Raw genomic sequence first — 144,179 nt, 5'->3', positions numbered from 1 at the left:
ATGCTATGTTTCTTTGGGATTAGTGTTACAAAGGCATGAGCTTTGTTCAGAGTAAGCATCCAAACCTTTACTTGTGATGTTAATTTCATCAGCCTTAAAGGTGTATTTTCTTGAGTACACTCACGAAAATGCCAAAAAATAAGCCCAAGTCAGATAGTTGTTATTAATTAACTTAATAAATCAGTACAGCACTTAGTAAATGCATCTTTAAATGTCAATTATTACACAGCTACTTATCTACACTTTAAAGATATAAAAGACTTTTTTTCTAAAAGTAGTTTTTTATTATATTTTTATTATCTTTACTATCCTTTTATTAAAACACCATTCATAAGAGATTTTCATGTGTGCTTTTCCCGTGTTTTTCTTTTGGGATCAGTAGTGCCCTTTGGGTTACCATGCTCAATTTGTCTTTCTTGCTCGAGGTTACCACAGGTCCTAGAGACCATCCCTCTGAAGTTGGAACAAAGGCAATACTTGAGCCTATCCCCACTAGTTGAAGTGAAACAGTGGGAAATAAAATTCCAGACTCTGGGACTGGGGTGAGAGGTTGGAGTGTAGGAAGAGTGTAAGCTTCTCTTTATACTTTCTGATACACAGAACAGAGATAAACAAAGAGCAGTTATTGTCCAACCGATGTACTCCAAGCTAAGCCTTTATCAGTCTAATCACTATGGCATAAATGAAATGGGATAAAATGTTTGCCCTGCAAAAAATGACATAAGTCCTACCCTTTTTCCAACTCCTTAATAATTTCCTTCCTTGATTTTCTTTTACTGCACTCTCCCTATTATCAGATGCCAAAAGTTCAGAGGATTTGGCAGACTGCTGCTATCATGTGGCAACCCCCTTTGGTGCACAGGGATATGTTGTGGGTTTACATTGTGTACCTCCTTTCCACATGCTTGAATCAGAGCAGTCTTTTTATCCTGTACAATGCTGAAACGTTGCCACAAAACTGCAGCTGGAGCTGTAAAGAACACTATAGGCTCGAGGGCCAGGCCTGAGAGCTACTTTATTGGACAACAAGGCAAAAAGAAAAGAGGAAAATAAAAATGACAAGCACAGCAGGATTTTTCTTCCATTCAGCAGAAGTGGAGTTTCCAAGCAGGGCTACAGATTTTGGCCCATAGTAGTTTGTAATAGTCTGCCAACTGCAAGCACCTTGAATACCAGCAACCAAACTGTTACAAATTTTATTCAGAATACTTCAGATTCCATTTTTGTAAGAGAGGATCAAATCTGCTGTTCTAGAGGGAAGATGGTTTAATATACAACTAAGTGCCAAATCACATCTCTTAACTAAACCTTCCATGAGTGATCTTTCATCTTTCACTTTACCTATTTAGAAACATAAAAATAAAGCAAAGCATTGGAAATAGAGTAAAAACAATTCTTACAATTGTTACAATTCTGGTTCTGAACTTACGCCTGCAATGCGCTGGTAGCCTTCCACTCTCTTTGGAGTTGAGGGACCACTTACTTTTGAGGACTGGAGTCAGAACAGCTGGACTAAGCTTGTATGGGCAGTCTAAGATGATGGGGCAGACTTAAACCTCTATTAAACAAGTATTGTCCTTTGCAATGTCATGCCTGAGATCAGAATCTGTTCTGCAGACTAAGGAAAACATTGTCTCTTACGTTGGGACTTGATAGTACAGAATGAAATTGTTCACATGGGCAATAAAACAGAAGAAGACGAGAGAAATCATAGCTACTGAGATTGAAAAGATTGAAGAACAAGCTGGAAAAATTTGTGGGGTAGAAACAAAGCCAAAATGTGCCCCAGTGCCCCTCCTGTAAATGAGGTGACAGTGGATGGTGTTCTAGTTTGACTGAAGATGCACATAAAGAATCATAGAACCACAGAATGTCTGAATTGGGAGGGACCTTTATAAGCTATCTAGTCCAATTCCCCTTCAAAGAGCAGAGACATCAGGTTGCTTAGAGCCTGATTCAGCCTGACTGTGCATGTCTACAGGGACAGGAAAGCTGGACCTGAAAAAAAACTATTTTCCCAATATAAGATCCTACTTAAGAAAGAAAACTCCACAGACCTTACTTCATTCTCAGAGGATGCTGTGACGGTTCTCCTCACACCTAGCTTTGCCTTGTTTTGTGGATGAAATATAATTACGGAATTGGATTTTTTCCTCTCTCTCTCCCTAAAGAGGTCTGGAGGCTTGCTCTGTATCCAAGTTGATTAAAGAAGTATGCAGATTGCTACTTGCAAAAGAGCTTAAGAACATCAGGGTGCCACCTGCAGAATACAGAACCAGCAGCATGCCTTAGTAAAACGCTGAAGGAGATGTGGAGGCATTTTCCAAAGGGAATAGGCCATCTTTTTTATTTTTCTCCTGCTTTATGATAAATAGGAGCCTAAACTCCCAGGCTTCTGCATTCTCTCCCTTTGAGTCACTCCCAGTCTCATGGCTGTCCTATGCACTACCTAAGGAGGACTGTGCTGGTCAGATAGCAAATAGACTTAGTTAGAACGTATCAGAGTCTTAAGAGACCAGTAAGAACTGTGAGTGCATGACCCAAATACCTCCTTACTTTGACATGAGGTATCAGCAGAATGGCACAATTTATATTCTCAGCTGCTGACAGTGGCCATTTGTGATATTCTGCCTACTACGCTGAGGAAAACAGCCTACCACATAAATCTGCTGACATTACAGCAAAGTGAAGTTCTCTGTCCTGGAATGTTAGTGGAATAAATTGAACCTTTGCATATATGAAATAGTTGCAGAATCAGATCTTGTACTGTTGCCTGAAGATGGCACTAAACAGTGGAATAAGATATTTTTTAAATACTGAATTTCAGAATGATCACTTCAGAACAACAAAGAACAATGATAAAAAGATGTAGCTAGCACCCTTGATGCAGTAGGCATTACAAAGGCTAATGAGCTCATGTGAGGAAGTTACTAAGTTCTGAGAGAAAGTGACAAGAGTTTGACAGCATGTTGTATAAGACGGATCTGAGAACAGATTCTTGGATGTTGAATCTACAAAACAAAATCCACAAAGAAGCAGCTGTCCTCAGAGCAGTGGTGCCTGCCTGTTGTACGGGTGGAAGGCAGCTGAAGGGTCTCAGTATCACAGGTGCAGAGGCAGTTTCAATTTAGTTTGAGCTCAATTGATTGCATCTTCAGAAGAAGGTTGGAGGTCCACTAAAACAGAAGGATATCGGTGCGTGAGTAGATGTGATCACATATTGCTTTCCCTACGCTATATAAGTACATTATATTTTCCAAGATACAAACCAGAACTTTTTGAAATAGAAATGAAACCAATGATACTCCAAATTAATTAAATGAAAGTTGAAAGTCTTTAGCTTTCAAGAGCAAAAGAAAAAGAGCTATATGAAGAATAAAGAAAGTTTAAAATGCTAAGCTCAGACTTCTTTTTAAATCAGCCAAACCTAAATATTGCGCCTTGAGAGTCTGGTTTCTTTGAAGATCAGAAGTTACTTCTGGAGCATGTTTAGCAATGCAGCGTGTTTGTATACACACCCTTGTCTTTAGAAAAGAAGCAGAGGAGATATTTTACTGCACTAGCTACATGAAATGTAGTGCTTTGTGAGAAAAATAGCTACGTTTTTGTACTGTTGGCTTTATAATAACTGTTACTAAATATAACACAGCACACTGTAGATTGACTAGTCAAAAATTAGTGCAGTGACTTTTGGACATTCACTGTCACATTTCTTTGCTATTTCAATTAACTGGCAAAATGAAGCATCATGAAGGCACACTTAGTTTTCAGAAATGTTACGCTGTTGATGCATAGCAATAAAAAGATCCACAAACTGAAGATTTTCAGACATCAAAGAAAATTTATTGCGTTCAATAAAGGAATTAAATTGCTGGAAGTGTCACACAAAAATCCTGTTGTAAAAGTTTGCAAAACATGTTAAGAATTTCTCTTAGAAAAAATAAAGCCTGATGTATATACTCATATTAAGACTTGTACATATAGAAATGTGCTATAAACATCAGGTAAAAGGCAACATAATAGTATAATGGATTGCTTCATGAAATGTGCTGTAACATAAATAGGTGAAGTACGATGCCTACCTAAGTGTTTATCAAAGCCCTTCGAAGAACTTGGAGTGAGAGAAAACCCAAACAATTTCTGGAAATTGAAATTCCCTTGTATAAATGCCTGGTTTCCCATCAGCCTCTAAAGAAGCTCTGCCAGAAAAAAAGTGGAATCTTGTGTTTAAATTTCTTGGTATCTCTTTGACTTCGCTATGAATTTGTTCTCATTTTTTGCTTCCAGAGCAAGTCAGCTATGACCAGAGAGCAATATGAACCATACAGAGGGCAAAACCCACATGAATTTAACAAGCACTGGAGTTATCTAGGCAACTTGAAGCCCTGAATTAAAACTATGCTCAATACATCATCCCACATTTCCCTGAATAATTTGATTGTTATTTTTAACAGTGCTCCTTTGAAAAGTTAACTTCTTGCTTGCTAATGCAGAAAGTGTAAATTGAATGTTAGTGAGAGATGTGACATTAATAACATAGATCTTAATTATTTCCCTACATGATGTTGTTACAGTATTTGAATTATTTGCTATATCTTTGTCTTTGAAAATGCTTTAACAAAAGCTACAGGTATTCAACTAACTTATTTTGCTGAGAGTCACTGCTAGAAGCACCTGTGGATGCTCACTGGTAGTTGCAACATTGCTTTTTCTGCCATCCAGTTCATCAAGCTACTGTTTCTAAAATATTATCTGCTGAATTACAGCAGTGTAGAGGCAAAAGCTCCAGCAGTTACCCACATATGGAAAAATTAAGAGAGAATTGATTGGAAGCAGGGATTTTCTGCACTTGGATTGCAGAAGAAAGTGTCTATAGCGTTGTGTGCTGGAGTAGGGGAGTTTGGGAACATCCGCCAGGAGACAAGAAACAGCAGCTGAAGATAAAATGAAGGAGCTGGAGGAGAGAAAGGACTGGAGAAGAAATTTCTCAGAACAATGTGAGCGGGAAGATGCTGAGCTTCAGGATAGTGAGAAATGACTGGCAGACTAGATTTTATTCCTCAGTCAATCCCTCTTCAGCACCATGGTCCCCCTCTCCAAGAAGGAGGCCCAGGAGACTGCCAGTCAAACCAAGTCTCCCTCACACTTTCTAACTGGAAGGCTTCCTGTAGGTCACACTCGTGTTCCACAGCATTGTTCTGGATATGGGCCATTCTGTTTCACTTTCTGTTAAAGTCTAGTTTGTTCCCTTCAAAATCACTGGGACACATCTGTCTTTGGGTTTGGAAGACGCACAGCGAGAACAGTGAACATTTGAGGCTTTTTCCTGTTTTCAGGCACTTTCAAAGCATTCCAGGAGTGGATGTTTTCGTTTTGTGATGTTGTCAGAGCTGCTTCCTCAGCTCTGTCTCACCCTTCCCCACAGAATTAACCCTGGTCACTCTGCCAAGATGGAGGACTCAGGGGGTTTGGTGTCAAAACGCAGATAGAACTCAACATATGCAAAGATATACAACTCCTTATTTTAGCCTCACTGACAAAATAAAATCTTCTGTGTAGCAACAGACATTTTAGGTCAAATCCCATTGAAATGTCAAAATCCCCAGTTAATTCATGGAGCTAGAATTTTTCATCTTTTTTTGTTCTTTTACAGAAGCATTATATAAGGAAAGTTAACTTAAGCCACAGGTCTCAACATGATACAAGTTAAAATTAATAAGTCAAAAGAATAGGAAATCATTTCTTAATAATAAATGGAGTAATTTACCATCAGAAGATACCAGAAATACACTGCAAGCACTGTCAAAGAGAATGACCTAAAATTCCAGAGGCCTGGAAACAGTTGTTAGCATATAAAGAAAGCATTTTTTTTTTATACTTGCCTGGAGTAGTATTATATATAATATTCATTCACTGAACAACAAAGAATGTAATTATCAACTTTTGTTAAATTGAAACAACATGCATATAAAAAAATTCTCATGCAAAGAATTACAAATATCCACTTCCAGAAGCAGACATTTGAGTCACACCTGGACTTTGAAGTTTGGAAACTTTTGCAAGCATCTTATCTGCACTGCTATTCTATGCCAGAAGTTATCATGTAGTTTACTTTGGTGATATGCTCAGGATGAAGAACTAATTCCCAGTTACTGAAGTCAGCTACCATATACACGTAACAACGGGGTGCTGAATATGAACATCGGTAAAGTCCAAACAGGATTTGAAAATAGACTGTGGTGAAAGGGGTGGTAACTTTAATTACTGCATTCAGCATATTTTTGCATTTCCTTGCAGGCAGCTGTGTAGCTTTTTTTACTTTTCTTTGAAAATTTGGTAAAAATAACAATAAAAAAAAAATGGAAAAATCCTTTCTCATCTACTTCCCATTAAAAAAAACAGTCCTTGAGAAGGAATAATTGAAAGAAACTTTAAAGAGTAAAAAGATAAAAAGGGAAATTTTGTCAGGGCAATTCAAACAATGTTGCATCTTACTTCATGTAAAAGATCAGTAGTCTCTTCAATGAGAGATGTTATCTTTAAAGTTGCAGCCCTCCATTATGCTATCTCTCACACAAACTCTTACAGTGCAATTTGGAAAATAATTGATACTCTCTGATTGGTCACTGATATTCACATGGATTCTAGCCCATTGTGATACTTGTGTATATTTCTTATTAAGTGTTATTTAAAAGAATGCTAAAGCACTGAAAAGAGTGAATATCTCATGAGGAGATAGGTGTACTTCCATCTTACAGCATAAACCCACTCCCAAAAGATCATTTCTTCCACAAAAATGAAATGATAGCATTAACAATCGACAACAAGAAACAGAAATTCCAATGAAATTCCCTCATCTCACCTATTCTGTGTGAAGTTAACGTTAGCAGAACAGAAACAGTAGTCAAGAGAGTGCACGCATTTCTTGAAAATGCAAAGATCTGTGAGACCTGGGAAAAAGTAAAACAGTTTCTTGGAAATCATAAGTATATAGAGAGCTAGAGCCAAGGGTGAGTAGATTTTTTAACCTGTCAGGAATGGGAGTCTGCTCCACTCTCTGATTTTCCTTGCAAGCTGCACTGTAGTGCATTAGATCAGGGTCTGTGTCACAGTGTATCTCCACTCACCCACAAATGTGAGGGTCACTTCTATGCTGGTACAAGCCCAGCTACTGCAGAGCCAAGAGCTGCCCTCTTCCAAAAAGCTTTACAGTAACAAGGGTAGCTGCAGCAAAACTTGCCTCCTCCTCTGTCAACAGCATGGGTCTGGCTGTGTGATTCAGCTCCGTTTGGAGTTCAGAAACCTAAATATATTTTGGAAAAGGCATCCATTTTTTCTGAATGTCTAGACTGTCCAGAAAGATGTGACTTACACTAAACATTACATCAATGAATGCATGATTCCAGGGGGAAAAGGAAGGAAACGATGCTGACTTCTGCACATGCTTCTGCACATGTGCTTCAAAAACAAAATCCATTTTTGTTAATTTCTGCAGAACTTCGTTTTCTGTACTTTTTTTTTTTTTTTCACTATGCTTTCAAACACTTAGTACCTTTTATGGGTTTCCAGCTGAAGAGTTAAAAAATGGTTTTCACTCTTCTGCTGCAACTTTAATTCCTGTATAGATACTGCCTGGACAACCTGAGGAATGAAGTCAAGTCTACTCATCCCCAGAACATGTACAACACAGTCAGAAATACTGCATTTATTTCCACTCTGCCCTCCCAATACACCTCGGCTACTGCTCAAAGAGGGCACTTCTAGGAGTGAAATGACAGTTTAATCTCCACGTCCATTCAATTTCTGCCCTCTGCAAAAAGACTGCCAAAAAAGTTGCCAATTAGTGCTAATTGTAGAGGAGGTTTTTGTGATGTGCCCCCTTATCCGCTGAAAATTGGATTGCTACCATCAAACTCATTTCCTATGCTGCTGATATGCTTTATTCAGGTCACCAGCACTTCACCAGTCTGTCTTTCTTAAAGTGTTGCCTGGTCATACACTAAGAAAACAGAGGTTGAAGACTCATCATTATCTTTCACTCTCTTTTTTCTCAACGTGTTGGATTTATCTGGGGAGTTGCATTAGTTGAATTTTCTCAACCACGATATACAAAAATAAAATCAGACTTCAAGAGCCTTTTGGTTCTCATGTGGTTATGTAATAATACATTAATATAAAGGATTTCCATTTTTAGACATCAAACCCCTGGCAGATGTTTTTGGATCTAGTTGCATTTAGCTAGTCTTCGTTATTATGGCACACTTTGATCTGGAGCATTCCTTGTCTGTGATCAAATGCAAAATGAATTCAGATTCATTCTCTTTCATCTCATGTGAGCAAGACGTGTGAACCATTTACTTAGCTCTGCGACTCTGTATGATGAGTATTGTCTTTTTCACTGGTTCCTGGTGGGATTTTTTCTCTTTTTGGTGGATGAACCAGCTCTTTTGTATGATCTTACAAAAGACACTGGCAGAATGTCACTTTGCATTTGTCAAGAACAAGCCCCACAATCTCTTTAACAAGTGATGTTTTACAATGTCTTGCAGGAGATTTTTTGCAGACTGATGCTAATTAGCCCAGAAGGAAAAAAAAAAAAAAAAAGCAATTAAGGCATCAAAACTATCTTCAGATAATCTTAAAGGTGTTACCCAACCTGAGAGGTAGACAATACGAGAGCTAACTACAAAAGACTCTTTTACTCATCTTACAGCAAAGTATTGTAGTAATCAAACAGAATAGATTACCCCTCTTTAGTAGTCTTTGCTGCCACTATTGAGGCTCAACAAAGTGTTTTGAAAAAAGTTTTCAGTAATATTAGTTTCTTTATTTTATTGAGTTTACACTATGTCATTATCATAGCTGCATGCATTTCCTACACCTCTGTATTATACAAGGAATTAGGAGAAGAGAAGCAAGTAAAACAAAATTATTTTTCCCTTCACACTTTTATCATCATTAGCTTAATGTTTTAATATAGGTACTGGGTAACTTTTATCAACCATTTGAATTCTGATCTCTCAGTTTGTCCTTAACACCTTCTTTAATCTATGAGAACAACTGAGTACTGTTCATACAAGTTTTGAAGAACAGGTTCCTAATACGTATTTTATACATATTGTTTTTACATATGTATTTGTAAATTATAACAGACTCTTAGGCCTTATATATTTGAAAGTGAGATACTGTCATGGATTACAATCCAACAAGTACAGTGTTCATGTTTAAATAGTCCATTTCAAACATAAGAGATGCCTGTTCAGTACTGACAGCAGATACATGTTTAGACAGACTGGGATAGCTATGGACCTAGATACTACTAGCTGTTCAGTGGAAATGTACTTCAATAAACTGAGCTCTGCAACACTTCTGTCATTGCATGCTAGAAATGAAATAGGGCGAATTTCAGTATCAAAATGTATTCTATTTTGACTTTAAGATAGATGTGGACCTGTTGGAGCGCATCCAGAGAAGGACCACAAAAAATGATCCAAGGGATGGAACACCTCTCCTACAAGAACAGGCTGAGAGAGCTGGGGCTGTTCAGCACGGAGAAGAGAAGGCTGCGAGGTGACATGAGAGCAGCCTTTCAGCATCTAAAGGGGAGCTATAGGAAAAAAGGGGACAGACTCTTTAGCAGGGTCTGTGGTGACAGAATAAAGGGAAATGGTTTCAAGCTCAAAAATGGTAGATTTAGGTTGGATATAAGGAAAAACTATTTTACAGTGAGGGTGGTTAGGCTCTGGAACATGATGACCAGTGATGTGGTTGATGTCCTGTCCCTGCAGACTTTCAAGGAGAGGCTGCATAGCCCCTGGGCTACCTGATTTAGCTGTGTACTTGTTCATTGCAGGAGAGTTGGATTAGATGGCCTTCAGAGGTCCCTTCCAACTCTAAAGATTCTATGAATTTATGATATATTTTGTGTCCAAATAATTAACCAATAACATGGAAGAATCTAATAAAAAATGTTGATCTTCTTGCCACTTACAGTTGTTATTTACTTGATCATCTGTGTGGTGTTTCAGTTTTAACTTCCAAGCCACATTCCAAGCCATATCATCAGTACCCAAAGCCTGTGTAAGGCCAACTTCATATTTTCAGCCTTGCTGCTGAAAGGGCAAAGAATTGTCTGCTAAATTTTCTGGAGTGAAAAGAACAGAAAAGCAGCCATAGCAGCTGGCTTGATGCAAGAAGCCCTGTGGAGCTGTGCTGAGGGCCTTCAGCAGAAAAGGTTTCTGTATGAGGTTATTTAATAGCAAGGGGTAAGTTTGGTTTTATGAGCAGAAACATAAAACTATCATATGCTATTGATTGTTGTCCCCTAGAACAGCACTGAAGCAGATGGATGCTTGGAAAGCATGAATGAAATATATTTCCACTGCAGATGAGAAGGCACAAAAAATACAGAGAATTAAGTAAATTCACTGGTTTTCACTGATGAAAAGTATAATGTAAATCAGCTGATAATATCATTTTGCCTATCTGCCATGGTCCAAGAATAGACACACAATGCTTTATTGTAGTTCAGATGACTTGAAAATTTCTCAAGCCATGGTGGAAGGGTCCCTTGCAAATGTATTGGCATTCTAGCGTGTTTCCAAGGCAAGTCTGTATTTTCACTTTCTTCCAACTTTGTAAAACTTTCTCCTGTTTTGGCAGAAATTCAACTCTGTGGAATTTCCCCCACTGTGCTAAGATTTTGGAGAGGACACTGAACATACATTATGTTTCGGGGTAGTGTGCAGATAATATTAATGAATAATGCAGATATTATTTCACCTAAAGATAGAGACATAAAATGATCCGTATGGTGTGACCAGAAGCTCTTATTGGCATTTGTTTCAAATATATGTTGTAATACTTCAATTATGTGGACTGGAATAAATCCAGATTTGAACTCGTAAAGTCTTAAAATCACACAACCTTAAATCTTATTTCAGAATGTATTGTTGCCATTCTAGTTATTTATGGTTGGAATCAAAGTTCAATTCATGCAATATCTTTCCTCTTTTTTTTCTTGGCCTTGCTGACAGATGAAAGTCCATTTCTGGACTTTACTCTTCATTTTTTTCTGTTTCTCGTGTGCTGATTACAGGTAGCTATTGTTAATATTGGTTCTGTATTGCCTCTGGATGGCAGTAAAGAGACTGAGCTAGTGGAATTTTTTACACAGGGTATTTGTTTGCCACACTGTGTTGTGCACTGTCACGCATTTTGAATTCCCAGATGTTATAGTCCTTGGATGGCAGAAAGGCAGTAAATATTAGACTCAAACTGAGGCATTCCAGTATTCAAGGAACAGTTGTGATCTTCATTTTAATAAATCCCACCATTTCTGGCTTGTGTACAATTCTGCATATTATGGCCAAATAATTTAATGCTTTTTGACATCATTTCAATGTCATGCACACTTTCTGCAGCAGTACACTCACAGAATGAACTGAAACAATTGGAAAATTACTTTCAAAAGGTGTCATCTCCTGTTCCATCTGATGTCTTAGGTAGCTGGTGGAGTATCTCACTAGTCAAATAAATCATCCAAAAGACGCAATTATTTGAATTAAAAATGAATTTTGCATTTTGAACAGCATGACATCCTGGGGAGATGAATACACAAAAGCTACTTTTGCAGCTGTGGAAAAGATTGCAAATAGTTTAGTTCTGCCAACAACCGCCAGCCAGAAGAGGCACGCAGCATTACAGTTTGCTGTTCTGTGCAGCCACAGTTATGTTTTCTGCATGTAACAGTAAGGCGTTATGTGCTTGTAGACAAACTTCATTCAAAATAGCAGGGCTCACAGAGGGCCCATAGTTTCATCACATGAAGAGCGATAAAAAGAGCTGTGAGTCAGGCAGACAAGGGGCTTTTTGGTGCTCATAAGCATATCGGAAATAGATTGCTATTTTCTTTCAGCTGCGGGATGTTAGGTTTTCCTCTTCCTCATGTTCAGAGGGAGTTCAGTGGCTATTAGATGCTACCATATAAAATACAACCAAAGAAAACCCAGAGAATGGTAAGGCTGTCCTATGGAGCCTGCAAGCAGATGTGTGCAGCTTCCTTGGAGATGCCCTCAGAGGCAGAGATAGATGCCCTCCCACTGGCCTCTCAGGCATCCCCTGTGTGTCTGAAGGGCTGCTGCAGCAGGCAGGCATTTTGCATTGCTGTGTTACAGTTAGCAGCAAACATCATCCTAAGCAGGTGATGTGCCAGGTAACGTCAGTGAGACTTACCTGATGGCATCAGCCATCCTCACTTCTGTATGATGTGACGACCCCAAAGGCAGCTCGAGTTCTTGCTCAGGTTCAGTGCTGAAGTTATTTTTACCCAGGACTGCTTTCAACCTGTCTGGAGAGCTTGAATTCAACTGAGGAGCACACCTAAGAGAAATTTCACACTCAATGTGAATGCAGTCAGAACTAGATCTGTCTTCTAGTAACTAGGATTACTGCTAGACTAAGCTTTTTCAGGATCTTGTTAAGAAAGTCTTGCAGCTACAAAACATTGTCCCTGTCTTCTTTAGATCTGAACTCCTTTGACCCCAAACATTTTCCTCTGTGAAATGTGCCATGTCCACCAACAAATTTGTTGTTCTTAATTTTGAGTCACGGTGGAATTAAAGTAGTAAGTTTTGGCTCTCATACATAAAACTTTTCCCACTCACAATGTTTTTGATGCAATATAGCAAGCAGTTCTACATAGTCACCTCTGAAAATTTGCTAACTAGTTATCCATGTCAGTAGGTAGGAAAAACTGGGGAAATATTTTTGTCCATTTGAAGATGTGCAAATCTGTCAATTGCTGTATCAGACAGTGGCTCAACTCCTTGAATTTCTTTCCTGCTGCTGATTCCTGTTGCAAACTTAAGCAGGACAAGAAGCCTTTCAAGAACTGATGGAACGGGATCATTAATTCACATGAGGATAGTAGGTTAATAGGATATTAGGAAAATGTTCTTCACCAGAGGGTGGCCAGGCACTGGAACAGGCTCCTCATGGCAGTGGGCACAGCCCCAAGCTGCCAGAGTAGTTCAAGGAGTGTCTGAACAATGCTCTCAGACATAGGATGTGAGTTTTGGGTGATCCTGTGTGGAGCCAGGAACTGGATACCAGGACCTTGTGAGTTCCTTTCAACTCAGGATATTCTATGCTTCTGTGATTCTATGATGCATTCAATATAACATACTTCCATTATTTCATTTTATTTTTTTTCTTTTGCCACAGTGTGGGCATCAAGATGTCTTTTGTGCTGATGGATGGTTCACTCTAGGAAGAGGAAAAGCAAGCATATAACAGTATCTTCTTGTCAATCATTAAAAATAATGGCGCAGGAAGGATGTGACAAGAAATCTTAAGTTCATATTTACCAATTATGACAATTAGTCTAACCTTGGGTATTTTTCAGCTGTCATGAAAACACTGTAGGATTAAAAGAGCTGTCTTGCTATAGTTTTTATTCTGTAGATTTGGACGGTAAGGGGAGGACATAACTAACATTGCCCTGTCATAAGGAAGCACAGAATCGCTGTCCCTGAAATCAGTGTTTGGGATATCAGTGAAACACATTGCTCCTGACAGTGCATGTCTCACATAACCTTGAGTGCATCCAAAAGGGAGCATGAAAGTTGTTTCTATCAGGTTGGAAGTACAAACTAATGCAGCATCTAAAGAATGTAAAGCCACATGCTTAACTCTCTCTTCACTTTAACACCATTTCTGAGATCTTTGTCTACAAGTGACATAATAACAAGGTGTCAGTGATTTATTTAAAGACATTTGTGGGAAAGTTAGGTTCATCTTATGGTCAGGCTAAATTTCCAGCTATGCTAACATAGTTTTGTTGTGGGTCACTGTACACAAATGGTAAGACTTCAAACTGGGAGTTAAATTAATTTTAAAGTTCTAGACAAAGATCAAATACAAAAGCACATTGCATTTAAAGTGTAAGACTTTAGACTGAGAGTTTAAAATGTGAGGTCCTCATATCTGGACATATTTCATGGCTCTGCTGCAGATCTCTTGAGTGAAGCTAGCAAGTCATTAAAATCATGTTGTATTGCAGTGTTCTGGTCTCTGAAATGAGGACAATGACAACTGTTTATCAGGAAGGTCATGATGATAAATATTCCATTGAAGCATTTTGAAAGCTCTAGATGGAAGTCCCTATACAAATGTACCCGATGATTAATCACTGCTGTAACCAGGTAATTTACTCTAAAAGGATGCCTCTGTTACAGTACAGATATCACTTTATGTCTCAAGTCTTCATTCGCAGTGCCTTTTCTTGATTATCTTAGGCTGCAAACTCAGATATCTGCCTTACACCAGAATTCTGAAGGAAATCCATTCAGCTATTAACAGAATATAAGAAATTATTTCTTCAGCTGTTAAAGAAATTGAGCAAGAGTAGTTGGCTCTTGGCTTCTAATACGCTTTTGTGGCACTGGCCAGAATGAACTGCTGCTTTGTTAAAAACAGTTTGCAATTCAAATTCAGTTATCTGCTTCCTAAAGAAGAAGCGTATTCTCTCTAACTAAGGGGATGGAAAATATAATGCACACATGTATTTGAATAACTAAAAATACATTGGCAACTCCTATGGGAATATATGAAAATGTTAAGAGCTGTTGAAATACATTATGCACAAATAAGACAAGCTACATCTTCTATATAGTGGATTCTGAAGAACAGCTGTTGTGAGAGCCAGCAGTCCTAAATCTTCATCCCCTGCCTGCTTTGCACTGCCTCTCCATAGAGTGCACTTCCCTCAGGAATTTCTTTATGGAGTGAGTATGTGTCTCAGCATAACAGTAACTGTGCTCCAGCTTTCTGGAAAGGAAGAGGCTAGAGCAGGGCTATGCATCCTTGAATGATTATTTTTGCAGGCCCTGACAATTTACCTAATGCACAAGAATTCTGAGTCTGGCACTGATTTCAGCAGGGCCCAAGCTTTCCTCCAGTCAGCCCTGAGTTGGGCAGCTTGGAGAGGAGCACATCATCATACTGTCCCTTGGATCTTTGCCTCTCCTCCTGGGCAGCTTAGCTGCATCACAGCCTTGTTTCCATAAAAGAGATGTTTAGAAATGTAGTGAGGATAATACTCTCTGTGAATGCAGTCAATTACACTGCGGAGAATTATATTTCTGCGCCATCTCACCTATAGTTTTTCTCCACAGAAATCTAGAATATGTCTATTTATCCAGCTGAACCTGAACAAACATGTTGAAAAATGTTCTCCATTCTTGCTCCTGATCATATTTAATTTCTTTTCTTTTTTTCTTTTTTTTTTATAATCAAAGACATTTAGACTAACTTTAGTGCAAGTGAGATCAGAATGAGACGCAAAAGGACCCAATTTCTGTTTTGCTACAGAGTAATGTATTGTGCTTACTGTCCAGATATTGCTGAATGTGGCTGCTCCAAGCCCAATGAGATTTACATACTGACAGGTGGGATCTGGGCCACAAATGCTAAAACCAAATTTGGGCAGAAGCCTAACTCCTAGTTGTAGAGACAAGGATAGGTATGCACCCTTAGCCTCTTTGTTTTAAGGTCTGCATGTTTTCAACTAAGGCTATTTTTAGTATGAATAACTCTATTTATATACACACCATATATGCAGTTTTTGTTTGCTTATATTCAGAAATCAGCATAATTTCCTGTTCATGCATCCCACCTCTGCTCTCCTGCCTTGGCAGATTACCTTGAGGAATCTCGTACTCAGCAGATGAAAATCAGTCAGCAGTCAGACTGAGTGCTGACACTGATGTAACACAGCTTTCCAGTGTCTTGTTCTTGACAGATTGCATCAGTCTCTTGCTCATAAAAAAGAGGCAAATCTTACTTTTGTGGCCTCTTGTACAGGGGAAAGAACCAGCTAACACATATTCAACAAAACCATGATGAGAACTATGTCATTTTTTTTCATATAGTACTCATTACTATAAAAGTTCAAATTATGAAATGCTTACTTTCTTGCTTTCTACCAATGTAAGTAGTCATGGTAGGTAGGTGTTTTATGATTGCCTGAAATTAAGATTATAGAAGGCAAACTTTACTGGATCCTATTTTCACTGTTCACAACTTTACTAAACATCGGGCTGATTATATTTGGTGGGAAAAAAAAATCAGGAAAGTTATTGTAGCCATCTCCTATAATTAGATACATGAAAAGTAAGCAGTGTTATACTTGCTGAAAAATGTCATTTATATAAAAAAGGTTTCTTGCTGCAGTCATGGTATATATGATTGTGTATTGGCCTTTACAATTTCACAGGTTTTGGTAAAATATAAACTGTGCTGATCAGATTGCATATAGACTATCCTTGATTTCCTAAACAAGCTGAAGAACATGGCACACTTGGTTTGTTACAGTGCAAAGTAATAAACTCCTTTTCAACTAGACAACTTTTTAATCAGAAAAAAAAAACAAAAAAAAACAAAAAACCAACAGATCTTCTGGGAGTCATAAGTATGAGCCAAAATGTCTTTGAGGAATTCAACAAGGCCTGGACAGACTGTGGAGTTGGGAAAGGTGGAACTTAATGAAGTTTAACAAAAGCAAGTGCAGTCTTGCACCCAGGGAGGAGTAACCACATGCATCAGTATAGATTAGGGAATGACCTGCTGGAATGAAGATCTGTGAAGGACCTGGGTGTCCTACTGGACAACAGGTTGGCCACGAGCCAGCAGTGGCCAAGAATGTTGCATCAAAAAGAGCACTGCCAGCGGATCGATGGAGGTGATCTTCCCTCTACTCTGCCATGGTGAGGCCATATCTGGGGTACTGTGTCCAGTCCTCAGTTCAACAAAGACAGAGACTTCCTAGAAGGAGTCCAGCAGAGGAACATAAAGATGATAAAGGGCCTGGAGCATCTCCCTTATGAGGAAAGGCTGAATAACCTGGGTCTGTTCAGCCTAGGGAAAAGAAGACTCGGGGGATCTGATTAATGTTTGTAAACATCTAAAGGGAGGTGGGAGGCAAAAGGATAACAGCAGGCTCATCTCAGTGGTGTGTAGTGATAGGACAAGGAGCAATGGCCTAAAACTTGAACATAGGATGTTCCATACAAACATGCAAAAGAACTTCTTTATGATGATGAAGCACAGAAACAGGCTATCCAGAGATGTTGTGGAGTCTCCTTCTATAGAGATATTCAAGATCTGTCTAAACATCTACCTTTGTGACCTATTGTAGAGAACCTGCTTAAGCAGGATGTGGGACTTGATGATCTCTTGAGGTTCCTTCCAGTCCCTGCAGTTCTATAATTCTGTAATTCTGCTCCCACAGTGTGGATGCTTCCCTGGTCCTGCTCCTCTTCTCATGGTATAGTGAAAGCAGTCCCCTCATGGCAGTGTGATTCCCTGTCCCCCACCTGCAGCACCTGACACAGCAATTCTAGCTCCCTGCAGCTCTTTCTCTGACTCTCCAGTGGAATTCCTTCTTCCCCCTTTTCTCTCTTCCCTTTTCCTGAGACACAAATGAACTTTCTCCTGGCTTCAGTTTTCACAGAGCAAAATTCAATTCTGTGTCCCATGCTGAGAAGCTTTGAGCTGGCTTTGACTTTGCTGCAGGAGAATCAGGAAAATAAAGCAAGCAGGAAGATCAGAATAAAGCACATTCTACTCACTAAATACTTAGTAACACTTAAAAAAGCAGGATATCTTCAATGAATTTCGTTGTACATTTAACTTATGGTATTTTAACACATCTTCATGAAAAGTATCATATTTAGCGTCTGTAAGTAAACAAGAAAATAGGTTGTGTAATTTCATATTTCCTGAAGTGCTGCAAGCAATGCTGTGTATTAGATAACATTTACTGTCAGTCACAACGACTACAAATAGCTCTTCCTAAAGAAAAGATGTTCTTTAATAATCAGCTACACAGTGCATGTCCTTGAAGCAGCTTTGGAAGCACATTTTAAGCAAGCGTAAAGTCATATTCTGGCATTTCTTCGGTACACTTTATTTCTTCCTGACAATGTTTTATTTTACAGAAGTGTAAAAGAAGTGACAGGTTATTGTGTATGTAATCATGGTTAATTTTTAACTTCAAAAACTACTCTGTGATCTTAAAAGCTTTTAATTTGTTCATAGGCAGGTTTGTACAAGCCCTTTGCAACATCTGTGTGCCGTTCTAACAATTAGGTATAGTGGTAACTTGCTCTCAGTCCAAAATAGTTTAATTAGATTTGACGAGTGGGTTAAGCTCTTACATGACTTTGACCCATATGAATGCCATCACAGATGTTTACGTGTTGAACCTGGTACTGAAAAGTACAATGGCTTTAATGGAAAAATGCTGCATCATCAAATCCTTCCACAACTGGTGGGCTTCACGGTGTTCTGCTGAAGGCACAGGCAGTGCTTGGTTGGACTGCACTCAGGTGGAATAAGTATCTGGGAATCCTGAAGCCTGTGGCAAATCTCATCTCCACTGGGGAACCTGGGGGTTTTCAGTGACCATGCTCAAATACGTAGCTGCTCCATCAGAAATATCAGGGACCAACAAAATAGAAAACAACTATTTATATCTTGGTTCCAAATTCAAATTCTCCGTAATAATAATAATTGCATGCATCAGTACAGGTTAGGGGATGACCTGTAGGAGAGGAACTCTGTGGAGAAGGACCTGGGTGTTCTGGTGGACAACAGTTTGGCTATGAGCCAGCAGTGTGCCCTGCTGGCCAAGAAGAAGCAGTGGCCTCATAAACCTTATCCGTGAGCAGCTGGATCTGGCCCACTATCCAAAACCCAAAGCAAGCAGTGAGGTTTACAGTAACACCTATTTATAGTTCCTGCCTGCCCCAGGAAGCATGAACAGGGGGTGAAATGGGACACGTCTGCCTGGTTAGGTGACCTGGAAGGAGGAGACAAGTGAGCGCTGTGGGGACACAGAGACGGGCCAAGAGAAGATTTGAACTGCAGGTCAGATTTTGAAACAGCCAAAGCTAGAGCAATCAAGGTAATTTCCCTTCACTCACTAAAAAAAAAAAAAGGCTAGATAAAAGCAAGAAGCTTTTCAATGTCAACATTCAGAAATATTGAGTTGTTTTCTCTCTGTCTCTATTTTATATGATATACCTTTCTTTAGGAATTAATGGTTTTAAAATTAAATACAAAACAAAAACAACAACAACAAAAAACCAGCACAGCAATGGAGAAGGAAAATCATAGAATCATAGAATCACAGAATGGCTTGGGTTGGAAAGGACCTCAAAGCCCACCCAGTTCCAATCTCCTGTTGTGGGCATGGTTGCCACCTGCTAGATCAGGCTGCCCAGGGCCCCATAATACATTTATTCCTATCATATAAAGATCATGCAGTCAATATTTCTACTAGAGAATGCTGTGAGTAGCCTGTTGTCATTGCCGGATGTGTTCCATGGAGTCTGAGGAAAACACAAGGCATTCCTGAACGACACTGTGAGCCAAGTCCTTATGTACCACCTACAACAGGAGCCACTGAACAGCAGAGCCTTTCTGGTTGGGTCCCAAAGCTGCTGATCTCTCCCACGCTGTTTAGCTGACCCTACAGTTTCACAACTTTGATGCCCTTCTGTGAGGATTGTGCTGCACAGCACTGGCTCTGGTAGCAGCCTCTTAGTTTCCCAGCACAGGGGATTGTCCTCTGTTCCTGGGCCCACAGCAGAACATGTGAGAACAGAGCATGCTTGGGTCTGGTGTGACTGCCTGGCATTGAATCAGCTCTGTTCACAGTGAGCTTTCCAAATGCCAGGGGGAGATTTTTACTGCAGAAATATTTGTGTGTATTCACTTACATGAGGGCTGTAGTTCCTTGACTGCACAAATGTTGTCATCACCAGAAGCTTACCTTCCTGAACATTTGCCAGCAGCAAACCAAACTGGCTCTGAATAACAAGAAAGCACAGATATCTCTCAGTTGCCTGCAAGTTTGGAGGGAAATGCTTGAAGCACTTTGCCTGTTTCACTTCCCAGCAAAGGCAAAGCAGGTATCCTATGGCTGTGCTTGGACTCCCACCCTCCTGCCCACAACATGAATGGCTGGTGGCTCTGTACCTCTTGTCACCTCCCCCAGATGTCAATCCACCCGACTCAGCTTTCTGCCAGGTCACTGGGGCAAATGCTGCGAGAGGTGATCCTCCCTCTCATCTCCTGCCAGGCACCTTCCCTGACCAGGACCCCAGCTGGGTATGTGACATTTACTCCATTCTTAATTTCAACACTTCTCATAAGAGGATGCTATTTCTAATCCTCTAACTTTGAGATTTTTCCTTTACATTTGAAGCTTTCTGCAAGCTGTCTCCATTTTTATACATCCATCCAAATGACAACTGTATAAACTAAAGTCCATGGAGTATTTAGCACATTAATACTACCTAGCAGATATTGTTTGGAAAAAAAAAAAATCTAAAAACATTTAGTTTCTTTTTCATAAAGGTTTTGAGTTTTAGCTTACATTTTGGTGCACTGCAGAAATACAAAAACCTTAGAATATAAAAAATGGATATATTGCATGTGGTGAACTTGCATCGAAAGGAGACTCCATAAAGGAACATGGAAAACTAGGGGGAGCAGAGCTGAATACTATATTGATACAACTGTCTTCTGTGGGTTAATTGCTAGACATAAGAGGCCTACCTAATGTATTCAGACTTAGTATGTCAAGCAAGGGATCTGTTTCTCTGTAGGCTTTTATCTGTGGTTATGGAGATCAAGTTCTGGATATTTTACTTCTTATTTCAAAGGACCAAACTGAGCCAGGAAGATTTTCTGGATCTCCAACTGTCTGCCACGTTTGGCTGTTGCATTTTCACCTGTAAGAAAGTCTCAGGTGATTATGTTTAAGTGTCTCTCTGCAAGGTATTATGTCTGCCTCTAAATTACAATGAACAAATATCAGACAAATCTGTCTGAATTCAGTAGTCACATGCAGTGCAATGCACGGAACAGTCTGGCGTTGGGTATTCTCTACAGTCAGAAGCAGATGATTACTTTCCAACAAGGCATAAGATAGAGTAATAATAGTAGTATTGTGTAAGCAACACAAGTTAGTTCTACTTCCAGATACATAACGTGCTTGCCATGTTTCTGAGTAAGTCTCTTTCTGTGCTGCAGTATTATATAATGCATTACTGCAGGCACACAAGAGCATATTGTTGGGACATTCACTCATGCAAGCAGTATGTGTCACAGCCTGCTGCTGAAACCCATACAAGTTTCCATCTACTGTCATAAGTCATCCTTTAGCCAATAGAGTATGTGATTCTCCCACCATACTTGAGGTAATTGGGTGTAAAATGTTTCAGAACTGAAAGGACTGTGTTTAATGGCCAAAAGTAATGAGTGTAAAGAAATATTTATCACTTAACATAGTGTATGGACTCGAGCCAGCTGTGAGAACGACGTGTGTATAAGTGTGTATCTTTATTTTTAAAAAAGTACATTAGCAGCAAAGTTGTCTAGAAACAGAAATTTAAGGGAACTTCATTACTGAAAACAAAGCTGCATTTCTTAGAAAATGAAGTATGCGTGCATGTATCTGTTGCACTTCCAAAACCTGTGAGAATATGTACTGAATGCGATCCTGGTAAATGAAGTACAAGGCAGTTTGGAGAAAAAAATGCTGCACTCTATAAATGAAAATATTGTTTAGAAAAGGGGTGTAACATGCCACATGACATTACTTCATCAAAGAAATATGATTGCATATTTTACAGTAACATTTTCTCAGTGATGGTCTGGAGTGTAATACATGTAGGAAGAGAATAGCCATGGCAGTCACTGGTGGCCACTGGAGAGCAAAGAAGTTTGCAGGCACCAGCTCCTATCCAGGGAGCAAAAGAGACAGAAGGATCACAGGGTAACAGAGACTTCACAGTACCTTTACATTCATTTTCAAGAGGAAAGTATAGACTGAGTATTAAAAACAAACCCCTAAGCAAACAAAAATTCTTAAATATATTGTGATTTTATTAAGACAGTTTCCACATCTCTTACATGCTTTTGAGTTACCATAACTGGTTAAAGTACTTGTGAAATGAATCACTAAAATACATATTAAGGAGAAATGGTGTTTTTCTCTATTAGTTGTTAATCTTCCTGATGAGGCTGATTTGCTTTTCATTAGAAGCCTGAGTGATGCCACCACCTGCTGACTTGGGATCACTGTTTCAGATAAGGCACTATTTCCTTCTACCACCTGCTCTACCGAATAGAGCTGGAATTCAGCTGATGTTTTTAAATACCAGTGTCAAGACTGTAGCTGTTTCTGTGACTTGTATTTTAAGCTCAGGATTTCCCCAGGAGTGTTCTGTTAATTTTAGCTAGTTCAAAATGCAGCAATGAGTAAAAAAAAAAAAAAAAATCAGAACCTGACAGGTCAAGTTTTAAGATTGATGCTTTCCTATCTCTTAATTTACTTTGTTTCCCTAAGAAATCCAAGTATTGAATTCAGTTTACATTTTTGACTGTTCTTTAACTCCCTTGGTACTTGTTCCGCAGTGGGTTAATTGGCTACAAGATGCCAATACACAGAAGAGAATACAGTATCTATAAGAATAAAATCTCATTTTGTATAAATTAGGATATAGATTGTCCATGTATTCTGGAAACAGAAGTAGGGGAGCCATTCTGAAATCACCACAGCTATTCTTTTTGCCTGAATAGTTTCAAGAGAATGCATGCATGAAATGACTGTGTGCAGTTCCTCCACGTGAGCACTGATTTGACATGGCCAGACTTAATGAGTGGCTGATCTCCAGGTAACTCACTATTGAAACAGATGTAATTTTTTGTTCAGGAGGAAGTTTGAATTTCAGCAAAGCAATTTCCTCTTTAAATGGGCTGCGTGCTATTAGGTAATTCTGTGAGTCAAAGTATTATACAACGCAGAGATCTGTACGCCAGCATATCTCTATAGCCACTTTTAAGAAAACTTTAATAATATTTGAAGTTAGCATGAACTAGAAGTGGGAAATGTGCAGTTTTACTACAAAATGCAAAACACATTTTACAAGCACATAAATGGCACACAACATGTATTTTGAGAGGATGAGGTAGCACTAAAGATCCTTACTGATCTCTCTAGGCTAAGATGAGTTTTCAAGGCTAACTAGCTTTGACCACAGTTTCAAAAGCATCTAACAGATTTCATGAATTTTCAAGATTAGGCAATACTGTTCTTTGGCAAAAGCACAGTGTAACAGTTTTGTTTCCGTAGGCAGTCAGATCCATTAAAAGGAATGGTCTCATACTTTTATTATCTATTGAATAAAACTGCTCATTATTGTCTGAAAGTGTAATGAAAGAGCTTATCGTTATGCATGTGTGGGAGATTAATGTTAAAATCACAGTGAAACTACTTAGGGTTTCTCATTCTTTAGTAACAAATGACTTATTGAGTACAGAAGTTTAATGTATCTTTGGTTTTTGAAATGAAAAAGTTTAAAAGAAGAGGGAATAGGTCTTAGGAGGGAAAAAAAGAGGGAATGAGTGTCTGATTGCTTGACTGCTCAAAATCAAAGTCTTAGGACTGTATGCAAATTATTTGGATTTTACAAGTTTGTAAAATTAAAGTTTGTGTGCTACTTATAGATAGCACAAACTCTCCATGAACAATGTTTTTAATAAAATATCTTGGATTTGTACATCTTGTTTTCTGGAAGTGACTTTATACATCTTACATCAAGTTGAAAAGTGGCGTCACAGTTTTTGAAGCACTGAGTGAAGTATCCTTGTACTTCTACACAAAATCTCACAATTTATACATTTTGTACCCTTTGTGACCTATCCATTTTTCAGTCATCTTTAAATCTATTCACAAATGTAACATTAAAGGGAAATATTTCAGGTCCAGCATGGCACTATACAAAGTTATTAACTTTTTGTTCAGGGTCTGAACCAAGCTTTTGTTTCAATTTCTTTGTTGAGCCCTAATCTTATTATTCTTTTTCCTGACATGCTTGACCAGAGAATGTAAAAGAAAAAACTGGAAAAGCTTTTACTTTGATGCCATTTCTTTCAAGCTGCCAAAGTAAAGCAAGCCGCTTCAGCTGTAAGGAAAAATTCTACCCTGTAATCCCAGGCCTAGAGACCTCAACAAGAATGATTCAGGATCCTGGAGTTTGATTTCTGTTGCTGCCATAATGAGTTATGAAACCATGCAACAGAAAGCTGATCTAACTGCTATACTGTAACAGATTTTCCGCTAGGGAAATGGAATGTGGAAAATATATAGTGGAACATCATCAAGAAAATGAGTTACAAGCATGCCCAGCTTTACTGCACAGCTAAAGGAAACTCAAGATCAAATCTCGTTTGGAAGAAATAGGACTAAACCTGTGTTTCCCTTGGATTAATTTTGTAACTCATGGCTGAGATCAGAAAGGTCTCTTCCTGTATTAGTTTTATAAATCTAAAACAAAATTCAGTCAAAATCATTTAGTGAATTTGAGTTTGCTTATCAAAACAAAAAAATGTCACCGTATTTCCCTTGAAGATTTAATCATTTAGTCCAGGCAGGGCATCACTGAGTGATGTACAGAGAGAGATTGTGTACAGTCTGGGAACTGGGGGATAATCCTTTAGGTTTAACCAAGGACAGAAGTACTGCATTGCTGAATCTTACAGAATAACGAATTCCAAAATGAGATGAAATTATAACTGTAAATATTTTTTGGTAAATTACTTAGAAGTATACATGCTGAAGTAAAAAAAAGAAAAAAAAAGAATTACTATTGTCATATGATTTTTCTATCAAAGAAAAATACAATTTACAAAAGGAGTTCAGGTTTCCTCCACCTGTAAATCAGCTCTGAGTGCTGAGTACAGGCCTCGTACAATAACTGTAGTTCCTCACATTCAGTTGCTTGTTGCTTTGCCACTGGAGCACACATCATTTTTTGTCCTGGTAGTCATTTGGTACTTTTCTTGTGAATCTCCAAGTAGGAAAAGCAGTGCATGAGGAAAGGTTAAAAAATCATGTATCTGAACGAACAGCCACACTAGCATAGCAAATCCAGTTCTGATGTGTCTAGATCCTTCTCTGTGAGTTCGTCCATATGGACATCTACTTCAATACAAACTTCTGGCTTTGTGGAGTCTAGCTCCTCTAAAGCTAACATTTCTAAGATGTAGAGGATAAGATGGGCTAAATACAGGTTTAAGTCGGTGTGATTGGGAACTATTTAGCATGCTATTAGCAATTTGATGCTCACATTTTATGACAGGTTTTTGTGTCTTGCAGTATTAACTTTATATTCTCTTCTGGAGTAGTTTTAGGGTATTGCCCCGAATAGGTCTCTGGAAAAAGGCTGGATAGCTACAAGAGTGCTATGTGAGACAAATCATCCCCAGCATAACTAACAGTGTTGATACGAGAGATGAATTGGGCCCTATGTCTCCTTACTGTAGGAATACTTTCTCTTGAGCCAAAGTAACAGCTGCAGTGTTCTTGTGACTTGGAAAAAAAAAAAAGCAGCTTGCTTGCATTGTTGGCAGAAAGAGTACACATGCCTTTATCTTCAGAGGACAGTGATTCTTCTTTTTCTGAATGATTTGTGAGGGGTCACTTGTGAATCTCAGGTTAGAGGGTTTTTTCTTATGCGCTCCATGAGTATGCAGTAACCTACACTTGTCTGCTCTGGGAAGCTGAAATTTCTCCCCTGATAAAACAGGTGCACTGTGCTGACAGAGCTCCATGGCGGGGTGAAGTGCAGAGCAGGATTCCTGCCCCTGGGTTAGCACAGAGCAGCCTGTCAGCTCTTGCCTGGGACACTGAGACCCAGAACTTCCATGGCAGTTGTACCGCACTGGGAGCAATTCCTTGTAGCTGGCACATGCTTCTTCATTTTCCCTTCCAGCAGGTGTGTAAAGACATCAAAGTGCTTATATTCACCTGTGATACAGAGAAATTATTTGAATCAACTTTAAGTTTCTTTAATTAGTAGCTATGACTGTCTGGCATACATTTAATTGTTTACAATGAATACATTTTGCTAGTAGTTAGATTTCCATCGTATCCAATTGCTGTAAAGGCAATACTGCAAAATTTTGCCAGTCACAAATAATGCAGGATACAATAAAAACTATGGGAAGCAATTTCCAGTAATGTGGCACGGTATGCCATATCTGTCAGTCTCTATGTAAGCTGGTATTTCACAGATGAAACTTGGCAAAAGACTTCATATTAAGTAACGTAAGAGTTATGAACTTCCAGTTGCATTTGATTTGAGAAAAAGTGCAGACATTAACCTTAGAGTAAGTCACCAGTTTTACAAAACTATTATAGCTTGATATAAACAGTTTAATATAAACATATACATACTGTAGGAACAACCCTCTCATCTTTTTATGAAGAGCATTTGCACCAACCTAAGAATGAAAAAGGTTGTTACTTCAGACTGTGGAAACTATTTAGAACACTGTTCTAAACCACTACAGATTTATAGTGGATCCTATAGGCTTTCATTGATTTCACTTCCTTCAAATTCTGTGCTTTCACAGACTCGTCTGCAGGGTCACTGTGAACAGCTCCCTGTTCCCTAGTGTCCTCAGCAAATGCACTGTGCACACAGCAATGCTCTCCTAGGCTGCCCAGGCAGTGGCTAGGCTGGTGGAAGGGACAGTCCCTCCAGCAAGGGAGAATAGGACACAGCCAAGGTTTCTTCCAGCTCACCTCAGATGATCTCCGGCAGTATCCCTGCTGCCCTCACACCTTCATCCATCTTTATGCACTTCTCTACAGCTCACAGAACTTGGCATCTTGTTCCCAAGACTGGAGAAGACCTGCTGTTAGGATCCTGAGGCTGTTTAGCCTCTATTCGACTTATGCTGGGGATGATATTTCACTGTGACCTCTATGTTGTCATAGGGTACCACAGTCAGATGTCTTTGCACACCCTTGGAGCTGCAGGGTGGTCATCCCTCTGGAAAGGAAGTTGAGGGCCAGGCACGATGCCATGGGGTGTACCCAAGGAGGAGGAAAAAAAGGTGGAGGACAGGCTGAGCAGCACTGGAATAACGTGGGCTTCATGGTATGCATCCAATCACAGTGTAAATGTAACATCTCAGGATAAACATTAGTCAAGGTGATGCACAGGAAGTGACTGAGCAGGTCTGTACAACTGGTTTCATCTCCTGACAAGAAGTAAATAGAGAACCTGAGGGATCGATTTAAATTGTACTCCACAAGAAAAAATGCTAAGATACAACAATGAGGGTGTAAAATATATACTTCATATACTGTCCACATAAAATTTTTTAATCAATCTTATTTTTGATAGCAACTTCTCTGACTTAAATGTGGCCTGTGCCTTGCTAAAGGCTTTTACACTGCTATCTTCTTCCACTTTGTGACTTCCAGTCAAACAAAAGACCAATCTAATAAAATGGAGGCAAGGACGAGGGCAATGATTTAATAGCTATTCATCATAAATTAATAGTAGAATGTATTGGAGCTAAAGAATAAATTCATTAACTACAAAATGTGCGTTTTTACACATCCCACACTTTTGTCTGGTAAGCCTTATCTACTGCAGTGTGCTAAGTGTGCATTACAAATATTTGACTAATCATGACATAATTGCAGTTCAGTTTGCCCGTGCAGTCCCACTGCAGCCCTGAGGAAAGCGAGGGGTCTCAACGAGCACAAAATACCCTTGTATTTCATTCATTTGCAAAGTAATTGGCACAACACACTTCATTCCAAACATAGCGGCTGAAAGAGATAAGTGAAAAGAATCAACAGTGTAAATAGATGGATTTATGTCACTAATGTAGGAGGCATTTTAAAGGCAACTGTTCAACAGCAAGCTTTAATGTCAGCACAGATTTAATTAAGTCAGACCACACTGCATTTCTGAGGACTGTATTTGCAGATGTAAACCAGCACAGTCCCACAGCCTTAGCTGGAGCTTCACCCATCTACAACTTCAAGCCTTGATAGAACTTGTCAAATATTTCAGTTGATTATTCTTCCTTCCTCTTCAATTTCCTTCCTTTGTAGCTTTTCTCCTGATTTTTTTCTCCCTATATCTGTGTTCTTTTAGTAGGTCTAATGATACTGATTTTCCTCTCCATTTGGTCTCTAAAGCTTTCTCCAGGATCCTTTCTAACTTGTTTAAGAGAACCACAGAATAATCTGGCCAGGGAACGTGCCTCTGAAGGTCACCTAGCCCAAGCTTCTCCTCAAAGCTAATTTCCAAGCCAGCCTTGCTGCCATGCTCCAATCCATCAGTTCTTTCTCTTTTGTGAACAGCAGATCCAATGGAGCTATCACCAATTATTCTAAAACCAATGCTACTTTTTCATCTTGCTCTTTAATTATATATTTTTGCAGTTGTTCCTTAAAAAAGCTTCCATAATTCTCCAGCTTTATTTCATCCTCATGCCTGTCTCCACCATTATACCTCCTAGTGTCATAGTAAACATACTATTTCTATGCATTCTGGATTTTCTGATGGAATTATGTTTTTTCTTAATAAAAATATGCCCCTTCCTTTGATATACAGGGCTATATTTACTCATCACAAGACTCAAACCGATTCCATATGGACAGAGGTCAGGTTGAATGACCGCAGCTTATGGCCCAAAGCCATGCAGGTAACGTGAATACTATACAAGTGGCTAAAAAAACACTATTTTTCTCCTTTTCTTTGGGCAGCTAATCTGCATTGCAACTGCAAATCAAGCCTTTGCGTAATATCTATAGAGCTTTCTCTATTTGTTAAATATAGTGTTCAGTGGTTTCTGAAGGGGTTTATACAGAAGGAGTTTAGATTTGAATGCCAGACATGGTCTAAATCATTGGGCATTAGCAAAATGTGACGGCAGAATCTGGCCACTGTTCAAAAATTACCTTTGGGATCGGAAAGGGGTGATCCTTCTGGTTTTCCTGGAACCCAGACAAACCATCAACTCTGCAGTGTATCAACTCTATAACCATCAACTCTGAGCACTGTAAAAACCTGAAGACTTTTGGTAATGCAATCGGAAAACTTTCTGGAGTTTGTACGATCAAATCTACTTTAAGAAGGGCAACTGCTAATAAATCTTTAATTAAACTGCTCAACATAACACACCAAATGCTTTAGTTATTTAGCTGTTAATAAATAACACCATTATATACACAGTATATAACAGAGTATCATGAGTATAATTAGCACAGATGGGCTGCACTGGTCTGAAGGGCTTTGAAGGGGTTTGGCAGACACTGGTCTGTGCTCGCTCTGTATGAGGAGGGCACGGGGCACCATGGGTGATGCATTCTGAGTAGCCCTTCACAGTAGATTTCTAGCAGTTCTGAAGTGGGGTGTGACACTGCTCCGCCCCCGGAGCTTCTGGGGCTATCACAAATGGCAGTCGTGGGTGTCAGGCCCTGCTTAGTGTGGAGGTCGCCTTTTCCAGGGTTCCGCCTGCGGACCTCACGGTACAGCTGAGCTGAGATCAGCAGGGTGCCTGTGGGCAGAGCGGAAGGTGAAGGGACAGTCGCTGGCTTTACGGAGCCCTTCTTGGGGTGAATTTGGGACAGCCGGGCTTCACGGCTCTCCTTAAAAACCAGCGCTTGTCTCAGGATTCCGTTTCTCTCCCGCTAACGACACCGTTCTCGGGCTCTCAGCCGCTTCCACCAGGGGACGCGGAGTGCCAGGCGGCCACCGGCTCGGAGCCCCCCCCAGCCGCGGGGCGCCGGGCGCGGGCGGGCGCTGCGGGCGGAGGAGGCGCCGCGCTCCGCCATTGGGCAGCGCCTGCCCCGGAGGCGGGCCGGGCCCGGGGCCCGCTTTGAAGTGCGGGTCCAGGGATGGTCACCGCCTGAAGGCGGCTTGGCATCCTCCGCGTCTCCCCGCCGGCGGCTGCGGCAGGGGCGAGAGAGGCGGAGGAAGGGGGGGAAGGAGGGAGGGCCGCCCTCGCCCACCTCGGCGGCGGAGCGGAGCTGGGAGTGGATGCGAGGGGCCGGGAGGAGAAGGGCTGCGGGCGCGGGGCGGCTTCCCGCCTCGTGAGGGGAGCGCGGCGGCGGCGAGGGGGGACGCGGGCGGCATGGGGGAGCCGAGCGGCGCGGGGGCGGCCCAGGCGGTTCGCGGCCGCTGAGGCGGCGGCCCGGGGGCGCTGCGGGCGCGGAGCGAGCCATGCGGGGGGCGAAGTGGCTGGCGGCTGTGCTGTGCCCCCTCGCGCTGCTCGTCGCCAGGTCGTGGGCGCTCCGCCTCCACCCGGGACAAGGTAAGCGAGCGGCAACAAAGGCGGCGGGTGGCCCGTGCGGCTGCGGAGGGGTCGGCGGGGGAAGGGGGGGGAACCGGGCGGGGCGGCGGCGGCGAGGGGCTTTTCTGCGGAGAAAGCGGTGCGGCTCCGCGTGGGGAGTGCCGCCCCAGCGCCTCTGCGCTGCCCAGCGAGGCTGAGTCCCGCGCTCTCCGTTGCAGAGACCTTAGTGAAGCAGCTGTCCTCCTATGAAATAGTCACACCTGTCCGGGTGAATGAGTTCGGAGAAGCTTTTCCTCACACGCGTCACTTCAGCAGGAGGAAAAGGAGCTCGGAGCCCGCCGCTCTCCGCACGCACTACCGGCTCAGCGCGTACGGGCAGCTTTTCCAGCTCAACCTGAGCGCCGACGCGGGTTTCATCGCCGCGCAGTTCGCTGCGGTGCACGTCGGAGCCCCGCGGCAGCCGCCCTCCCCCGACCTGCGGCACTGCTTCTACCGCGGGCACGTCAACGCGCAGCAGGCGCACGTGGCCGTCCTCAGCGTCTGCGGCGGCCTGGTAAGTGCGTGCGCTCCCCGGCCCCATTCATCTCCTTCCTGAAAGGCACGCAGTGGGATGCGGGGCTTGGAAGCTCTCGGGCGGCGTTCCAAGCGGTCGGTCATGCAGTGTGTTGGCACTGTTGGCTTGCAATCGTGACGGGATATACAGACGCTGCTTTCAAAGAGTCTTTTGCTGGCCGGTGGTGGCATTGCTCGGTGTAACGCCCCGAGTTTGAAGAGCTGCATCAACCAGTAGTTACAAGGGAGAAAACAAACCATGCCTCAGGCTCAGGGAGCTGTTTGGTAAAATGATGCCGCCAGTTAGCATCAGACAGGTGTTTGCAGCTAGATGGCTCTTATTTATGTATAAGTTTAGAATAATGGTCCTTGGGATAATGAGAGAAGACTGAGTGTCGATATTTTCCTGTGCTTTCAGCTGTTCTGTAGAGGTGTCACATTCTTGGTGGTGCACAGCAGCACTCCCCAGTCATCTTTCTGTTGAAGTGAATGGGAAGTTTCCTATGGCTTATCTGAGAGTGTGACTATAAGATGCTTCTTCACACAATTGAATTGAATGAAGAAATCAGAACAGCGTGAAATAGATTCTGTACCTCTACTTTGATAGCATTTATGTCTTTCCAGGGGTATGATGAAGAAATGATACCTCACCACTGTATGTCAGAGCAGTTGTACTGTGTTGCTGCATTTCGTAGTTCCTTGTCTAGAAACAAGATGAGATATCTTGCACTTTGCTGTATCACTACTTATGAAATACTTAAGAGCTCCGGGCAGCCTGGTCTAGTGGCTGGCAACTCTGCACATAGCAGGGGGATTGAAACTAAATGATCACTGTGGTTCTTTTCAACCCAGGCTGTTCTCGGATTCTATGAAAGCTGCAGTTACTGCCGTACCAGTCATTGAAATTTCAGTGCTTTAAAATAGCTACACACATCAATACGGGATGCTTCTTATTGCCGCAGTATAGACATGCAGGACTTCTGAGAGCTGAAACAAGCCAGTGACAGTGTTTTCTTATCTCTTTATATAGAATATTGAATGGAATTGGGTGGCAGGATGTTGAAGGGTGTGGTGTGTGTTGAAAGAAGGCTATGCATGTGATGGAAAAGAGTCAGAAAGAAGCGATACTTCAGAGGGACGCTTGTATTGTCTAGTGCTTACTTTTGGATTTGTGGTTATATGCCACCTTGTCTTTGGGTTCAGGCCTTTGGACTTGAGCAGGTCTGTGAAAATTGCTGAAGAAAACATTCCAAAACCTTAATTCTGTATGCATCACAGCTTTGGCTGTTTTGCTTTACCAAGAGATTTCATTGGTCCTGGTCTGCTTTACACAAAACCCAATTTGAATCTATACTGAAGCCCTCAATTTGTTGCATACCTGGGGCACAGAAAGAGTTGATAAGAGGAGGAGTTGCAAGTAATTACAAATGTTTTTCATGTATAAGATCATTCATATAGCATGGCACTGAGAATGGTGCTGTAGTCTACACAAGATAAATACAAGAAGCTTTATATTATTTTCTTTTAGCTACTTATTGCCTGTTTTAATTATCTTCTTGCAAATAGTCAATTTTCATTACTTGAAGGGGCCATACAGTGAAAATGACTTACCTGAAAAATGCATACCTACTGTACTTCGAAGCTGTCCCAACAACCTATTATTTGGCAGTTCTCAAACTATCAGTGCAATACTTCCTTTGCTGTAATAATTTAAATGTCCTACTGTTCTTTTCCTGTACTTCATTTGATCATTACGACTTATACTATGCATTATTCCGCTCAGAAGTCCTTGAACAGCAGTAAGTTGAACCTTTACATCTTCTAGATGAACCTTGTGAACTTCCACTGAAGTTTCTGGCTGTACTTCATGGCCTCTGTCACTTTCTGGCTATCAAGAATCACTGGTCTGGGCTTCTACCGAATGTCTTCCCTTCCCAGAGTTTCCCAGACCTTCTCTTGCTATTTATTCCACCACTTTTTGCCATGCAGGCATAGCCTTGAGGAGCATAGATGTCACAGGCTGTGACACCCCAGCATTATGGCCACTTTTTCCTTGTTAATAAACCTGGTGAGGTTTGGCAAAGAGGAAGCAGAGCCCTGCATAGGTGGTTGGTCCTCTTTGGGATGTGGTTAGCTCCCATGGAGGGGCTGTGAGGGGATAAGGAGACTGTCACAGCCAGCTGATACATGCAAAGAGTATTCTCCAACCTGGTTTGGTGCCTTCAGCCCACTGTTCTTCCTCATTCTTTTGTATTCACACTCCTTGTGTGACTGCTAGTAGAGAGCACTTCTTTGGAGGAGAGGAATGGTTTTAAGAGGAAGGAGATAGATGTTGGGAGGGTTTTTTCTGTGATATCTTGTCTTCCCTAAACATATTCTGCACTTTCCCAGTGCAGCTATTCTTGTGTTGAAGGACTACGAAAGTTAGTAGATCAGGGGTTTTAAAGTGTATTTGCCTTGTGCATTCAACAAATGTACATGTGACAGTAAGCTCGTCAGTGCTTGCTTCTCTTCCATTGAACAATACCATGCTTTGTGGATAAACATAGAGATGTAAGTGATTTGAGGATTACAGAATCACAGAATCACAGAATCGTAGGGGTTGGAAGGGACCTCCAGAGATCATCGAGTCCAACCCCCCTGCCAAAGCAGGATCCCTACACCAGGTCGCACAGGTAGGCGTCCAGGCGGGTCTTGAATATCTCCAGAGAAGGAGACTCCACAACCTCCCTGGGCAGCCTGTTCCAGTGCTCCGTCACCCTCACCGTAAAGAAGTTCTTGCGCACATTGGTGCGGAACTTCCTATGCTCCAGCTTCTGGCCATTTCCAATTACTATTCAGGTAAGAAGCTGCTTCTTGTGAGTGAGTAGAAATTAGACTGTGGTGACTTGGCAGCTTCCTATTCTGTTTAAGTAAAACGCGTTCTCTCTAGGATCTGTTTTTCCCATGTAAAACCTGAGTTTCGTGTGTGGAAATGAAAATACAAGGAATTACTTAAAATTATTAGATAGGGTTCTGTCTTCCAAATTTGCATGTGTAAGGCAATGGCTGTAGACCAGTGCTTTAAAAGCTAGGAATGGATGAAGGATGTGAACTTACAGGAAAATTAAAGGTGAAGTTCTAAAAGTTGCTCTTAAGATGTACCTGAGAGTGATCTGAAGTTGCACCATGTACTTTCTTTGACATTATCCTGTAGGCTCCTCTCCCCAAGATCTGCATCACCTGTGCTGGCAGCTTCGCTGCTGCTTCCCAAGTTCCTTTTTTTCTTGACTGCACTGCACACTCAAGCTAAGTGTGGTTTTTTTTTTCCCCAAGCTTGCTCTTCACTTTCAGTTAAGCCTTTTTCTGAATGTACCAAGAGCATGTACAGCCCAGAGTACCCATGGAGCTTTGCTTAATGGCCTCTGACACCCTGTATGCAGTTTTGTTGCGTTATGTTTCAGTGTGCCCTGGGTTCAGGGATGCAAATGGCAAAGGAAGGTTAGAAGGTCAGTCGGGAGCCTGTAGTAATTGCAAGGAGGGAGCCTGTAATTAGTGAAGTTTGGAAGGCTGTCAAAGGCAGAAGGTCATTTGTAGTGGTGGCCTGGGTGCCTTGTTGAATGTCAGATTGCATGCACACATTTCTTACATCTTTAGAGTGATTTTTGGAAATCTTGCACTTCATTTCACTCTATTTTCCTAAGATCTAAATCTTTTTGCTTTTACTGCATTGGTCCATTTTAGCTTCATACTAACGTGGGAAACAAGATCTGCTGAGAAAGCCCACATGAATCTGGTGACAAAAGTGACCTCTCAAACATTATCTTGACAGCAAAATCATAGGTGAAAGCAATTTAATTTTCAAGAAAGTATAGGCTGCAACTTCACTGACAAATGCAAACAAATGCTGAATTGTATTGTATCCCACTGTGAGATATCACTATTTGTAACTGTGTAGGTTGTTTCAAAAGTAGTGTATTCTGCATTATTTCCATGAAAGCTATGATAGATTCAATGAGGACAGTAACAATATTTGATAGTGTTTTGCAGCTGAGAAATTGTACCTTTTTTTTTTTCAGCATAATCACCACCATTAGCAGGTTTGTGTGTTTGAGCTGGTAGGGATGTTCTTCATTTTGTGGTATAACAGCTGTGCATGGCCATCCAGAATGTACCTTATCTTTCATGTTGCTGCTGCTGAAATAAACCACCCACTGTGGTCACATCCACTGCTTGGCTTCTGTAATGGTTCAACAAGAGCTAATGAACATCAATGGGTGCCATTTCTTTCTGTGAAGGGGAATTAACTAACACACCTTTTACTTTATATGAACTTTTGTACTGGATGCTGTTCTGTCAGACTGCCCTTCTGCTGCTGTCCATCACAGAGCAACAAAATGTAATGGAATATTCATAGGAAGGTTCAGCCTATACTTCATTGTGTTAGCCTGTGATATCAGAGACAGATAGATGGAGGTATGGCTGTAGGAGGCATTACTTTTGGAGCAACCTACAGAAGTATCTAATCAAGATCTAATTTCTTGTGGAGTTCTATTGCAGGTGACAGGTTTGTTGCCTTGATAGTTCTGCCCACCACTTTTTTTTGTACTGCATAGTACTAGTAACTTCATTTAGTTAAGCTACAGTGGTTTTCCAAAGAAAATTTTAACACTTGTAACTGGAAGATATGTTTACCTTAATGTAACATATAGGTGCAGCTTCCAAAAAGTTACTTTCTAAATTTAAATGTCAGATTAGCTTTCAGTATTCAGATCACTGAAGTCTGTGAGCATCTATAAGCCACATACTAGTTCTTATAGATTTTTTTCATAAACAAGGAAAAAGTCATACTAAAATGTCAAGATGATCAATTCTCATTTGGACAAACAGAGTCTTATTCATGTTGACAGGCTGACCTGACACTTGCACTTAATAGTTTTGGTTTTATTCCTCATAGGGAGTATAAGGTGAATCTCTAGCCCTGAATATCTGCAATATAACAGTAAAAAATAAAGTCACTAGTACTGTTATTGGCCCTTGCATTTATTTTGTCACTCAGTACAAAATAGTTTTGGGTATAAGGACTGACTGAGTAAAAGATGAATTCTTTCATAAGAAGCTAAATAGAATAAAAAACAATTCAGAAGTAGAGTGAACTTATAGGAAGAAACACTGGTATTCAGTTGCTTTGTTTGTGGCTTTTTTCTTCTGTGTTCCTATTTGATTTTTTTTTTTTGCTGTTGACTTCAATTCATTTGCATTTTCTTGTCTTCCCCTAATGTGTGTTGTCAGAAGCAGGATCAGTTTTCAAGTATTTTCATTTGTGATGTTCAATCTCTTTGAACAGGAGACTATTTTGATGACTGCAGCTGCCTGAAGTCTTCCTGGTCTTGCATCACAGAATGGATGGTGCAGACTTCTTAACTTATGTTATCTTGTCTTACCGTTGCTTTCCTGCATGTGGGTACTAGAGATCTTCTCTACATCTGAGGGTAGACAACAATTGCATATGGACCTGTATTGCTGACTCAGCTACTGCCTACACATCTTGGCAAAATAACTGCTGACTGTGTGAGTCATTTAAAAAATGACTGCTTACATTTCCAACTAAGAAAATCCCCCCAAAATCCTCAAAACACTTTTTTCTTCCTCAAGCTGTTTGCATCTCTATTTCCAGTGATGCTGTGCTTCTACACGAGTCAGAACAGAGCAAGTACAGGCAGAAGAATTAGGTGAACTGAGTAACAGCCCAACTGGGATGCTGTGTAAACCTGCATTTTAAAAATTTAAAGTAATGCTACCACCTTCTGTGGTGGTCAGCAGTTGGCTGTCATGGATTCCAGTAGATTGTGTGTTCTTGGGGTATAGATGTGAGATATCAGATCAGCAATAGCTTCAGTTGTCATTGTTCTTTGTCTTCATTTTGTGTGGAAGATGTAAGATTGTAGTAGTTAAGTTAGGTAGTATGAAAGAGGTCATTTTCTGGACATACACAGATTGACAAAAGTATTCAAAGCATGTACTGCAATTGACTAAAATGAGGTGAAATTAGCACATGTAAGGTACAGTGAGAACTGTTTGAGTGGTAACTGCCTGATAAGGGTAGAAGGGCCTCTTTGGAGTTATTTGGCTCTCTAGGAGAGTAAAAAGTGTTTCTGTGTTTTCTTAAAACATTGAAACTGGACAGTTCTTCCTGAATAGAGGTAATTGGAAATGTGAGCTTTTCTTCTTGTTCACTGAGACAGCCAAGATTGTGGTGGAGTTTCCTCCAAGACTAAGTGTTTGGAGGATCCCTTGGGTTTGCATTTTAGGGGAGTATTTAGCTTGATAAAGTATTCATGAGTGTTTTTTAAATAAATACATTCGTATGTACGTATGCTTCATTTCCCAGTTCCACTGGGCATTGTGAAATAGCTACCTTTCCATAATCTCAGTGCAGTATTTCTATGTCAAAAGTTGACAGGTATATTTTTAAACTTAGTTTGTCCAACTAGTTCACTGTAAGTTTTAGGGATAAATGGGCTTTCTCATTTCCTTCCATTTTCCTTCCACTCCAATGAATCTTGTTAATTGCTGTGATGCCTGCAGGCTTTTCTACCTGCTTGTTCTGTCTGTCTTTCAGATAGGTATATAGCAAAGAACTGGAGAGAATATTTAAAAAAACAAACAAACAAAAACTAGCCTGTTACTACAAATTTTACTTATAAGCTTTCAGGAATGCCATTTTTTTACTTGGCTTCAGCCAGGTCTTTTTCTGCCTAGAGTAGACTTACAATGAGACTCTCAAGGTACCTATGTCTGAATTTTCCACTTCCCATGTGAATAGGCTTTCCCCTATGCCATTAGATAGAATGTAAACAGTCTTTTTGTGTTCGTGATTGAAAGCATGATAGTATTCAACCAGGAAATAGGCATCTATCTACCCAGACCAGGATGCTTCTAACAGAACTAATGCACCTGCCAATGCTCAGAAGTGTGATTTTAGTCTGCCAGAGGTATGATTACTATCTGCTAATGAAATCCTAGTGTCACAAAATTTGTAGGCAAATATGAAGTTAGAGCATGCAGTTTGACTTAAAGTTAGGTATTTTTTCCTGTATGCTTTTTTTTTTTGCATTTTACTCTTATCAGTCTTCAAGAACCTGATTGGAAGAAATAATATATTTCACTCCTAAAGAGTTGTGCAGTGGAATACCTTCTTGATTAGCTGGGTTATTTGTTCTGTTGTTAGCTTATTTATTAATTATTACTTTTTTCTTTATTGTATTATCTCAGTTAATGATTAAGCTACAACTGTCTCGTATTTCTGTAGTTGAATTATCTTCTGGTAGAAGTGTTTTCTGCAGATATTGGCAGTGTACCTTTATCAGACAACCTCTAATGCTTTTTTCTTCCTGGAGCTTATTAGGCTGTGCCTCTTACCTCTTTTATTAGAAAACATTGTAACCCTGGAGCAGGCAGAGAAGAGTGAAGGGTTTACTCACATGCTTGAGAAGAGCTTTGAATTAACGTGACATGGGAAGGAGGGAGAGTAAAACAAGAGGAAGGTATTTTGTAACTTAGTTTGTAAACTTGCTGTAAACTCCTTGCAAGTTTTTGAGATGGAGTTAACCATGCTGTAAGGGCTTGAAAAACCTTTATAGGAGCAGAAGTTACCTGGGAGGGAGTCTGCCAGTTTAAAGTCATGTTTTCAAGACAGTCATTCTAGCATTTTTCTGAAGTTGTTCCAGTTGTGCTGTTGGACATATTAATTCCATGTTTCCAAAACTTGTTATATATCCCTTATGTTTTCCATATGTTCTTCAAAGTTGCTATTATACACAAGGATATAATTTGTATGTAGATACAGTACATACTTTAACCATAAATTGTGCAATACTTATTTCTACTCTTGGAATAGAGCAAATGCATTGATGAAGACTGCAGTTTTAAGCCACTTCAAGTTGGTAAGGCATATCATATAAAATCAGTAGCCATGCTGATCCATTCAGTCTTGATTCAGTATAAAGTGTCTGACTCATCCAGAGGATTTTAAACCCAAGAAATAAATTATCATTCTCATGTGGGTTTTCTCATAAATATCCTCAAGTCTGTGTTTATGCATGTATAGTGTTCCCTCTTTCTCACTTTCTTTGGACCACTTATTTATAATGTACAGGAGGGTGTTTTCAATTTTAAATTCTACTTCTACTGAAGAGACCTTTTTAAATGTACTTCTATATCTGAGAGCAGAAGTAAAATGCTTAGGGCAGATTTCTTGTTACATGATTTGAGAAGCATCTGTAGATGTAGATGATATCACTGATGTCATTTACCTGGACTCGAGCAAGGCCTTTGACATGGTCCCCCACCACATCCTTATTTCCAATTGGAGGGATGTGGATTTGATGGGTGGACCACTCGATGGATAAGAAACTGGTTGAAAGGCTGCAGACAGAGGGTGGTCATCAATGGCTCTATGTCCAGGTGGAGGCCGGTAACGAATGGCATCCCCCAGGGGTCTGTCTTGGGACTGGTGCTCTTTAACATCTTTATCAATGACATCGATGACGGAATCAAGTGCACCCTCAGCAAGTTTGCTGAATACACCAAGCTGAGGGGTGTGGTTGACATGGTAAAAGGAAGGGATGCCATTCAGAGGGACCTCAACACTTTTGAATTCTTAGGTAGTTTACCACTGGTAGCTCTTGATTGGATACAAGATCAGGAATACTGAGTGGGATTCTCAAAGTTATGAAACTCACTCAAAAACATGAATTAGTGACTTTTTTGTACTGTGAAATGATAAGGAAATACACGCTTGTTCTTGCATTTTTTTTTCCAGTGGAAGTTTGCTATTCCAGAAGACAAACTTGGAAAATGTTTTATTGAAAACTTTCCTCACTAGCTGTATGCTGTTATTCTCATAGTTGACACTTGTCATAGCTGAAAATAGCTGTTAACTGGACAAGTCGCTGAAGAAACTGGTATAGAATATCTACTCTAGCTCTGGGTACTAGGGGAGAACTAAAAGTTACTTGCAGGAATAAAGCACCAGTAAAGTTTTTTCTTCCATTACATCGAAAGTAACATTTAAAACGCCTCTTACCCTAAACCCTATTTTAGATATGCCAGCAGAAAAGAACTGATCAGCTTGTTAGTGTTCACATGCCAGCCACACTTATCCTTCTTTGGTGGTTTGAATCTTAGCATCAGTCCTTACTGCAGACTAATGCTGCTGCTAATATGTGGACAAAACACAGTTTTAGAAGAAAAAGATTGTGTAAGTTATGTGAAGGACAGAAGGCAACAACTCAATCTAGAATTCAGACAGCAGCTAAACCTTGACTTTCTTGATGGCTTCCACTTCTCTCTATGCAGTTTCCTCAGCAGTCCTGCTTGGTTATACTTAAGTTCTTTTTCACTTCAGTGACCTTGGTTTTACTAAGTCTGTATAAAGCTTACATACAATATATTGTTACTGTACCTTGATCATATTGTTAATATATCCTCCTTACTTATGAGTAAGGTAGTCTCTATTACAATATTCCTCTGGGGGAACAAGACTCTAAAAAACTTTTTTGCTTCCAGCTTCTGTCTCATGCAAATTTACTTTCATTAATCTGAAAATATTATCTTAAGTAGTTTATATCATGAAAGTTATAAAAATTTTATTTTTAGTGGAGAATAAAGCAATTACTTCTCTTACTTTCAGATGGGCACCTTTAAAGCACATGATGGTGAATATTTTTTAGAACCTCTGATGAAAACGGATGGAGGTGAACATGAAGATGAGCATAACAAACCACATCTTATATACAGACATGAAGAAATTAATAGAAAGTATCAGAAATCCCATAAACCTTGTGAAGTTTCAGGTATAGTCACACTTTCATTTTCAATGCAACCTTTTTAAGTGTTAGTTCTCAAAAAAAAAAAAAAGGCAAGTTTCCATTTTAAGACATTTTTCTCCAGATTGTTTCTAGACCTCTGTTTTTCTTTCACATAAGTTTGCCAAGAGTTACTTTTTTCCCTGCCACTGGGTAATTTAAATATAGGAAGAAATAGGCATGTAATGGTGTATCCTGGTGTTTCAGGAACTTCTCTCTTGATTTATTTTTACATCATACATATGTTGTTCTGTATGTAAACACTTAAAGGATAGATTGTGGGAGGAGTTGTTGCTTACAGTCACAGTAGTTAATAAGTTTATTGCAAACTTAAAGAATAATTTGAGGTGTATGTCCTCCTTAAGAATGAACGTATATAATATTACCCATTAATGTAGATGTTTTTTCCTTTTGGATATTTTAACAACATATTAATACTAGAAAATACCTATTTAAAACTATAAAAAAGCAAGGGGAGTAATTTTAATGCATGTTTTAGGATGTGTCACAAGTGAATGGTTGTACTTTCGTAGCATCATAGTATGTAAGTTAACTACCAAGTATTGTAATCTTAGAGTGGGAACATATGCAAAGAGTGGGAACCTGGAAGTAAAACAAAAACCTTCATTCCTCACGAGAAAGTGAGTAGGAAGCATCATGTCTTAAACTAATGTGTTTTTTTAGTAGAGTGGAAAACTTCAGAGCTAGTTCTCATGGTTATGAATGCATCTTCATAGTCAGAAAATGTTGTGGTGATAGAAAGTCACCTGAAGCTCCTATCAAAGTATAAAAGCTACACAGAAGAGCAGGATTAGGAAGAACTGATAAGATGTTTAGAATTTTCCTGTGAACAGAGGAACCATCAACTTAATGTTACATGTTTCAGTGTAGAAGCCAAGACCCTATGTGAGCAATGATCTTATTAACCTCTGCTGTTACAACGGTACCGTGTTAAAAGTGTTTTTTACTGTCTAAAGCTTTTTCAAGTCCAGTGAGCATAAATGCCTTTATTTTAGTAGAAGCATACAGGCTTCATTTATTGGGCTTCAGAGAAAATACTGGAGGTGGAGACTCAAGGAAGGAGAATGCAGGTTAAATTTTGTTCTGTTTGTCATATAGAAACATCCTGTCTTATTCCATTCAATGTCTTGCATGAGACTGGTGCTTTTATGCATTTTGAATCTGTTTGCATTTTAGAAGTACTTATGCAACACTGAGAGCATCTGAAGAGAATAAAATACCAAATTTTACCTTAAGGAATATCTGGCCAGCTGTTTGAAAACACAAACTGCAAAAATAGCATCTTTTTGGCTAATCTAGGATTTTTCCAGAACCATACTTTGTACACAAAATGTGTTGAAAATACTACTTTTTTGTAGATACATAAAGCTACAATTATGATCATCTTCCATTGAACAAGTGCCAGTGAAAGACTTTTTCCCTAAAGCTCTGTATTTTTGAAAGCTGGTGCTACCTATTCATGATTGCCACGTAAGAGTAAAGAGCAAAGCTTTGAATACCAGGAAGCTGATTTTAGAGCCAACTTATTTTAAATGATAGATATGTACTGAACCAAGGCAGAGCTCTTTTCTGAGTTGAGTATTGTACAATATGCCAATATTGACATGTTGAGGAATACTGCCAATATTAGCAACTACTGCAAGAAGAGCATAAAGAGAATAGCCAATTTCCCTGTTTTATGTATTAGCTATGGAAGACTGAGCCAGGGTTTACTGTCCAATTATTACTGGGGCTTGTCAGCATTGCAAAGGTATTCATGAAGGAAAAATGTATTTGTGTAGTATTTTTGACCTAAATAAGATATTTATTTCATTGTTAGTCTTGCTGAGTTAGTCACAAGTCTATTTCCCCTTTAAGAAAAAAGGTGATCGTGAGAGTTTTGTTCTTTTAGTGCATTTTGACAAGGGTATATGGGAAGGCTTTCCATGTGGAAGTAGTATTTAAGTTAAACAGTGGGTGCTTGATCAGGATATGACTTGCAATGACAATAGTGATCCATTTCATCTAACTCTAGATACGTTATACCTGTGTTAGTCATCCTTCTCTTTTTGTATTTGGAGGAGAAAAAGGATCACTGACTGATTCATGTGACTTATTTTAGATATGCCTCTTTAGGTAACATGATTTACTACATGGAAATGTCTGTTTCACTCCACTGACTATAAAGAGAAGCTGAATGATTAGACACTTCAATGTAGATGATTTCCATAATCTGTTTAAAAAAAAAAAATCATGAAAGTCATTGGATATATTGGACTTTAAATCCCTCATCCATTTTGTTGTTCAGAATTGTTTCCTACTTATTCATTGGTACAATATTGAAATGTTAAAACAAGTCAAGACAAAAGATTTACCTTTACAACATTTCCTAATACTCTTCCCAATCTCTAGTATCTGTACATCTAGTTTTCTTGACATTGTGAAGAAAATTCTTTAATACCAGCTGCTACAGCTTTAAAGTCTCCTTCAGTTCATCTTCTTAGTTTTGAAATTGGATCACACTGATTATTTCTAAAGCTGGCTAGCTAATTTTTCCTCACTTGCTACTTTATTTTTTTAAAATCTTTCTGTCAGGGAAAGACATCTGATACATTTCCTGTACTTATAAATCCTGTTTCCTTAACACAGGAGGATTAGAGGAGTTTGACATAATGATAGCTATATGATGGCTATTTATCTTTTCATTGTTCTTGTATTCATAAACAAAATGAATTTTATTTAGTGTAGTACTGAAGTTGTCTTGTCTAGTCCATGGATTGGTCTTCAGCTCTTATCCTAAGTATGGGTTCTGGTTCCTATTTTTTCCAATGTTCTGAAGTTTCAGACTCCTGTGACTTAAAGATGAGTGTGTTACTGCTTCAGCTGGTTCTCTTGTATTGCATCAGTCAGTCTGAAAACATCAAGTATTTTTATAGGTACTCAGCATGGTCTATTTCTGTCAGCCCTTACTTTCTTCTATTCACTGTTACTGCTAATAGTTTTGGGTTGCTGTTCTTGTATTTTGTGACTGACTCAGATGACTACTCAGCAAATTTCAAGGTGTTTGTTGTCCCCATTAAAGTCAAGACAAAAATCAAAATGACAGTAGAGACAACTGACCTCTCAGAATAGATTAAAGCTTACTGAGGAGGGCTCTTCCACTAGAAGATAAAATACATAAGATTAAATAATTTCAAAATGGAAATGACACCTGAGTCAGGATATCTTAAGTTGTTTGAAGAATGTAGTCTCTAAGGATTGGGAGCTATACTCTGGCAGCCACTGCTTAAAAGGAAATCTAGCTTCCACAAAGATAGTAGGGACTGACTCTGAATGGATTGGAATACCTCATTAGGCACTTAAGTTCCAGGGAATAGTGAGAATTCAGGTATACTTCTCACCTAAGTGTTTTCATATGGGCATTGCTGAAGTGACTGCCTGATCAAGGTGTGAGTTTTCTTCAGATGTCACAAGTCCCTGAAGGTAGCAAATTGGGAAGTGGTAAATATTGAGATGTCTCCAAGCTATATCCTCTAGACTCCAATCCTATGCCATGAGTATTAATAGAGCTCTCAAGAAAGTTACTTATATTTATATAGCTTTTTTCATATATAAATTAAGTCAGTTAAGGACTGGAGTCTAGTCTTTATAGTTTGCTGTTGTTGGTTTTGTTGATGTTAAAGGGCTGTGTCAATTAACTATTTTCCATTCTTTCATTGCTTAAGCTCTAGTGCTTATTTCATTCCAGCCTTCCTTTTTGGTTTATTCTGCATTCTAGGAACTATATAATACTGCTGTCTCTTCTTAACTAATTTTTGACATTGAATCCATATATGAAAAAACTGTGTGATAGTATTCAAGACATCTAATTTGATGTTCCTTCTGTGTGTAATATATTTTTATTCTTTTACCAGTTCCCTTGGAAATAGATCATAATTATAATTTTGTCTACTTTAGACAGAGTTGCATGTCTATTTTTAAATTTAGAAACTGAATTCTGCATTAAGGTTTTTTTACATTACAGAAAAGGAGGTGAAGAAGAGCACTTTACTACATCCAAATGTCAGCAGCTTGAATGAAGAGAGAAACATTTTATGGAAGTCTCCAAATTTAGAGTATGCTTTTAAAAATCTATCTATGGAGGATGCTGGCAATAATCCACATTCCCGGAAAAAACGCTTTCTTTCTTATCCAAGATATGTAGAAGTGATGGTTACAGCTGACACCAAAATGGTTCGTCATCATGGACAGAATTTACAGCACTATGTATTAACGCTGATGTCAATAGTAAGTAAAGCTTAATAAATACTAGCATTTTCAGAGCTTTTTTTCCTGTTTTGATGTTTTTTCTTATGCAACTTCTGTCTTCTGCTTTCTCTGAATTCTGTATTAAAATAGATTCCATAAATAACAACAAAAAACAAGTAGGGCCAAAACTTCACATTCTGCTTCTTTCAGTTAAAGGTAGTGAGGCGCATAGGTAGAATGCAATTTCCTGATTAGCTGTTACATTAAAAGAATGGTCAAGCTCCAGTGAGTTAAGAGTGACTAATTAAAGCAGACAGAGTTTAAAAGGTATCGTGAAAAAATGCTTGATTATAGCAGTCCTAGTTTTTTCAAGTCAGATTTTTGAATTGACGTTATTTGTTTCAAGTAACAATTCAGCACAGCTCAACTAAAAGTCACCTCTTGTATCAACTCTCAGCTTAATATAAGCTCAGTAAAATCAAAAGATTTACTGTGACATCTGTTTAACTGTGTTTTTTACTAAAAAGTTGTGCTAAAATATTCTGTATAATTACTTCTAGATCTTGTATTCTTTCACCTGTCAAAGTAGTTTAATGTAAGTGACTTCTTCACAAGTCCAAACAAAATGCAGTTCACATGCATTTTTGGTCTCTATCAAAATACCTGGTTTAAATAAGAATCACTTGACCATCATCTTGTAGATGAGCTGAGTAGCTCTATAGTTTCCACTGCACACAATTAATTGGTACTAGATACTTCTGTGAAGCAAATGAAGACTTGGTCCCATCTGCAGCCTCACAAAAATGTGTGGGTCTTGTGTAGACCATGTGTTATGCCTGCTAGTTGTATGTTGATGTCTAATATGTTGTCTGAAATAACACAGATACAGATAGGTAGGCATCTGAACTGAGTTCAGTACATTGTCATGATTAGCTATTCAGCTGTCAGCAGTAGAGGTGCTGTCACCTCCTATACAGATGTAGGCATCTAAGTTTAGAAGTTTTAATGGTGTCACACTAATTTCAACCAGGAAAGCTCTGTATCCTTCTTAAAGCATTAGGAGAAGGAAGGGGCACAGGAAGTTATTTAGGATGTAAAAGTCACTTTTTTTTCTTCCTTTTGTGCACATTACAATGAGATTAGTTACAGCAGTGCTATACTAAGGCTGCTTTTATCCTGTCCAGTTGTATTGTATTTCTGTGTCCTACAAAAAAAGAAATCTATTTCCAATGTATGGTTAAGATCTATGTCATACTTAAATAAAATTTCGTTTTTTTTGTGGAACTTTCTATGATTTCAGAACTATCATTGCACAAAAGCAGAATTGGACAGAATTTTATTGAATTTGTTTATATGACATTATGAGATTTGGTGTACGTTTCATTTCTAATAATTTGGTAGTCTTCTGACTGGCAGTGATGTGAACCTCTAAGTTAATGTCTGACCAAAATAAAATAAAATCACTATTGAAGATGGTTTTTTTTTTTTTTAACTTATAGTACAAGCTGTTTGGAAATAATTTAGAAATAATTGATTCCAAAGATATCACTTAGATCTTTGTTTTCTAGTACAGCTCTACTAAAAAGTAGTCAAAGCATTATTTTAACACAGACTAGTTTTCTACAAAACCCTACAGTGAGATGAAATAGTATATTTTGTGTGTAATTTTCATGAGCTGCTATTGTGATTGTGGCTAATTATTGGTCTAAAATTTAACTACTTTAAAGAAAACACTTGTTTCTGCATCTGTAGGGGTCATACATTCTACCACTACTCATTATAGAAAACCAAACATTATGTCTTTTAAGTAGTTAGATTTCTACTTGCTGAACTGTTGCTAATGAGTCTATGGAACTCTTTTTTTTATGATTAATGTTAAACAAATTTGTGCTGAATGAGAAAGACCAGCTATTTGCTAAATACCTTGACTTCCTTCTGGCAGTACCTGTCTAACCTAAGCCTAAGTTCTACAATATAGTTGTTTCTGGCTTTGAGGTAAACGAAAGCAACAAAAAGGCTACACCATTAATATGAATTTAATATGGTATTCAGGAAGATATACAGCACCTGGCAGCAGTTACTCCATGTGTACATCTATTTGTTTCAAGATTACCTTTAGGAACCAGGTTTTTAAAAACTTTGTCTAGAAATGTGTGGCTTATATAAAATGTGGAACTTAATAATAATATGAAATCAGATCCTAATTCTGAAATTTTTTTTTACAGTCCAGTTAATTTCACCACTAAGAATATGTATTCCAGCTTAATGTCATAAAATTATAGAATTGGTTGATTTGGAAGGGACTTGTAAAGGACAAGTCCAACTCCCCTGCCATGAACAGGAACACCCACAGCTAGTTCAGGTAGCTCAAAGCTCCATCCAGCCTGAGCTTGAGTTTCTCCAAGGATGTGGCATCTACCTCATCTCTGGGCAGCCTCTTCCAGTGCATCACAACCCTTATTTAAAAACAAAACGACAACAAAATTTTCCTTATCCAACCTAAATCTCTCCTCTTCTTGCTTCAAACTGTTTCCACTTGTCCTGTCACAACGGATCTTGTTAGAGTCTGTCCTCTTCTCTCCTACAGCTCCCCTTTAGATACTGAAAGGCTGCTGTTATGTCTGCATGGGGCCTTCTCTTCTCTAGGCTGAACAGCATTATCTTTTTCAACCTGTCCTCCTAAGGGAAGTGTTTGTCCTCTACTTCTTTAGGAATTTCGAATGAGATCATAGAATCACAAAGTTGTGAAGGACCTCTGGAAGTCTTAATTCCTTACACATGTTCGTGTTACTTTGTGTTTACTAGATTTGCTTGACAGATTAATATACCATCTTCATTCTCTTCCTTCTCATGTCTCAGAATAGTAATGCTTCAGTAAGCTAGTAATAAATGTAGAGAATAAATGACTACCGCTCTTGGATGTGTAATCAATATTAGAATTCATCAGTATGCGGGTGGATTTTTCTTGACCCACGGCCTATTAATGTTTGAAATGCAGCTCTTAGTCTTATTTCATTACCTATAAAGGGAAGAAATGAAACTTGTATTCTATTCTTTATATCATTGAACAGATAGTTAAATTTAATAATCAAAGCTGGTTCTTGTCTGTTCAAGCAACTTCTCCTGTTACATGAAATTGCCAGATTGATGGCATTTTAAGTGTATCAAGCATTATTCTACTCATTCCAGAACTTCTAAGGATATCCAGTTTTGGCTTGGGTTTTAAAGAAAACTAAAGTTTAAGCATATAAATCTCATTAGATTGTAATAGAGTGTAGGTATTTAGCTCCCAGAAGGCCCCTTGAGATCTTGGTTTGCTTTCTCTTCATATTTAAGTATCAACAAAACCAACGAAGTAAACTTGCTATGTGGATGGAAAATAAGAACTGAAATGTGCTGCTGAATATTTTTAGAGTTTGAAGTGTCTTATCCCTCATCCAATTCGACCCATAAAGGCTTAACTCAGTGTGCAAGTAATCCCATTGAACCAAAGCTGGAATGCATTTTCTCATTTCTTTTAAACTGCATAAATCTTTGCAAGATGAGTGTTCATAATATTTATTCCATCTTGGAGATGTTTGTTATTGCTGACTGAAATATGTATATAAAAGTGGAAAAATTCTTTTTGCCATAGAAAGGCTTAGGACTTTATCAAAATCTTTGTATTGAAACAATAAACAGTGGCATTATTTAATGTGAAAAGATGAATGAAGCAATCTGTGACCACTCCCCACGTTCTTATTTGTTCTTCTAAATGCTGTATCAATATAGCAGTAGATACTGTCTTAATAGGTTTAGTAGCTGGAGGACTCTGTCCTAGGCATGTTAGATTGTAACAGTTCAGAGCCCCAGCTGTAAATCTAGATCTTAGAAAGCAAGCAAGAATTCATTAAAACACTGGAGTTCACTATGAAAATGCCAGGAACTTGTCACATTTCATTTTTGTGATATACTTTGTGCACTAACCTAATTTTCTAATTTACTGTTTATATATCATTTTTGTGGACTTCTTAGTCTATTGTTTGCTTGCTGCAAGACCTTTGTAATCTTGACATGTCAAGAAAACTTGACATGTAAAATCACCTGCAGTACAACTCGGTTGACCTGCTAAATGGGGGAATTGGCTGCTTGCCTGTTCATGTGTGTGCCAGATCTGGAGTATGGGAGGAGAGTGGCCATGCGTTCAAAGAAGGTATTGAGACTGCATCAATTTAGAGCATTTAAATTGTCATGGGACTGTAGAATCATAAAATCTTATTTTTTTCAGTGGTAAAGCAGTGTGATCTTAATATCACCAGATTCTAATACTATTTTATGTTGATCAAGACTCTTTCTTAATGTGCTTTGTACATCTCTGTGCAAAGAGATTTTGACTTCCCCTGTTTTGTTCTTGGTCTGTTCAGATTTAGGAGGCTTGTAAAAATTTTGAAAAAGCATTGTCATTTTTAGTAGTGTTTTATACCTTCCATAATTTACTGAGAGATAAAATAGAAAGCAACAAGTGACAGCTCTTAACAAGAGTATTAAACTTACATTTCTGAACTCAAGATCTTGTGATGAGTTTTTTCCTTATCTACTGCTTGATGTCTACCAATCATGTGTTTTATGTTCTTTTGTCTCAGATCAGTGTACTTTAACATAAATTAAGAAGTATCGAATGTTACTATAACACTAAGTGAAAACTAGAGAGCTGGCACAAAGCCATTTGTTTCTTCCTTAAGCTCATTCCCCCATTATTTATTCTTTTGCATATGTAAAACCACATATAAGATGTTGTTAAAAGGAGGGTGGCTATTTTGTTATTAACAAAAAAAAAAAAAAATACAACTAGAAAGTTACCATAGAATGGCTTGGGTGGAAGGGGCCTTAAACATTATGCAGTTCCAACCTAACTGCCTTGTGCAGAGTCATCAACTACTCTGTTCTTAGGCTGCCCATGGCCCCATCCAACCTGACCTTGAGCACCTCCAGACATGGAATGTCCACAGCTTCCCTGGGCAACCTGTTCCAGTACCTCACCACTCTCTCAGTAAAGACTTCCCCCTTAACATCTAATCTAAATTGCCCCTCTTTTAGTTTAAAGCTGTTCCACCTTATCCTACCACTGTCAGAGCATGTGAAGAAGTCTGTCTCCCTCCTGTATAAAAGCTGCTTTGAAGTACTGGGAGGCTGCAATGTGGTCTCCCTGAAGCCTTCTCTAGGTTGAACAAGTCCAGCTCACTCAACCTTGCATTGCAGGAGGGGTGCTCCAGCCTTCTGGTTCTCTTTGTGACTCTGGATCTGCTCCAACAGTTCTCCATCTTTCTTGCACTGGGAGCCTCAGGCTTGGATGCAGTACTCTTGATGGGGGTCTCACAGTCATCTACATCTCCCTACTGGCCATCCCTCTTGAATGCAGCCCAGGACACTATTGCACTTCCAGGCTATGCATGCATACTGCTGGCTCATGTCCAGCTTTCCATTCACTTCCATCCACTAGGACCCTGAAGCCTTTCTCTGCATGACTGCTCTATAAGTATCATTTAAACAGAAATTTGTGAGCTAGACTTCTTGTATACCTTGACATACAAATATCTCTATGTAGAAAAAACCTACCTTTTTTTATACACTGACTGCTCTTATGAATTTTCCAGCTCCAGAGTGCCTGTATGTCAAATGTCTTAGTGCCTCATAGTTCTCTGAGTCTTGAGGTCCATCAAGTGAGACAGACATGGAATTTTTGTAGCATGTTAGTAAGCGTGTACTTTCCCATCTTTACTGCTGACTGCTGTTAGTATTCTTCATTACTTTTGTTAGGTAGTTTGTTGTTGTTAATTAGCTATTTGTTAGTATGTGTCTCTGTGCCTTCACGTCAGTAGACAGGTTCAAGGTCTGTCCCCATGGTAAAGCTTCAGTTGTGTTTAGCTATAAAAAAGGTCCACGTGGGACTTTTGTAGAGGTAGGAGATGTTTGCCAAACAATGTTCCTATCTTTTTTAAATTTTTTTAGTAGCTTCTCAAGGCTAGAAAAACCTCTGTATGGTTGTTCCTTGCAAAATCATCTTTCTTTCAGATACTAAAAGGAAGTATGCTTTGACATCCGAGCCACTCATAGTCACCCTTTAAAAGAGATAATTTGTTCTTTTTGCTTTAAATGGGGAGTCACCTGGAACATCTTGAATAAATCAAGGAAATGTTAGAATGGAAAGGACGTACAAGTAGTAGGAAAAAGTGCTTAGTCTGAGATACATAGGTGTATTTGTGCAACTTTGCACAATAAACTTCTATGTTCCTTCAAATAAAGCAGTTTTAAACTCGAAAGGTGGATGGAACAAATTGGGAGTAACACTTGCAGAAATAACACAGCTTTTTCTTATTTTCTCTCAGAGAAGCAATAAATGTTGTGATGACTTCTTTATCTCATGGCTACAGAAAATTCAGGGGTATTATGAAATATATGACAAAATCAGGATATGACAATGGAAGAGGTGAAGGAGAAATGCTCTGGATCCTAGATATCACACATCCTTTCAGCACTGCAGTGATAAACAGGAGGTTGTTGGTGCCTGCAGTGGACACAAGCTAAGAACTGTAATGAACTTTCTTTTAAGTGATATGAATGTGTTCTCCTGATACCGTGGTTCCATGTAGCAGATCAGAAAAGGAAAAGCAGTCTTCCAATGCAATCTTTAGAGAAAAAAGAACTGCAGAAATTCAATTCTGTTTAGGTATATCATTTATTTTCCATTCTCTAGATGCACTTGCTTATGTTCTAGCTCCTTTTCTGAATGTGGCAGTTTGCAGTGATTCACAGTCTCAGAGTAATGGACAGCAAGAAAAGTTGCTTCCAATAACCTGATAACAACAGCTGGTGAATACAAGATCCGTCTTGTAATCTTTGGGAATGTAATGAAAACAAAAGCAATGATCCTTTCACTGAAAGATAACTCTTCATCATGGTTCTTGGTTTCTCCTTTCTTTATTGTTTTGGTCTTAACTGTTGTTCTGTGGCGTAGATGCCTGTATCAGGAGCATGAAAAAATCTCTCAAAAGTTACTTCCTTTTGTCTTCAGTGTTATTTCCTTTTGTGAAGGCTGAATTTAGGCTAAACTATGGAGAAAGTGGGTTTGCAAATAAATGGTGTATTCTATCAAATTCATGTCCCATTTCATCATCCATTTTATGAATGCTTCCAATAAAGAAGGATTTAAAGAGATGTCCACAGAATATGGGAGCAGGGAGCACTTATCCTCTTTTTTGATAAAATAAGAAATAATGTTTTCTGCATTAATCTATCATTTCAAGTCTCAGCTGGTAATTTTATCCTGTATGATTCCCTAGGTGTGGGAACCTTGGTGAAGGTTGGCTTCCCTAGGTGAAGATTGGCTTGAGATTTTAAACACAGGATTTTTCTTTTTGCATGTATTCAGCCTGCCTGCTGAAAATACCTTACATCACAGGTAGGGGCATCTCATTACCAGCACAGTCTTTTTGCTCGATCTTTCTAAAACAGCATTTATAAGTAAATGTTTGAAGGTCCTGAAAGCGTCCATGAGACAGTGTCTATACTTTGACTCAAACATGGAATTAATAAGAGTAATGTTAGCTTTTTGGTTTAGTAGATCCTTACCAGTTATTGGTATGTGAGAAAATATGTTTTCGATTCTGATGAGGTTCTTGTCAGAGCTATTGGCCTTAGGCATCTCAATGACTTTATTTCAGATCTCCTTTGTGCTCTAGTCAGACATAGTATTTAGATATTGCTTAGGTATGGTGTTGAAGATCCTACTGCAGATGGTCTTTGGATGTGCAACGCGTGTGTTCTCTTGTACTTAGTCTGATGATGTATCTTCTCTGATCTATGAGTAATTTCCAATGGCTTCTGAAGAAGTGCTTTGCTCAAACATTCTTCATGGACACTGGCAGCGGTGGGAAGGGAAGGAACTTGACTCTGCGTTTCAATGCTGGGTTCTTTCCATCTTCTATTTTCAGATTTTGTTTGCAAATAACTGATATCTGTTGAGGTTACACATCTCAAAAGCCTGTTTTTGTACATGTGGAATTGACTACAGTAAGAATTAAGAACAAGAAATGTAACATTTTAATCTTAAGAAACCTCCAATTTGGACTCTTTCCCTAAATCCTTCTAGCTACCCAGCACTAAAAATGGGTTATCCTCTTACATGTTTTAATACTGGAGACCTTTATGAAACTGAAGGGTAATGATGCACTGAAGGTTATGATAGTCCTATTTTGGATGCTTCTGGCATTATTTGTTGTCAACTGAACCTAGTTCACCCTCCCTTCAGTCCTCTATGACTGTTCTAACTGGAATAAACTCTTAAAGAACTGGACAAATCCTATACCAGTATTTGTCCAACGTATGCAACATCACTTTACTTGACAGTCAGTGAAATATAACTGTTTCGTGAATTTCAGAGTGTTCTGTTCAAAAGCTAAGACATTCTTAACAGGATTGATTATTTGTCTATTTAATTGAAATATATTTATTTCTAGAACAGTGCATGTTTCAGCATAAAGTAGTCTGGCTTTGTTATCTGCTCTATAAAAGATCTTTCTGTTAAGATTGTATGTGTGTAACCCTGTGTAGGCTTGTGCTGTAACGAGTTGTCTGATTATGGTTTAGGTAGCTCTTACATCAGCTGAAGTGTTAGGAGAGTTCTCATGGGCATCTTCTCCCTGTAGAAGGCATTATAAGCCGAAGACTCTTGCAGGTCTCATCTCAGATTTCTCTTTGAGTTTGGAGTGCTGCGTCAACCAATTTTCTTCTTTGCTGAAGAGAAGTAAAACTTGGAATAGTTGGGTGGAATTAATCTCATACGTCTGCTAGACATCTAATCTCCATCCATTGTAAGTGACTGAGGAAACATAATAATTTATCATACTATTTTGTTTGAAAATACATTTTATCTAAATATGTATCTTCAGATGGATGCATCGGAATGACTGTTCATCTGTTCTTTTTCACTGACTATTGAAGGAGTCTAGACAGCATAATGTTAGTTACATGAGATGAATGTAACAGTGCTATGTTATTTTAATAGGACAGTTCATTCAGGACAATGCCTAGACTGTTTCTGACCTTTCCTGAGAAGAATTCATATATAGAAATCTAACTCTAGATTAGTTGAAGTCGATCTCAAGCCATAAAAAAACATTTTGTGCTTGATAATTTGTGGTAGCTTTGATAGTAGTAAAATATTGGTTCACTTGCATTCAAATTCAGGAAACACTGTCTGCATAAATTCTCTTATTTACATTTATAGTGCTTGAGCTATGCAGCTGTAAAGACACCTACTCTTCTGTCTTCTGAATGTTCCCATTCCTAATTGAACTCTTTAGCAAGCGCTCAAGAGATGTTCCTCAGAATAACTGGATGTTTGCTAGTTAGTGACCAAGAATGGAATCCTTTTGGAAGAAGACAATAGATAGTTAATGTTTTCCACATGGATTCCAAAACTCTGACTATTTCCCTGCTATTATGAGTGCTCCATATCTTGCTTGTCTGTCAACAAAAGAATGAAGGATGATGCTGCATTTTGCACTCTTATCCAGTTTCGAGAGCAAGATGGTATGAATCATGGTGAGGCAGGGCTCTGGCATTTCCAGCTTTTAACAGAATTACTTGATTTTAGGTATGTAGGATTCACACACAGGACTGTGTCTTCGCAAGCAGTTTGAACCAGTTAAGACTAAAAGTACTCAATTCTGCACTGTTCCCTCTATCAACACTTGTGTTAAAGAGGCAGCACCTGTAACGAGATCATGTTGGTCAATATAACGTGACACACACACACATACACACACACACACACACGAAAAACAATGAAAAAAAAACAAAAAAACTATTCAGTTTGATCAATTCCTTTTCTTTTTCCTTTTGTAGCCTTGTAGACATAGTCCAAGCCAGACTGGGGGAAGGTCAGTGCTTCTGTAATTAGTGGACAACATTCATTTAGATAAGGCTTAATTGATAACTGCTTTAAGCCAAATAGGGGAATCCAAATAAATGGGATGTCTGAAGCTGTTATTGAGAGTGAATAAACCTTTTTTCTGCCTTTATGAAAAATAGCTTTGGTTTACTTTGGTATACGGAATTGAAACATAACTTTTACTATCTGGCTGCAACATCATAAAGTGCCCGTTGGCTATGTAAATAGAAATTTGCAAATGAGGAAAGAAACCTTTGTACAGTGTCTTAGGTATATTTTCAGTGCTGCCCAGCTTCTATTAAAAGCAAAGGCAAAAGTTTTTTGTTTCCCGTTTGCTTTCTGAAATCCTATAATATTTTAGGTGTTGATTCCTCAAATCATGTGCGTAAAGTAGCTTGTGTCTGTGACACTTCTGCTGACGTTACTCCATTTCTGTCTGTGATATTTTATCAATAATCTACAGGTCTTACAATGTATACACTTACTCCACTAATTTAATTAACGTAGTGTTTGAGTGTTTCAACATAATATAAAATTATGACTAGTTGGATATTTAATAACTGCACTTTTTAACATCGAGGAAAATTACTGCTGGATAATAATTGCTGGATAATTACCTCTTATATAGAGAATAGCACTGGAAAACAGATAAATTCTGACCTTGGTGTGTGTAGCGTGAGATATTTTGAGGTAGAATCATTGTTTAAAACCAGGTATCTACTTTGGGTTTGTTACCAAAATCCATGGGTAGAAAGGCAGAGATGGATGCCTGAGGCATCTATTGCATAACTGCCTGTTATTCTCTGATAACTTGTTTGCGTGTCAGCATGAAATGTGATTTGTCAGATAAGTTTAATATTCTAACCATCTGATTTTTTCCTCTTTAGGTTGCAGCAATCTATAAAGATTCAAGTATTGGAAATCTTATAAATATAGTTATTGTAAAGTTAATTGTAATTCACAATGAACAGGTAGGAAAAATATTTCTTAAATTTCAAACCGTATGAATTTGCCTTATAATTCCAAACTTTAAAGTATTTTACATACAATGGTTTTTTTCATTTAACTATATATTTTTACTCTAGAAGTGAAGATTAAATGTTATATGTGGTGGTAGCATGGTGCAGGTTTAATTAATGTATGCAGATATTAACTGCATGGCCTCTATTTAATACCCGTGTTTCTCCACCTGCTTATTAGTACTTCGTGTTGACTTAAATGTGCTTCAATCAGATATTGAGTGAGAGCTTATGGCGTAACTCCCTTAAGTGATGTTATACTACTGCAAATACAACTGGGAAACGGCAACTTTCTTAGAGGGTTTTTGCTGAGAGTTTTCAGCACTAACAGAATATTTTTAATTGTAAGAAGAGTGCATTTTTCTGGTGTATATTTTAATATTTATTTATCATAATTATCTTGCCACCCAATGTTTCTGTACCTAATACGTGATGCATTGATTAATAAGATGAGTTCTTACGACTGATTAATTTTAGCTAAATTAAGATCCTAAGTTTGTAAACAAATTCGTGCTAGTAGAATTTTTCTGACTTCTTTCTGTAGTTGTGAAGATTAGGGACACAAATAACAAAATATTAAGTGCAAGTGCATGAACATTAGAACTGTTTTTTTGTTTCTTCGATATTTCTTAGGAAGGACCAACGATCACTTTCAATGCAGCTACCACTCTTCGTAATTTTTGTATATGGCAGCAAGCACAGAATATTTTGGATGATGCTCACCCTTCTCATCACGACACTGCTGTTCTTATCACTAGGTATGGTATTGAAAGAGACAGTTACCCGGCTAGATGAGACAAATCCTTCAACTTTTTTCTTACCTCATCATATTTAAATGTTCGCTGATAAATTTTGTAATTAATTGGAGTGAATAAAGAGTATCTTACTCTTCCCTCACCCCAGGTGATCGCTATTTAGACCTGAAATTTTTAGAAAGAATTAATGTCTTTAACCATGTACATGATAGGGTCATGGTGGTATACGTACAGAAATTAGCTAATGCTAATTAAGTGATGATCAATGCCTCATAACCCAGGCATAATTAGAACTAAAAAAAACTCACAAATGGAAAATGTTAAATACTGTGTATTTTTCCTGTACACTGATCTCTTCAGTGGAGGCTCTGATGCTCATTTATTGAGATATATTCTCTCTTGTTCCTTTTCTTTTTTCTCCGTGTTCAAATTGGACACATTGTTTTACTTAAAACAATGTTTGATATTTGCCCTGAATTTTACATTATTTTTGCAGCTGCTCTACTGCATGAGGTAGTGTCATGTATACTGGAATCTGTACATTTCCAGCAGCATTTTACATTCACATACATGTTAGAGAAACAGCTTAGTTTATCAGTTTGTATTCTTTGCAAGCTAGATAGAAAGTAATTCTGTGGGCTTTGTTTGGTGAATGTTTGGTGAATGAAGTCACTTCTTTCACAAGAACGCAAATTCTTAGAGTGGACTGCAAGATTAAAAATTTAGAATTAAGATTTGCAATTGTAATTGCAAATTACAATTTGTACCTAATGTAGCATCAGTGAAATACTTGTAATGGAAGTATTTTTCATTTGCTTGTAATTTTTCTTTTCTTTTAAGGGAAGATATCTGCAGAGCTAGAGAGAAGTGTGATACTCTAGGTGAGTTATAATTTTTCCATCAGTATGATTTTACAGCAAAATCTGTAGAAGGATTTTACTGTAGGATTTATGAAAAAAATCAGAAAACAGATGTAAAATTTAATTGGCAGATCAAATCATTTCAGAGCTGTTCCGCACATACTTTGATCTTGGGTGGTAGTTGGTTTTGTGTAAATTTGGTTGCATAGCTTGCGCGTGGCTTTTTCAATTCATGTGCTGTAGTATTCACTTATAGAGTCATTCCTCCTATGTTAAAGCTCATTCTATTAAGCTTTTGTAAAAGAATTCAATTTTCCAGGTTTGGCAGAGCTAGGTACAATGTGTGACCCACTACGCAGCTGCTCTATAAGTGAAGAAAATGGATTAAGTGCTGCTTTTACTATAGCACATGAGCTTGGACATGTGTAAGTACCAATTTCCCAGCAGGTAATTTTATTAGATTTCTTTTGAATATGACCAATTTCCAGGGATGTGTTGTACTTTTCCAAGGGTGAGTAGAATGTCTGTGTAATTTTGGAATAGTCAGTGGTTTTGGCCCTTGCAGAGAGTCAGCTCTCCTGCCACCTAGAGATACAGAAACATGAGATTTACAACCTGGCCACTGGCTAACTGGTGTGATGGGAGGTACTGGATTTATCTGCCATCTTTTGTCCTTTTATTGTAGCAGCTGGTTGGGACACTGGGACAGGTACCTTAGATGCGCAACATAGCCCTGTTAACTACTTGCATTCTAGCCATGGTAGGAATTTAAGAAAAGACTTGTAATATAACACAGAAATATTCTTCCTTCTGTTTGATCCTTTCAGAAAACAATAGAGTAACACAAAGAGAAATACTTTACACAGAAAAATAAGAGGAGATGACAGCATTTTATTTTATGAAGCATACCTCATCAGTGATGGCAGAAAGATGCTATACTCTAGCTCCATGAGGCATGCCACAGTGTAGGTAACGATGGCATTACAGAGCTCAGTAGCTAGCTTGTTGGTTTTCATTCTCCTGGAAGTTCATTTAGATACATGCCATTTATCATGTTACTTAAACTGAGTTATAAAATATGGTAAAATATTTGTTGCATAAAATGATGTTGATGGGCTCTGTAGTTATTGTATACTAAAAATTATAAGGTGAATGTTGGGGCAGTGTGTTATGGACAGTCTTGAATATTCAGTTCAGTAGATGGGTTGTTCATTTAAAATGCCACACTTCCAAAACACTGGAGTTTTTGCTGGTGTACGAAAGAATTGCACAGCTGTAAAATTCTTATGTATTCAGTGTGATTGCCATAATGTCAGATAGTCATAAAACGCGAGTTCCATTGCAGTTCTAAGGTATATTCAGACTTACATCTGGGGCTTTTGCTGTTACAACAGAAGTTTTTCCATTAATTATAGCTGAATTTTTTTCGGAGTTTGTTTGTTTTGCTTCTTAGATTTAATGTGCCACATGATGACAGCTTTAAATGTAAAGAAGCTGGAATTAAACATCAGTACCATGTTATGGCTCCAACTTTAAATTATCATACAAGTCCATGGACCTGGTCAAAATGCAGTCAAAAATATATCACTGAATTTCTTGAGTAAGTATCAGTATAATGCATACATGTTTTCAATTTCGTGTCATTCAGAAAAGTGTTAAAATTATTGTTTAAATGCCACTTTAATATTATTTTTGGCTTTAACCACTGACTTGGGGGGCCTAAATTCTCCAGAAATTACAGGTATCTAGCTCTTTGGAGGGTGAGTAGTTCCATGGCTTCAGTAAAGTGATAATCAAAACGTAAAACTAAGACTTTAAAAATATCAGGGCACTGATTATTGAAGAACTCCTTAGTATGATCTTAATAGGTCAGAACAGTGATTAATTCACATTTTGTTCCTGTTTTCACAACAGCACTGGTTATGGTGAATGCCTCCTAGATAAACCAAGTGGAAGAATTTATGGTCTTTCTTCTCAGCTGCCTGGATTAATGTATGATGTCAATAAGCAGTGTGAGCTTATGTTTGGCCTTGGGTCGCAAGTGTGTCCCTATCTGGTGAGTGAACAGTGCACAGACTCCTGCTTAATAAGTACTAAAAATTACTGAGATGTAGGCTTAAAAATGAAATCTCATTTTTGTAAGAATTTTATCTTGAAGTATGTCAAAATTCAGACTCTATTCTTAAAAGGGGAAAGAGTTCAGTGGAAAGCCTTGCTGCTCTGTTTTATAGAAATACATAGGATTAAAATCAGGATGAATTAATTTTGATTTATACATCTGTGAGTGTAAGTATAATTCCTTTATAAGATCTAAATTGAATATATTAAAACTTACTGCAACTATCGAAAAAGAATGATTTCAACACTTTTAATAAATGTTTTCACATTATAGCCACCATATTACATTAGCAAATTTCTTATCTGCTTTGACTGATTTTACAAATTTATAACTTTAAAATTAACATATTAATTCTTATACTTTTCCCAAATGTTTGATCCAAATTGCAGAGTTCTTTTACTTTGTCAGATATTTCTCTGCCTTTTGGAGTGTACATTTCATGTAATTAACCAAATATTCTTTAAAGCAAAATTGGTATCTGGGAAGAAAATAACGTACAGAATCAAGTAGGTAAATATAGAAATATTTCAAAACGCAGTGTGGCCTACTTGCAAGTACAAGATACAATAACAAATGTAGCATTATGACCTCATTCATTACTGTCAAGGTGTCGAGATGATTTTGGAGCAACTTGTCAAATACTTGTATTACACAGCTTGTTGGAACTGTTTAGAAGAGAATTTAAGATCAAATTTAAAGTGAATTAAATGAAACTGTTGGTGTGGTAAAGTACTATTTAAGAAGAGTCAGTCTTTATGGGAATATTATAGAAAAGTGAAGAGGAATTCAAAGACCTGAAGGTGGTGTTACTGCTGCTTTGAGTCATTTTTAATCTATAAAGTTTATTTGTCCATAAGGAATCTCTTTAATAACCTGAAAAGTAGGTTTTCTTCTTAAGTTTCTAGTCAGTGTGTTTTCAAAAATAGTTCCAGTTAGTGTCTTTATCTGAGTATTATGCTCCAACTGTATTGCATAATATCGACCATAATCTCCTACATGCCTTTTTATTAAATTATCTACTGAATTAGAAAATCTAAAGTAATTTATCATTTCTAATAAGGTCTGTTTCAACCATTCAATTTTTCTGTCCAGTGTTAGGCAGAATCGTTTTTTTGGAGAGGTGAGGGAGGAGTTATCTGTACAAAATAGTAGCAAAAATTAAACCCATGCAGTATGAGAAAAACAGTGCAAATATATCAATTGATGTCTAAAGTAGTGTACAAGTACAACAAAGGTAATCTTTTTTTCTGTTTAGAAACAATGCAAACGTTTATGGTGCACGAGCACAGAGGGAGTTCACAAGGGATGTCGTACCCAGCACATGCCTTTGGCTGATGGAACAGTTTGTGGTGTGGGAATGGTAAGCCTTCATTTGTTTCTCAGAGCTTGCTTATGCCAAGGTTATTGATGTAGATAAGAAAAATCAGTGCTTGCTGTGTGACAGTACTACTCCTGCAATGTAATGATTGCTTAAGCAGTATCTAGCTGACTTAACCTGCAAAGTTTATTTTAGTCTTCTACTGTTATGACATAAATAATACAGGTTGTCTGTTCAAAATAACGATAATAGTTCACAGGTGTCATATTGGTAAAAAGTAGGCAGAAGACCTCAGGCAGAAGTTGCCATCTTCTCTTCTGCTGTTTGAAAACTTCAGATAATTCAAAAAAGTTGTTTGTAGTGGCGCAACAAAGATGAATTTCCTGAAAAGCGTGCACCTCAAAAGCATATTCCCCAGTTTCTCTTATTGAGGCTGTTCTACTGAGTTAGAACTAATTAAGTATGAGTGAATAAAGTACAGGAGTAAATTCCTCAGAAAAAAATCTTTCAATCAGACTCCTGGCTTCAGAAAATATTTGTGCATTCTATCTGTTTCAGACAAAATGTGAAAGTATCTATCAGTAGCTCTTCATCTATTCCAGTGAGTACCTTAACCACATGTAACTCACGCTCATAGTCTCTCTTGCCTACTATATAATATAATACAACATACATGGATTTGTACAGGGCTGAAAGCCAGAACTTCTCTTTCACTTACACCCTACTTATGTGAGGTATGGATTATATTTTTTTAATGTAAAAAGAAAGAAGTGAAAACTCGACTTCTTGAACCCTGCATATTGCTTTATTTCATTAAGTGTTTAGAGAATGAGAGGGCAGCTCACTATTTCCTCATCTGGCAGATTTTGGGTTTTTTTGACTGGAGATTTTGATTTCTGCATCCTCTGAGTACATAACCTGTAGCACTTAAAATACACAAGTGCTTTGCAAAGAGCACTTAAAATATCTTGATGGAGACAGAAGTATGAGTGGATGTTAGTCGAAGTCAGTGTTAATAGTGAGGATGTGAGGGTTTTAGTGTTGGATTTGCATGTAGCTAGAGATGTGAGAAGAAGCAAAACATTTGAGTTCTTTGCTGATCTACTCTTTGGCTTCTCCATGTTTCAGTTCACCACTAGCAAACAGAAATATTTTCTCATCCATCAGCTGACTGTGAAAATAAGTATTTCAGAGATTTTGACATGCTCAAGTATGACAGTGATAAGATGATTGTATTTTTGGCAGGTTTGTTATGCTAAGGTGCTTTAAGTAGTGGTGTGCTTGGCCAGCTTTAAGGGCTGTGGGAAAACTTATATTTTTATCTTTTAATAGTTTAATAGCTTCAAACATGAATTTTAAAAAGTCTGGTTTGATTTCCATATGGAATATGCTTACTACTTGATATATAATAGTATTATTACGTTATTACTAAATTTCCCCCAACAACCTTCTTTTTACCTTCAAAGATTGTTTTTTTTTCTTTTATTTTTGTATTTCACAATACATAAATAATGAGGACGTTGAAAATACTGTCTTTAAGAATAACAATTTAGTGGATAAGCAGTGTCTTACAAATGGCTTCTTTTTCTCTTGCAAAATTAGGAAAAAATATTTGAAGGTTGCAAAGGAAGCTTTGCTTGATAATATCTATCTGATGATATAACATTTAACACACATTTCAGTCAGTCATTGATCAGAAAGGAAGTTCATCATTTGTATAAACTTTATATGTAACCCTTAATAAAATTGACTCAAATTTGCCAACAGCATAGCACTTCTTTTATACAAGAATTGTGCAGTTATTGCAGTGAAACCAAACAGTTTTCTCTAGGAAGTGAAAAGCTAATTACAATTGTTACCTCTGAAAAGATGCAAGAAAGAGCAGCCATTAATCTGACAAATTGTCACGTGTTCTTGTGTAAGGCACAGCTCCTTTTCTGTTGATTTTAGTGGGAATAAGCCATGGTGATGAGCTAATGTAACTAGTATATGCTAGCACAATAAATACATTTGTGCTTGCAGCTCTTTTGTTGTGATGAATTCAAAAAATTGTATTTGAGGCATTTGCAGTTTTAGTGGTGCTGAACTCTGTTCTCTGTTGGCAGTAAAAAGGCCCAGATGGAAAGGCATGGAGCTGTGTCAGAGGAGGGCCAGGCTGAGAGTTAAGGAAAGATTCTTCACCAGAGAGTGGTCGGACCTAGAACAGGTTGCCCAGGGCAGTGGGGGAGGCACTGAGCTGCTGGAGTTCAAGGAGCATCTGAACAACTCTTTCAGACATAGGGTTTGATTTTGGGTGGTCCTGTGTGAAGCCAGGAGTTGGACTCAGTGATCCTTATGGGTCCTTTCCACTAAAGTTATTCTATGATTCCATGGTTTTCAACCTACCTGCTCTTAGGAGGATAGCCAGTAGGTATTTGATTCTGACCCAGAGTTTTTGATGTCCTAGATACAGTGGAGCTGATTGAGCAGCCACCTCTTTTATGAAGATCTCTTATCTAGAGAAGTCTTCTGACCCACTGTTCCTGTTCATAATGGCAGTTTGCTATTTGTATAACAATGAAAGAACAAATTTCAGAGTAATCTGGAAAAACCTTTTTACTAACAAAAAGGAATCCACATGTTACAAACTTTGGTCCTCTTGGAAAGAATATGCCCAGTATTTATGAGTTTAGAAGTTTATTACTTCTATTCATTGCAGATATAGATGGTGTGTTGGGTTTCTGTCTCTCTAAATGCTCGTAATAGCTGTAGAATGAATTTAGATTTTGTCCTGAACCCTTTATAGCTGCATAAGGAGAAGGACACTTAAATATGTGAATTCAGACTAAGAAGAGATTATTTTGATCAGTAAGTGAAGTGCCAGTCTCTAACTCTGAGGTATATTTGCTGTTCTGTTGTTGTTGGTTTCTGCTGATGTATTGATTTCCTTTAAAATCACTGTATTGCTTGACTTCCTCATGAGTGCAATAAATGTGGGTAATACATCCAAAAGAATGATTCATTGTGTGTATATATATATATATATATATATATATATATGTAAAGTAAGTATGAAAAATTCAAATTGATTTTAATAAAGGTGATTAGATGTTAACTGTATGAGAAGCAGTGGAGGATCTTTTGAGCTGTAAAAACAGAGTAAAATTTTTCTAAGGGTCAAACAGAATTTTTCCTATAAAGAGGGATTTTAATGAAATATTTTTCTGTTTAGATATGATTTCAGAAAAACTGAGGGTTTTCTATGGGAGTATTACAAAGGGGAAATAAAGTATTTAGATTTTTCACAAGGAAAAAAGGAAAAATGTTGAAAAAATGATTAAAATGGTTTGTTATTAGAATATGTTTTAAAATAGTTGATGTCATCTGCATAATAGATGTAGACTTCTCTGAGAACCAGTACTACAGAGACCTGAGATGCTGGAGGTACAACTTCAGTTCGTTGTAATTCAATTTCTTCTGTGTTACATGTCCATTTTACTAACCACTCTATTTGCATTGTTATTCTATGGTCTAGACCTCACTTCTTGACGTGGTCTGGTTTGCCTGATTCCATACTTGACTTTTTCTCAGAAAGCAGACATGATGAGGCTGTAAGCTGTACATGTACATTGTAGGAAGAAGTGCATCAGACATAGAACTAAAGTGAGCAGCAGGTTTCCATAGATTCATTTGCAGCAGATGACATGGAGAGATTTACATTAAAACATTTATTTCAAGATGATAAATGGGAAAACTCTAGAGAGATAAGTACAGTCAGAAATGGTAGTTCAGACGTTTTTGAACTTTTACATTCATCTGAGTAGATGTTCTTATCTAGTTCTTGCTCGTTGGGTTATATGATGAATCTGTATAATTAGAATCACTGCATAGCTTGCTCTTGTACATGTATCTGTTGCTCTTGACTCAATTAAGTTTAGCATAGCCTGACAACGCTTTAATAATTTCTTTCAAATTTGCTTTCCAGGACACGTAGCAAGTACAGTAAGTTGGGAGGTATATTGGAAGTACTTGAAATCAGTTTATCAAATCACTGTTTAATCCATACTTACAAGTCAAAGTGCTTGTTGTAAGTAGGCAGTTAAGAAATACAAATCTGGGTACCTGTAGATCCATTGATCCCAAACTTTGAACCTCCCTCTCATCTCTGAAGATGTAATAATTGCATGTGGATTTGGGTCAGGTTTTCAAGCAAGCATTGAGGAACATCTGGAATGCGTCTGGTGCCTGAGTCTTCGACTGTGACTTCATCATGGTGCTTCTGTAGGAATGCAGCAGTAGAATAATAGCTGAGACAAGTTTGTTGAATAAGCTATTAAAATCCCAGATGTGAACATGTGCTTTGTGTTTTTATAGATCAGAACAATGCTGTTGTGGGTATAAAATTTCATTTTACAACTCTGTCTTTTCCTGAGTTTTCCCTTCAAGCTGCTGTGAATGTTTTTGTGGAAGGAAGAAGAACTTACACACTAGATCCAAGTGTCATATTTGGATGCATTATAGGTTTTGTGATGTGAGATTTAGAATCCTCAGTCTATAGTTGTAAAAAAAAATATTTCAGAAGATGTTAATGACAATTCTTGGATATGCAAGATCTTAATGTTTCCTCATGTTTACCTTCAACTTTCATAAACTGCATTCATATCTTTTATGTTAGTAGTTAGTTTACCTCTTAGAGGTACTAGAAAGTTGAGGTACAAAGGAATCCTAAAGGCATCTGGAAAAAAGTAGAAGTAATAAAAACTGACCGTAAGCACCACGGAGATATGCAGGTAACACCAAAATGATGCCATTATTTCACTGGCTGAGTTACAGTGTTAGTCTTAACATCAAGTGAGTGATCTGGCCAGTCTGCTGAAACATTTAAATGGCTTCTGTAGCAAGATAGATCTGCCTTTGTTTCTGTGTTTGCTTTGAGCTTTAAATCACCTTGATTGATCACATTCTCAGAGGAAGACTTTCAGGGCTTGAAATACATAGACAATGCTCGAGAGTCAGCATGACCAAGGGCCATACAGGCAGAAATTTTACTACCACATTGGATTAAGAGTTTGGGCATAATTCATAATGGAGAACCTGATTCTTTAACAAAGTCCTGTTTGGAGAACAGGGCCCTGGTCCTCAGGGGGGGACTTCAGCTACCTTGTTTTCTGTTGGTAGGACAGCACAGCAGGGCATAAGTGATCTGGGAGGTTTCTGGCATACTTTGATAACTTTATTCTCCAAGTGATTAAGGAGCCAAAAGGAGATGTGCTCTGCTGGACCTCATACTAACAGTGAAGAACTTGTAAATGGGAAGGTCAAAGGCAGTTTTGGCTGTGGTGACCATGAGGTGTAGAGTTCAAGAACCTGAAGGTACAGAGGAGATTGAATAGCTGTTCACAACCATAGATTTCAGGAGAGCAGATTTTGACCTCTTCAAGGATCTGCTTGGTAGCATACTGTGGGATAAGGCCCTAGAAGGAAGAGAAGCCAAAGAAATTCAGAGATCACCTCCTCCTAGCTCAAGGAATCCATCTCAAAGAATAGACAGAAAAAATGCTCATGTTAGAATAACTCTTGAGAAACTATATGCAACATTTAAATCAATTTCTGAAAGGGTTGGAATTCTTGAGTTGTTTTATTTTATGTGTATCCTTGAATTATTTTTATGTGCTACAGAGTTTAGTTGGTCAAAAACCTTTAAGACTGTGGGATAATACCAAGCTGTTCTGTTCCACAGAAAGTGAAAATGCAAAGCCTAAGCTTCATAAATAACAAGCAGTTGAGTTGATATGATCTGTTCTGATGATTCTAGTGACTGATCCATACATGTACTGCAGGGAATGATGGACAACGCCACTGTCAATGTGGCTGTGATGAGAACCCCTTCTGACAACAAATTGGATCATCAGTCTAATCCTGAGTTTGCAGTCAGTGGGCAGTCTGATGCTTCATAGGATGGCTGAAGTCAATTTTCTTCTTTCTGTGCCTAATATATATTGTAACCTTTTGCTTAACTTAGAAATCTTGTTTTGTTTGTCAACTGCACAGCACTGCCGCCATGGAATTTGTGTGAGCAGAGAAATGGAGATGCGTCCTGTAGATGGAGAATGGGGACCATGGGGACCTTATAGCTCATGTTCAAGAACTTGTGGAGGTGGAATCAAGAGCACCACCAGGCTCTGTAACAGACCGGAGTATGTTTTCTGTTGTTCTTCATTAGAGCAGAGTAAAGGAATTATGACATAATGGTTTAGTTCAGAATAATATGGAGATATTTTGGTTTCATTAATTCATTCAAAACACCAGTAAAATAAATGTGTTTTAGCCATGTCTGAAAAGAGGGATGAGTCTAGAGACACCAGTCTGCTTAGAGCTTATAGAGTGCTTTTGCTTCAACTACATCGTTCACATTTATAGATACTGATGAAGACTCTGTTTTAGAGTCGTTTTCTAGCTTTACTCTGTGTACTGAGGGTTTACTTAAACATTGTGATACTTTCTCTAGACTAGAAGTTACAAAACAAAAAAGATATACTGCCTAGTAATCTTTTTAGTAAAACAGTTGATTTGCTTGGTTTTAAGACTCTTTCATAACTACCAACCAATAATGTTCACAAGCAACACTGATTACAGCAGTCAGTTACAATTTACGTTATAGTAAGAAACTTCCATTGGCTGCATGATCTATGTAGGTTTCATTCTCTTAACAAAAATCAGAGAGAACTTTACCCTTAACTTCTACAGAACAAGAGCTGCAGTTATGGCTACTGGCTTTTCTTAGGAAGTAATGCCATCTTGATATTATCAGAAGGATAAATGAACCTCAGTGGAAGAATCCCAGGTTATTTTATTTTCCCTAATGAGTAAGAGACAGTAGACTAGATGTTGATTAAATAGGCCTCTGTTGGTCTGTAGTAGCTGATGCTACCAATATGCCATTGATTATTTTTTCCTTTCCAAGAACCTGCTAGTATGGAAGTATTGTGTAACAGGATTTACAAGTTAGGAAATACAATTTAAAATTACAGAGGAGATAACTGCTTCTGTGAAAATTTTCCTGAAAAAGAGGAATTTTAGAAAACAAGGGACAACAGTTTACATTTATCTGTTTTTATTAGACCAAGAAATGGAGGAAAGTACTGTGTTGGCCGCAGGATGAAATTTCGTTCCTGTAATACTGATTCATGTCCAAAGGGCAAAAAAGATTTCCGGGAGCAACAGTGCTCTGAATTTGATGGCAAACATTTTAACATCAATGGTCTTACATCTGCTGTTCGCTGGCTTCCGAAATACAGTGGTAGTAAGTAACTACAATTTTTTTTTCAATTAATAAAATACAAATGTTTCTATAACTAAAGTAATAAAACAGACAAGAAACCTGTTGGATTTTCTTTCCAGTTTCAATGAAAGATCGCTGTAAACTTTTTTGCCGAGTTTCTGGAACAACTTCCTACTATCAGCTGAAGGACAGAGTTGCTGATGGTACTCCCTGTGGAGCAGAAACCAATGACCTTTGTGTTCAAGGCTTATGCAGGGTATTTAAATCTAAACTTACTAATTATTAAAATCAGTTTTAACAGCTTATAGAACAGATATTAAATAAATATACACTGAAAATTACGTTATTGAACATTATTGAAAATATGTAAAACCCCAGATGTTTTGAATTTACTTAAGTTGATTTTAATCCCTACCAAATTAAGATCTGGAAATTGAGGCAATTAAGCAAAGCACATACAGCTGAATCTGAACACCCACAGTCTTTCCTCATTAAGCCTGATATGTTGTTATTGTCCGAGAGAGCAGAGGGAAAGTGATCTGAAATTGGTGTAAAGGGAGGAAAGAATCATGCTGTGTATTTATTATTTATTGCTATCATATTTCTGCTATCAAATAAGTGAAAAAGTCAGAAAATTCAAGGATAGATAGGTTACATATTTATGATTTTACTGCAAAACCAGGATGAACAGACCCAGGAAAGGGATCATTTAAACGTGCTTAATAGAAGTTATGGAAATGCCCACCAGATTTTGTTGAAAAATAACAAACTGATATATTATGAAAAGACTTTTTTGTCCATCCTAAGTAGATTTGCTGATTTCAGTGAAACTGGCTAAATTCAGAATGAGGGGAAAATGTAGCTTTTTATTTGGCTGTGTATCAAAATGAAAGAGGAAATGCCACAGAGCAGTCCTGTTTGTGATTGTGGGGAAAAAAAAAATAAAAGGAAGTGTGAGTAAATATTTATAAACGAGAAGTGTTTCTGTGCTAGTCTACATGTATTCTCTTTCTCGTTTAGCAGTCATGACAGACTTGAATATAATTGATATTCATGCACGTGTACACACTCATTTTAGAATTCCAAGACTTTATGTAAATACATCTTAGTTTACATACCATGTTGATATTTTTGTACAAAATCTTTAAATACTTCTAGGTAGATTTGTACAGTTCTTGACATATTGAGTGAATTTGTTGTACTAAGAATGTATAATCCAGAACTGTACAGTGTACTAAAATGTAAGAAGGCTTTTCATGAACTGCCAAGGAAGACTAGATATATACAGTGAATACAGTTTTTGGGGAATGGGAAAATAGCATTGTGTGTTTTCACTGTTTTCCACTGGGCTGAATGACACAGCATTGTATTTTTTTGTAGCAAGCAGGCTGTGATCATGTTTTGAATTCCAAGGCAAGGAGAGACAAATGTGGAATCTGTGGTGGTGATAATTCTTCATGTAAGACACTTGCAGGTACTTTCAACCGTGCTCGTTATGGTATGTTTGTATTTTTAAAATCTTAATGTACATTTCAATGTGGTTTAGGAATTGTATGTTTGAGGAAATGGGATTTCAGTGTATGTTCTTTCTGGCCTCTGCTAACAAAAAATATCCCCAATTTTCACTCGTGTGCCCTTTCAAGGATGAACAGGAAAGCACTGTGACACAGTGACACATTCAAGTGAAAAGTCTGTCTGCACTATGGTGAAAAAAAAGTTCAATAGTTAGAGCAAAAAACATAAGTAATCTCTGGTTTCATATAAAATTCCAAAAGGCTTCTTCATGCAGTTTCAGTGGTTGAAAGAGACCACAGGCAAAGTGAAAATGACACCTTGAGAGCTGCCAAATAGGATCTTCAGTGGACAGAGGAGTTACTGGTCAGCAGGGAAAGCATATTTAGCATCCTGCTGGATTTATTTATTTTTTCCAGGCAGAAGCCTTGTGCCATGCAGAAAGTATCAGAAAGTTTAAAGGTGGGATACAACTACTCCTCCTCTACAAATAAACATAATTTTTCTTGTGTCTGTCCAGAGATGCTGGAAGAAGACACAGACAACTATTTTTATTGGAGACTGGATTTCTGAGTATTTGGTCAAAACACTAAAGAAGAAGAATGTAGTTTTTTGTTTTCCATCACTACAAGTATCATACAAATTATGTCATAAATACATTTGTTACAAATAAAATGGTATACTATATATTCATTCGACTATGGTAGAGATTGTCACTGTGTTGTTTATCAGCTTTGTGTCAGCTCAGACTTATTTATTTCTAACTGAAATTAATTCCACAAAGTAATAAAATTTTCGTTCTGTTCATTTTTTAACAAAATTTATTATCTCAAAAAAAAAAAAAAAAAAACCCTATCATTTTTATACTAAAAAGTAAATTATGAAAAATGGAAGCTCATAATATGTTGTTGGTTTTTTATTTTTACAATCCATGACATAAGATAGTCTGATTTGAAAGTTACCGTGTCATTTGCTTTCCTACATGCTTTAACTGACTTACTGTAGTGCTACGTGTTCTGAGGAAATAATTTGTATAGGACTTCATATTTACAATGGGAAGCTAAATGACTACATTCATTATGTAGAGTGCAATAAAACAAGTTTCCCAACTTGTTGCTATAGATAAGACAGAGTCTTGTCAGTTCTCAGAATCACATAGAATTGCTTGGATTAGAAGGGATTATCTAGTTTCAGCACTCCTACCATGAGCAGGGTTGCCACTCACCAGATCAGGCTGCCCAGTGCCCCACTGAAATTTCTGGTGGGAATGGGATCCACAGCTTCTCTGGGCAGCTTGTTCCAGTGCCTCACCGCTCTATGAGTAAAGAATTTCTTCCTAACATCTAAGCAAAATCTTCCCACTTAGTTTAAAGCTGTTTCCCTTGTCCTGTCATTATCAGACCATGTTAAAGGTCAGTCTCCCTCCTGTTTATAAGTTCCTCTCAAGTACTGGAGGGCTGCAATGAGATCTTCCTGGAGTCTTTTCTTCTCCAAGCTGAACAAGCCTGAATCTCCCATCTTTTCTTTACAGAGCAGGTGCTCCAGCCCTCTGATCATCTTTGTAGCCCTCCTCTTCGTTATATCACTAGATAAGCTTGCCAAAGTCTGTACACTTGGTCTTTTAACTGTAGCTAGTGCCATTCCATACTGTCATAAACCATTTTACTAAGGAAGAATTTGGAATTAGGCAAGAGCAGCTTGTGGTACATGCTTGTATTCATACCGTTATGGTGTTATGAGGACAGTTATGATGTTGTCATTAAGTGTTTAAATGACAGTGAAACAATCTTAAGAAATTCACTGTGATGAAATGCTAATTTGCTAAACTCCCAGTTTAGAAAATGGTCATCTAATTATGTGAGTATAATTATTATGCTGGTTATTATAATTGCAGTTGACTAGAGATTCTGAGGATTTCCTGGAAAACTTTCCTTCTCACTGCATTAGTATGTGATCTAGCGTCATGTTTATACATGACAATATGCTAGGCAATTTTATTTGTAGTTTTTCCTGTATTTTGTCTTCCGTATTCCACGAGGTTTTCAGTATGAGAGGTGAGGGCCTTTTTTGTGTGTTTTGGGTTTTTTTTTCCCAGTAGTGCTAGAACAGAGACTAAAGGCTCTTTTTATCCAGAGCAGGTAGCAAATCGTTCAGTTGCAGTGCTGCCCCCATCTGGGAATTTTGATGGGCCTGTTATTAGTTTAAATGTTCCTTTTAAGTGCATGGCATAGTTTTATTAGGTTAAAAGTACTGGGAAGTTAATAAATTGAGAAACTCAAAAGACTACAGGCAAGACTTAAACACAGCAAAACAAGTGGCGAAGTTAGCAAAGATTATATTAATGCTTCAGATTGCATGTTTTTGCATATTCTTTCCCATGTTTGCCATATTCAGTTGTTCTTAGTCACAGTGATCCTTCTGAATTTGTAATTAGTCTGTGAGAAACCACTTTTTTTTTAGCCTACACTTAAGTACAGAGCAACAGAACTGAAAAGTAGATCAGTATGTATCTGATTTTGTTACCTGAAGACAAGGATACTGTAGTACTGATTAGAGATATTACAGGAAACAGTGACTCATTTGTGAAGCATTTTTATTCTAGAGGATGCTCGACATGATAACACTTGCAGTAGCAGGGTGTGGATCTGGCATAGCTCATTTGCCCAGTACATCTACGTTTATTGTAGCACTGCACTATTTGAGAATTTAGGACTTGTTCTTTAGAGTGCTGTGATGCAGTACTTCTGTAAGATAGGGAAAACCTAACTCAATTGTACAGAGAATGGAAGTACTTTAAGTGATTCATTTAGACATGCATGAAAGTTTTGTGTCTAAACTGTGAGCAGCCACCACTGCGTCCCACATGATAGACACGACTGCTCTCTAGGAGAACTCATGTTATTGTTAAAGAATAGAATTCACATTTCTGAACACAGAAATGAATTTTAGCTGTCTTTTGAGTTATGAAAATAAAAATTCAACTGACTGAAAGAAAAAAGATGCATAAAAATATTCATATTTCCATCCTGAAAATGTGAGGGTATTCATAAGTAATGGTTGCTGGTGCATGATAGAGTTTGTTGAATAAAACTAGTTAAATGTATGCACATATCTGCCAGCATCTGAGTATTTTTATCTGTGATTAATTTGTGAATAATTACATTGCAGGTTACAATGTTGTAGTACAGATTCCCAAAGGAGCAACAAACATTGATATTCTGCAGCACAGCTACTCAGGGAAACCAGAAGATGACAACTACCTTGGTAAGGGCCTCCAGCGTACAACACTGACAGATCATAGTTTTCATGCTCATGTCAGAAGTCTGCTGTAGACACATGTTGTCAGAAGCTTGATAAAGTCTTTAGAGCAAATGTGTAATTACATTGTATCATCACTCACTTGACTCTCTCAGTAGGTGTTAATTTTAATAATAATGAGATGATGGTAGGTTTCTGATTCTTGAATGTCTCATTTGTCAGAAAAGACAAGTTATAGCATACTGTATGATTTTGTCAATTTTTGAGTTTGTTGTGGCCATGATAATTAAATCATCATGAGCCAGCTAAAGACTAATGCAGGCATTTGAGTTTATAAATATTGAAAACATATTAAGAAATGAAGCAGTCAGCAGACTTGCCAGATTTCTCATGTTTTTTCTATTTTTCTATCATGTCTGAGTATAAAGATGATATTTTGATAAATTTAATTATAAATTTATTAATTAATTTATTTATAAATTTATTTATAAAGTTGCGAGTAGGTGATAGAAACAAAGTAATCATAAGTGGATGATACCAAAGATCTTGGTTGTTTTATTTCACATTAATTATGTTACCTCTGAAGTGCGTGAGAGTATATTGATGCATAGTTTCTTTTTCCCTTTTTCCATTGTTTTATTAATGTTTACTTTGATATTCATCTTTGCTATTATAATGAAATGGTTATTATTATTTTGAATGCATAATAATTCCCTTTTTCTTACTTTAGAATTTACTTTTAATAGCTACTTAACTAAAAATAGCTCCAACAAATAGAAGAATGTGCACTGTAGAATAGGACAGAAATATGAATGATGTTTATTCTCTTCTTCAGTACCTAACTAAACTGATCTAAACCTAACTAAATTTGAAGTGTGTGCAGTACAGTCAGTACTCAGCTTTCAGCAAAACAAATATTATTAAACGTGTTATAGCAGAGAAATGACAACTGCTCAAATGAAAGCTGCTAATGGTTGGGATTGAATTCATTGATTAGAAAATATTTAATACAACTTTAAAATCTTACAAGTAGACTAAAACAAAGCTGTGTTGATGCAAAGATATATTTTTAGAAGTTTTGATAGACAAAATCTTCTAATTAAAATAGAAGCTTTATTTACGTATTTATTTTACTTACAGCGTTATCTGATATTCATGGGAATTTTATCTTGAATGGAAATTTTGTTGTAAGCATGTCAAAAAGAGAAATCAACATACATGGAGCAATTTTTGAGTACAATGGTTCAAATAATACAGTAGAACGAATTAACAGCACTGATAGGATTGAAGAAGAGTTAACTTTACAGGTGAATATTTATCTTTTTTCATGAATTTGAAAATTGGTTACATGGTCATTGTGTTCATAATCTTATGTCATGCTCAAATTTACTGAAAAACAGTTATTTTATCTCAATTAAGGTTTTGTGTGTAGGGAATTTATACAACCCTGATGTGCGTTATTCATTCAATATTCCAATAGAAGACAGAAGTGATCTGTTTACGTGGGATCCCTATGGACCCTGGCAGGACTGCAGCAGGATGTGTCAAGGTAGTGTGAATTCTTCTGACATCAGATCCAAAGAGCTGATGGCATTTAGGATGGGACTAGTCTTAAGTACTCAGATTTTGTTACGTCTGCTTGTAAGGAAGAAAGTCAGCATTTTCAGTAAACATCATGTGCATATAGCATTTAAGGGCAGAATGGTTTCACTTTTTCTCTTTTCAGTATAATTCTGTACCCAGAATTATGTTTGTGTTCCCTCCCTTTTTAACTATGGGAGTGGTTCATAGAAAATAGTTGAATCAAGTCTAGTGCATCCTTTATAATTGTATGCCTACTAAGATATATTTAGCAGCTTTTATAGTACTTCCAGATGGTGACTGACTGGTTTGCCTGGTATTTTTCATATGTATTTCTGTGTTTTGGTTATCTGCTACTTTAAATGGAGCTATTTGGAAATATAAATTTAAACCAATATTCCATATGCTATTACAGCCTAAAAATAGAGCCACAATATGTGTAAAGTGTATCTATGAAGTGTATGTGCTCAGATTTTTTTATAGATTCTCCTATTAGCAGGTGCTTTCCCATACTTGAGATAGATGGTGAATTTCTGCCAATTTTGAGTCAGGCTGAAGACATACTCATGTGCTATAGAAGCATAACATCTGCTAAGTGTGGTATTTCTCCAACCTGAAAGACTCCAGGTCTTTTAGGTACCTTGTGCTCAAACTTCCTGCTTCCTATAAGAAAGGATCGTGACCTCTTAGGTAACACAATGGCAAATGTGATTAGGATGAGACGGTTCTCACCAGGAAGGTAGCCAGCTGCACAGAGCAGCATATTTCAGCAGAAGTCACTCTATACAGAGAGTAATGCTAATGGGGTACCTCAGCTAAATTCCTAAATGATGAATGAAATGCATTATTGTAAAAAGGCTCTCTTATTTCAACCTGCTTTTCACTTTTCTTCTTTTCAAGGTATTAGAAGAAGAAGAATGACGTGCATACGTAAAAGTGATCATGTGGTAGTGTCTGATCAAAGATGTGAACATATACCTCCTGTTCCAGATGTCTCTGAAGAGTGCAATACAGAGTGTGAATTAAGGTAAAAAGAGGTTCTTCACTAATTGAACATGTGGTCTTAACTTAGTTTTATTGATAGAAATTGAAATAAAGTAATTGACTGCTTTATTCTTCCTTCCACCACTCCCTCTCTTCCCATCATCCATCCCTTCTCCAGTCTTTCCCTCCTTTCTCAAATCTCTCTCTCTGTATGTAACTATGTATATAGTTGGTTTGTACATTAGGCCTACAGTTCAGTTCTGCAATTAAGTAGAATTAATGTGTTTTTTTCTAATTTATATTCATAAAGCTCAAGAAAATTGTATTACTGAGCAGAATACATTTTTCACCAGAACTGTAACTGAAACTAATTTGAAACACAGGTGTTTTTTTTTCCACTCCAAGAAAGCCCTCAATTAAGTGTTCAGAATATAAGGGTTAGAATTATAGCTTATATTTTTAAAAGTCACCTGGGAGATTTAGACAAAAGGTCCTTTAAATTTAAAAAGACGTTATTAAAATTGTGAGTTAAATTCTTTTATTTTGCTTTGAAAATTTCAGTCGTGACTAGCTATTCCCTAAAATGCAATTCTAGGTACTTTTCTCTGAGTGCTTAATTAACTTAATAAATCATAGTTAGCCTTTCTATAACAGTTTATCTTTGTAGGTGGCACAGTATTGGCAAAAGTGACTGCACATCAAAGTGTGGTCCAGGGTATCGATCTATAGAAATCCACTGCATGAAGTACTCTGTTTCAAAAGGACTCAGTGCTCTGGTGGATGATAGATACTGTGCTGATCAGCAGAAACCACCAACCAGAGAGCCCTGTCATGGTGACTGTATGTTAACAAGCTGGCACTACACAGAATGGTCAGAGGTATGAATTCAAAACCTTTGTAATTATAGCATTATAGTTCTAGTTAGTGTTTGTAGGAAATCTTGGTTTCTATTTATATATATTTTTCAGTTTAAATAACTAAAAGAAAATAATGCTTGACAAATCCAGAATGGTCCAAGGTACAAATTCAAAACCTTTTAGCATTAGACTTCTAACTAGTGTTCATAACAACTCTCGTTTTTTTCTGAATATATATTTTTTATTTTAATAACTGAAAAAAAAAAAATGTTATACAAATGAGATGTTTTTGGAAGAGCTAATGCCAGACTCTGGTTTTTGGTATAACTGCTCAACGTAATTCCTCATATTCTTGTAAGAAACTCTAGCTGTCTACAGAGTTCACCGCTTGTATTTAGAAGTCAGCAGAGGATATCAGGGCATATTTTATTTGGAGCCTTAATAATTTAGTACTGTGTGTACTGGAGGAAAAGAATAAGTACAGTTTCAGCTTTAACCTTTGTTAATGAGTTTTGTCTTCTTTGCTAAACAAGGTGCCAAATTTATCTCAGGTGAACACAGTGACAATGTATAACTTTGATGTCTAACACTTTTTATATTTATTTGTCTAATACTGTGCTTTTCACCTCTAAGACTGGTAACCTATTTTGACCTGTGTTTTTTGTGCTATGCTTCCTATTTCATAATATCATCTGCAGTGTTCCAGGAGCTGTGAAAGAGGCATCAGAACCAGAGAAGCTTTCTGTTTGAACAACTTGGGTCGTCACCTTCCTGACAGGGAATGTCAGGAACTTCCAAGAGTTGTAACACAGAGTTGCAATGAATTCTTGTGTCCAAGCTGGTCTGCTAGTGAGTGGAGTGAGGTAATGAATCATGTAAAGTTTAAGACTCCTTTGGGCCTGATCATCAATATAAAAGTAATCTGAACTGTGTTTTGTTCTGATTATTTTGGGACATGTGAAAGTTAAAATTCTTCAGTTATAGGACTGTGCTGATATGCCTCTCAGGTGTACAGATGGCATGAGAATTTCTGAAAACCACACCCAGATTTAATTTTTTTCATAAATTTAGTTACATTAAAGTGATGTAGCAAAAGCTCCTTTATCTGGTCAAACATGTATTTTCTTCTGAAGCAATGAACCTTCAGCCAACTGAAGAGCAGATTTATATCCATTTCATTGTAGATTTTATATATGTAATAGAATGATGGATGGCTTAAACAGGTTCCCAGTTCCCAGAAAGCTGTGACATGTGCACTCATATTTTAACTGTTTTTATTCTATGTAAAATAAGAAAGTTGTACTTTGTTTTCATATTTTATAGCTTTAGAAACTTGATAGTGATTATTAATGTTATGTGTCTGAGTTGATGTTTACTAGAAATGGAAAGCTCACAAAAGAGCTAGTTCTGTTGCATGACATACACGGAATATTTTTGTGAATTATGTAATCTTCAAAATCCTGCAGCTTGCTATAAAAAAGTGAAGCCTTTACAGCTTGATTATTAACATTATTTTATAGTGCCCTGTGACATGTGGCAAAGGAATGAAGCATCGACAAGTATGGTGCCAACTTAATGATGAACAACTGAGAGACGATTTCTGTAATCTGAATGATAGACCAGGATCAGTAACACCTTGTGAACTTCCTGAATGCGCATCTTGGCAAGTAGGGCCTTGGGGAGCAGTGAGTACATAAGTATTTCTGGCTTTTTGTTACTATTTTAGACCATGAATGATTACAGAACAACACCTTTTATGTATTTTAATTGGGACTTAAGCAGCTGTTTGAAGGTGTATTGGTTCACATATTTGTTTGGTTCTATTGACTGTCTAGCCTGTAATTTAGAAATGCCCTCATGTAAATTAAATGCTTCAAATAGCCACTAGTCTTGAGCCTTAATATAAAAAATTATTAATGATATTTCTCATGAACATGTTTCATCTCCAAAATAATGAAAATGTAGATAGCATAGCATTCAAATGAATGAGAAAAGTAAAAGACCAAGTATTTGTAGTTGCATCAGCACGTTTAACTTCTAGCTTGAATTAAGATCATTGAAGTATATATGCTAAATAATAGCAAACAAGAAATTTGTCCCAGTCTGTTGCACACCCTCCAACATACTGCAGAGGGCAGAGTGGGAAAAAGAGGAAGTGGTGATATTTTGCAAGTACTGTTGTGCAATAACCAAAATAACTGGTTTGTTGTGAATGCTGTTTTAACACCATATGGTCTGTTGTGAAGAAATTTACCACCATCCCAATACATATTCCTATTTATGCTAGAGAGAGTTTTAAAATTGAAAATGTAATGAAAAAATAATTTTGTTTAAACATAGTGCTATTTCAAGTGTGTGACATTCTTAACAGTGTACTGTAACGTGTGGACGTGGATACCAGATGCGTGCAGTCAAATGTGTTACTGGGACTTACAGAGTTATTTTGGATGATGACAGAGAATGTAATGCTGCTACTCGTCCCAGAGATAACCAAGTAAGTTAAGAAATAACTTCCAGTTGATTGAGCATTTTAGCTAAAAGCATCTTATCACAAACATTGTCTACTGACTTCTTGGGGAAACTTACAAGAAATGAGTTCTAGAATGAGGAAACTATATGCTCTTTTTCTGTGCTTCATATTTGACCTGGAGAATAATGTGGAAATTGGAGATTTGAAAATCTGATATATGTTGAAGGGATCCAAAGAACTGATTATTTGTAAATACATTTTTTTTAAAAGCTTCAATGTCTGGAATAAAGTAAGGTGACTTCTTGCTGTTATATTAAGTAATCACACCTAGCTAGATTGGAATTCTGTTCCAGAATTCTGTTTGTTCTTTAAAGATAGATGTATTTACTTGAGGAAAGCTTTGATAGTGGAAATAATAATTTAAAACTGTGTAGACATGAATTGTATATGGTTCAATATGGTATTAATATGGGTCTCTACACTTCCTCCCCATCTCTGTTTAATTACTTTATCACTCCTTAATTTAAATCTATTGTTTTTCAGATGAAATGTCTTCAGTAAGTCCGTGGGTTTGCGTATAAATGAAAGCAATTAATGTCAAATATGCTACATATTAGTTTGTTGATCTGGCTACCAGATTGCATTTACATGCAGTTAGGCAGGTCTCCTTATCTCTTGGAGGGCAGGCTCTGATTCTGATCTTATTTTTTTTGTTTGAGAGCAAAAGAAAACAGGGTATTGGGATCAGAATATACCTTGCACAAGTCACCAGCCCACTGATGGCTTCTTGAATAAGATTTCAAAATGTAAAAGCCAAGCAATGAGTACAAATTAATTTCCTCTCCACTCAAAATTGGTTTGAGTATGCTTCATATTTGGGGTTGTGGTACTTGTTCATCTGTTGACTGAAACTGAACGATTTATTGTTATTAGTAACTGAAGGTATAAAGGACAGCAGAGCTGCTTTTTTCTCTCAGTTCTGTACTGCACTCTGAAACAGAACAGTCATGTTCATGCCAACTGTCTCCAGCGAGCTACTAAATTTGGCTCTTTCTCAAACTGCATATATTAGCTCTTACTAATACAGAATTAATGTTAAATAGATTGTCTTCACCTCTCTATTTAAAACAAAACAATTTGTTAAAAATCTTTGAATAATGCCACTGAAAAGTAGATTTACTGGTTAATTAATCCTGACATATTGTAGTAATAGGGTCTACCTCATTGTGAGAGCCATCTGCTTTACATTTGGCTTTTCCTAAACTTAGATTTTGAAAGCCTTTTTTTTTTTTTTTTTTTTTTAAACCCCATAGGAATGTGAATTGCCCTCGTGTCCAGAAACTACAAAATCATGGACTACATCGTTTCCTCTAATCCATGTAGGAAAGGTGACCCAATGGCGATATGGATCTTGGACCCCAGTATGTAATGTAATGGTGATCACAGCTATCAGAGCAGTTCTCCATTCTTTCTCCCATTTTCTGTAAAACCGTTGTTATTATATTTTTCAGACCAAAATCTGCTTGAGATAATTTTTAAAGAAATTCTGATATATTTTTTTTTTAAGAACACATTAGTTTTTTTAGAAGGAGATGGACACTTCCAGCCAATTCTGTGATTAAACCCAGCCAGGGAAAATAAAGGAAAAACAAAGGAATGGGATTTGAGGGGCTGGAATTCTGAGCAGACCAGTTTTGATATGATTAAGAGTGTTCAAGGAGATGTATTTTAAAATAATTGAGCAGTTTCTGAGAGTGGAAAACATCTTTCTTTCAAAAATATGATTTAAATCTTGTACGTGAGTAACATATTAAATTGTTTATGTTTTTAAAGATCCAATTACACACAACTTGTAAAATAAGTGACACAGACCCAGCTGATATATGCACTTTGTTTAACCAAAGAGTGTTTAATTTTCATAGTGATGAAAATTAGTTCTATTTGACAGAATTATAAAACTTTAAAATCATGTGTAAAAATGTACCTGTCTGTTAATCCCTTGAGGTTCTTAATGAGGCATATAGCAATTACATCTTTGCTGAAAAGGCTTTAATAGAACAGTAGTAAAGAGTGCATAGAGTGGAGCTACATAGAGGCACTCTACTAAATCCCCATGGTACTGTTTAGCTATAAAGACATCTAAAGGGGCTCAATGGATTCTGTTAATATGAACTAGAATGTGATTACCAGGTTTTTATTACATCAGTTCATGTAAATATTGCATCACTATGGAACAACTAGATCATTCTGGAAGCTGCTCTCTAAAGTTTCTATTGTTAGTAAATTTAAAAATTCCCTTTGCAACTGTATAATGATTCCATATGAGAGTTTAAATGCTTCCTCTTAAATGTGCTGAATTACTTTCCAGTAAGGCTCAGCACTTCAGTTCCAATCCTAAAGGAATTCTTAAGACCCAAACCACCTAGCAATATTCACTTCTTTCCCAAGTGCATGGCTCTGTATTTGACACTCAGGTGTCACTGAGAGTTGGAAGTCTGGTTGTCAGTGATTAATATTAAAGTCAAGCTGATACTAAGCTATGCTAGCATTTTTGATGCTTGCATGATCTCTCTTTGATCGCCTGGAATGCAGTTAACATGGGTTGTTCTCTGACAGTGTTCAGCATCCTGTGGGAAAGGTGATCGTGCTCGTTATGTGAGCTGTAGAGATGCTCATGGAGGAATAGCAGATGAGTCTTTCTGTGCTCATTTGCCACGTCCAGCTGAGGTTTCAAGTTGCTTTAGCCCATGTGGAGAGTGGCAAGTTGGAAACTGGTCCCCTGTAAGTATTGCTCAGATTGTTGTTCTTGTTTTAAATGTGTAAAAAATTGGAATTTCATATTTTGTACATGCATGCATCCTTTGAAACAGAAAAGTATATGTTTTGTATTGTCAAATGTAAATGTCTTTGGTTATTAGCTATCAGTGTTCTGTCACAAACATTGGATTAATTTTTGGTCAGTGCACAGTTACGTGTGATAGTGGAATAATAACAAGACAAGTTATCTGTGTCAACTACCATCAACAAATCAACGAGAATTACTGTGATCCTGAAGGCCGTCCCTCTAAAGAACAAGAATGTAACATGCCACCATGTCCACCAGTTTATCATACTCCAAAAATACACGAGCATCCAAGTCATTTTCCAGAAGCAGGTTACCCTCCAATACATCATCCGCTAGACAATATGAACCAGTGGAATCATCCTTCTGTAGGAGGATATCAATGGAGAACTGGACCCTGGGGAGCAGTAAGAAAATTTTGTTTTTCTATATTAATTTATCTCAGTTGTGTATATACATTTGCAGAAATGTTATCGCAGTACAGAGTTGATGAAAAGCACATTGTTTTAAAAAGTACCATTATGAAAAATATATTCAATTTAAAATCTGGCTTTTGTGCAATTTCAACTTTCAGATACTTCTACATAATAATTCCTATTTGCAAATTTCCAGTTTTGAATGGTAATATATTTTTTTCAAGTTGTTTTAACCAACACAGTATACATTTTTTTAATGATACAACAGTGATATTTGTCTTTCCATGTTTTGGTAGTGCTCTAGTACTTGTGCTGGTGGATTTCACCGTCGAGTTGTAGTATGTCAAGATGAGGAAGGAAGAAGTGCTAGTTTCTGTGATGAGGCAAGTAAACCTCCAGAGTCAAGACACTGTGATTCTGGACCCTGCCCACGATGGAACTATGGAAACTGGGGAGAAGTAAGACCATTTCATTTTCAAGAGGAAATATCACTGCATAAGCTTAGAAATACTATCAAAATAATTTGAATGTGAATCAAACCATTCTTTTAAGTTTTAAAAAATAATGAGTTTCAACGTGTTTATTTAAAATTTGTTCTTTGATGAAATCCAGTATACATATAGGTAGCATAAAAATAAGTCTAAAAGAAGTAAGTATTCTATGTTAAAACTGGCTTATCTGGCATTCTAAGATAACCTCTTATGTTTTATGCCCACTTCTCTTATTCTTGATACATTACTATCTAGAAGCCTAGAAAGTAAGACAAAATGAATGATATTTTATTTCCTGTTTTGGCCAGATCTAGCCATTTAGTTCTCAAGGCCAGTCTGAGTGTCATGTTGTTTTATGTTTATTCTCACAAATAGTTATTTTTCTTTGGTAGGGTAGACTTTCTGTAACAGATGTTTTATAGACAGTCACTTGATTAACTATTAAATTGTAGTTTTGTAAATGTTTTGGTGAAAGAATAGTTTTTTCTTTATACAAACTTAAGCTGTACATCCTTTTTTATGAATTGGATACCCAGGGAATGCTACAGAAGACATAGTAAATAATAGCATGTATTTATTATCACATTAATAGTATTTGATGACTTGTAACAAAAATTCTGTATATAAAATTGTATGTTTTAGTGTACTCAAACATGTGGAGATGGAATAAAGACAAGACTGGTGATTTGTCAGCTTCCTACTGGCCAAATGCTGGGTGATCAAAACTGTGAAATTCTAGACAAGCCACCTAATATGGCACAATGTAATGTGCATTCTTGCCCTGGTGATGTTTCATGGCATCGGGGACCATGGAAATCGGTACGATAGCATTCACTGATATTTTCTGCTTTCTGTTCTTTCTGTCACCCTATTTCCCCATGGCTTTTAAAAGTTGTATTATTATTTTATTTGGCAACAATGAAATAATAGTGCATGTGGAATGTAGTCTGTATTTTTGTTAAGCAAATGCTCCTGCTGTCATTAAATTAAATGGGAAATAGCCTTTTAATTCAGTGGGACAGTTCCCACTGTCATACAGAGCATTTTGAAAATTAGCATGAATAATTATCGCTGATAGTGATACCTACTGGGTTGATCTGTTCTGAAGAGTTATGTTTGATCTGTTCTAATTTAAAAGTATATGCTGTAATTTATACAGCAGTATTACCTGCATATTTATATTTGTAAAAAACAAACAAGTCTTTCTAGTACTTAACTTTTCTCTAATAGTATATTTAAATATAATCTGTCTCACATATCTATATTACACTTTGTCATGAAACAGCATTTTACTCCATATTGAATGTACATTTGTGTATAAAGGTTTATATTTGTGGTTTTAAAACAATGACTAATTAAAGTTGTCTATGTATAATTATGTATGTAACTATAATATGTTATTGTCTAGTTGTCACTGTCTATTAATGTATTAAAATCACTGCAGTAATTACTATTAATCTTTAAAATTGCCACTAGCAGATAATTAACATAAAGAAGTAACCGTAGCATACTCTGCAAAAGAGAGAACATTATATTCCTTCGAGCTATGGATGTGACAACAATATTTATTAATTATTGTGCTCAATTTTAAAGAGATTAATGGCAATCAAAGGTGGTTGGATCTAATTCTGATTCCATTTGAAATTATTCCAAAACTGTCATTAACATCTCTGAAGGATGGGCTAAAGATATAATTCTTTACATTTATCTTAATTAATAAAATTATATAATTTGGTTCTTTGAATTACCATAGAAACTTTTTTTTTAAATATTGTCCAATTTCAAGTTTGAATAACTGATTAGTGTTTATATAATCTGTTCTTATTTACTGCACATAGAGTTTACCATGAAATTTTGAATTAATAATATCTCCCAATTACTTCTTCCACTGTGCAAACAGAATTTTGGTTTTATGTTTAATGGATACCAGATTATCTCCTTTAGCTGTTATTCAGATAACTGGAAATGACTTACTGCTTACTAGTTCTAATTAATGTATGTACTTCAGGGGCCAAGAAGGTAAGCAGGGCTTACATACAGACTATGCTGTCACTTTTCTGTAGTTTAGCTGGTTTGAACGCTCCCAGTACACAACCTTCATGAGGACACCATGAAAGAGCAGTAACAGCTTTAGTCTCAGAAACACTGTTGTACCCTATCACCAACAGCACTGTCTAGCCTTTACAGTGGGTGGCTGACTCGTGATATGATGATTTGACCTTAGATTATGACTGTTCTTATCCTGTGCCTTTCTGGACTACAGTGTGCTCTTGTACAGGGTGCTGTTAATGGCTAAATGTTCTCTAGAGGCTAGGATCAACAAGTGTGTCATATCTATACTTACTCTTCTATATAAAGGTGGCAAGAACCAGATAAATCACTATTCATATTTTTGAGTAATACTGACATCTGGGAACCACAAAGTTTTAGACCTTTGTGTCTGCCAGTGAAATTCTGTGTCAAAACTAAACTAGAAACTGAAATACGAGATTTCATACGTGCACTGTAATTTCCCATAACTAATTGTGCTGTCTTTGTCTTCTGGCATAAATACAATAGGTGGAGAGGGAGATTGAAAGCAAGGGAATTTTTAAGCACTGGCTTCATGTGGGATAACTCTTTGACCTTGTTGAACACTGGTTTTGTCTCTGGCCCAGCCAGTTCAGAGATGGGTGTAAAAAACACTTAAAAAAAACCTTTTTCTCATTTAGCTCTAGTTTTTTTTTTTTTTTTTTTTTTTTTTAACCACATCTGAACTGAAGCTTTAGCTCTCTGATTATTCCAGGCTTTTCAGAGTTTCCTGTTGAATTTTATGTTCAAGTGGAAATAGATTCCCAATATCTGCAAAGATTTTTCTGGAATATATCCAGACTAGAGCAAAAACCTGATCCACAGTACTGAGGGACTATTCTGGCTTATCAGTTGTGTCTTTTATATGGACATGTGGTGCTCCATTGGTGCCTGTCCTATGTTTAGAGCATAACATGAATTTTGCTTGTACTTTTGAAGAATTTTAAGGTTCAAATCAGTGAAAGTTAGTCATGTTCTCTAAAGCAGCTATTCACTGTTCTCTCTTGAGGTCTATTACCTGCAGAAGTACCAGGTATTTGACTTTGTTAGTCTTTAAATCACTTCAGACCATGATGAGCTGGCATCTAGTGATTTGTAATGCATGGCTGCTTGAGCAAGTTTAATTCTTCGAAGGAAAGAAAAGTGATTAAAATTATTCAGAGTTAAGTTCTTCAAAACAATGTTTATCTTTCAAAGCAATAAATGAAAATCTTGAATACCCATTTCCTTATCTGAATTTAATGGTAACATTCAGAGATATGAGAGGGCGGGCAAAAGTACTTCTAGTGTTTGCTCAGGGAGGAAAGGCTATTGCAATGTCCAGTACACACTTACAAAGCATTTCTTCTAGGACTTTTTAGCAGTAAATTTTGAGGATTATAATTATGCAATAGAAATAACAATCCTGGATGCAGAAATTTCTGTACTGGTTTTTATTTCAAAAGAGGCATCTTTTGACTTCAGAGAATTAGATAATTACTGATTAACTTTAATTCCATGCTATTGATGTAATGAACATTACAAAAACCACTTAGCACGGATTCAGAATGTCAAAGTGAGATATGCAACATGTTAGGTTAAAGTATCTTTCTACCATCAGTGCAAGCTAGATACTTCTGTTTTAGGATAATAAGCTTGTTTATACTTAGATAGCTCTAACTCAGAAGCAAGAAAATTTATTCTTGTGTGGGGAAAAAAAAAAAACTTCAGCTAATGTTCAATTCTGTTCCAAAAATTACCATTAAAAATATTTATAGTTCTTCATCTCGGGATAATGCTTTGTGTACATACATTATGAATAATAAGCTGCTACTAATTGTACAGCAGGAGAGAAGAGGTAAATTATTTATGGCTCAAACATAAATTAATGAAAGCAATTATTTAATTAATTTTATTCAGAATCAGAAACATTGACTGAATTTTTGAAACTTTGATTCAGTCCATAATGTACATATTTGTAACATCCAAACCAGAGAAGTACTCTGGTTTTACAGGTAAGATTGCTAGGAAACACACCCTTTTCCTTGTAAGATTAATTCATTTCATCTGGAGGTCTTGGAGAGATTTAACAATGTTTTATTTGTAGAATGTAGCTTACTTTTTTGGCTTTTTTTTTTTTTTTTTTTTTCCAACCAGGGATGCTGTTCCTTTTCTTCTGTCTTTGTATCAAATTTCAGAGAAAATGGAGGGAGTTTACACACAGTCTCTGCTCTCAAGGGACTCTCAATGATTGCCTTGTGTGAGACACTGGAACAGGTTGCCCAGAGAGGTGGTGGATGCTCCATTCCTGGAGACATTCAAGGTCAGGCTGGACCAGGCTCTGAACAACCTGATCTAGCTGTGTGTGTGTAGGTGTCCCTGTTCCTTGCAAGGCATTTAACTAGATGACCTTTAAGGATCCCTTCTAGCTCAAACAATTCCACAGTGCTATGAGTATTGATGACCATTCCTAATGTAAGTGAGGTTGATATGATATTATAGAAACATCCCTGAATTCAAATATTTCAAGATAATATTTTAGCCTGATTGGCTTGGATCTAAGTACACTACCTTAATTTTGGTACATGCAAATTATGATACATATATATTTTGCTGTGTACACATTTATAATGTGTTTATAAGTTAAATAATACTTGAGGTAGATAGATTATTTGTGTAGCTGCTTGTTTCAATGGAGTTGCACCACCAGTAAACTTGGCTTGTGGATATTTCCCTCTTAGACTGTTCTAGTCTTTGATGAAGGGATTGAAGCAATGATCCAAAACTACACAAAAGAATGAGTAAATTACAAGCTACAAAGTATGGAAACCATATGTCACATTATCTAATGTCAAGAAAAATTCCATAGCATTCTGACAGCTGCCTAAGTGTGGTTTGTTCTAATACAGGTTTTTTATTGTGTTCCTCCCTATTTTTAACAATTCATTGTTGGGTTTTTGTGTTTAGTCCGTGTGGTAATACTTGAGATTTATTGCATTTTTTTTTTATCATAGTGCTTTTCTGTCTTAATGATGAGAAGTTTTTTACAACAAGCATGAAAAGGGAAAGTATTACAGATTTGCAGATATTTTAAAACTATCCATAATGAATGACAAGATTTAACAATTTTCTCCTAGAATTCTTTTGGGACAATCTGTCTTTATTTAGTTCAAGAATACTGTGTTGTCCCATACCCAGATGCTTCAGCATTCTTAGCCAAACAATTGTCCAACAATTACCTGACAGTATTTTATGCCAGAATACAATCAAGTCATCAGTTAGTCAGTTAAATGGTTAAGATGTAACAGACTTCAGTGCATGTACATGTAGTCTTGCAAAGTTTTCATGAATTACACCAACGTAAATTAACTGTACTAGAGAATCAAATGCTCTAGTTAGCACACAGTAGACAATGATATTAACTAGAATTTTACATAGAAATCCAGTAACTGACATGTTTATCACACACCAGTAGTTTTCAGGGACTAAGGCCTGGTTGGCTGCAGAGGTTAACTTAACAGCAGATATGAGGACTTCCCAAGTGCTGGCTGCTTCCTCCCGTGTGAAATGCACTACTTGGCTGGGAAAGAATTTGACATTAGCAAGTTAAGGGATTTCTGGGGGAAAAGCCCTGGTCTGGTACCTGAACAAACTAGGTGATTTGAACATACTTTTTGTTTGACTCCTGATTCTGCTTTTAAGGTTTTTATGACTGACCAAATTAGCTTTTCTTAATGGAGGCTTTTTATGGAGACTTCACTTTAAGGATTATATTGAACTACTAACTGAAGCTTCTCCTTTAAATCTCAATTTCTTTTAAGATTTTGGTTTTTTTCTTTTGTTTAAATGGTCATACTTTCTAGCCCTTTTTCTTCTTGTGAGCTGGGATGTGATACATCCATCTTTTTGAAGTGAAGATGTATGAATAATTTGTCCTCAAGCTTTTCAGATAGCATTTGTTCTGTCAGATAATAATTTTAGGTTTCTTTTCTTAGTTACTTTAAAGTTCTAGAAAATATTTTCTGTGATGAAAGGGACCTTAATTTAAAAGTGAACAGATATGGCTTTCCCAAAAGTAGTGATTTTGCAGAGTGCTTTACATCTGTTCAAACACTATTAAAATAACAAAGCACTGACAACAAACCAGCCAGGTCAATTACACCTCGTATTGGTCTAGAAATCCAATGACCCAAGCAAAATGGTTAGTATTTTGCTAACTATTCAAATTACATTTTAAAAGTAAAAAATTCAGTTCAGGAATGTTAGATTTTTTTGTTTGATTATTTTTGTTGTCCTGTTTGGTTTCTATTTTTTGGGATAACAGTATAAATCTGGTTGTGTTGAGGTGTTTTGTTTTTATTATCACTCTTACAGATAATTATACTTAACCCTTTCAGAAGACAAACATGTTTGTTTGAAATTTTGATTAAAATAAGGTTTTTTTCCTCAGTCTTAATTTTTGTCATCTAATTTTGTCAGTGATTGACTTGTGATTTCACAGAAGTTTAGGCATATCGAGTGGATCAATTCCTCTTCTAAGTTAGCTTTAAGTGTCAGAAATTCTTATTACCCTTCAGACACATAATGTAATAGTCTCTAAAGTGGCTATTTTTCTAATTTTTCAGTTTTCTGTCAAGTTATTGCTTTGGAAGGATTTCCATAAAATCCTGTCTTTGCACTAGTGGAAGAAGCCAAGAGAATAAAATTATTTCTAAAAATTATCATTCCAGTCCTCTTTCAGTGATGTTATTGCCAGGCCTCCCATCAACTTCTGCAGGAGCAGAAACAGCCCAAACTTGCATAAGTAGAATGTGTATTTGTTTTCATTTTAATGCAAAAAAAAAAAAAAAAAGAAAAAAGAAAAAAAAAAAGATATGTATGATAAGTGCCTTCATTCGTTTTTCTAATGTGTAAAAAGTATTTATATCTTTGAAAATAATCTTTTATATTAAAAGGGAATTCAGGATCAGTGAACTTGGTTTTCAAAACCAGCTTCAGCCTTATACCTCTACTTCTGCTGCTGCCTAACGTCAAACTTCAGAATACCTCATTACCAATACAGCACATTTATTTAATATCCCACTGGCTGAAATCTTAATGTTAGCATATGCTATTCATTTTTAAAAATTCTGGAACTTGGGAGTGTCTTTTCAGAGATAATTGATAACATATGTCACTACCCAAGTAATGTCATAGAACAGGCTGGGGATAGTGGATTTCTTTTAGGGCAGTTCTGAATGAATACGAAAGAAAATAATTGTTTCAGAAATTCAAAAACAAATATTTATGTGTATTGTTCAACGTGTTTAGAGGAAATGTCTCCATTTTGGTGCTATGCTGCCTGTATAGCTTGAAATAATAAATAAGTTGTAATGTATGTCTGATAATTTAATTTAATGGCTGTGATTTGTGTCTGTGAAATACAGTTGCATTTTAACCCTTCTTTTTCAATGCATGTTGTGTGGCTTTGTGTTTATATTTAACATGTCTTTTATTAAGGAATGCTAATGTTTAAAGTTCTTAAAAAAAAAAGGAACTAACTACTTTTGCTGAAAGTGTTTTTAGCACTGAGTAACTTTTGTGCGCAATGAACATCATATGATATTTTACTGACATTATTTTCATGGGGTTAAGCGTCTTTATAATTTCCTCTGTAAAAGATTAAAGATTGCTGTGCTGTAAAATTTGAAAAAGCTCCTAAAGTTGAACAACAACAAAAATGTGAACTTTGTTAGCGGTAAAAGCAGCAAGTGATCCTGTTGGACAATTAGACTGAAGGAGTTGATCTCTGATGATGAACTCATTGTCTCTGATGATCTTTGATTACAAAGCTTAAAGATAATGGCTATTTAACAACTTATGTTGCAGTTGTAATTTTACAGTACAGTCCTTCCTCCACTCAGTGACAAAAGACATGGAAAACTGAGGGTCATAACACAGTGCTCAACTCATATATTCTCAAAAAACTAAAGCACTCTTACAAGTTTGCATAGCTTTCAGGCCTTTCCTTTTGAAAAAGGACAAGTAAGAAGGTACCTAGTTGGAAAGCAAAATAAAACAAGGAATATCCCAGAAGAGGATGACAGGTGATCCTGGTAATCCTTAATACCATTCCTAAGTATTTATAGTCATTCATTGAAAATGAATCTAAGACTACTCAGACATTTATTTCTTTTTGTAGTGTAGGAACTTTCAGAAAAACTAACAGATTCTGGGTAGTCAGATCCATGGAAAAACCATTCTGAGCTGCCTGTGGCAGTTTTGAGAATCGCAGTCAATGCTCATTAATATTGCCCCAAAGTGTTTTGAAGCCAAATTTAAAAGCTATCAAACACAGACTGAAGCATTATATTGTTAAAAATTGTGAAGGTTAATACACGCATATTTTGTTTAGCTGGCATGCATTAGAATTGTCAAGAGATTCTGTAGCTCTCTATGATGAAAGTTCCCCATCCTGAGAAAATGGGTAACTGTGGGATATGGGCTACTCCACTAAGATAGGCCACTATGCTGATCAGTAGATGTGCTAGCATGAATGCATCTATGGCCCTTGCACTTCAGTGAGAGCAGGCTCAGGCACTTAGATTTCCTGATGATTTAGTCCTTCAGAAGCTTGCATATTTGCTAACATTCATGCACATGGCTGCATGCAGTGTTGGAAAGATTGGTCTGTAAGTAATTGAAAATATACAGAAGAATGTCTTAGGTTGAAGATAAACTGGAAGACACATACAAAGGTGGGTGAAATGTATTTTGTATTATCTACGTTATACTTGTAAGCTCATATTCTTGCCCAATTAATATTTAAAATGTGTTATTTTTCTCAATTCTTTAGCTGATATTTAGTTACATTTCTTAGAGTTATATTTTTGATGCTTTTAAGAAGTTTGAAATGTTTTTAACAAAACTGTGTCATCCCAGTATATACTGTTAATTTTACAACTTTTTTTGGAAATTTCATATACAAAACCTTAACTTTTAATCAAATGAAAAAAAGTGAAATGGCACATATGTATTTGGTATTGCTTTAATTTATGAGCTACTGTTTTGCTGCAGTTCACATGGTTGAAAATGATAAATCAGAGACTGCAGTTACTGAGATCCAGTGTTTCCTTCTGATCATATTTGCCTTTTTGCAAATCAGCAAAAATTGGTCTGCCATGGTGTGACTGTGTAATCTCATCTTTTTTGTATTCCATTGATTGAAAAGACCCTATATCTTAAGATAAAGTGAAGTTTAAAAAGTGAAAAATATATGAACAAATTATTTTTTCTGTGCAGCCCCTCTGTTTCTGAAAGTGTAGACCTCGCACCAGAGATCCTCTATCATTAAAAATAAGGTTCATCTTTTACTCTATTTGTAAAAAGTCACTCCTAATGAGCAAACTTTGCTGTTCAGTGAGAAGGCAGACTATGTCATTACCAGGCCTTTGCTCAATTTTCCCAAGCTTCTCAAGAGGCATGAGACTACAGCTGCACTCCCTGTGATGCACCCTTAAACCATGTCTTATTGTTACAGCAACCATGAATTCAGTTTGGGTTATAATTTTGGGTGGTTGTTTGCTTTTGTATGTGGATTGGTGCTGTGTTATTTTTGAGGTGGGTGGGTATGGTGGCACAACTGCTGATTTGACTGAGTACACCCCTTGTTCTCCCTTTGGGAAGTGTGTCTGGAAAGTTACCCATTTATTGGAAATGAGGGGGGGAAAATGCTTTCATTGTATTTCCTAAGGTCTCCTATCTCCATCTCTGCCTTCTTTCTTGATACTTGTTTCTTGTAATTTGTCTCCAGTGCTGCTGCCTTCACGTAATTAGGTAAAGGTGCTACTTGGATTATATGTTTGTGGGGAAAAAAAGAATGAATAAGACTTGCTGAATTCTAGCCAAGTCAAAATTTTACCATCTGCAACAATGCAGTGGTATACATGCCCATACCGAATATTTTTGGAGGTTCCTAAAGAACCCCAAGAGCAGAATTATCATTCCATCTTGTAAATTTAACACATGTGTATCTGTAGATTAAGATTTTTCAGAAAGAGTGAGGTTCTACCTCTGTTCCTGTTTGCCAGTCATTTCAGAAGGAGTGGTAAGGCAGAATTGTCTGGTTTTGTTCTTTGATTTCCTGCTGTTCTTGTATTTTTGCTTGTTGGTTTGCCTCAGCCATCTGTCTCTATTGTATATATCATTCAGCTGAAAGGTGATAAAAGTTAGACACATGTACCAGATACACCCTTACAGAAATGCTGATTGAGCAATGTAGCTTATCTGTCCCCTCCCCCACCTCCCTTGCTTCCCCCCCCCCAGCAAATATGTAAGCTGATCATATTTCTCATTGTTTTAATGTATGCTCTGATTAATTACAGCAATAATGTTACTCGAATGAGAGCTGATGGCAAAGTTCTTAGCTGAAGCATGTGCAGACCCTTCAGTGACACTTTGAGGCCTGTCTTAAGACCTGCACGTGAGATAGCAGATCTTGCCAAATGGCTGCTGAAAGGAGACAGAAATACCCATTGTTTTTCTGATTCTCATGTGGCAACCAGATGCAGAGGATTCTAATTGAGAGAAAGTATGGCAGGAAGAGTAACTATACATGATTTTTTACTGTAACAGAGAGATGAAATGGAGCCTATAAAAGAAGTGTTAAATGAGATACCAAATGTGATACGTTGTCATTGGTGAAGGAGAATACATTAATCACCTACTTGTGAAGTAGTGACTGCTATATTTAAATATTCAGAATTATCAAGAACACGTTAATAGCATCAGAAAATACCTTCAGTTAGCACAAGGCTTGTCTTTGCATCTCCCTGTTGTGAGATAGCACTAGCATGCCTCGCATGAACAGATGGATATTCTATAGGTTATGTTGTGTCCAAGTATCTAAGTGTCTTCTTAGAAGACTGAAACCTGAAAGAAAATAATATCTAGAGGAGAAGTCATGAATCTGAATACGATTTTGGACTTCAACTCAACTACTCTGTAAAGCGTGGTAATGTCCTCATTTTGTTTTTGCCCCTGTTCTGTTCATCTTGCTTTTCTTCTCTTATACCATGCCACAGTCTTCCATCAGCACTCACACTGAAATGTCCATAATCTTTGTGAAATGTTCTCTTTGTAATTGTTCTCCAGTGGCTTGGATTGTACTCCTATGAAAATGGGGAAATGGTAGCCTCTGTTGTGACCCATGTGAACTTATTCTTGTCCAAAATCAGTGTCAACTCTGGTTCCTTGTTATGAAATATTACCTGTGCTAAGATTTTCCTTTCTGAATCATACAATCAGGATTTTTTAGATTCCACATGGAATTTATATGAAAGGTTGCTGTTTCATTAATCTCAAGCTTCAGGTTTTTCCTGGCATAAGGAATTTTCACACTCCTTGTAGCAGCGGAGTATTGGAGTCACTTCCAAACAAATCAGGCACATCATTTTTCTTTTGAAAGAAAATGAGTTAGACTTTATCTAGAAAGAAAATTGTGTTCTCTTTTCATGGGGAGAAACATCTAGTCAGAATAACAAAGGCAGAAAATCACAGAGAAGTAGGGGTTGGAAGGGACCTCTGGAGATCCCATAGTCCAACTCCATTGCTAAAGCAGGTTTCCTAGAGGGAAATCACTAAAAAGATTTTGGAGGATTCAGTTCATATCTGAGCTTGTGTGAAATCCACTGTGCACATTCACACACATTGGTAAATTCTCTAGCTATAGAATGTATTTGTTTGTTTTAAAGCAGTTTCCAGAACAAACAGGAGAGTAAAGAGCATTCTGTCACTCCTGCAGATGTGATAGCTCTCATGGTAGCTTTGTATAAACTGGCTCACTCCCTGGAGAGCTAAGGAATTTCACTTGAAAAGACAAACATGAGCATGTCAATATCACTTACTAAATCTCCACAATAGAATTGTCCTTTATAAGCTGTAAACTAATTATTTCTTAAAATGAAAACCAACAATGTGTTTTACATTTGTAGATATAATAAACATACTTTGAAAATACAGGAGAAGTAGTTACATAATAAGTATAGTATGATCATTCACTTATGAAGAAATGTTTGCTGAATGTTTTTCTTCAGGAGGACAGCTGAAGTAGCGCATCTGTAAAATGCAGTACTTTGCACAATGAATCATTATTTGAGTTTACACTTGTACAAGTGAGGGCCCAACAGGATCTAAAGCTTGAGGCAGAGTAAAATAAAATACTCTGTAGCTGGCATCAAAAATGATACCAGCTTTAGGCAGTGATGGGCAAAATGGTGGTATCTGTCATAAGCAGAAAAGACTTGAAAGGGATTTCATACAACAGTCTTCTGTTTTGGTTTTACTGAGTTTGAGGTAGTGGGAAATGCTTTGCTGAGATGTCAAAAATAAGCCAGACTGAAACCTATTCACAAATTGAATGAAAAAATGATGTTCTGTGGATGATCATTAAGTGGCATTTCAGGAGTTACAATTTTGATTTTTCCAACAGCTGCACAGAATATGGCTGTTCATCTGCCATCTAGGCAGATTGCTGTTTTGCTGAAAGGTTTTTCCCTTATTAACACTACCTCCAGCTGCACAAGACAAAGAAATTTGGACCGCATGGTTGCAATTTTAAATGCTAAAATGCCTCTGTAGTATCATTAATGGAATTTGACTTCTGAAGGCAAAAAATCAACTTCCCTTCCCTTCGAGATCTGTCCTGATGGGACTGACTTTAATATAATGGAAAGGTTTGATCTATGTGTCTTTTTTTTTTTTTTTTTAATTGGGATGTCTTTGTTTTTAAGAGGAAGATGTTAACACACATTCCTAGTAGATTCCATATGGCTCTTCACATAGCAGCTTTGCCTTCCCGCTCTCTACATCAACCCTAGAAGGTTTGTCTTTGATCCTCTTTATTCCTTTTTCATCTCCACTTCTGTGTACGTATGTGTTTGTACTTTGTTTCTCATTTATACCCACCTCCACTGCTGATGAGGCCATAGCTGAAGTACTCAGTCCAGTTCTGCCATCTCTTCTCCCAGTACATGAGATACATTGGATATACTGGGAAGAGTCCTATGTAGGCCCAGGAAGATTTAAGGGGCTGGAGCACCCCTCCTATGAAAAAGGCAGAGAGAGTTGGGAATTGTCAGCTTAGAGAATGGGAGGTTCTGGGGAAAAAAATCTCTTAATATAAATAATACTTGAAGGAAAGGTGCAAATGGAGCCTGACTCTTTTTAGTGGTACTCAGTGCCGGAAAAGGAGAAATGGGCACAAACAAAAGCACAGATGGTTACCTCTGAACACCAGGCAGCACTGCCGTGCTGTGCAGTGATGGAGCACTGCCATAGGCTCGGAGACCTTCAGCACCCACCTGGACTTGGGCCTGGGCACCCTACTCTGGGTGCCCCTGCTGACAGGGGCTGGGGCAGACCAACCTAGAGGTCCCAAGCTCAACCATTCTGTGATTCTGTGATAGAATGCTGAATCAATATACTTGAAAAATATTTATTCAGAAGCTGGTCATTTTTTTGTTATCCTTCCAATGAAAGTTGAAACAAAACTGTCATTTCATGAGACAGACAAAGGCTGCCTATCCATGGAGCACAGAGTACACAGTCCTGCAGAAAAGACGTGGCTATGGAGAAGTTAGATGACCTCAGAAGGAGCTGCTGTTGCCTTTCATTGTTCTCAGCTGCAGCATTCAGACTCACTGTTAAATCATACTGTGGTGCACTCCACAATCTTGTACACACACACTGGGACTGGTCTGGTGTGCACAGGTGTTCACATGCATGATACACCCTGGAAGCAATGGTAACCAACGTAAGAATGGTAGAACACTGGTGTGTCAGGTTCCTACCCTGCTGTTCAGAGGACAAAGTCATTCTTAGCCTACCCTTCCTCCCTTTCATTGCTGTTGTTGCAACAGCAACTTCCTTAAAACTGGTAAAACAGATTTACAGACTGCAGCTGCAAGGAAGACTTAGTTAAATCATATCAAGGCAACTACGATAAATTTGATATAACACTGAACTTTTTTAATGATTCTATACTCAATGAGATAATTCAAAATCTGAAGTGTAACTTCTGTAGTTAACATGTGTAGCTTAGAAATAAAAATAAATCATATTCATACCTCCTGGAATTCAATACACTTTCTCAGGAGTGAGGGATTGCTTGGTCTTTTCTAGCCCTGGTCCTTCTGATTGTTTGAGTAAATTGTACAAGTGCTTGTGCTTGTCATAGTGAAGAGTTGTGACACTGAATCCGTGGATTCAGGAGGACCCAATCCCAGAGTCTGTGTTACTTCTGGACAGTATTCTACATGTTTGAAGGGAAGGATAACTTTGTGAATGATTTCAGCTGAAAAATACTTGTTTCATGCTCAAGCATCACAAGGAACCTTGGGGAGATGTGGCTAGTAGAGAGGAGGCAAGTGCGTGGAGAGCTAATTATAATACAACAAATGAAAATTTGAAACAACTCTCAACTGAGTAGTGCTCAAAGATATACTTTATGAGTGCTTTGTGCAGTAGTGTTCCCACTCTATCTTCAGCATAGTTTTAAAAGAGACCAAATAGACTCTTGCACCAAGCAAGAGATCATCAAAATACAGTTTTCAGATAACTCAAACAACTACTGTTTAACTGTATAGGCTTGTACATTTTCTTATCCTTTGTATCATAGAACCATAGACTATCCTGAGTTGGAAGGGACCTGCAAGGATCATCAAGTCCAGCTCTACATAGGATCATTCTAAAACCAGAATATGTCTGACAGCATTGTCCAGATGCTTCTTTAACTCCAGCAAACTCAGTGCTATGACCACTGCTCTGGGGAGGCTGCCATTTTAAAATCTGTCATTTCAAAAATTCTTTCTATCCAGTCTCAGAAATGCCTGCAAAAAAAAAAAAAAAAAAAAAAAAAGAGAGAAGTGCGTATTAGAGCATACATTTAAAATATCTTTTATCCTTTTTTAGTGCAAAGCAATACTTTTGATCACATTCATCTGTTAGATCTCCTTATGCCTAATATGAATACAAAGAGAACTTATTACATGCTTCTCATTTACTGGTTTATTTTTCATTCTCTGGAATCCCAGTGAGCTCCAGCTAAGCTCCACAAAATGCTGCCTTGAAAGAAAAGGTTAGGAAAACTTAGAACAAAATCCATCAAATAATCCATAGTCTTCAAACTTGAAATGAAATAGTATCAATAGTAAAATCATCAAAAAAAAGCTCTTTACTGAGGTTTTGTGAAACTACATCTGTCAGCTGCAGACAGAGCCTTAATTTAGTGAGAGATGATGATGGCATGCCTGTCCAAGAACCCTTCTGTACCACAGAAAGCACCAGGATTTCTGTCAGGCTGATCCTCATAGAATTTTATTGCTATGAAAAAAAAAAAGCCAAACAGATGAATCCTAGTTACCAGCATCATGGAATGGCTTTGAACAATAGTAATCAAGTCCAGCTTTTTACTACAGTTTTATGTTTTTAAAAGAACGAAGCATATGGGAGATATTACTTTAGCCAATGTTGAGACAAGTGCTAGAATTTCTGTGCAAAATGGTTACAGGATACTTTTTCCAACTTGTACCCTTTTTAAAAGATTTGTGTTTATTTTGAGATTTAAAATTCTTACAGACTTTTTTTCTACATGTGCAATCTGCAGAAAATATATGAGAGAATGTGCTTCCCATGAGTCTCTAATCATGTGGAATGTTATCCAAATAAGCCACTTCATAGACATCTTGAACTGTAAGAATTACGTTGCTCTTGACCATGTGCAAACTTAGTGATCAGAAGGAAGTCAAGCAGCAGGGGATCGAAGTGCAGGTAGACTTTTTCAGTTGGGTGGGTTAAGCCTTGGGAAGATCATTTCCAGAGCATCTCACGAAACTGGGCACCAGGCAGCGACAGGATGAGATTCCACAGAATGTGTGTAGTAATGCATTAGGAGCTTCGAGGATGAGTAAAGGCTCAAGAAAGGCAAAATTCACCTTTGTAAGAAATGTGCTATAGGCTAGGCTCAGTAAAAGGACATGAGTGATTTCCAGAGCAAAGAACAAGGCCTCTGTCCAGCTTGGGAGAGAATCTGATGCTTCCTTCCTCACGTTTGTATGGAACATCCACACAATCACAGAATCCTGGTGATCTAAAGCTGAAAGGAAGCCAATCAAGCAGGTACCCTCGGTCAGTGTGCGCAACATGCAACTCTAAGGAAAATACAGATGATGGGAATGGAGTGCAACGGCAGATGCCTCATAAGCTATATTTAGATGCCACTAGAGACTTGGGATTCCCCATCTGGGATCTCCTATGGAACCTACACTTTTCATTCAAAGAGCTGAGCAGCAGTTACAATCCATCTTTACAGAAAAGCTAGAAGAGGTACCCCAACTTCATACTGATTAAAGCTTTCGATTTAGCACTTGGCAGACCTGTCTTCCTTTCTTTGGTTTTTGTTCTGTGCTGGAGAACTCTCTGTGCTCCCCTGTTTGTCAGGAGTCACACTGAGAAGCTGCATGGGACAAAAGCAGTTTATGTCTCTTGCTGAAAACGGGCCACTGTCCTATAAGGAACACAGCTGAGCCTGCCTGCACCTGCTGCCAAGGCACACTGGGAACAGATAATCCCTTTCACAGCTATTTTTATGTATTACCTATAGAATGGAGTCATATTAGATCATCTGCATCCAGAATGAATGTATTTGCTTTTCTAAATATTAAAGAGAGGGAAAAAAAAAAAGTTAAAAAAAAGAGCATTTTTCCTTCCGTGGTTGCATTAAATATCGTCTATCACTGTTTTGCAAGGTGCCCGACTCACCTGCTGTACTACCAGAGTACTATAAGGGGAATTGCTTTTTTAGCCTGTTGCTGAAAAAGGCATATTTCTGTATTTTTAAAGCTTATTTCCATCCAGGTTTTGCACTGAAACTGTATGTGCTGAATTTCATTTCTAGAAAATGGAAAGTGTAAGTATTCAGAAATGGTTAATAAAGTTACTGTGTAATGCTGGTGACGTGGATAACAATGGAATACAAAAGGCAGAGAATGTACTTAGGAAGAGAATCTATATTTAAATCCTTTTTTTTTTCACAGCCACTTAGAAATTAAATTTTGAGTTTTAATTTTCTAGCTGACTGTAAAGGAAGCTTTGTGCAAGTGTGAAATAAATTACAAGGTAAATTGTAGGGTAAAGTATGCATATTTCTTTCCAGTCAGAAAATTTTCCAGAAAGTATCTCCATTCTTCAGGAGTTTTTGATACTACATCTTGAAATAGAAAGATTAATGACAAGAGTATATGAAGAAAAAAAAAGAAAAGACTTTAGTGCTTCCATTTAAAAAGCTCATTGTAGCCACTTCATTTGGGAGTGCTTCAGATAGTCCATGTTTAATTGAATGCCCCCTGGGATATCCAGCTCTGTTCTGCAGGTACATGGACAGCCTGAATAGTTCACTTCCAACCTCACTGCAGCCCAGGAGGTAGTGGAGAAATGGTTCTTTCTCTGAAAGAGAATGATCTGTCATCTGCTCTCTAATCACACCTAGTGCACACTGGTGTTTCACATTGAAGAGAGGGATGCTCAAGTGGCAGCATGGTCTATCACAGCAATTTTCTGGAGGAAACAGAAGAGCCAGGGGATGAAAGAGGCAGGGCTAATTTGCTGTAACCTATAATGACAAATTAATGACAGAGTAATTTGCTGTAACCTATAATGACAAATTAAGACATTTTCCCTTGCTTCTGTGCCTCATACAGCAAGATACCCAAGACTTGTAGAAGGCAGGTGTCAGAACAAGCATGGTTTCATAGCCTAATGGCTAGAAACATGCATATCTATGGTTTGCATTTGTCTTTGTTTAAATCTTATAATAGCCATGAGTAGCATAACGCTTACATGAAAACAGCAATATGCTTACTAAAAACAGAATGCTGCTAGAGGGTGTCATGAGATTGTAATCAGCAAGCTGTCTCCTGCATGGCTTGCTGAGCTCAGATATTTATCAATGAGTGTATGAATGAATGAACAATACATGACAGATGTTTGACATCTTATCAATAATGCTCCGTACGAGAGAACTTAAGCGGTGATTTCAGATGTGTGCAGTAGATATTATGGCATAATACAGAAGCCTATTCCTTAAATTGTAGAGTCCATTTTGGCCTACTCTGCAGTTTCTTCTTGTTTTCTTACTACTTCAGAACTTTTAGTAAATTAATATACTTCTCTTTTCAGTGTTCTGTTTCCTGTGGGAAAGGTTTGAAGCATCGTGATGTGCATTGTTTTAATAGCTTCCAGGCTAAAATAGAGGATGGAAACTGCAGCCATTTAAAAAAACCACGGGCATACAAAATCTGTAGAGCTGGAAGATGTCCTGCCTGGAAAGCCAGCGGATGGAAAGAAGTATGTAAAATTGCCATAATTTTGTTCTTCTATAATGGTACTTGACAAGATCGTATTCATAACATATTTGCTTCAGTGAAAGGGAGTGTCAGCAAGATTAAATCTAGAAATTAAAAGTTCATTGTTCTTCCTTTCTGTCTTTCTTTCTGTCTTTTGCAATTTACAAGAAATATATCAGTGAGTAGTATGAAATGCTCCGAACAGATTTTGGTTATGTTGTTCATTTGGGGACTTTTAGTTTGACCCTCCTGTATTAAACCATCAGTGAAACATTTCAGAATTACAATAGAAATTCACGCTTCAGAAAACAAAAACAAACAAACAAAAAAGCAACCAAATAAACAAAAAAACCTGATAACTCAAATAATTGCTACTAGCAGACCCAGAGAGAGTTTGAACTGCTGGCTGCCAAAAGAAAGGAGTGCAATAAAGACCAGGCTGCTCCGTAAAATGGGCTAAAGCAGAGATTTTACAAAGGGAAAGAATGTTCTCCAGAGTTAACTCATAAAACATGGTTTTATGTTTACGGTTAAATAGGTATTTTATTCTCTTTTTGAGAAACTGAACTAATTCATATGTCCTAATGAAACTGATGCATCTAAGTTTAAGCACCAGAGAAACTGCTAGGCTTTTACACTCCGACTGAAAGCCAAGAATAAAAAACCCATTGACTTTGAAGAATTGGGTCTGTGCTAATAACCCAAGCATTAAAGACCATACCTCGAGCACCTCCCCTATGAGGACAGCCTGAGAGAGCTGGGGCTCTTCAGCCTGGAGAAGTGAAGGCACTGGGGGGACCTTATAGTGGCCTTCCAGAATCTGAAGGGGGTACTTCAGGAAAGCTGGGGAGTGGCTTTTTATAAGGGCAGGTAGTGACAGAAGGAGGGGAAATGGCTTTAAACTGGAAAAAGGTAGATTAAGACTAAATATTAGTAAGATATTATTTATTGTGAGGGTGGTGAGGCTGCCCAGAGGAGTTGTCAATACCCTCCCTCTAGAAGCACTCAAGGCCAGGCCGGATGGGGCTCTGAGCAACCTGGTCTAGTGAAAGGTGTCCCTGCCTATAGCAAGGAGGTTAGAACTAGGTGATCTTAGAGGTCCCTTCCAACTCAAACCATTCTATGAGTCTACCTGAGTGGCGAGTGTAAAAGTAGTATTACTGAAAGAGATACACTCTGGTGTTATCTAGCCTTAATGATTCCATGATTCTCTGAATCATTAAAGAAGACCTAGACTGACCTTTTAGAGGATAATATGGAACCTTTAGTTATTGCAGGTTCCATATAAGCTCAGTTCCAAAATAGTGGTGATAAAAGGCAGGGTGCTATCTATTACTGATCTCTTCAATTTGGCCACATTTCATTGGCCACTCCTTCCAGAAGGAGTCCAGCAGAGGGCCACAAAGATTATAAAAGGCCTGGTTCTTTTGTTTCTATTTTAATGTTTGCATTTTAAAAAAGCAGGCAAGATTGTCTTCTTTAATTTAATAATGGAATGAGGTGAGTTCTAAACTTCCAGCTGTTTGATCTTGCAAAATCTTAAACTCCTCGTTTGCGTATGCATACACTGATTTTATTCCTACTATGAAGTAAGATAAGGAGGCAGAGCGATCTAGGCAAGGTGGATGCATTTTTTTTCCATATATCTTGCAGGATGTATCTGATTTATTTTATTGAAATGTACATTTTCGTAGTAAATTTATTCAGATAATACAGCAGTCAGTGAAGTGCAAGAACATTGAATAACGGAGACTGTACCCCATTCTGTTGACTTTCATTTCACACTGACATGATTAATTTTGATCATTTTTAGTGTTCTGTATCCTGTGGTGTGGGGATTCAGCAAAGGGACATCTACTGTCAGCTGAAGGGCCTGGGTAAAGTGAGTGAAGCAATGTGCAACCATGATGCACGGCCCGCTGACCACAGGCCCTGCTGGCTGCCTACCTGCATGCGGTACCATTGGCTGGCAGATGGATGGGAGAATGTAAGTAACACTTTCAATTTGGATGAAGTATCTATACTTGATGCAAAGAGTCTTCTTATTTTTTTCACTTTTGGATACCTTTCTAGTAGTCATTACATTGCAGAATAGCAGTTGAATGTTCTTTCAGCAGAAAAATATATTTCCGGTGTGTGGGAGTGAATTTTCCTTCCCTATCAAATACTTGCATATTCCAGCTGGGTATTCACTGCTCTCCACAACAAATGCACCATGTTTCACTACATCATCTCACTACTTCATAACTTCTTCCACATTTTTATTGCTGTTTGCTTGAAATTCCTGTGTTCAATTCCTTTCTCACCAGATTCATGTATAACTCTGTATATCTTGCATTAATACTAGCTCTTCAAGTATTTATCCATCTGTATTCCCCTCCTGGGGTACTATGTACTCAAACTTGGAATATTTTGCCCAGCTGCCTCTGCTCTGATGGCTCGTGTGTCATTTCCTTACTCCACTGGTCACAGTATATCAGAAAGGTTTCCAGATCTACATTTACAAAGCTCACACCTGGGAGGCTTGCTGTTATCAATAACCAACGTTCTCATATCAAATATGCATTTTCATACTAAAAATAAGAATTCTTTCTGAAATAATATATAAAGTGCTCTTCTGCCTGTTCTCATTGCCTGATGATCGGATAATCCGTAGTGTGCCTAATATTCTGGGCTGCTCCATGCCATTAAAAGATGAAGTGTTCCTGAAGCTACACCAGTCAACTGGATTCACTCCATCCCCTGATGCAAGTCCATATACGTGCGCTTTCTTAATGGAGTTTTTAAAGGCTTTTTTAAAGGCTTAATGGACATATGCACCACTGCTGAGGTACATTTGCTTGTAGATCTTCTGATCTTCTGATTGGGCTCTGGTTTACATTCCTGATTCTCTCTGACTTTCTGCCATCCTGTTTGTGGCCTCACCATTTCACGAAAGTAGATAATCGATCTGGTTGCAAGATTAGGGGGTTGCAGGACTTGGGTGTTAGCACCTTACTTCTGCCTAATGCAAGAGAATTTTTGTCATGTTTTATTTCTCAAAAAGCCCTGCCAATTAAAGGAGTGAGGAGAGGCTGTTCCCTGATGTACTAACACTGTTGCTTTTCCATGTCAGTAACATGATATCGCTGTTTGTTTTACTCTTCAATTCTTGTTCACGTGGAGAGAATAGAAGGCTAAATAAAGCTTTTCAGAAAGACTGTTTACTTGTTAGCTTGTTCAGGGCTTTTTCATCAGGTGAGGTTTGTAAGCCCAAGTGTATGTTTTGCAGCTTCTTTCAACAGTGCACTTACCTCAGTGAAATTTGCAAAGCCATTCCTTGCGCCTCAATTCTTTCTCATCAAGAGGATACCAAAATGGGGAGAGCACTTTGTAGCTGGAAGGCAGGGCTGACATCCGGGTGGCCCAGACAAGATGGAAGAACAGAATGACAACAGCCTTATGAATTTCAACAAAACAGAAGTGGAACATAGCCTGGGGGGTGAAGACCCCCTGGGGAGGAACAGCCCAGAGCCTGGTGACAGCTGCCGGTGGGCCAGTTGTGTCCCTGGAGCAGTGATGGCCAGCAGCCTTCTGGGCTGTATCAACAGGGATACTGCCAGGACACCAAAGAAAGTGATCATCTCCTGTTTCTCAGCATTTGTTAGATCATACCTAGCTTCTACACCCAGTTCTGGTGGCCCAGTGTAAGAAAGACATTGAGAAATGGGAGCACATTCAGCAAAGGCCCTGCAGGCTGACGGGGGGCTGAGCACCTGCTGCTGAGCAGAGGCTGAAGGGACCAGGAGAAGGGGTAGTTTGTGGGAAATGTAGCAGGAGTCTTCTAATATCTGCAAAGAAGTTGCTGAGATGAAACCAGGCTCTTCACAGTGCTATGGGGTAAGAAGACAAGATGCAGCAGGAGGACGTTGAAGCCAGAGGTTCTCTGGATGTTGTGAAAAACATTTTCTCAGTGAAGACAACTGAAGTAGTGGAATGGACCACCTAGGGAAGGTCTTGCAGTCTCTTCAAGGTTTTCAAGGAAATTTGGTAATGTTGGAGGTTACGTCTAGCAGAGCTGCTCTACCTTACAGCATCTGTTTCCTGTACTTCAGGTTGCCACTTTGATTCAGTAATATTAGAATTTATTTAAACAATAGCTTTGACCTATATATCACACCTTGGCAAGTCTGCTAATTGATTATGGCTTGGTCCAAATTTATGTTACATTATGTTCAGGTCTCTGACTAGAATCAACAGGCACTAAGCAAGCAGTGGTATTGGTTACTGCATCTGCTGAGACTGGAGTTTGTGTATTTGAGCCTGCCTTTTTCATCACAACAGGTTAGTTTCAGCGTCCAGAGCAGTTTTGTTTTCTTTTGCTCTATCAGTGTAATATTGTGTACATGCTTCTAGGGATTCCTTATGTCAAGACCAAGCCATTCGTTTCATATTTCACTGAAATCCTATTTTGGCTCTTTTCATACAGAAGAGCTTTTTCACTCACCCTATCATTTAGTCTGACATATTTATTTTCTGCTCCATTTCACCCACCAGTTACAGTGTCATGTCATGAAGTGCTATTGGTTTTTTTTTTCAATTGATTGAAAGTGTCTGAACACTGAAAACAAAGGGATTTTGATTCAGTACATAATTCAGTCCAACACTGATAACAGATTTCATATAGGTTGTTGCTATCTGGGCCTTAATGATGTGTGACAATTGGCAAATAGCCTTACTCTGTAAATAACTAGTTTAGGTACACAAACTGTGATTGTTTTTCTTATACTCAGTGCTCGACGTCGTATAGAAGAAAGGAAATATACCAGAAGGTTAAGTGTGTGGATGAAAACCAGATCCAAGTGGATGAAAGCTTCTGTGATCCTGCCACAAAGCCTCCGTCCATCAAAAACTGCAGGAGAGCTCCCTCCAAATATGTTGTGCTCACAGGAGAACTGCCACAGGTAAACTAATGATTTTGCTTACATCTCTTTTGTGTAACTTTACCCTGAAGAGTATTATACTGCTGTAAAATGTGCAGAGAGAAAAAAAAAAAAGCATATTTTCATCTGAATTTGAGTGCCCCTTACCACAGGGCTCCTCTGCTGGCTTTCAGGGAAATGTCCTTATGGTATAATCTCACGGAAGCAAACAGAAATCTTTTCCTTGATTTAAGTGAAATGTGGGCTCAATCTCTTGTTTCCCTTCCACTATTGACATGTGTGTGTATGTGCATATTGCAGCTGAGAGGGAACTGCTCTGTAGGCTCTGATAAGAGCTGCATGCGATGTCCTATCTCCTTGCATGTGCTACTGCAGCAGACCTCAACTTCTGCACAATGTTTAACCAGTATGGCATACATCAGATTATATGATTTTGCCAAAACAAGGGTTGGAGATGACTTTATGTGTTTGCAATGCTGTGGGAAGGTTCAGCTCCACAGGAATAACATCAATATTTGGGATTTTGTTTCAGTGTTCAGCCAGCTGCAGGTTGGATTACCAACAGAGGATCACATACTGTATTGGAATCCATTCTGTTCAAAACAAGCACGCCTACGGCCTTCGAACTGTGGCATATCGAGAATGCCCAGTAACACCCTCCCCATACATTTATTACTGCAATATCAAAGGATGCTCACAAGCAGCTACCTGGAGAGTGGGGAAGTGGACCAAGGTGAGTACAGATGTGCAAGCTGATTTTTGCTATCTGCCTCAAAAAAAATGGCTGCCAAGGCATTTGCTGATATACTTCTAACTCCTGATTGCTATCTATGTCTAGTGCTCAGTGTCTTGTGGAGCAGGGGTGAAAGAGAGAACAGTAGTGTGTATGACTGAAAATGGCTTATCCAGTGACTTGTGCCTGCCACATTTAAAACCAGATACCAGAAGGATCTGCCATGCAGAGGAATGTAAGTGACAGCTGTACTTAATGAACTTGTACTTGATGAACTTAATGTTTTCTGACCTGATTTATACAAAAACAGTGAACACGCTTAGAGCATAATTATGGAAAATTAAGTACTAAAAATGCATTCTATTCATGAAATATTAATATGATTTATTCATTCATTTTGAAGGTGAAATTATTACCACCTGCAAAGATATCCAGATTAGAAAAGGGATGAGAAAAGACGGTGAATACCTACTCAACATTAAAGGAAGGATGATAAAAGTATGCTTAATATTTGAGTTCTTATGAACACAATTTTATTAAATAATATTTTTCTCATAAAGATATTACTAAAGGTCTATATTTCTTTTTGCTCTTGCAGATCTATTGTTCAGACATGCACTTAGACAATCCCAAAGAATATCTGACATTGGTAAAAGGCGAAGCAGACAATTTCTCTGAAGTGTATGGACTCAGGTAAAACAAAACAAAAAAAAAAAAAAAAAAGTGGTTTTGTAAATTTATTAAGTGCATTTATTTCTTCCAAAATAAATCAGTAAAATGATATTACCTCTGGTAAGAATAGATTAATATAATTTATTTTCCTCTATTTTCTGTTTTGACTAGATAGACATACAAACACATCTGCAGAAATGTGGATATTTCCAAGCTGGACTTGAGATAATTGCATTAATGATCACATTTTTTTTTCTATCTTGACTTCAGAAATGACTTCAATCCACACTGATATTTCAGTTGAGCTGAGCTAATAGCTGAATTTCATGTTCAGTAATTGTTTAATATTCTGTAGGTGGCACAGTGCAATACAATTATTTTTCACTACAGTATTCTGTTATGGAAAAATGTCAAATGGAAAACTGAATCTTTGCTATTCTCTAGGTTACAGAATCCATATGAATGTCCTTTCAATGGAAGCAGGAGGCAAGACTGTGCCTGTCGAAATGATTACCTTGCAGCTGGCTTCACGGTTTTTAGCAAAATAAGATTTGATGTCGCCTCCATGCAAATTAGAAGTAAGCATTTTGGCAGTTTTAGCCAGTGTGAGCCTTCTGTTGATATTGTGCATGGCTATGATTAGAGAATTATCTCTTCAACTCACTTGTGGATCTAGTAATGCCATTTCTGGGCAAACAAAATTCATGTTTTCTTTATGACTTCAGTGGAAATTTCAAAGAAGAAAAAAAAACCACACAAGGAACAGAGAAACAATTCCTATGTTAGTCTGTCCCAAGTAGTCAAATGACCTGAATTTTGCATTTGCTTATTTAATTTACATATGAATTAGATTCAGTTTCAAATATTTTGTTCCCATTATTCCATTTCCTCTAATTCACTGGCATGTTTTTCTTGAGAAGGCCATGCCATGTTGTAGATAGTCCCTTCTCAGACTGAACGGACTGGAAATTTTGCAATACTTTCAAGCCCCTGCCTGAAGGTGGCAAACTGGGCCACAGCAAGCTCATGTTGAGCTACATCCAGCTGCATATCCTATCTTCATCATGTCTAAAAGAGCAAACTGGGCTTGTAGGTTTGACTCGTGGCATAAGCTGGGATGGACAATGTAAAAAACAGTTTATTTAAAAAAAAAAAAAAAAAAAAGGAAAGAAAAGAAAAGAAAAGATAACAGCATTGTCTTCTTTTTCACACTGTTTTCACCTGAGATTGTAATATTCTAATGCAGTACTTTCAGTGTTGAGTAATTTTCTGTTTTCTAGCCACAGATTTTCTTTTTGCTCAGACAATACTTGGGAGAGCTGTTCCGTTTGCTACAGCTGGAGATTGCTACAGTGCTGCCAGATGTCCACAGGTATTTATGATTTCTTTCTCCTTGAAAAAAAGAAAGAAGTTTTACTGATTTAGTGCTGTAAGGTTCTAAATTTCTGAAATTCATTCTGTCTGGTGTGTGTGTGACATTTATAAGTGTTTTTTCATACTCCTTCCTCTGTACCATCATCTGTTTTTTTCTATTTCTACCACAAACTGTCTGCCTTTGAAAACTACCAGAGGAAATCAACCCTGTTTAGCTGCTGAATTCAATGTCAGTGTTTTAGTTTGGAATGGCTGGGGCTTCTTAAATGAATGTCTCTGTGTCCCAGCTTTCTGTTTGTTGGTTCATGCCACGGAGCAGTGTGGGGACACATGAACTGGATGCCCTCTGGATGAAACTGAATCAAATGATGTGTTCCAGAAGGGCCATATGCACTCCAACTGCTGATAAGAACTCAGTCTATGGGACTAGATGGGAGTTAGTCCTGTGTAAAATCCTGATTTGTCTACTGTATATGGACGTGAGGTTCTTGACTTTTTCACTTCACAGTTTTGCTCATACTGCAGTCTACTCCGTGCTGATGCAGTTATAGCCCTAGCCTAATCTAGTCAACCAAGGCTGTCCTTGGAGTCTACTGGAAGAAATGGGATTCCCTAGAAAATGGTTCATAGACTCTTACCACATTAGAAGCTTTAGGATATCCTAAAGTGTCTGATAATGACCTCAACATCATCTTCTGGAAGTGCATATTTATTTTCACTCATTATAAAGGAAGATAAAACCAATAAGCTCAGACTTGCATGGAAGTGAATATTTGTTGTCTATCTGACCTGGATGCCTAAGCTTAGGACAGGCTACATGGGAGGATGCATTCAAGGGCAGATAGAGACCTACAACTTAGGTACAAATGAAGTGCTTAAGTTAGGCAAACTTAATCCTTGCCAAGAAAGGGTGTGTTGGTGTTCTTTACAGTATTGAATACCTTCAGCATTCAGACTCTCTGGGCTCAGTGCAATACATATCTACTTGTGATCAGTAACTTTTGTCAGGAAGTCATTCTGCTTCTGTGTTTTTGCATTGATGTATTTTTATCTGTAAATTTGCATTGAAACTAACCTCTGTGTCTGCATGCAGACAAAAAGTGTCAATTCGTTCATTGTGCTCTTTAGATCTGTCCCTAGCCTTCAGTTTACTGCATGACAGATAACCGCACATAGCACTTCTTATTTATTTTTACAAAACAATACCCCTGTGAATGTATTTACATTGGGCCTGTTAACTGTGGGAAACATTCCACACCATTTGTATGAATTTCCTCCAGATGCTTTATCCATTAATGGAAATCTCCTTTTTCGGCCTTCAAAGAACTATCAACCCAATCGATATTTGCTTATGTTAGTGCATCCTGAGCATAGGAGTGCTATCAACAGATCAAATTTATGTAGAAATGCATTTGAAACAAATCTGCCATAATAAACAATGTAAGACTGAATTTTTAGAAAGGAATTTCAATGACTTTCAAGAATAAAGACTGAATGATGTATTTTGACACATATAAAACATATTAAACATACACAGATGTTTTGTATATGTATGTATGCATACATATATATATCACTGGCAATATTAAAAATAAAATATGGAAGCTGAAATACATAATGGAGATTTTATCTTTGTTAAAGCTTTGTTATTTGGGATTTAAGCAATTTTTATAGTCTGAAAACAGAAATTCAGGCCTTTAGTGAATTGTATGCAGGTGGCTGGAAGCTTTCAGCCTGCCTTTCAGACTTTCAAAGTTCTGCCTAAACCAACACTTAGGCTCTTAGTGGAGGTAGCACTTATTTCTCCACACATTGCTTTTCTGTGTAGATGTAATTTAACCATTTTCTATTCCCAGGCTTGTTTACCAGCTTTTAAATTATTTTTCTTGTTCTCATACGAACCATTTGTGTTATGAAGATAGTTTTCAGAGTATTTATTTGCATAAGCAAAGACTTCAGAATCAATAAAATATTTTGAATGATTTGTATAGGAAAGCATCCTATTTAACAACAAATGTATTTGTTTTAACCTCCACTTATGTTCATGTTCAGTTATGTTATTAAGTATACAGAGAAAGAAATGTGAGATGACATAATGATGATGTTTGGGCAGTTTGCATGCAAAGGTTTGAAACTCGGATGGCTAAGAAGTGATTTATCTCCAATTTCCAGACAACATCAGAACCTGACTGTGTTGTTTCCTAAAAGTTCAGGCACTTAGAAATGTCTTTCAAGAAAATCAGCCTCACTCTTGCACATTGCATGTACATACTTTTTGTAAATTTAATTTAAATATGTAGCAAGAAGGCTACAATAACTTGAATTAACTGATCATAGAATCATAGAATCACAGAATCATAGAATGTCCTGAGTTGAAAAGAACCACAATGATCACCTAGTTTCAACCTCCCTGCTATGTGCAGGGTCACCAACCACCAGACCAGGCTGCCCAGAGCCACATCCAGCCTGGCCTTCAATGCCTCCAGGGATGGGGCATCCACAGCCTCCTTGGGCAACCTGTCCCAGTGCGTCACCACCCTCTGTGTGAAAAACTTCCTCCTAATATCTAACCTAAACTTCCCCTGTCTCAGTTTAAAACCATTCCCTCTTGTCATATCACTGTCCACCCTCGTAAACAGTCATACCCTCTCCTGTTTATATGCTGCCTTCCAAGTATTGGAAGGCTGCAATGAGGTCTCCCCGGAGCCTTCCCTTCTCCAAGCTAAACAGGCCCAGTTCCCTCAACCCTTCTTCACAGAAGAGGTGCTCCAGCCTGATCAACCATGTCAGTTCTGCATTCAGATTTTGCAAACAGGTGCTACTTACCACAGAATAACTTGTTCATGTGTTTTTGTGTCGCAAGAGTCAAAAGATAGGAATTAACGTGATGTGACAAACCCAGGAGAAGTATGCACCTGTGAGTACTTAATGCCCAGATATAACCTAAGCTATATATATATAAGTGTTTTAATATTTTGAACTCTGTTTATCAGTTCTATATTCTACCTTTTGTTTTTGTTTTGTTAGGGACAGTTCAGCATTAATTTGGCTGGTACAGGTCTGAGATTATCCAGTACTGTTAGGTGGATGGCTCAGGGCAACTATGCAACTGCTGACATACACAAATCCCACGTAAGTCAGTGCTGTTTTACTTTACCTGCTATTGTAAAATATTATGCCTCTGGATGTGCTGATGATGACTCTTTAGTGCAAAGCTATTTATTAATAAAATACAGTGCTCAAGGTCACTCATCTATCTAAATCTTCTTCCAAGTGCAGTATGAGACCTGATAAACTAATCTTAAAGATATCACAACATGTTTAATCGCACCTCCTGGACCCCAATCCAGATAGCACTGCCCACCTTGCCTTCTCTTACTGGTTTTAAGAGCCTACTGACATATTGATTAGGTTCATTAAAAATTTGGAGGTACCTAATATTGCCTTATAAAAATACCATTTTATTGAAGATACGTACTACAGGAGTTGCCTCCAACTTGTCTCCTATTGGGAACCAAAAGACCAACTGAAGAGGAGAAGTAAACAACCACAGTTAAGGAAAATACTGCATACCAAGCTAGAATGGAAGGCATACAACAATAATGATAAAGGATTTCTGTGCCTGTTCTGTTAATTAAATGCTATCTCTAGATTTAGTAATTGTAGGTTTGATTTGTAAAATGTCTATTGTGTGCAAGCCTCAAGAAGCATTTCATACAGCTGAGATTTCAGCAGCTTCTCTTGACTGACTGTTCTCTCTGTCTAATTTCTAGGATGGTACCAAAATATACGGAAGATGTGGAGGGTTTTGTGGGAAGTGTATTCCTAACACAATTACTGGTCTCCAGCTTCAAATAAAGTGAGAACTCTGATGTGGTAAGAACATCAAAGCAGGAACATCTGTCATCTAGGTGCAAATTGTAGGTGCTGTGTATATATATATTTTTTAATTCTTTCATCTCTGTAATGCTCATTACTGTAATGCTCACTGCTGAGAATTCCTTCCTGTTTTCTTTGGTGTTTATTCGGGGAGGTACTGCCTGTTTATGGGCTAACAAGTGTGTAAATCACAACCTTCAGGTTTTAATGGGGAGACCTCCATTCTTTGTGAAGTAGAAACGTCAGCAAGTAAATTGCACTCATGTTGCTAACATGTGTAACACCTTAAACTGTGCCATAACTGCAGTACTTACAACTAACCAGTGCAATTCTTTCTGCAATATTCAGTACTTTCTGCACTGATTTTTTTGATTGGCTCTACTAAAATTTGGGAAAGAAAGGAAATTATCGCTACATACAGAAAACAGCTGGTAATTTCAAATACGTGCAACTTTGTGTATCCTGTTAGGAATTATCTGTCAATAATTTTCAGCAGGAAAGTACATAACCAGTGTTCTTTCTCCTGAGACAGTTTCTATAGATCTGTGTGTTTCTCTGTCAGTAAAAACATTTTTCCTTGTCCCTCTCATTAAATCCTTTGTGGTGCTCAAATACTAGCAGTAATGCTGAAAAGTGTGGTTTGACCTTTGTAGTCTCTATAGCACGTTAAACATTTAATTCTTAGTATTTCTGTGGTTACAGGAAGAGAAAATAAGGAGAAGTATTGCTTGGAAATCTGATTTTAATCCCTGCCTCTCAACCAAATATACTGTAAAAGCAGTTTATCTGTTGACCATATCACCTTCTGTGTGATTGTATGAGTTTACTTAAACCCTTTCCATAAACACCTTATTACAATGGTATCTTAGTAATGACTAGTTTGTCTCCCTTTTATATTCCAATTCAATCTAGTTTTCAGTAACCTCAGTGAAAACTTTGGGCAGCATCATGCTCACAGTGTGGCTGCTGTCCATCTTTGACTCAGTTTGATTTCGGAATGGTTGTAAATGCAGCTTTAACATCTGCTAATTAGAATTATTTCTTCCAGAAAAGTAACTGTATGATTGAGGGGAAGGCTGGCAGATTTGTTGTTTTGGATTATCTTATAGTCCAGAACTATAGAATTATGTGCTAACAAAGATAATGTGTTTCAGGGGCAATACTCAGGTATTCCAAGCAGAATTTTCTCCATGTGTAGTATCTTATATGATGTAATGGATAACTGTACATACTTCTGACAGTGTGCATTCTGTAAACCAAATACTTGTTTTGTATGCTGGTAAAATTGATAGATCAAATGGCAACTATATCAGATTTTTACCCACAAAGAGCTAACCACAAATTATAATATGTATTAATTAAAAACAATACCACTTAAGTGTAAGCAGCTACATTTTAGATAACACACGTAGGTAATTATTTTTTTTATCTCTGCATCAGAAATGTATTTTTGCACTATGTGCCTTGTATTAATTGTAAAAGTTATTAAGAATTTAAAACATTATTTTCCTAGAAATGTTTATGTTTATAATTAAAGTCTTGTAATTTATAAGGTATTTATATAATAAATATGCTTGTGTGAATGGTACTTGTATACTTTTTTTTTTTTTAATCGAATGCTTAGCACAAAATGTTGCAAAACTATGTCAACTTGTTTGTGCACAGAATAATTACAATACTAATACCTCCCTGCCGTGATAGATACAGATACTGGAATAACTGCTGCACAAGCAGATTACAGTCATGCAGACTTTTTCCCTGGAAGGAAATCCTACTTCAGAGGTGTAAACTCCACATCAGCATATCCCTACTACAGTGATCATCTATACCTTTCTAGAGGAGGTTCCTGGTTAATCATTCACTGAAATAATCTACTTCAGTTCTTCCTCCTCCCTCTTCTAAACTCAGATCAATTCTTTCGTAGTCTGATCCCTCAGTGGCTGCTTTGGCAAGAGGTAAGCTGCAATCTACCTCCACCTACAGGAGGATCGTTTTCGTTTCAACCTTGAAATAGTGATTACAGGCTGGGAATTGCTCAGCTCTTGTGCTGCAAAATCACTGAAAATCCATTATCAAACAAAGTGACTTTTCATGTCATATTCAACACAGCATATTCTTATCAGGTAATTTTTTAATTTAAATACATTTTCTATAATTAAAGCATACCCTCAGACTGAGTTCAACTTCTATATGAAACAACATCGCATTTAAGATTTTTTTTGGAGGGAGGAGTGGGAGCTTGTTTTGGGGTTTTCAGCTCTTGTTTAGGGAGAATCTTGTGTGTTCTGACATTGTATGAATTCCTCATATTATGATTCTGATTTATCTGAGAATCAGTGCTTAATCAATCCTTCCATTTAAACTGGTTAATTTTAATCTTGAGGGCAATTTAAGGGAAACATGAGCCTGATGATTGACTCTGATGAATTTGGAAATTTGGTGATGCTGATGTGTTTACAGGTTCATGTAATAAAAGATAAGTTATGGGCTGTACTTAGAATATTGTGCTTCTGTTTCTTCCAACTGTTGTGGTTGCAAATGTGCACAGCATCCCACCTGAGTGGGATCCTACCTGAGCAGTGGGTTCTGAGCAAGAGGCTGAAGGGTCCACCAAGTGGTTCTGTGTCTGCCAAGCTGGCACTGCTGGTCACAGGCACGTGGCTCTCCAGATTTCCTTGAGGTTTAGGAAACACTGAATTGTCCCATCATTCACCCATAAAGAAGAAAATGAACTAACTGAGGAATGACAATAGCTAGAAAGGATTGTAATATGTTCCCCTGGATATCCTCTATAATGTGTTCAATCCAATCACATTTGCAAGACATAACTTGTATATGCACACACACAGAGAGCACTTAGCTGACTACTGTATGTTGAATATGGACTAGGTATAAAAAACAATTTTTGCTCACCTTCAGCCAATGAAATGTCACTCTGTGCACTCTGAAATGATGGCATACTGCCTAGGACTTGTAACATCTTATTACGACAGAATCTATCTTCTAGTTCTATTTTCCCTACAGTGATATCAGGAGCTAGAAACCCTAGCTTTTGTCCTTCAGTGGGTCTCCATCGTAGCTGAAATCATGCTGGAGCAGTCTGTCCTCGTGCCCTTTTGTGCCCCCTACCTGCACAGAGGAACAGAATACACTCAGGTGTTTGATGTAGGACTCATGTAGGTGTGTTGTACAAACAGCCCATCCAACATTCAGGGGAACAGCTGCCACTGATTTCAGCATGTCTATTTGCCTATGTGGATTTTTGATGGCATCTGTATATTTTTCTGTAATATCCAAGAAGTACTTGAAATAATGAAAGCAGCTTTTTTTTTTTTTTTTTTTTTTTTTTTTTTAACTCCTGTAGCCTTGAATGTGGTTAGCATCTCAGATTTGTTCACTATTTGAAATAAAAATTGCACATAACTTGGAGGAGTTTTACATCTTTTTGCATTTTCATTGATAGAAACATAAGAGATTCAGGCCTAGTGTAAAATATTGCTACCTTGCAAATGCTTTCAACATTTTCCAGGGTTTTAAATATGATTAGTAAAAGTGTGAAAGGTGGTTGGTTTATGTTCTCATAAAGAAGCAAATAGATTCCTGAATTTTGATGTTCTGCAGCTGTCAAAACTGCACTTGTATTGGAAGTGAAATGGAAATAAGCTATAATATTTTAAACTTACATTATAAAAAAAAACATAGCAGAAAAATTGTATCCAAAAATAGTTTTAAAGCAAGATCTTTTTTCTTTTTTTTTTAATAGGAAATAATTATTAAAACAAGCATTTTATATATGCTTTGCAGTTGAGATTCCATGTCAGCAATAAATGTGTGTTGGCTTTGTTTATTTACTTATAAATTGAACCAATTCCCAATTGCACTCTAAAGAACCCCACCAGAACCCTTTAAAGAAATTAGTTTTCATGACACAATACGCTTTCCTATTCTCCTGTGGATGTGGTGCTTGAGTCATGGAATGCCACAGGCTGGCCTTAGATGCCTTTATGCTTATTGTACTATTGACTAATTGTAGTATTTGACTCACTTAATATACACAATTTACTGGAAGCCAGCTGGCAGAGCCAACAGGAGGCAATGTCCTCAAGGCTAAAGAGCAGCAGGCCTGGGCAAGAAGTTGCAGCCCAAGGCCTGACTGCTGGTCTGGCTCCTGCTTTGCTCTCTGGGACTATCATCTGCTTATCACCTCCTGAGCCTTCTTCAAGATGATTTTGTTGTATTAAAGAAAATATAGAAGGGGGGGGGGGGGAAGAGAGGGATCCCATCAGCCTCCCTGTCTCTCCTGTGCATTGGAAATAGGCTAAATAGATCACAGAAAAAGTAAGATGTTGCTTTTAAAGTGCATTCCTGCTTCACAGTGCTGGCTTCCCTTCAGACGGAGCAGTTACTGTGATAAGAGAGAGGAAAATTACCTTCTGCATTTTGTTCAAACAGAAGAACAAGCGACCTGTCTTGGAGCTGAATGTGACATTTAATCTTCTCATCCACAGAAGGTGGTTTTCTTTTGCACAATTAAGTTTATTTTGCAATAGCAAAGCTCGAGAGGCTTTTCTGGTCTTTGTTTATCCTGGCCTTGGAGAAGCAATCTGTGCTCTGTTTCTGATAAATTTCTCCTCGTGTTCAGTTATGACAGATATTCCTTTGAATTGGCTGTATAAAAATACTGAAGCAGCAGAGCACAGCAAAGATCTAACTGTATTTATGTCTATATTCTGTCTTTAAACATGAACAGCTGTGCATACATTCATCTGTCTCATGTCTGACTGTGCTGCCATCCAGAACCTTTTCCTTTTTAATAAACAAATGTTTCCTTCTTTAATCTGTGTGTGTGTGTTTTCTCTCAGTTCCTGCAACAAAATTTTCTTGTTCGCATATGTTTTTCAAATCTTATTTGTATAATTAAACAAAGCATGCAGCATGAAGAACCCGCTCTGCTCTCTCTCACAGCATCTGAAATAAAATAAGCTATTTCTGTCTTGCACACCATTCCTATTTTGTTTTGAAAAGCAAAATCTCACATTCATGAATACTGAAAGGCTCTTTTTGAAATCCCTGTATGGTCTTACTTTACAATCTGATTTACAGAGGCAAGGAACTTTCAGAAAGCTCATACATTTTCTGTATGCAAAAGCCTGGAGTAATTCATGGCAGCAGCAGATACCCAGCCCTAGTGGGATCAAATCCTTTTTGCACGTCAGCTGTCTCTGGTGGTTGTTCACTGATCTTGATAATGATGCCCGTGGTCAGTTCATCACTCCCTGTGAGTTTTGTGATGTTCCTTGGGAAGCTGCAATAATTAACAAAGTAGTGCAGAAAATATACTGACTTTTGTGCTAGTGAAATCAGGCGGCAGCAAGTTTCTTTTCAGTTTTTTGTGCTTAAAATGTCTTGCATAAAAGGTTTGTAAAAATATTTAACACCTCTCTAAAGCAAACAGAGTGCTGCTACTATTTGCATTCCTCGAAGGTCTGCCACTCAAACAAGGCCAAGAAAGCGGCCACCAGTAGCCCCTTTCATGCAGGTTTACACAGTATTTCTGCCCTTCAGTTTTCCGTCTCAAGTTTATTACTACTGCTGCCAGAAAAGGAACACCATCTTCAGCTCGTCAGCCAAATCCCTCCTGGTAGCTTCTGAGAGGGTGGAAAAGAGGAAAAATGCATCATTTTTGCCTCAAAGAGAAAACACAGAAGCGATTTGTTTGTTATAGAGCTAACTCAAAAGCGCTACCAGAGCATGCACAGCAAAAAGAGATTCCTTTACCTCAAGAGCCCCAAGTTTTGTGCTAGCGTTAAAGACTCGTTGCCATTCTTTCTTATATGCTCAAGTATATTTGGTACTCTGCAGCCAAATATTAACAGTGAGTATCCTGAGATAGGTCTATGGAGGAGAGTGCTGAGAGGCTTACAAGAGGGAGCTTGTCTTTGGATTGGAAGTGCACTCTTCTGCAGTGTGTTTGCCTGGCCAGCTGTCGACAGCATTGCTTCATATGAAATGCAACATTCAGAATATTTTCGATGAAGCAAAGGAAGTGAACTCCAGAGCTCTGTTCTGAGCAGCAATGTACACTCCTGGCTAAGCAGAGACACGCAGAGGACTTTTTCTTTTAAGTGGAAACACGCTTCCAGCTATCTGAAAAGCTCACCTAGCCCATAATCACAAAAAAGCCCCACTATTATCAGTGCTATGTTGTTACTACCATAATAAATTATATATAAGCTGTGAGAATCATGAAATTCTCATTAAAATAAATCTACAGGCAATTCTGTGCTGTGCAGTGTCTGTTCTCTCTGCGTGTTTTGTTCTATATACCACAAACACTGTTTCATACCCTTTGGATGAACCTGACATTTCTAGCTAAAACAACTTTCTTTTGGGAAAATTAGTTCTTCAGAAGCTTTACTTCCTGAAAATGTGAGCTAGCCTGTTTTAGTGTTCCTGCCTTAGGAACAGACATTGAAACAATCATAAAATGGCCTCACGTTGCACAAGGGTAAGTTTAGGTTGGCTATCAGGAAAAAATTCTTTACAGAAAGGGTTGTTAAGCACTGGAATAGGCTCCCCAGGGAGGTGGTTAAGTTACCATCCCTGGATGTGTTTAAAAACCATTTGGATGTGATGATCAGGGACATGATATAGCAGAGCGTTGTTAGTTAGGATAGTATGGTTAGGTCGTGGTTGAACTTGATGATCTGTAAGGTCTTCTCCAATGTGAGCAATTCTATGATCTATGATTCTATGTATTCAAGTGTTTCTACACACCCTACACTGCATGCTTCTTATCAGGCCAATGGCATTTTCCATGCTAGAAGGCAGAATTTGGCACAACCATGAAAAGCAACTTGGCAAAGGGTGCTTTGGGGTTTGATTTTGTAATGTGGTACAAGCTTCTCTGTGATTTGGTGTGCCCACAGCCCAATACAATAAGACTTTGGTTCTGGTCCCACCAGTCACCACACCAAGATGCATTTCCAGCCCTTTGCAGAATCCCAATAACACACAGCAGCAGCTCTGTGCTAGCGCACGGATCCTGCTCCTTCATTTGAGACCTCAGGCTGTAGGCTTGGTTTGGTTCTATTTCTGTGTACGTCTGTGTGTCTGTATATAACTGCAGATAAACACACTCACTAGTAGCTACATTTGCCTTAAGGTTTGTTCCTAGTTCTGTGTCTTCCTCTAGTGTTTTGTTCAGGACAAAGCATGCAGTTATTTTTCGTATCTATTTTTCAAAATATACTGTTACTAATAGGAAAACAGGAGAAATTATGTGATGCATTGACTCTTATTTTGTTTTTGATTTCTTTAATCATGAGTAGTTATTTAAAATTTAAATTTTTAATCTTATTAGAAATGTTGCCAGTTAAATTCCCTATAGCTAAACAGAGCAAGTCACTCTGAAGAAAGGAATTTCATGCATATCTGAGGGCATATTTTTCTTTACAGACAGAATCTACCGTACACTGTGCTGCTTATTCATGCTGCCTTTACCATTTGAGACACAGCTAAATGATGTGATCAGTGCTGTCCTGAGTACAAGCTAAAAATGTTTGCATATTAGCTGTGAGGATAATGAAGTGTTTTTCCTAGCATGCAGGAGATTGAGGCTGTCACTTCTACATAGCTAAAATTAGCAGAGTCTTAAACCTAAATCTTCCTCCTAAAAAGTTTATGCTCCTAATTGATGAACTGCAGAGCGTACCAAAGAATCTCTCTTGCATATATGCATATATGCAAAGCTTGTTAGGCTGGAAAGTAATTTAATTTCTCGCGCTGGGTTGCCCCACTTCTTGCTCCAGTGTTGCTGTGCTAACTCTTTTTCTTCAGGAAAGGGCTCATATGTAAACCACAGACACTCTCCCTCCAGTGTGGATATCGGGGGTCAGGCTGAAGCTCCCACCTTGCATACCCCAGGTCCAGCAATGCTGGATTTCAGTCTGATGGCCCCAGTTTTTCCCCAAGCTCTGTCAAGAAGCACCCTGTACGCAGCTGTGGCTCACATGACCTGGTGGAGCACCCCAGAGTCCAGCACTGGGATATCTACAGTGTTCCTCTCCAGACAGATACTGTTCGTCCCTCTGGAGTTCAGGAGGTGCCTGCCTTTCAGCCTGTTGGAAATAACAAGACAAAGCATGAAAGAAGTCCTCTTCAAATCTCCACTTGTCTTTGTGTTTGTAGCTGTTCTTAGCTTTTACTGCCTGCAGCAAATTTAGCACAAAATCATTGCACAAACTCCAGAGGCTCCAGTGAATAACAGAGATCTATTTCATAAAGTCCAGTGTAACCAGAGGCCTCAGGCCAGGAGGACAGTAATACACTGAACAATGAAAGATGTGGGGTGACATACACTGTTAAAAATTGGGAAGTAATCTGTTCCACGATTTTCCATCCAGTTCCCTACGTATGTCCATTACAGTCAGTAATAAAGTCCTGACCTTGTGGCTATGTGCAGACTACTAAGCGGTGGCACAGCACAGATCACCCCCTATATGTAGGTCTACAGGTGTCCCCATTGAGGCAGAGGTCCCTGCTTACTGCCAGCAGACCCTGGTGCATGCAACTCTGACCATGCCCACATCCCATCTGCTGTACTGTAGAGGCTGCAGCAGCACTGAGAAACATGATACAAGCAGCAAGACAGTATTGGGAGAGCCCCACAGTCCAGCCTGTGTGTGGGAAGCCTTAGCTGAGAGCTGGGTCTCTTCTTGTCCCTCTGTCATGCAGCTGATGCTCTTCACCTTGGCTGCAGCATCATTCTTCATATCTGCATTTCCTTCTGCAGAAACCTTTAACACCCCCATGCAGGGATGAAACACTGCTGCATTCCCATGCATGAAGGTGTCATGCTCTTTCACCATCATCCTTCCCTCTTCTCATTGCTAGTGCTGCTAAACTGGATTGCTGATTTCCCCTGGGTGCATTATGAAGGAGAAGGATACTCGTTTGGGAAAAACATCTTACATTTTTAAGAAGTTGCAACAGAGTCTGGAGAGAGAGGAAATTCGTGGTTTTTGAATAACACAAAGTGGCGCCAGCTCCTCTGCTTTTAGTCCAGGGGAAATTTTATTAAAAGTTGGGGAACACAGTCTGACTCCAGATTTCCCTATCTCAAACCTCTTGGATGGGCTGACCTACCATGTGCAGCAGCACAGGCTCTCTGCAGGGTGCTTGCAGGCAGAGCTGGTGCAGAGGGATTGCAGGCATGAGCATATGCTTGGCACTTCTGTTAGATCCCACAGACGACTGGCATGTTTGCTCATTTGACTGTGGTCGGCACTGTGCAGTGACTCTGCTTTTTGGGGCCAGGGTGCTATTTCCAGCAGATGATGTCTGTATGGGCTGAGTGGGATCTGGAGCAGTGTGCTAACTGAGGCTGCCTGTGCTGCCTGCAGCTCTCTGACCGACGTGCTCTGGCTGAGGGTGTGAGGGACAGGTCACGTGTCAGGATCAGGGAACATCTGGTTTGCATTTACCCAGAGCAGTCTGCATCAGACACCAACTGCTTGGGTTGATGGAGAGAGGGAGCGTATTTCTCAAGCATCTTCAGACTAGGCACAGTTTTTGAACTCAGAGTAATAAATCAGGGCTTAAGGAAATCATCTAAAAAGCAGTGGTTGAAACAGAGACATCTTCTGAGAAGATATAGCTGTATAGGCTAGAAATCTGATTTCTCTTCCTCTCCTGCTGTGCCAAGTATCATAAGACTCTACACTTAACCTTTGGGAGAAATACTTGGCCTACAGAAGGGAAAGTTCGCTCAGCAGCACATTAAAACTGCAGGAACTCCAAAATTTTACTCATTTTACAGCATAATATGCACTGACACCACTGTAATATTTAGAACAATCGCCTCCTTATTATCTTCTTGAGCACATATTGGACCCACAAGTTGCTATCAGGAGCATGCCAGATGTTACCCGAACATCCCACTAGAGCGACTCCAAATATTTTCTTACCATGCAGTTGCATTAAGCTCTGCTGATATACTTTGAGCACATTTTAATGGCTTACTCATTTGGAAGAGGTTCATCATTTCAAGTATTTTTTGATTGCATTTTAAATTAACTTCAGGATCAGATACAATGTTATAGTCCTCCCACATTAGGAGTCACAAATTTCCTAGATGTTGGAGAAGGAAAAGCATTTTTATTTCTTCTGATCCATCCTCTTGGCAGACTGTTTCCCTTCCCCACCCTCTGTGCTTTCTGTGTGTGAGCTCTCATGTTCCATAAACTCTTTCCTTTCTGAGTCAAACATGAAAAAATCTGCAGTAAATGAGGCAAGTGGTAAGGGACCCCTGCAGATCAGGTACATGCTCTCCAGAACCAAGACTGGGAACAAACACTGTGGCTCCCAAAACAGAAAGACTGCAATGCCCTTAACCCCTCAGACAGATATTTTATCAGACTTCTTTCTTTTTCTTTTTCTTTTTCTTTTTCTTTTTCTTTTTCTTTTTCTTTTTCTTTTTCTTTTTCTTTTTCTTTTTCTTTTTCTTTTTCTTTTTCTTTTTCTCTCTCTCTTTTTTTTTTTTTTTCTATTGAGCTATTTTGACTATTTTCTTTTTGGTAGCAATCAAGTTGAGAAACATAAAGGAGCCTAAGCTGTACTGTCCAGTATTAGAAACAGTTGCTTCCCTGAGCCCTATTGTTTTAGAAACAATAAACACAACAAAGCCTTTTTTTTTTTTTTTTTTTTTTTTTTGGCCTGTTAAGGGACAATAAAAACTAGCCTGTAAATACTGGCTCTTCGTTTTGGTGAAGACAGGAACTGATTTTCACAGACTGAGTGACTCTGGGCCTGCAGTTGCCTGAAGAAGACTGCAAACACATTACACATTCCCAGCTGTAGCTGTGGGTTTCTATCAATAGATGGCAAGATCAGACTAGTCCTTTGGCTATGACTTACAAATACATTTCGGAGTCTTGAAAGCCATACGACCAGATTTTTGAAGGTATTAAATATCCTATCCTCAGTGATTTGAATCTGAATTTGGTACCTGAATATGTTCCATTTCTGGCCAGAAGTATCAGTTAAAAATGACTTACGCATTCAAGAGCCAGCATTACATGCAGTGCTTGCATGATAAAGTGCAGGGACACCCAGCCTGTTCTGGACAAGCTTGTTTGGCTATCAGAGGCGATACGGCCACATGTGCACAGCAGTCTGCCCAGGAAAATCAGCCCTACTGAGGCATGTACTTCAGAATCTCACCTCCCACCTTCATTTGACATTTGCTGTGAATTCCTTCCCTAAGGATTTTGACAAGGATCAACACAAGATGATTTTGATGCACTTGTGATTTTTAATGCTTCACATGAGATTCACTGGGATTCAGTGTAACATCATTTAGCTCCTTCTCTATGAGACTGGATGTCACCAATAGGACGAGCACGCTTCGACAGCGTAAGCAGGGGCAGCCCTGTACTTGTCAGTAGTAGCTCACTAGTACTTAGCAGGAAATTTTTTCCCCACCTTAATTCTAGTTTTAAGGGTTATCCTTTCTCCCTCCCCTTCTTTCTCTCTCCAGATGCTGTGTAATATCTGTCCTGGATCTGCTCAGTGGCAAATTCCCACACAGGTGCAGCTTCATGTTGCACATTACTCCACACCTCCACTTTTGGCTGATACTGCATTCGACACCTGGCAGCAGAAGAAACCCTGCATTTTCCAGCTGGCACAGCCACACTGAACAAGTTCTTGCTGACTACGCTCTCTTTTAGCAGTTTTTTTATTTAAGAACAGCCCAACCATGGTTTTCTGGAAGTGGGCTATTCACACTTGCTGTACAGTTTTTCAAATAAGAAGCTAGATGCCTAAACCCATGTTCAACATGTAAATAAACATGACTTAATTTTAAGCATCTACCATTCCCATGGTCTTTGCAGACATTATTCAAATGAGCAGTCCTTGGCATCCAACTGGGAAAGTTTTGGTTTATGTTTCCAGAGGTCAGCAAGAAAGCTCATTTGTGTGCTAGTACTTTAAAGGCATAAAACACTGTGATTCAAAAGCAGGGCCTTTGGGCTTTGCAATCAATCCTGGGCAAACCGCTAGAGCTACTGATAAAGTGCTCTCTTTGCAGGAAAATACTGTCAGCAAGGGTAGTCAGCATGGTTTTATGGGGGAAAAAAAAAAAAAAAAAAAGCTCTTATCAGATTCACCTGGTATTATTTTTCAAGATGTATTAAAATGACTGTTTTAACAAGTGAGATTGGTTGATAAGGATTTGAAAACTGATAAAATTTATTTAGGCTTCTTGAGAGCATTTTACATGATTTATTGTTGTTATTTTTTTTCTTTTCATTAGCAGAAAGGAACAAAAATGTAACCATAGAAGAGAAAACATGCTCAGATGACTGTATTTATGGTCAGATCCCACGGGGACTTGTTCTTGCCCCTATATAGTTATGAAGGGATAAAATTATTAAGCTGTGAAATGTGCTGCAGAAAATACAACCCTACCCCTCCTGGAACTTAGTTGACCTTCCAACTAGATAGTAACTGGATCTCATTGTTTACCTCCTCACCTAACTCAGTTTTGAACATCTCCAAAGCAGATTCCACAGTCTCTGGGCAAACTCTTCAAATATTTGACCACTCTCAAAAAGGAAAAGACTCCTACTATCTAATTTAAATTTCCTGAGATTTTTGTGTACTACCTTGAGCACTTTCAAGAAGAATAAGGTTCTTTCTCCTTCTCTATACCCAGTTACCTTTTTGTAGACAACAATAAGGTTCCCCCAAAGCTGTCTTGTACTTGTTGTTTACCAGGACTTTAGGTCTTTTCTGCAAAGTTGCTCTCTAGTCAATTGACTTACCTGTGGTGATGGATACACTGGATTATGCAAGAAATAGGACTTGCCCCTTACTTTTGTTAAGCCTGGAAGGATCCTGGCTCCATTTCTTCAGGGCATTCTGGTCCATTTGAATACCAGCTTTAATCTCTAGCAAATCAGCTGCTTTTTGATATCTGCAGACAATGCACCTCATCTTACTGTCCATGTTATTAATGAAGATATTGGATTGGCTTCCATGTTTATCCCTGAGTATAACACTATTAACCAGACACCTGAAGGACATTGTCCTGCTCCTCACTTAGTTCAACTGGTCACTATCTACCTACTCAGCTCCCACCTGTCCCATAGTCCATGTCTTTTGTCCATATCTTACCAGTATCATTGTACAGATACTGAAAATTTGCTAAAGTCAAAGTAAACAGTATGTCCTATTCTCTCCTTGGCTGTTCGGCTAGCCTATATCACCACAAGTATATTTGAACTACTAATAAGAGAGGAAGTAGGGAACAACAGCAGTCTATGAGAAGGTTATGCAAGCAAACTTGCAGCTACAACTTCCAGGTCCCAGGGGAACAGGATGGGATGAGAAGCAACACATTTCTGCAGACCCCATATTAAAAAAAAAAAAAAAAAAAAAGTTTGTTTTTCATGCATGTGCATTGCATCCCACTGAAGAAACCATTCTCCTCCTCGTGAGCCGATAGTCTAGGTGTAAAATGTAGGCCACTCCCCTATGCTGTGTCCTGCACCAGAACTGGGGTGGAGGCAAGGAGGCTGGAATGAGGCAGGGAAGCTGTAGTCTCTCATCTCTCTGACTGCCTCATCAAGGCCCTTTGGAACTCCTCTGTCAAAACACTTTGACAAAGGCAGAGGACTCAGTGCAGGGTAGCAGTGCTATTCCTTCTGCATATTCAGAGCTAAGCTCTGTCATTTTTTCTGCTGCCTTCCTTACTTCTCATCCAAAGAGAAAAGGCTGTGTTCTGAAATTTCTGGTGCAGGATGTTCTCTGGAAGCTGCCTTCTGCCAATCCCATCCTCAAAACATGAAATGCTGTAGCACTTGGGAAGAGGCAAGAAGAAGAAAAGCTCAGTGCTGGATTAAATCCACTTTTGGCACAAGATAAAAGACAGTCTCTTTCTCTCTCTCTTGCACACACATACACAGAGACGGGAGGAAAATCTCCCAGGGGCACAATCAATTACAGCTCTATCTCTTCTGGGCCGTCAGAGATAGTCACTGGCACGGGCCCTACTGGAGTATGAACCAAAAGGGATTTGCAAAAACAAATCCTCATGTGATGTAGATACCTTGTACATCAGCATGGCCCACAGCAATTTGTAGAATGAGAGGAAGAAGGCTAATATATGATGATACATAAGCACAATGAATAGTTTTCTCTTAATTGAATTTCCTCTGGCCTTCTGTACTGAACTTACTGAAACAAAGGCTTTGCTGTTTCATGCTGCTCATGAAAAGTTCAAGATTTTCAGAAATTTGACTCAGTCCCAACTGGGACAGACATAATCCTTAGACATAGCTGGATATATAAATGCAGATACAAAGCAGAAAATTTTTTAACGGTTTTACTTGGAAAGTCCAATATCCAACTGTGTATGGGCTCATTCACTTTGTTGCTGCTGGTGGCAGCTATGAAACTAGACAGAGCATGGATAGCAAGACTGTAGAGGCATCACACTGGAAGGTAACCTGAAAAAGTCACCAGGCCTTCCTTGGCAGAAGCAACTGCCTGCATTTTATCAGTTACAAACAGGGAACACAGCTATCACAGCTTTAGTGCAAATATTTGCAACCAATTCAGTACTCACTATTTGTCTGTTATCAGGTGACCAGTGCTGAATCATTGTGACAGCCACGTAGATTCAGACTAACATAGCTAACATGCACAATGGGGAGCTGTGCTGCGATCATGTAGGAAAATGCCGTATTGCTTTGTTCTGGATATAGAAAACAATGAGGTACTCAGCAGGAACATGAGGGTTCAGTTTAATGTTGGAAGGCTGGGGGGAAACAAGCTGAGAGAGTCTGATGAGAGCACATTTTTTATTTGTTGTGATGTTATGCTCAGTTTATCTCACGCCTTTCTGAATTTGAAGTTCTGGACTCATGCAGGGGGTGAGTGGAGGGATAGAAGCAGACAAACCTGGGAGCCCAGGCGAGGGTAGCTCTCCTGGGCGATGGATCCTCATAGCCAGGAGGGCTGCTTTGGGCTGTTAGGAGCCCAGGAGGCCCCAGCATGAACAGCAGAAGTGCAGTAATAAGTGAAAAGCTCAGATTAAATCTGCAGTGAAGACAGGTTGTGAGCATAGATTAGAAGCTTAAATTCTGCTCTACAGCTCTAAAGATCTGGAGCAGTCATTTGAGCCATGTCTGCCTGCAGTAATGGAGCGGGTGAATGCTGTTGGTTACCAAGCTCAATCTCTACCACATACAGCACCACAGCATCTATAAGGGGCAGCTTCTGCCTGATGAATGTCAGCAGCTCTCAAGAGCAGAGGCAGCAGTGTTAGTGAAGGGAATGGGGCAGGATTGGGTCTTCCCCTTCCCAGCATAGGCCAAAGGTTTCAGCAGCTGTAGGGGAAGAGCAGCTGGAAAAACTGACAGCCTCCTTGGTGATGGGCAGACATTTCTGTGGATGTGGGACACGTGCCTGAGCAGCCATCTTGAACACAGGCCACACTGCACATCCTGGAGTCCCGTCACCATCCTCTACCCTGCCTGCAGATATTAACTAGTAAATAGCATAAATTCAAATTAAGTTCTAAGTTTAGGTTAATATGCACTTCAAAACTCTCCTGGATGCAATAGCTAGGTGCGTATCTTTGTGTGTGACCACAGAGTGTGGCAGAAGTTCAGTTCAGTCCAGTTCAGTTCAGAGGGGGTGGAAAAAAAAATGGCTAAGGTATGAAGAGAAGAACAGCAGAGGAGGGCTCTGTTCTTGTGCTGTTTGTTTTACTTCATTTTCCTAAATATTCTGGAGTATGTTGCAAAAAACTTTTAGCCATCTGTCTAACGGATATTAGTGAAATGGGGACTGTGTTAAAAATAAAGTGCCAGGTTGTCCTCTGCAGAAAGTTAATAAAAAAAAGGAAGTGAAAGACTGCTCATTATTTTTAATGACTCTGCTTTCCAGCAGAGCGCCTGTATCTCCCTGCCTTTACATTCTGCCTTATTTCAGTTCATTACAGCACATTAAACTGTTCAAGAGAATGACGGCTTTGTTCTGAAGCACGGAGTTTATCAGGAGGCCCCCAGCCCAGCCTGGCCAGGCTGTTAATCACGGCCCCCATGTCAGGAGGAGGATGCTGAGAAGAGCCCCACAGCCTGTCTGCCTCACAGCGAGCTCAGCCTGGCTACCTGTGCACTGCTGCTGCTCAACACCATGCACATCTCATCATCAGTGTCGATTAAGCAGTGCTTGATGACTGCCTGAACGTTTTCTGAATGCATATGTCCATATTTGTCTCTCTTATGGCTCCATTTGACACAAAGCTCTCATATCCTGTCAGCTGATATTTGCTTTATTAACTTTAAAATATAGGATATGTTTGGCAGTCCAGAAGATGAAGATACATGAGTGTTCAGTTCAGACCACAGCACCATGCAGGGCACCCGGGGCATTCAGCTGCATCTGCAGGCTCCTTGCAGGGAGCAGACAGCACGTAGGAAAGCTAAAAGCAAAAGCTGCTTTTCCAGATTTGAGAAACGCTAGTTTTTCTCAATAGCCTTGCTTGCAAAAAATACATGCTGTGATTCTTTTAATCTGAAACTTTTCAGCTATGCTCTCTGCATAAATTGAGCTCTACGTAACAACGGTGAGGTCTTTGCAACACCACATTTAGAGTGGTTTGTACAGAAACATAAGGTATGCGTTTTCTAGGGCACAGAGGAATCGCTTAGAAGGGGTCCATAATCAGGCCCCAGCTCACTGCAAATTTGTTTGACAGCAGATGGAGTTGTCATGCTTTGCTTTGTCTTCATGCTTACTGGTGGTTGTGGCCCTGGTACAATCAGGCACAGCCAGACTTGCACCCTGCATCTTATATATAATGCAAACCTAACAGTCCTGTATGCAATGGAGGAGCATCTGTGTTGTTTGGGGTTGTAGCAGGGAATGTGGGCAGGCCTTGCCTAGCTGTGGTGAGCTGGAGCAACTCCCTGCTCTTCCTGTATGCTTCCTGTGGCTGATGCTCCCAGTTCTCAGCGGCTTCTCCTGGGGGCACATTTGTTCGTGGCAGTTAATGCCAAAGGCCTTCCAGCGCAAGTGGTTCTCCATTGGGAAAATGGCTTTCAAGAGCAGCCTGGTCACGGAGATCGAGTTGGATGGGATGGTAAGGAGATAGTGTCGATCCTTTAAATTTTAAGCATGGCAAGCTGGCTGATATTTTTAATTTGCTTACCTTTTAACACAAGAGTGATTTATACTCACAAGCCACATTTTTTTTTCTGCCTGTCTTAACCCACAAAATGAAAACCGTGACCAGAAGTGTATTCCCCTTGTCTAAACACTGGCATACTGGTGTTTAGAAGAAAGGGCTCCACCATGACTCTTCCCAACTGCCTGCAGAGTGAAAGGAGTGCTTTGGCCAGGAGGAAAAATTAGCTCATGCCTGTGTGAAAACACTGCATGGAGTGAGGCAGAGCCTTTTTTATGGGGAAGAGGAGAAGACAGATGAGGGGCTGTTTGTTTTCCAGCTGTATCAGACAGTAAACTTGGCAGTACCCCTACAAGGCACTACAAAGCACCCTTCTGGCTTAGTCAGTAAGTTAACAAGAGAAACATTTGATAGATGCCTACTGGCAAGCTAATTAGAAGAGAAGTGATTTGCTGGATTGCAGGAAAAACAAAAGGAGAGGAAAATGTTCAGGCAGATCATTTAAGGTCCTCATCCTGGGAGAGAGGGAGTAACTGGTTTCATTTCCCAGAGGCTAATCCTGCTCTAATTGACTTATTATTAGACTCCAAAGGAAAACAGTCCATGTGGCCATGACAACATGCCCAGGGAATGCGTGACTGGCTGCTTGGGGGAAGACACATGGGGAGACAATAGGTTGCTGTGTATGAAGTGGCACAGAATCACATTTGTCACATGCAGATCTAGGCGGCACACTAGCTCTAACTGGGCACACTGGTTAATGTTACATTGTGGAAGCGGAGTATTATGGACAACCTCATGATTCATTTTGACTCAGTGGTTTTAAACACATTGGTCTTCCATGAGAAAAAGCACAACCTCTTCCTAAACACAGACCAGACAACCACGGATCACATTACGAGAGCAGACAACATGGTAGGCTGTAAGTTACTTGTGAAACACAAAACACAGATTTATGTATTTACAAACCAAACTCAAGATACAAATATACTGGTATTGCTAGAGGCAGTCCTATAGACATGGTACTACAGAGCTTCAAGAAGACGCTTCAAACTACTGGACGTCTGGGAGCTGAGCAAAGACTTAAGAGATTTGCATTTTTCAAAGTGAGAAAATCTCCTATGCTTTCCATTAACACTTTGAATATTATTTTGAGTCCCTAGTTTGCATAATTCAAATGCATAGCTATAAAATACGAAGCTCAAATTTGGGCTAAATTGCACTGTGGAAACCATTCTAGTTTTGATCATTTTGTTTGACATGGACTTTTTGGTATTAGAAATGCACAGAAGACATACCATTAGAAAAACAAGAACTATTACAACATGCCTAAAGGATACAATTCATTACCCAGATAAACTTTCAAATAAGCAGACATCAGTGTGCTGAATTGCAATAAAATGCCGGTGGAATTATGTATTTCTTCCATAACATGTTAGATGATCTCATCTCACATGTATTATTATTGGGAATACCAAATTTCTCCAAGGAAGTGCAGAAGACACAGTAATGTTCAGGTATGGTTAGATAATGTAAGTATATTTTAAATTAAAGAAATCAAGCAAAGATAAAAATTCAGCAAAAAATACAACTATGTAGAAAAATTCCTTCTACCTCTCAGTTTAAATTTAATCTAAAATGTATTTCTCTTCCTGAAATCAGTGGAAATGCTTTTTCTTCAAAAATACTTGAAAGGAATAAGCAAATTTTGTAAAAAAAAAAAAAAAAAAGACTGTGAGAGTCTCATCAAATAATTAATTACAAGCTGTATCTTGGCAAGAAAGGTGTAAAACTTTGGTACCATCTGTTGAACCAGGTTTTCTGAGATTTGGGCCAGGCTTTTTAGGTATGCTCTTTATTTCATTGTTTCCAAGGGGAAACTGGTGAAAAAGAACAGCCTAAAATTAGGAGACCAGAAATATTTGAACACTGCTGGAGTACATATATGTGTACGCAGTGGGCATTGCTTGTAAAGCAAAAGCTTGCTATAAAGGAAAGAGCCGAGGCACATGACTCATTGTCTGCCACAGATGTCTGCAGCTTCTCCTGGGTTACAGCTACGGGGAGGCAAAAAGTTAGAAATTCCTGAATTCTGTTGCAGACAGTAAAAGAGACACGCCACCCAGATGAGTGCAGAGGCTCCTTTATCTCCACTGCTTCAATGTGGGAGCCTTTTGGAAACACCTGGGGTTGTGCTTGGTGACTGCTGGGTCAAATGCTCAGCCTGTAGTTTGTCAGAAAGGGGGGGTGGGGGGGTGCAGTTCTAACAGCTTTTCCAGAAGCATGTTTTTTTCTGTCCTACAGATAAAGACATACACCTCTACATTTTGCTGAAGTATTCTGAAGTTAGAAAATGTAAGAAATTCCAAAAACCCTTTAAAACTTTGGTCTTACTACAGACTTTTTCATTGGAAGAACCAAATGCTGTACCACACCATAAAATAAAAAAATAAAAAGTAAACACAGGTGGTAACAGCAAGGAAAAAAGCTCAAGGAGAAATTGGTGCATTTCTCACTTATTAGGACATTTCCTTGATTTTAAGCATAATTTATTCTGTTTCAACTGCACGGTTTCTGCACACTTCCTTTGAAAAATCTTTCTGCATAGATCTGAGGCAATACAGTGCAGCCTCATCTGGGAAGAATATCATAGGAGAATGAAAATACCAAAGCTGTAAAGAAAATAAAAATAATAAGCTAGCATTTGAGGGCTTGAGTGAAAAAATAGATTTGATCAGAGGCAGGTGAATCTCGTCTCCCAGAGACTCAGGTAACATCAGTGAGGACACTGATCCCAGCCTTCTGCATGCACAAGCAGTTCTGGGAGACTCATCCTCACTCCAGTCTGAGACTCAGCAAACCTGGGTGCTGGTGGACTTGCTGTTTGTGGATGATTGACATTTTAACTCAGTTATACCTTTGAGTCATGAAGCTTCTGCAGTGAAATCCACCTCAGAAAAAGAAAATGTGACTGAGGAGTCAATTATTCGGAGACTAATAAGGCAAAGTCCTGAAACATGCTTTCTGCAGAGCTCTCTATGGGCTCTCTTGTGCCATGAGGCATCACAAGCAAGTACCCTTTCTCACAAACCTTGTAAGAACCAAGTAGCTTTATAAATTTCATTTCATGTGAAATGCAGGCAGCAGGTGCAAGGACATCCTCCTGGGCAGATGCACAGAGAGCATGATCTTTCAAACTTCGATTGTTTATGACATTTTAAGTTGAAAATTGAATGGAACAATCTACAGTTTTAGCCAAAAATGGATGTATTTCCCTTTTTCAGTTTAGTAGCTATGGGTTTCTGCAGAGTGAATTGAAGTGTTATATAGATCTCTTGTTCAACATGCCACCAGATGGAAGGTCCACTGCTTTAGGACAAGTGACTTGATTCACCTTATTCATAGCTTCCCCTCTGTGAGTCAAGGGCTAGGTATGAACTTGCTGCTACTGGAAAGAGCAGCATATATGAATACTTTTTAATGAAGTAAATATAGGCACCACGGTTGCCATGTGAGGCCCACAGAGAGCTATAGGATTCTTCCTTAGTAGAATACTTACTTCAGTACAAACACACAGTCATTCTTCTATCATTTCACTCACTCTTGGAGTTCAGCAAAGGATTAACACTGAACAAAGACTACAGATAGATCTACTACGTCCTGTGGGATCCCACATGCCAACAAGCTCATGGGTCTATGTGGTACAATGCTACACCCTGCTGAGATACTCACTAAGGTCTCAGAGTGGCATGGCCACATCAGCATAGCATCCTGCCTGGCCTAATTAAAGAAATTGAACTCATTAGGCCAGGCAAAGTGCCATATTAATTAGATGGTATAGACACAGTCCTAGTATCTAGACTTGTTAGCAGTGTAGCATAGCCCTTGTATTACATGTTACCTAGCTAAATCACAGCCTTTCTTCTCTGTAATCATCACTTTGGCACTGCTCACAAGCACTGGCTTCACATGGGCTTTAATGCCATACTGTGTTTTATTTTTCTTTAATACTAACCAGAACTTAACATTCATCTCCTTGTTTTGTGGGCACAGTTCCTGAAATAAGATTAATTTTGTCTCAAGGGGTCACTTTCCAGTAGCAAACCAAAAGCTGTGTGAGAGAATGGAGATGAGGCAAGGAGAAAGAAAATCAGGCTGTATTGCAGAACTTCAAGATGAAATTTGCAGCAATCTTTATGAGGAAATGCCCAAACCTACAGCTTAGAAATTTCATGTTTGAAGAGATCTCCACATTCATCTGACTACAAGAAGCTGGAGGTTTCCCTGCATGTTTGGCCAGGGGCTGCCTGTTCACACGGATGACAGTCACACAGGGCTCAGATAAAGGGCTTTGCTGAGCTTTGGGATGGCTGTTCTTTCTAATTTCATAAAGGTCTTGCTAAAATGAATGAAGAGATGAATAAGCAAAATAAAGTCTCCCACTAACACACAACAAAATGTGGACATACAGATCATTACATGGACCCACTTCCCAACTAATCCTATCTGACAGTCTTTTCTGTGAGCTCATTCACTCCATCCTGCAGCCCCCTGACAGCAGCTGGTTTTGCTGACCCAAGATGACAGTACAGGTACAGTAACCACAGGTGAACTCAACCTTCTAAAGTTAATTCTTTTTGTAGTCTCCATTTACCACTTCCATTCTCATCACCTAGAATATTCCAAAAGGATAGACATAATTATTTTCCTAAATTATTCTAGAGGGACTCTGAGAATGTTAATATTTATGAGTTAATATCTGGGAAATCAGACTTCTTCATATCACAGTGTAGTCGTTTTGAAGATCCTGATTCAAGGAAAAGGGAATCCCAAGGTTCAAGCGTCTGAGAAAAAAAAAGAGAATATTTTATTAGCTATGATCTTTTTGATCAAAGCAATACCAAAAGCATCTCTGTCTGCAGATAAAACAATGAATAATGTGGAGTGGGCAGAAACTTAACACTCATTCTATGCTACATATGCCTGTACTTCTGAATTCCCTCCCCACAAAAAAAGAGCATCAGAGGGTTTCAGTCTGCAAACACGTGCACACATCTCCATTTATCAGGCTGTGAACATCTTTATTTTATTCCATTTCAATTTGTAAATAAATGCAAATTAACAGATAAAGCAGAATTCATGGAAAAGTGTTTTACTCGAGAGCAGACAAGAGGGGGCACTCCTGCATTTCCTACATTGCAATTTTTGATATGCAATAGTTGGTTGGTAGGAAATTTATCCTAGATGGTTCTTGCTGCAAAAGGTTGCAGAAAAAAAAAAATAATATAGCAGAAAAAATGTCAGATGGAGAAAAACAAATATGAGGGTGTGTGGGTGATGCTAGATGTCCTTGTGCATCAGGCTGAGATGTTTGACTGCAAATTTGCTTAGGAGGGAGGAAAAGGTATTGCAGCAGCAGAGGTGGAAGTAAACTCTCCTTAGGGTGAAAGAAAGGCTGAATCATAAGTATAGTCCACAGCAGTGAGCTGAATTTGGCCTCAGGCCTCTTGCAAGATTTCTAATTCTCAGAGTAATGAAAAAGAGCTGGATAGGGGCTGAGAACAGCTGAAAGAGATACAGCCTGAAGGGTAGTCCTCATTTTACTAATGAAACAGTTTGGGCTGCCTACACAGGGTCACTCAGGAAAGCTAAATAAATCAATCAACTGAAGGTGTGAAGTCAATTTATATAAGTTACAGCATATTAAAACTCTGTGTGAATAGTTTCATTCAGGGTAAATAGCTTTAGATTATTGCAGCTTAAATTTCTAGATTAACAGAAACAAAATATGTTTTGATAGCAAAGTAAAACAAGATGGAGAGAGAATAAACATCCAGTTAGTAAATTAGTCCTACAATCATGGCCTTTGTTTTTAGTAGCAGAAAATCCAAAGCTACTCAGATAGAAAAATAAAGTTTATCGTGCATTATACATATCATGCAGCAACCTTAGATGCAAAAGCCTTTAAGAAGCAGAAAGTGATAGGGCACTGAAGTACAAAACTCACAGTGTTGGCTGTACCATTCCGAGACCCTACACTGCCCAGCTTTCTTTGGGAGCATCCCAAATGGATCTGAACCATATTCCTAGTGCATACTGCAGAGTTAATTAGCTCTCATGTAACTTGTAACTAACACAATTTAACTGAATTACTGGAGACTGGTGGTACCAGGAACACAGTTCTTTTATTAAACACTGCATTTACCTGCTCAGTTAAGTAAAACATCTGTCAGTCAAGAGCTCTGTGTCCATTCTCTCTCCTTAGCATTTCATCAGGCTCTGCTCAAATTTTTTTTTTGCACCAGTAAAGTAAGTCATGCTTGTGGCTTTTCTGTTGTTTGTAGGCTTTCCTCACTGCAGTCATCATCACCCCAGGCTCTTCAAGAGATTTGCTCTGCTATACAATTGAAGAACTTTCCATCCTAAAACTGAATTAAGCAAAAAATAAGGTAACTGGCTGTAGTCAGCATGTGTTTGTGGACAAGGAGCACACATTCTTCACTGGAAAAGCTGTACAGCAGAACCTCCAGATGCACGGTCCTAGTTAAAGGCAATGCAAATTCATTATGTAAAACATTATCTATGTATGGCTGATTAGATAGCTTGCATAAAACTAAGATATTACTAAGATCACTTTTTAAAAGTGCAATCAGTAGATAAAACGCACCATCTTATGAAGATTTTACATTGTCTTTTGAACAACCTGATAAGAAATGTATTGGTTTTCCTTATTTCAACCTTTCTGATAAACTGGCAGGAAGAAACAGCATTTGAAATTTATTGGTGAACATAAAGTTTTTAAAAATATTTGGATGTTGTAGCAGTGCATTTGCTCACAGATTCTGAAAAAATTCACCCAATTCAAGAGTCAACTGTCTGGAAAAATGAAGGCTGCAACATACTAAGCAATCAGGAGACTCTGGAGGAAAGAAATAGCTTTAACTGAAACATACCTATGGCCTTAGAAATGCTTGAAGCCTACAGGAAGGACACGTGTGGGATTTGTGTTCCAGGCAATAAGTTCTCTAAGGTCCTCTCTCAAACAACAGCAGTGTTTGTCTTTTCTCATCCCCAAAGCACCCTTTCCTTCAGCAGCCCTTTTGGTCTTCAAGGCACTATTCTCTTCTCTTCTAACCCTCTAACACCTAAGCTGTATTGTCACTAGCAGAAGACCTTTTTTTGGTCTATGGGGTTTGCCCATAGTCTTTTGGTATATGCTTGAAAAGCCATCAGAAGCACTGATGCAGCTCGGCGTTCGCTAGTTGCCAAAAACAGCTTCCCTTGTGAGCTGAAAAAGGAGACACTCCTTTTGTGTAAAATTTGTATACTAAATCTCTGAGAACACATACACACAACCACTGGGGGAAAGAACTACAGTGACCCAACCTTACAGTTCTGTGAGTGACCTGTTTTCAGGCAGAGCTTAGCATCATTCAACTCCTCCTAGTATCAGACAATACAAGAGTCTCCTTAAAGCTTGAATGAACCCTCCCCCCTCCACTTTTATATAACCCTACAAATTAGGATAGTAAAAAAATTAAAAGATGGGTAGAGGGAAATAGTCTAACTCTTGAGAATAAGACAAATACCTTGAACTAATGCATACATTTGCTCATAAACAACATTATTAATACTACACACAATGTTTTAAAAGCTATTAGAAACAGCAAACTGAGAAGGGTGAGAGCAAGATGTTCTATCTCCTTAAGCAGCAGCTGAAACAGGCTCTAAATTAATCAGGAGTCTTAGAAACTCTAATAAGAAGGGGCTGATGAGAAACAGCTGCACCCAATCCCTATAAAAACCTTCAAAAAGAAGGGAATTAAGTGATAATGTCAGTGGAAGGGAATATCATCACAGGATGGTCTCCTGCTGCTACAAAATGCTCATGCAAAACCAAGTACTTTTCCAATGGGAAATAATTATGATGGGTCTCAGTTCTGTTTTCAGTTCTTGGACTTGATTTCAACCCTCCTGTATGGTGATGCAGTAGCCATTTAGGAAAACTAAATTTTAGCATGCTTTTGTGTCAAATAATCTAGTTCTAATGTTTATTCAAAGTGGTATTGAAAACATCTACTCTGCTCCTACCATAGGCAGTTGTGTGAGAAGTATGCATAACTGAAGTGGCTTTGTAAAGAAGGGGAATACGAGGGAAAAAATAAAATACGTGCACACCATTAACTGTTAAGGGCCCTTGGTACCACGGAGTCAGTAAAGTGAATATTCAGTTTAGTACTTCTGAAATTGAGTGTCTGTGGCAGGGATGTGAGGTATAAGTCAACGCTTCACAGAAAAATGGTTCTGATTGCTTGTACAGGGGGACTAGTGAAATAGCAGTAAAGGATACTAACAGGTTTTAGTATTAATCTGATAAAAATAAATTTCTTTTGTTGTATTTAATAGCTCAATAAAATGATGTACAAAACTCATAATTTGTGGAAGAAAGGGAAAAATGACTTTTTGCATGATCATCTCAAATGTATGCTTTATTTTTTGACAGAAAAGCAGTCCATCTGCCAGTGGCTACCCTTGCTCCATGCATTGGCACTTCCAAGCATTCTCTAACAAGGCTGTACATGAAGCCTGCAGCACCAGCACTCATGGTTCCTGATCTCTACAGGTTTACAAGCAGCTTTTTCCGCAGAACTTCGAAGGATTTGGGCAATGCTGACAGTCCGTCACTATGAAATCTCTTTTGTTGAAGGGACAGTTGCAAAGCTGATTACAGATTTAAGCACTTGGATACTGAGGTGTGCACTGTGCTTTCAAAATGGATTTTGGTGACTTAATGAAAATGTTTGCAGAGTGAATTTTCAACTTATTTTTTTCCCCAGAACAAATGCTTTGTTTTTGTCCTCTGCAACTTCCATGTTTTTAGGATTGTCTTAATGCTTGCAGCTGCAGTGGAGACTAAATGAATGAAGATTTCAGGGCTCCCTGTGGAAACACTGTATTACCTTATTGCTGCTGCTACTCCTCTAACCCAATTCCCCGCAATAGGAAATGACTGCTCAGAAGGTATGATGTATGAACTGTAACGCAGTCATCCAACATTCCTATAGAAAGCTTAGATTATTCTCTCTGAGCTAACTGTAAGATAAAGGTTGATCTCACATTCATTTATCCACGCAGCAAATTCAGGACTGAGCAGTAAGATTTTGGGTTCTAAATGCGTGAAGAGAAAAGGGAAAATAGGAGCATTGCAGAGGGGCCACCAGGCAGGTTCTCACCCTTGGGAGGAGGTATTTCAATAGCCTCTGCACTCAGACTCAGCTCCCTGTGCTTCCTGGTTTGTGCAATCCCTGAGTCTGTCATTTCCCAGCATAGCTGAAAGTCAATTCCTGAAAAAACATTGGATAATGCAAATGTATTTAGTAATGATGAGCCATTCTGAATTCTCTAGGAGTCATAAACATGTTTGTTTTATCAAGATAGGGTAGGGTTTGTAGTGCAATAGAATGATGAAAACAGCCTGGATTAACAACTCTTCTCATCTCCTGCTCTGACAGCCCCTTTCTCAAAGCACCAATATTACCCACTTACAAAATGGATTTATGCCAACGTTTAAAGCACTTCTTTTTCTTTCAGCACACCAGATGGTACTAAAAATTCAAAATATTTCCTACAACAGCTGTATCTTTGACAACAAAATTAATATAAGCAGAAATACCATTGCTGTGTGTAGGCTGTAATGGCCAGATTATTCAGTTTTAAGTCTAACGTAGAAAAGCATTCTATAGTTAAAAAAATAGATCTGATAAACTAATATTGCATCGATCATGTGACTCTGTCTGGGTTTTCAAAACCAGATGCAAAATTTAGTGCCTTTATAATGTAACAGCTGGTCTGATAAGAATGCAAAATACACCTTTCCCTAGAGCTATAATAAATGTGTTAACACTTTCTTACAACCAGCCCTTTCCTACAACTCATCATTTTCTTGCCCCAAGCTCTGTCTTTATGTATTTGATGACATAAATCTTCTAAGCAGGTTTTGACCAGAAGCTAACTTCCCTTACTCTGATATCTGGACAACAATATGTGTTTTTTCCTTGGTGTTTAAAGTGGGAAAGGCGGGGGGAATGTTTTCAATTAAGGCAAAAGAAACAAAAAAATTGCAAATGACGTGCTTGCTATTTCCATCTCTTTAACATGAATGTGTACAGTAGGGTTTTTTAATGATCTATTGTTAGATCATTAGCTAGATCATTAGATATAAGGCAAGAAGCTCTAAAAGTTTTAGTATTTTTAAGAGCTTTGGCATGGCATGAGCAATGAGCCAAAAGGACAGCAAGCATGAAAACAAAGCTCAAGCCAAGTAATTTGCCCTTTGAAAGGGTGCAATCTTCAAGCAACGTAATGAACATGATTTTGTTATCTCTATGTTTTTCTACGTATATATGAACTTTCTTGATTCAAGCATGTGAATATCTGCAAAAAAAATCAGTTATGTAACAGTGATGTGAAGAAAGAAATGACCATCAGCTTTATCCGGAGCGAGGCTGGGCAATCTAGTGGCTACTGGCACTGGACTCCATGTAAGATGTGGCAACTTCATGTCCCTTGTGTCACACAGTTCTGAGACATCTCAGCACAGATCTTTACATCTGCAAGTCTTCTAAGGGACGTGGGGGATCTATCATGGAAATGGATGCAAAAAGCCCAGCACCTCAGCTCTGGATGCCCATTTTCTGGTCAGACATTGCCCGTGGCAGGTGAACATCACCTTCTCCACATCTGTTTGTTTGGCTCTCTCCTGCCAAGCACAGACCCCTGCTTTCCCACTGGTTCCTGCCCTGCACGAATCACTCCTCTCATTTTCCAGCAATGCAATTCTCACCTTCATTTGTGGGATTCCTTTTTCTCCTGTACTCTGTTCCTCATTGTCCACTTGCACAAGGCATCTGGCATCAAAATGATGCTGCTGGCCTGGCACTGTCATGTTTGGACACGATGAGTGAGGTATTATTAATTGTGGATATAGCACTACAGCTATTTTTAATCATCTTCCTTTTGCACAGCTGCAATGCTGTCATATTAGTTCAGCATACTTGAAAATTAACATTCATGAAGCAAAGAATGAAGGGTTATGATTTTAAATACTCTTGAGAGTTCGTTAATATTTTTAAAAGTGAGACATTATTTTGGAATGTGCCTTCTTTAGAAATTTGCATTCCCTGCACTCCACCGCATTAGAGATACAAGGTGAGAGGGAAGGATCATAAATCAGATGGAGGTGGAGAAAAAGGACAGCTCAGATCACTCAGGGCTCCCTGCATGTTCCTCCTCAGGCCCATATACTGCCCTGTGACCTTGCAAGAACAAGACCACGGTGGGAAGCTGGGCAATAGTCATGCTCCATGTCTTACAAAGACATTTCATTAAAATAATGTGAAGATAGGACTGATGATAGCTATTTTTTGCTAAAGATGAGTGCTCCCATTGAAATTTTTTTGTTATTTTTGCCCTTCAAAAAATATACTGACAAAACTAAGGTTCAGAGAAGCATCAGGAAAACGTATGCGACATTAGCAAACATGAACAGATTTTTTTTTTACTGAACTTCAGGCTCTAAATACCACAAGGATGATGATTTTGCCTCTTCTCAAGTACAGTATGTCCCCACAGCTGCATGCCTGATGTCAGGATGCACTGGTGAACACCTAAGCAGGGTCATAAGTGGAACAGGTGCCTCTGATTTACACTGAAGTCTGAACTGACCCTGGAGGTTTACAGTCATCCTTGTTTTCCTTCCCCTGTGGTGCCATGCAGACAACTAAGGGCCAATCCACTCTGAGAACCCCTTTTAACGCTAGTGAAGTAATTTTAAAGCTATATTTAGAAAAAAAAAATCTCTAAAGAACCTATTGCATTGTGAAACCAGAGAATCTCCCTTGATTTTTGAGGGGAGAAAATGAACAGTCTCTAAGCTCTGCAAACTTAGGCAGGGTTTTCTGAGCGCTGATGGCTTGTTTTGCATTTGACAGGATTTACCTTATAGTTGTCTATTTCCATTTGCAAGAGCCCATCTTTCTCTCACCCAAATCCCTGTTGGTGACACAAGTCCACAGTTCACTGGAAGCTAAAGGGAGGGTTACAGTTGGCTTTAACTGTTGGTTGAAGCCAAGCTTAGCTACTGATTTGGAGTCAAATGAACTGTTAAACCTCCAAACCCTGAGGCTGCTGCTTTCTGCTGTTGTGCCTGCTGAGCAGAGCATCAGCAGAGGGCCAGCCTGTGTTAAAACTTCAGCAGATAATAGCTAACAGGAAAAATTACCTCCGGAACAATTTTCAGATGTATCCATCTCATTCCAGTGCAAAGCCACAGAGGTTAAAATGGAAACTACCAGTGTTTTAACTAATCAATTTGGTTTTGCACAAGAATGAAGGATAGCTGAGAGCAGGTTGAGAGAAGCACTGAGAAGTTATTGTTGGCCATCTTTTTTGTTAAGACTTCATTCCTACCTGCATTCTCACTTTGACAAAAACACAGTGAATTGGGTGATGCATTGGACAAAGACTTTGGACATAGGCCTGGACCAGAGAAAGTGTTTGATGACATTCATGTAAACCAAATTCTTCATTAAAACTACTTCCTCCTTCAACACTGCCTCTGCTAGCTGAAGTAGGAACACTGTGCACTTGAGTGATTCCTAGAAGACCATCTGCGGTTTCCAAGTCTGTCCCTGTAAGTCTCTTTCTCAGCTGCGGCATATACATAATCACTATGGCTAACTGATTATTCTGGGAGCATGTGTGATTCCCAACCTGTCACATTTTCGAGGTTTGAAATGTTGACATATAGCTCCAAGCTGAACTTTCAGCTGCAGGATAAAGCACGTAAAGAAAAATAAAGTGAGTTTGGTACACCTGTTCTCCATCCATCCACCGAGAACACACTTTAAAAACTTGAGACAAATTCACCATAGGTTCTCAGAGGTAAAAGGCAATGAATGAAGTCACTCCACAATATTTTATTACTGCTGAGGTTGAAGGAAAGCTGACACCAGGAAAGGTTTCACAGACATCCAGGAAAGTGCTCAGGAAGCAGCAAACACCTCCCATACACTTTTAGTGCACTACTAGCAAAGCTCTGCACATTTAATAGCTTGCTCTTCATCAAAAAGATTTATGATGCTTGATAACAGAGCAGTATTGCCAGGAGACTGTTCTGCAGGAGTGCTATCCTTGTGGTGGCAAGCAGCAACATTGCTAGAATAAATGATATCACTCCCTCACTGCACTAAGTGGTTGTAATCTCTCTACCCAGTCTGTTTACTGAAAGAGAATGGGGCTGCAGATCAGCACAGAGGAGTGCAGGGACTACAGAACCCATCTCCTTCTTCTGCGAGGAATGGAGGCTCCAGCTTTACCTGCAAATTCACCTTTCTGTTTTGTCCTGAGGAGCTCATGGTCTCCATCATTCTGCTCTCCTCGGCCTCTTCAGGTCCAGCCTTCAATGTACGTGGGGTTTTCTTTGATGCTCAAGTGATTTTGCATTCCTCTAAGTCCCATATCTTGGAAAATATCGTCCCTTTGAGGGCATATACAAGTCTACTTCCTATGTAATCCTTTCCATCCATTTCTGTGCAGCAGCACACAGCCTTGTCACTCTTAGGATACCACCAGTGTGCTGCATGTCCCTCCACCACATCCTGTGCTGTGGGTATGGGCAGAGCTGCCCTCGAGTGCCTCTTGGCCCTCCTGCTACCTGTTTGTGCTCAGAGGGGTGCAGTGGGCTGTGGGCTGTGCTGCACACTCACAGCTTGCATGGAATCACCTGCAGACACTATGGGAAAATCAGAGAAGTCGGCTTTGTTTGTAAGTAGGAGTAAAAGAGACATTTCGTATCACGGTGGGTTACAGTTGGCTTCTCCCCACACACATATGCTGCCCTCAGAGCAACATTTTGAATTCATAAATTTACCCTTGGGTTTTTATGTGAATTTGGTAATTAGATTTGAAATCCATTTTTGCAAAATGAGAGAACAACAGATGTCATCAGACAACCAGAGGAACCTCTGAGGTGTGAACTGCAGATAGCACTGTGTCTGCTGTTAGCCTTGAATTGCTAGTTTTCTCCTACTCCTGAATATGTCCTTGCTTTTACTGTTCACTCTGTAACACTTGGCTCCATTTACCTTGTACTCACAGTGCCCAAAGCCAGGATTTATCCTTAGCAGCTGAAGAACACAAAATTTCTTTCTCTGCGTAGCCAGAGCTATGTCAAAAAAGCTCTGTCTATAGAAAATAACATGTGAGGTGGGACAGAAGTGAGGTATTTGCATGGACAGTTAAGTTCAGTTCTAGGATGAAATGTCTTTACAAAGTACTGAAAAATGGCTGTGACAGTGGTCATTTGTACAGGGTGAAAAACAAGAACATTTTCCTGGCAACTGGCTGAAAAAAAACAAAAAACAGACAAGCAGCATCACTGGCCACATACCAGTGGCCTCCCCTGATGGG

At 38.3% G+C, this 144,179-nt stretch overlaps 1 protein-coding gene and 1 long non-coding RNA gene across 3 annotated transcripts; one reads left to right on the top strand and one right to left on the bottom strand.

The window, feature by feature from the left end:
• The first annotated feature begins 30,044 nt into the window (after nt 1–30,044).
• Nucleotides 30,045–112,541, top strand: ADAMTS20 (ADAM metallopeptidase with thrombospondin type 1 motif 20). Its single transcript, XM_031589567.2, has 39 exons — nt 30,045–30,198; nt 30,396–30,730; nt 40,403–40,565; nt 44,602–44,864; nt 55,644–55,727; nt 56,409–56,533; nt 57,371–57,411; nt 57,710–57,815; nt 58,844–58,990; nt 59,305–59,446; nt 60,765–60,869; nt 66,858–67,003; nt 67,928–68,109; nt 68,208–68,344; nt 69,469–69,586; nt 72,769–72,864; nt 73,999–74,165; nt 74,278–74,407; nt 75,340–75,466; nt 76,091–76,301; nt 76,979–77,143; nt 77,801–77,965; nt 78,652–78,774; nt 80,064–80,171; nt 81,367–81,531; nt 81,712–81,999; nt 82,305–82,466; nt 83,142–83,318; nt 100,761–100,928; nt 102,741–102,914; nt 105,700–105,870; nt 106,382–106,582; nt 106,688–106,817; nt 106,986–107,080; nt 107,181–107,275; nt 107,699–107,832; nt 108,535–108,626; nt 111,656–111,760; nt 112,402–112,541. The coding sequence occupies exons 1-39, from the start codon at nt 30,108–30,110 to the stop codon at nt 112,489–112,491; spliced, it is 5,724 nt and encodes a 1,907-aa protein (XP_031445427.2). The 5' UTR covers nt 30,045–30,107; the 3' UTR covers nt 112,492–112,541.
• A 20,237-nt stretch (nt 112,542–132,778) lies between these two features.
• Nucleotides 132,779–137,414, bottom strand: LOC116226692 (uncharacterized). 2 transcript variants are annotated; one of them, XR_016463598.1, is made up of 4 exons: nt 137,300–137,414; nt 136,664–136,998; nt 135,916–136,138; nt 132,779–134,554 (listed from the first exon to the last, which is right to left on the bottom strand). It is a non-coding gene; the product is annotated as an uncharacterized LOC116226692 (long non-coding RNA). The 2 variants fall into 2 exon arrangements; XR_004166390.2 differs by having other exon boundaries at nt 136,664–137,414.
• Nucleotides 137,415–144,179: the final 6,765 nt, after the last annotated feature.

Source organism: Phasianus colchicus, chromosome 1, assembly GCF_987193195.1.
Source record: "Phasianus colchicus chromosome 1, bPhaCol1.hap1.1, whole genome shotgun sequence".
In the NCBI taxonomy this organism is placed as follows: domain Eukaryota; kingdom Metazoa; phylum Chordata; class Aves; order Galliformes; family Phasianidae; genus Phasianus; species Phasianus colchicus.
The sequence above is the reverse complement of the archived record's forward strand: the minus strand, read 5'-3'. Positions and strand labels throughout refer to the sequence as shown.

Coding starts and splice junctions, on each gene's coding strand:
- ADAMTS20 (XM_031589567.2), top strand. CDS start 30,108: ATGCGGGGGGCGAAGTGGCTGGCGGCTGTGCTGTGCCCCCTCGCGCTG. Junction 68,110..68,207: donor GCTTCCGAAATACAGTGGTA/GTAAGTAACTAC, acceptor TTTTCTTTCCAG/TTTCAATGAAAGATCGCTGT. Junction 76,302..76,978: donor ACTACACAGAATGGTCAGAG/GTATGAATTCAA, acceptor TATCATCTGCAG/TGTTCCAGGAGCTGTGAAAG.